The sequence below is a fragment of the Aedes aegypti genome, chromosome 1 (assembly GCF_002204515.2).
Source record: "Aedes aegypti strain LVP_AGWG chromosome 1, AaegL5.0 Primary Assembly, whole genome shotgun sequence".
Lineage (NCBI taxonomy): Eukaryota > Metazoa > Arthropoda > Insecta > Diptera > Culicidae > Aedes > Aedes aegypti.
Window position 1 is genome coordinate 3,742,875 of NC_035107.1, and position 133,373 is coordinate 3,876,247.

General features: G+C 38.6%; 1 protein-coding gene across 1 annotated transcript; it reads right to left on the reverse strand.

Moving 5' to 3' along the window:
• Nucleotides 1-14,744: 14,744 nt before the first annotated feature.
• Nucleotides 14,745-119,698, reverse strand: LOC5574521 (xenotropic and polytropic retrovirus receptor 1). Its single transcript, XM_001655122.2, has 8 exons — nt 119,056-119,698; nt 55,645-55,976; nt 28,292-29,184; nt 27,948-28,231; nt 27,684-27,878; nt 16,114-16,283; nt 15,753-16,042; nt 14,745-15,695 (listed from the first exon to the last, which is right to left on the reverse strand). Exons 2-8 carry the CDS (start codon nt 55,711-55,713, stop codon nt 15,572-15,574), a joined length of 2,025 nt encoding a protein of 674 aa, XP_001655172.1. The 5' UTR covers nt 55,714-55,976; nt 119,056-119,698; the 3' UTR covers nt 14,745-15,571.
• Nucleotides 119,699-133,373: the final 13,675 nt, after the last annotated feature.

Genomic DNA, 133,373 nt, shown 5'->3' on the forward strand with positions numbered 1-133,373 from the left:
ATCAGGCTAACCAGTGTCCGGTGATTCCAAAAGTTTGCCGCAACTGTGGAATTAAGGGGCATATTGCGCGAGTTTGTTCGGAAGTGCCAGGTCAGATGTGGCAGTCAGGACCTCGTAAGCGTCACAACGTTGTCAAAGAGGAGGCGATCAGTCCCAAGATCGCAGCTATCGAGGATGTAGGAGATAGGAAAGATGAGGTACGAGAAATTGAAGAAGTTTCTCCTTGATTGATTTTTTTTGCTGTTTTTTTTTCTTTGGGAAAATTTGAAGTAAATAAATGAACTGTTGATTTTTTTTTACTGATTACAGAGAAAACAGATTATTGCATCTGAAATGGAAATCGCTCAACAAACTTCAAAATCCGCCGAAAAAACCATACAATTTGATAATTTCCTTCCGAAGCAGTCGTCCCACGATATTCAGAGAATCGTTACCGAAAGCATCGCTTACATTGATACTCATGTGGCGAAAACACCCGTGAAATTTTTCATTGATTCAGGAGCGCAGGTCAACACCATCATAAAGAAGGATTTTGAGAGAATTCTAGCTAATACTGACGGCAGAGATAACATTCTGGCGTTGGAATATTCTACGGACAAGCGTCTTAAAGCGTACGCTTCTGATAATGAAATCAAGGTGATTGCTAACTTTTCGGCTGAACTAGTTATCTCTGAAGACAGACCAGTATCGATTGAAAAATTTTATGTCGTGGATGAAATACGATCACTTTTGGGATTTAATACGGCCCTTAGATACAGTGTTCTCGAAGTGGGGTTGGATGTTGCAGTTAATGCTCTTCGCGCGAACTCCTCTTGGAAGTGTGAGCTCGACAACGATTTGTGCTGTCACGTGCTTGATCAGCAAAAGGAGTTCCCGAAATTTAACATAACTCCGGTATCATTGAGATACGATAAGACCATGCCGCCCTCACGTAATGTTTACACACACATACCGGCGGTGTACAAAGATCTCACTAAGAAGAAGTTGAACGACCTGCTGTGTGCCGGAATAATTGAGAAGGTGACGACCGATATGGATCGATCGTTTTGTTCATCGCTACTAGTTGTTCCCAAAGGAAAACACGATATTCGTTTAGTGACCGACCTCCGGGGACCTAACCGGTGTATTTATCGAACACCATTTAAGATGCCGACTTTCGAGTCAATTCTACTGGAGCTTCATGGAGCACAGTGGTTTTCAACTATTGATCTGTCAAGTGCTTTTTTCCATGTGGAGCTTAATGAAGATTCGCGCCATCTCACCAATTTTTTTGCTGGTGATCAAATTTATCGATACCGACGTCTTCCATTCGGCCTGTGCAATGCACCGGACATCTTTCAGGAGGCTTTACAAACTATCGTATTGGCCGGGTGCAAAGGAACCGTTAATTATTTGGACGATATTATGGTCTCCGGAAGAACTAAGGCAGAACATGATGAAAACCTCGCAAAGGTTATGGCATGCTTGAAAAATCATAATGTCAAGATTAACGAAGAGAAATGCGTTTTCGGTAAACAGTCCGTGAATTTCATAGGACACACGGTTTCATCCAAAGGATGGATGATTTCTGATGACAAAATTGCAGCCATAAGAGGATTTCGAAATCCAGAAACGATATGCGAAGTGAAAAGTTTTTTGGGACTCATAAACTTTGTGGATCGTTTCATTCACAATCGAGCGGATAAAACTCAAAGGCTCCGAGAACTGGCAAAATCAGACCATTTTTATTGGAATAAGGATCTCGCGGATGAATTTGAATATCTAAAAAACGATGCACTGAACGTGATTACCAAATTGGGATATTTCAACAAAGACGACAAAACGGAAATATATGTGGACGCTTCTCCATATGGCTTGGGTGCAGTTCTTGTGCAATTCGATGAACATTCAGTGCCTAGAGTGATTGGATGTGCTTCCAAAGCATTATCAGAGACGGAGCAAAGATATCCTCAGACACAACGAGAGGCATTGGCTATGGTTTGGGGAATCGAGCGTTTCTCTATGTACTTGATGAGTTTAAACTTCACAGTAAGAACAGATGCAGAGTCTAATGAGTACATTTTCGGAGGATTGCATCGTATTGGCAAAAGAGCGGTATCGAGAGCAGAAGCTTGGGCTCTGAGACTCCAGCCATACCAATTTGACGTTGAACGTGTTCCGGGAAAAACAAACGTGGCCGATGCACTCTCCAGACTGGTTGAAAAATCTCAGACAGCGGAATCCTTCGATGATATGAACGAAAAACATTTACTGTTTCTGCTGGATTCAGGTATGCTGGAAATCTCATTGAACGATATTGAATCTCACGCACAAGATAACGAGGAAATAATTCGAGTTAAAAGCTCCATCGAAACTGGTTTTTGGGAAACTGATTTGCGACGTTTCGAATGTCAATCAAAAGAGCTACATGTCTTTGGATCATTGGTATATAGAAATGAACAGATTGTACTCCCAGACACTCTTCGACAAAAAGCAATTGATGCTGCTCATCAAGGGCATGTTGGAGTAGGTTCCACAAAAAGAATTTTGCGAGATTACTTTTGGTGGCCACGGCTGAGCAAAGACGTAGAGGCTCGTCTAAAACAATGCGAAACGTGTCTTAGATTGTCTAAGAAGAATCGACCCATACCTCTGAGTAGTAGGAGTCTTCCAAGCGGCCCGTGGGAAATACTGCAAATAGATTTTTTCACGGATAAAAGTTTTGGAACTGGAGAGTTTCTAGTGATAGTAGATACGTATTCACGCTACCTTCACGTTATTGAAATGAAATGTATGGATGCAGAGACTACCAACGCAGCACTCAACAAAGTTTTCTTGAATTGGGGATACCCCTTAATTATGCAAAGTGACAACGGCCCCCCATTCCAAAGCTCCAAATTTGTTAAGATATGGGAGGATAAAGGAATTAAAATTCGAAAGTCAATTCCCCTGAGTCCACAGACCAACGGCGCTGTTGAGAGGCAAAACGAAGGCATTAAAAAGGCGTTAGCGGCGGCCAAACTAGACAACGTGAACTGGAGACAGGCCCTTGATAACTACGTACACGTGCACAACAAAGTAAGACCTCTTTCAAGGTTGGGCGTAACCCCCTTCGAGCTTTTGGTAGGAAGAAAGTTCAGAGGCACGTTTCCGTGTATGTGGTCGGGTGCATCCGAAACACTCGATCGGCAGGATATTAGCGAAAAAGATGCTATGTCAAAGTTAATTAGCAAGCAATACGCAGACTCAAAACGTGGTGCCAAATCTTCAGATTTAATCGTGGGAGACAGAGTATTTTTAACTCAGTTGAAGCGATACAAATCCGACCCAAACTTTGGCAGCGAGAGGTTTACAATTGTAGCCAGAGATGGAGCAAAGATAGTGGTACGCAGCGATCGAGGAATACTTTTCGCCAGAAATGTAGCAGACGCGAAGAGAATCGAGGATATCATGGATGGTACAAATGTCGACGATGATTCACGTTTGGAAAACAATACGGCATTTGGTAAGTAAAAAAAAAAGAAGAAACGTTTTGAGCGGTTTTGGGTAGTTCTTTATCCTCAATTTTTTTTTTTAATTTTCTGCAGACTTGCTTCACAAAGAGCATCAGGAGATGGAAAACGTGAGTGATCGGCGTTCAGAGGGAACATCGGAAGTGCCCGAAGAAGGTAGCCTGCTCCAGGATTAATGTAAACCCGATGAAGTTTCATGCGGAAGACCCAAGCGTAATTATCGAAAACCGAGAAAATTTGATGATATGGTTCTGTATACGATTTTCGAATAAGTGTAGAGGTGGGAAGACATGTAGAAAGAGAGGAATAAATATAAATTATAGTTGACACTAATTACACACCTTCATTAAGAAAAACACGAAACTGAAAATATTTCAGAATGAAAGAAATTGCCGATACATTAAGTGATAATCTATTCCTAAGTTGATTGCATCGTCTTTCTCCACCAACGTTGTGAAAATTCTCACATGTTTGCTTGTCTGCCATTCGTTAAATTCATTGCCCAATAGCATGCTTGTTATGCAAAAGGTCTGCCATTTGTCGAACTCAGCAACCAATAGGAAGCGAAAACGGATTCCACGCGAATATAAATAAGGGCGAACTTTGAGCAGAGGCTCATTCTTGAAACGGATTTCTCGAGCGACACATCGCCTTCCGCTAGCAGCAGCCGCAGCACCGACTACCCGCAGCAGACACTATCCGAGCAGCAGCCGATGAGAGAAATGGAGAACGTGGAGATGGAAGACGACGACAGGGCGTAACTGTAATGATCGATTTCTCTTCATCGATTTTCTCTTTGACTTATTTCTCGGCCGGGTGACTGTTTTCGATTGCTATTTTTGGTTCAGTAGAAAGTACTCATCGTCCTTCGTCTTGCTACATCGTAAAATGTTACGAAATTTTTTTGATTTTCTCGTATTATTGCAAAGAGAAAATCGACGAAGAAAAATCGATCACTGCAGATACGCCTGTATGATACTCAACGCGAAAATTTAAGACTACTTCATTCTACTTTTATTGGTGAGTATTCAATTATTGATCGATTTATTACGTTTTGTAAATTAATGCGATATTAACCATGCACATGTTTTATAGAAAATTTGAGCGATGGTGAGCAGATTCTGCATGTGCCGCCATGTTCCATCAGAGATCAAAGAAGGCAAATACGGGCATAAAGTTCTCTGCAGGACTCCACTACGATCGCCGTTTTTGAAATCTAAAAATACATTATCAGAGAATTTATTCTTCAATAAATAATTACGATTGATGGAATTGGATAGTAGTTTTTTTAATAGGGTTGAATAAATATAAAGAATACTTAAATTTACTGTACGATAGCTGTCCTTTTCAACGCATCGCATGGTAAAATAAATGACTATGAATTGTTGTCAAGATTACCATGCAGCATGGTAATTTTGACTGATGGCTCAAATATCGTCGACATGGTAAAAAATACCACACTCTCCGTTTGAGATGAATGAGTAACGTAGTCTGCACAAATCAAGTGGTGCAGCGCATTTAACTTAAACCATCAACATGGTATTTTTTACCGCAATGCTGTTCTCAGTGCACTGTAAGCTCGTCATTACTATTTAATGTGGTAAAAACACCCATTATTTTCTGATCTATGTAGACGTCAAAATAAAGGGTAAATTATTTTTTCTAATAATGGGTGTTTACTACCTGTTCGAGTGCTGAGTTTCATTGACGGACCCCTCGGTCCAAGAATCCTTATCGAGGAAGGAATGCTACACCCGAGGACGAGAACACGAGTGATCGCTCATTCAACCGATAGACCAGTGTAGAATACGTCGGCATAAGGCTCAGACGGAGCCGAGATTCCAATTTTAGAACCGAAACCCCAATAGATGTATAATTGTTAGTTAGTGTAATAAATGTAGTTTTGTGTATTAGAAATAAAGTGTTTGTAATGTGTAATGGACCTTGTTAATAAATTGTGAAGCTTTGAATGATGTGTTGAGTGGATAAAACCCCGAGAACTCTACCAAGAATCGGTCAGCTGACCGCCCAGTATAATCGCCGGACGTCCACTTCAGCCACCCAAGGAACCGCTATCCAAAGGCCACCAAATACAGTCCACTCGGAAGGAAGGTAAGGACCAGCTCCCAAACATTGGTCCTTCGAGCCGGATTACCGAATCAGAAGAGGATTGAGGATGCCAATACCGTTTCCGTGACCCAAGCCAATTCCAAGAGACAATCGTAAGGACGTAAGGAATAAATCCAAAAAAGAGGAAGTGTATCTAGTAATGGTCTGGAAGTAGAATCCAAGCCAAATATTATCAGATAGTCAACCCGTCCATGTGTGCACGAGAGGTATCTTTTCTTTTATTTCAGAAATCCCAGCTATTTCAGGGCGGGCGGGGATGTTCGGGTATCAGCGATCGCTACCCTTTTATATATTCCGTTCATTTACTCTATAATGGGTGAAAATTCTCAAGCAATCAAATAATAGATTAAATTTCTCTCTCAGACTAGCAGCAGTTTTAATAATTTGTTTAGTTGATCCCGTACCAATAAAAAAATCAGAATTGGCAGTAACTCCAAGGTATGTGAATTCAAGTTCATTCCCTGTCGTGTTCTAACTGGTTAAACTATCAAATTTCACAGGATGTTTTTTACCAGGCTTCTGCTATTCCATATGGTTGTTTTGCTGCACAAAACCTCCAAGTACTGTTACCCAGGCCTGCAAATTTGCCTTTAGCATACGATTCTCTTACATTGGACTTATTATTATGTGTATTTTATTATTAAATAAAATGTTTTTATTGTCATAGGTTTGCACTAATGTTTTTTCTTCGAAAAAAAAAAACATAAGAATCGATATTTTGAAATGTGAAAAAGAGTAAATTTTACTCTGTTTCTTAAAAAAATGTTTTTGAATAATGGGTAAAATTCACTCGTTAACTGACGTACAGGCCGTTTACTCTTTAATGAGTACAGACCCTTTACTCTTTTAATGAGTTAAACTAGTTTCTCTCAAAGAGGGTACTTTTTTACCCTTTAAAGGGTACTTTGAGCTTACAGTGTGCACCTTGTCTCCTCGGAGTACGTTTGTTTGTACCGTTAACACTTTGCTGAACAACAACATGTAAACCTAAACCTTATCCTCATTTTTAGATATCTTTAACCTCAGCCAAACCGCGAGTTTTACGGTTCCTCAAAACTGACATAGATTACTAAGAAGCAATTATGAATATGTATAAATATCAATTGAATTCTGGACCGTTATACGTAGTGGCTCTTGAGCCTGTTGAATAAAATCTAAGTAAACAGAAATATCCTGAATGTTACAATCTCAATATAACTACCGTAAAGTGCCCTAATTCAGCGCAGTGCCTAATTCCGCGCATTTCATACAAAATTATTTATATATAGAAATACACATTAATATTTCAGCAACTTTTGATGCTATTCGAGGCTACTTTGATTAAGAATAAGTTTGAATCACAAATAAAAGCAAATAAGGCATTTTTTCGCGGCATAAAAAAATAATCAGTGAAGGCCCGTCGGAGTAGACGTTATTTTTCTAATTTTGTTAGCGTCCGCGCTAAGACTGTAGGACAACAACAAACGCGATTTCTTTATTAAAAATGTTTTATTTTTTATGCAATATTCCATGGAACTACTTGCTACAGATATGTTTCATGGTACTTCTATGAAATCATATCAAATGTTAGCATAATTATTGAGTTTTATTCAAAAAAGTATTGCGCGGAATTAGGCCACGTCTTTTTTCATAATGCCCTAATTCCGCGCACTGTTCTTCGCATAACAACAGACATGTAAAACATGCTATATCCGTCTTCACATATGTCTATTTCTCTGAAAAGTAACTTAGGCCCACTTAGGCAGCGTCCATAAATGACGTAGCATCTTTTGACCAATTTTTGACACCCCTTCCCCCTTCGTAGCTTATTTTCCCATACTTAATACATGGTTCGTAGCAAAATCGTAGACTCCCCCCTCCCCCCTAAAATGATACGTCATTTATGGACGGTCCCTTACAGGGAAATATACCACGTGGTTTATGCACAGTCCCAACAAAATAGTCTATACACACTTAGATTTTTTTCACGAGCTCGGCTGTGCGGATCTCGGTTGAAATTAGCCGAGATTCGGCATTCTGAATTAAGTGTGTACATCTGTGCGCACAAAATTTACTTAGCATAATGAACCACACATAACATTGGCAATGTATACTTGTTTATGATTCTTATTTATATTATACAATCCATATAGAATTATTGTAAAAACAACATATCGTTCACATGTTCAACAGGTCGTAATTTGTAGAAGACCCCACAAATTACGACACACTCTCGGCAAATGATTCACGGAAACTTTACGATCTCTACACAATTTACGAAGCCTCCATACAAAAAGTATGATAATGAGCCATTTTACGAGACGTTTCGGAACAGCTGATCGCCGCAACCGCGTCAATTGACAGGAGACCTGGGATTAAATCCAGCGTGATTTTCAACAACGCCTCATCTTACCAAACGTAGACATGGAGAAAACAACCCCCCCGCGAAGTGACAGATAACGCAATTTTCACGTACCTACTTTCAACGTAAACAATGGGGCCATCCACCGCTGCCGGCACAATTTTTCACTATGGCAGATCGGAATTTTGTTTCGTTGTTGACGGGTGCAAAACAACGAATGGAATGAAATGAAATAAGGGCGAGTCTGATATTTTCGTCTGCCAATGGAAATAAATTTAATAAAATCACCAAGTTTAAGCCTAGTATCCACATCCTAAGTAGAGCGGTCAAGTACAATTTGTTGCTAATTACCAAAGTAATTTTGACAGCTGATCCAGAATGAGTAGAGTGTCACTTTTACTTGCGGAATAATTGAGCGGCACATTTTTCCGTACGGAATAGTGACAGCTCCATTTGATTTGTACGGCAGGCGTTACCAATGTTACGAAATCAGCTCTACTTGTCAACTGGATACAGCTCAAGTAATTTGAACAGCTGAAGTATTTCTTGACCATTACTTGTCCTATCCTTTTGCACAATACTTACGAAGTGGATACCAACCATTAAGCACCAAATGAACTTAAGAGCGTATCAATTCGTTCGATGAAAAGATTAAATGACGTGTTAGTGCTTTGTTTTGCGGAAAAGTAATCTATAAGAAATTACTTACAATACAGCCCAACTGATTTGTGGATCGCTTTTATGCCCTCAAAAGAAAGCGCTGGCCGTAAAATAAAATAAAATATTGTGGGCCTCGTGGCCGTGCGGTTAGTGTCGTTAGGCATTTAAGCGCATCGTGTCATTGGGTGTGGGTTCGATTCCCGCTCCAGCCATTGAAATTTTTCGTCAGGAATGTTTCTCAACTGTGCCACTGGAGCATCCTTATCCATTGTCTAGTGTTAAGTTACATTCCGTGCAGCTAAATGGCTGGAGACGGTGTCCTTATCTTTTTATTGGAGATCGAATCAAGTCGAAAAGTGATATTTTTTTATTTACAGTTTTTTTTTCTATGCGGATTAGAACACTTTTTTTCATACTCACCACCAGAGGTCTAAGTTTCAATCAAATAAGCCTATGAACTAATATACGATGACGTCACGCTGCATCTTTCAGCGTGAAGAAAACCTTTACAGCGGGCGATGTAAACAGAAAAATAAATGATTTCGTTGCACATTCATCCACGCATTATTCATCCGATGAACATTCGTGTTGGCGTGGATGTTATTTTATGTAAACATATTTAGATCGGAAAAAATCAACAAGAAAAGTAGACCGTGGATAAGTCCATTGGCTGAACTATCCAGCTTTTTAAAAGCGGTAATGGCCGCCAAAAGTTAGCTTACTTTCTGGTAGGGATCCAACATATTGACGTTTGGCTTTGTTCCGGTCAATAAGCAAATTTAATGCGCCACCATCATAGAGGTCGCTAGGGAAGAAGGAGAGAAATGTCATTGAAAATGTTTGTTTACGTCCAAAATTCAATTTTTTTTACCCAAAAATTAGCTCATAATCAATTATTTATTAAACTATTTTCCATTGGCATAATCATTTCGACCCTTTATTCTTGCGATACGCGTGATTTCATAACAAATTTAACCACAAACAAAGAATCCGGAGGTTTATAACCTATGTAGCCAAACACCAATTTTCCAATTTTATCCCACTAATCGTACATGAGCACTGTAGGATCTGTACATTTTCGAAGGAAAAAAGTTTATCAGGTTTTTCAATGCTCTCTGATCGTCTACAACATAACTATTCCGAGAAAAAGTGTAATATGTTTGCTCTATGCTGCACACGGTGCGGTCTCAACTCAACCTTGTCCACCGGTGTGATAAATTCACTCGGTTAAAGAATTTTGACGTTTTAGCGGGTCACGTAGATGCTTCCCACGTGTTTCGGTCAAGTGTAAAAATTCTTGGACTGAGTAAATTTAGTTCACCGGTGGATAAGTCCATATCAAGCGACCCAAGTCAAACGCCCTTTTTGTAAAAGTGGGCTAATTTTTGGTGATATTAGCGTTCGTAAAAGCGGGATACTTCATCCAATAAGCTTATCTGATTGAAACTTAGACATCTGGTGGTGAGTATGAGAAAAAAAGTGTTCAAATCCACAAAAGAAAATGTACTGCGAGTTGATATAATCTTAGATTGATTTCAAGCTTATAACTACAGTCAATTTCCCATAAATTAATGATTATCGTAAATGTCTAAGGGATGATTCAAATATTATGTAACGAAGAAATTTGCCAATTTAAACCCCCTCCTTCCCTGAAGTAACAGGTTTTATATGGAAAATTTCAATTTATTTTATGGACCGAAACACTACAAGATATCCCTTACCTCTCCTTGTTGTGTTTGAACGTAATATTTGAACGATCCCTAACAAATTTGTTTTGCTTTGAATTGCCAAGTGGTCAAAAAATAATTTCGTAAACAAAGGAACGGTTACTATAAGCAACTTACAGCATGCGGACCACATCACACCACTATTCAAAACTCGCTCGTGGGCCATACAAAATCTTCCCGATGACCGTACAAATCCTTTTAGAGAATCGCTATTTGGTGATCACTCGTTTATAATGATGTTACAAATGCCAAACAAAAAATGTAAAACTTTTTTTATGTCTATCAAGCATAATTCTAGTTTACGCCCTATTTTGAGAACACTCCATGATTTCATTGAGTTTGACAGTACCACGGACCAAAGTTTTTCGGTACATTGACGTTGTACTACAGCTGTCATGATGCTCCCGGGTTGGGAGAAAATGACAAAAATGAGATCCAAAAATGTTCGTTACTGCAACATTACACCTAGTTATTGTATCAGCTATCTCTTTGTTACCCATATTGCACATAAAAAAGCACTTTTGTGATCAGAAATATTTTAATAATTTTTCTCCATTTAAGTTTTCGCCTGGATGAAAAGCTACGCTAGAGATGCGCACAGTCATCAACCATCATCATCGCGAAAACTGACGACGATGATTGAAAAATCCCAGGTCTCCTATCATTTGACCAGGCTTCGTAAAATGGCTTATACGGAGGAGAGGGATTGAAAATCAATACAGTGCCAGAACAACGGCCTAACTGACAAAAGTAAACAAATTGAGTTTTATTCACCTAACAGTTTATTTGATAAACTACAATCATATAATGCACAACTGTTTCTTAAAAATAACGTTTTTCACGAACTAATGAAGAAAAACATAAAGGCGCATCTGATATTCTCTTTCGATACGAACTCTGATGTCAATTTCGCCTACCTTTCCCCCCTGCGGTAACCGGGCGCATTTGCGATTGAGTGTGGCAGCAGGGCGCATTTAAAACTGAGTGTGCAGAAGGTCGATAGTGAAGAAGGTTCGTGTGAAAGAGCGTAGCAAAACGGCGAAGCTGATGATAGTCAAACCAGAAGGATGAGGTAGAAAGGCGCAATCGCTGCTGTCAAACTGAAGGAGACGAAAAACCGAGGGGCGCAACAATCTTCAATTTTGATGAATGGCGCATGATGCTTTTTTATTTATTTTAACATGTTGTTCATAATATGAAAATAAATCAAATGGTTTGTTACAAAAGTAATATTGTAATGGATCATACAAAAATGCATCATGCGATTAAATCGATCGGAAACATAATATAGAATTGAAATTATATCCGCTGAACTTCAAACCGATTTTACTGACAATGTGTTAGTGTTCACATTCGCCCTAATTCTGACTCTGTATTGAAATGGTCATATTTTGTGTGACGTAATTTATGGAAGACCCTTAGGTTCTTCTGAGTTTTCTTTTTGCTTAAAAAAATAAGTTTCAGTTACCCGTGACATTAGTGGATACCATTAATTGATTTGCTTAAAACCCTTTGATTCCAAGCAATAATGCGAACTGGTCCTTGTATTGTATGAACAGTGCAGTTTGCTACAAAGCAAAGCCATGCTGAAGGTGTTTGGGTTCGATTCCCGGTCGGTCCAGGATCTTTTCGTAATGGAAATTTCCTTGACTTCCCTGGGTATGAGGTATCATCGTGCCTGCCACACGATATATACGAATGCAAAAATGGCAACTTTGACAAAGAAAGCTTCAATTAATAACTGTGGAAGTGCTCATAAGAACACTAAGAAGGACGTTAATGCCAAGAAAAAGAAGATGGGAGTTTTTTCTCGACCGAATTGTCTAAAACTATACAATAAGAAGCATATTTAAGCCAAATATGAGCTCAGTAGATTTCGAAAGAGTATTTCATTTCTAAACTGTCCAGTACAGTGAATAAAATAATTAAATTGTTAGATTCTATGGGATAATTTCACAACATAAAATAGGGTGCTCATATCACCCCATCGACAGAAGAATCGACGAAAAATTCATTCGTGTTTTTTTTAAGACGACGGAAATCGTGCGTATCTCGTGTATTGATCTAAAAATTTCAATTATTACGACTTTTCTTAAGATGGCCAAATTGCCCCACTTTCCTCTAGACGAAATTCACACGTACCAATGCCACGGTTTTGGTTATCTTTATTTCATGTGATAGACAAAAAGTTAATAAAAAAACTGAACGTAGACTAAAAAGTAACGGTTCATACAAAACTCTACGTTTTCTCATACAAAAAGTTTTACGGAAGGGGAGGGGGTTGAAAATTTTTAATTTTAAGTGTTACGTAACTAATGGATGCAGCCCCTTATCAAAATTAATGTTAATTTGATTGTTTCATGAGTGCGCGGAATTAGGCATTCTTCTGCGCGGAATATGGAAAAGCGTTTAAAAAATGCGCGGAATTGGGTAATTTCAACGAGTGAACTATTTAAAAAAAATCACAATTGTAAATTATGAATACAGTCTAGTTTATATTTTTTCCAAAATCTTGAATAGATTTGCTAGCGATCCACCCATAAAGCTATTTAAACTATTTAAACTAATTTTTAATTAACAATTTGAATCGTTTTATTCCTTAACTGCGCTGAATTACGGCACTTTACGGTACTACCCTGAATTTCTGTACCAAATTCTGGCTAATGAATTGTTTGTGGTTATGGTGAATTCGGGGATATTGAGTTTGGTGTGATAAAAATCAGATTCAATACGGGTCGATGTCTTTTTGGGATGTTATAGAAGAATCAATTACGTGTTGTCAATCTCCGGACCATGTTTTATGCAAACAGTTTTAAAGTATCATTAAGGGGTCTATTTTATAAGTCGAGTCGATCAAAATGACTCGACTGGAGTCACTGTCGACCGAAAAATTTGCTCGACTCAGCTCTGTCACTCGAGTTTTTCGACAGTTGTCACTCTATGTGACTGGATTACTATGGGAGTCGACGGGTGACATCTGAAATATGCATGCTTGCTTTGATCGACAATGAATACTCAATTTACAAAATAGACCCCTAAACATGCTCTATAGTTCCAAAGACGTGGCCAGAGCATCTCTCGATCTTGAAAAAAAAATGTCCTCCTTTATCAAAGCCAATCACAGGAAATGTCCTCCTTTCCAAAATTTTCATCTGGTAAGCCTAATTCTAAGGCAACGTTATTTCAATGTCTTAAGGCTTGTTTGTTACTGACAAGAAAAGAAATCGCCTATCTCGATGCGTGGAAAATTTCTTCCCTGAAATGGTCCAGAAATTCACATTTTTCTGATCGCAGTACGCAGTTGAGAAGAAATGTCATTTCAAACGATTCAAGGAATTCCTTTGTTTTTGTTGAGCAAAACTTCAAACTTCGGAAAGGGCTTTCTCAAGAATATTATTAAGTTCACTTTAACAAAAAAGATCTAAATAATATTAAAGCTTTAGAAAAGGCAAGACCTGTGTTCGATGTCCGTGTGTATCTAGAGGAAATTTTCAAAACCCCACTCAGTGCCGTCGGTCACAATAGTGGGATCATAGTATCAAACATTGCCGAATGGATGCTAAATGCATGATTTGCGGACGTTCTTCTTACGCTATGGACGTCTGTCCAGTGAAGGATATTGCGGCGCTCATTTTAAGTCCACATCCAGCGGCGGTAACGCGCAGATAATATGCGTGCAATTGAAACGCAACGTCAACATTCAAGTAGGCTAGGATGTTTTAGTTCATCAAGAACGCGAATGTTTCAAATTGGCTAAATCTGAAATATCTTGTGATTTTTATTATCACTGCGACGGTATGTTCACATTTTCAGATAATCACATTCCGTGGATTTTTCTTGCAGAGCACAATACCACAAAGTTTGTATGCGCAAATTGTGGGGGCAACCATAAGTCTAACTTTTGGAATTGCCTTTCACGAATCATCGAGGCTCATACCAGGCAGATGAACAATAACGTTTTTCGTTTCCGGAATTCCTTAGGCAGAATCTCCATCACTGCTCATCTATCAATTAACGATCGCTTGATTAAAATCATACCCATGAGGTGAATTATAATCATGCTCATTCACAAGCTAATTTTCTTTCGTCTGGTAGCCGTTCGAATCTTTTGATTTCGAATGGATTTACCCAAAAAATAACTCGTATGCCAATATTGTAGCAGGCAGCTCATCCCCTTCAAATTGTCTTCCGTCATAAACACCGTCAACAAATTACGTAACGCTCTAGGCGGGAGGAGAGTGTAGACACAAGCGTTAGCTGCGAAATATGCCAAAAATGGCTGTTTTGAGTGAAATTTGTGATACAAATTTTGAGATCTCTTATCACCCAGCTGTTAAAGCTGGTTACGATATGATGGTCTATTTTCGGACTCGAATAAGTTGAAACACACGAACATAATAAAAATAGTTTCTATATCTATTGGAATGAAATCACAAATTTGTTCCACTTCAGGCGAATTCAGCACATTCAAACGAGTATCTGTAACGATCGGTGTTGTTTGGGAAGCTATTTTAAAATATCATTCATCAAATGAAATTCCACACTTAGCATACATTAACGATTTTGACTCGAACGTTTGCTGTTCGTGACTGCCTTCAGGCGTGATTTGGTCTTTAACGTAATACAAAATAGTCCCATTAAAAAAAAACTTAATCTGTTTCCTGTTTATTTGAAGACTGGATGTTACTCGTTTTTAAAAATTATCTGCATCAGGGTGGGTGTTAAGTAATACTGCCACAACTAAATCGGTATGACGATTGGCTTTCCAACATTCACTAAATATGGCTTTTCCTACCTAGCAAAAATCCACCTGTTTTCCGAATTTGCTTTCACTTCTAAGGCTAACCCTACGTTATTGCATCATCTTCATCTCAATCAGCGTTTTTGTTTTTCGTTATCAAGCAAGAATAAAATGGAAGTACATAAATTTCCTCATAAGGCATTATTACTTTTATTTCTTATTCTAAAAAAAACTATTCGTGAATATTCCTTAAAAAATATGGTCAACAACAAACGCACTCTCTCACACATTCGGTTTTATGCTTTCTAGGAAGCGATAATCTCAAAGTCTGCTCTACGCTTGAGGAATGTGGGAATCGGGCTCTAAGTCCACGCTCGAACGAACCGACTGGTGGATCCTACACAGATGGGGTAAAAATAATTTGGCTATAACTGTAAGTACAACTTTGTACATTTCTACTAAAATTGAGCAGCTTGGCCTCTCATAGCTTTTTGGTGCTGTTCACGTCCACGGCGAGGTCCTGCAGGGAACCCTTGAACGCTGGTAGCAGTGGCTTTTTGTCTTCTTTGGTCTTTTTGTGCTTGGCTCGATTGTGTTTGGTGTCCCTACGATTTAAATACATCGGTTATTAACGATTAAGCTTTCTATAAAGAACAACTCACCTATTAATGACACCATCTTCGTCGTCCATCATCTTGAGGATGATGATTTGATCGTTCGAGTCGATCGGCGCAATCGAAATGTCCCTCACGGCACGGAACTTACCGCAGTTGTTGAGATGTTCGTTCTCCAGGCGGAAAAAGTTCCACACGAAACGACGGAACACCTCCAAGGGGGCGAGCACTGACGTCATCAGGTCGCCGGAAACGATTTTGTTCTCCGTCAGAGCGTACGAAATGCCCCACACGAACCGCAGGAACAGATCCTCGATAATGGCAAAATAGTAGAAGAACTACGACAAGGAAATGGTATCGATTAGCATGATGAGCTCAAAATATTAAAAAAAAAAAAGGAAAGTCTTACGGGAGTCGAATAAACGATTTCCTCTCGGAGGAAGGTATTTTCTCCGGCATTCTTGTCGAACAAGCCCCAATCCATTTTGATGTCCCAGGTGTACGCGTAAACGGACGATACGATCTGACTCAGTAGCCACAGCCACAGATATGGATTATCGTACGCGTCTTCATATTTGGCTGAAAAGAGTAGTACCGATATTGAAATGGGTTCGTATGGTTACATCGCTGTTCAGCATCACTAGAGCTGTGTAATAAAATGTATAGAGAAGCGAATATTCGCAGCATATAGCAACAACAGACTACTGTGGGCTGGATATCTCTCAAGTCCAAAGAAAATAATAAAAATCCGACCGAATTCAAGGTAAATACTTTTTTGAATCTGTTTTTTTCGTTCCCTCGCAGTTAATATGTAAATACTGCGCTCATCTCTAATCCACAACTAATCTAAAGAAATCTAATTCTCAACTCATTTTCTCATCTTTGTTCATGTTCTTATCTCTTATTATCCATCGATTCTATTATCTCTATTAGTTTTCCAAATTTCATATCTATTCATTAATACACATTTTATATCTATTCTTTAACACACACTTTTATCTCTATTCTACCACTCATCCGCTTATTGATTCTTTCATCTTTTAAGTTTTCCTCATTTAATCATAAAGAAACTTTTCGTAGTAGCAGTTGATTTGTTCTGACAAATGAATTCACTGGTTTCCATGGTCACATAAATGACACGGCACCGCTAAAACGTCAAATAGTGAACTCGTGCATTGGTCCATGGACCAACATTTCGGCTACTGAAGCGGTCAAGAAGGCGTTCAAAGAGAAGGATGAAAAAGCAAAGGCCTTATTGGTGGCATTCATAGCGGATAGCCACCAGAAATATGTACGGGACAAGGCCAAGGTCATGTGGAAGTCTTAGGAGTCGACGTATGCGAAGAAGGAATTTGCGGCCCAAACATACATCCGGAGGTCGCTTGCCATGCTGCGGACGGAAGAAGGTCTGAAGGACCACTTCCGGGACTTCGACGAATTAGTGAGGCAGTTGAAAGATGCCGCCGCAAATCTGACGGAGTTGGAAAATGGTGAGCCAACTGTTTATCTCGTTGCCAGTCTCGTACGACGTCGTCACTACGACAATTGAAAATTTGGAAGATTAACAGCTCACCCTGGTAACAGTGAAAAGTCGTTTGTTGGCTGAAGAACAGAAGCGAAACGGTCGTGATCCATGCAGCGGACTATCAAATCGATCCGATGGGACGGTACAGGCAGCAAGGACCGAGAAGCAAAAGAAAGGCTTTCGTGAAGGTAAGCCGAAATTTGCTGGAAAGTGTTACGGTTGCGGAGCATTTGGCCACATGCGATCAACATATCAGAAATCTAAAGAGCAACGAGTACGAGCGCAAGTTGCAGAAATTCCCAAGGATCGTGAAGTCGCGTTGATTGGTTTCGTACCGTCTGTAAGTTTTAGTGCGAAGAGCAAGATACTCTCAAGAAACATTTGCCTATTTTATAATCATTTATTAAGCAATTTTTCACAACTACATACTGAATAGTTGCTTTATTATATTACTTTGCAGCTGCTACGCACACATTGTTCAAGCAAATCTGGCGAAATTATTAGGCTACCTATCATTTAGTGACTGTAATAATATATTGAAATGATGTTTATTCAGGTTTCACTTAGCCTAATAAGGATTGATGATTTAACAACACTAATTTAACAAACAACATTATTGCAGTATAATTCAGCATCATGTTTAACAACATTTTAATTATTTCCATGTGAAACCTTTGTTCAGGCGTTGTTCACACAAATTTGGAGAAGTTATAAAGCGTGTCGTTGTATATTGACTTTATTCTACGACTGCCAAATCGCTTTATAAGTATTTATCTCAGCTTTTATTCAACTGCCACCAAATTAATTGAAAACAAATAAATTACTAAAATTCGCCAACACCGTATAATACATCAAATGCAGTGTACACTTTTACCATGAATTAATACCCACTTTCAATAATTACCAGTATCCAGATTCAAACTCGAGACCTTCCCATCGTCAGCGGTATACCTTGCCATCTGCGCCATCCTTGAATTCATATATCAGTCTTCCAGTGCCCAATATAAACCTCTTGTAACTGAACATTAATCACGCTTGAGCTTTTGTTCAGCAATGTCTAATCAAAACGTGCTATGCTGATCAACAACTGAACTAGCGCATTACTTCTGCTGCTGTTCAGTACAGATGCGAGCTGAATTCTATCGGCTATTTATAGCGCACAGTGAGAACATTTATGTCAATGCTGGTCAAAAATAAAGTTTATTCGCAAAGTAAAAACAGTCTGAAATGATGAATCGAATTTCATAATAAGTTTTAACTTGTTGAAACTAATTTAATTGTTCATCTAACTAAAACTAAAATTCATTTATTTCATATATAATATTTTTATTAGATTAATATTTTAAGTATTTGTCGTACTTTTCCATATATTAAGCATTATAGAAATATAAAGTATATTTCAACCATTTGTAAGTTAAATGTGCTCTTTTTGTTTTTCAAAATATCCTATATCAGAAGACTGATTCAAAATATTTTCTAAACATAGTTGAATAATTGTATTGAGAAAGCATCAATTATTATTGTATCCAATATGCTTTTATATATATATATTAGTAAGTTAGTGATGAATTCGCCAAAGGCGAAAAGCCACTCAAATAGAGATAAATAATAATAATATTAGTAAGTTGAACATTGTAATACATTAGGAATACAACGCAATTTTTAAATAGTTTGTCCATTTTTCGAAAATTTGGCTATGGTGTGACCTCTTTTGTAAGGCTTATTTGTTGCTGAACAATGCGTTTATTATTCGTTATTATGGCCTTCTTTGGATTAACTGCTCGGATGATATATCTATGTTGTATTGAGATTTTATAAAATACCTATTCAGCTTCAAATAATGTTCATGTTAAGCATGGAAACAGCTGAAGTGCGAAGCAACCAAAACGTTAGTTCATCTCCTGTACATCTGTTCACACAATTATATTTGTTTGGTGGAATATTGGCTCTTTAATAGAGGGAAAAATGACTTGTTCAACTCATTAGTAAAACAATCTTGACAAGTCGGCAGAGATCCTATGAAGAAGTTTAATAAGTGTTGATACTACTATTATTCGTTCCAATGACAAATGTTGAACATTGTCTTAATTTTGGATATAAATAGCATCTTCTCAGCTCTTTGTAGGGCATTTTTTCAGCTGTCACCATTATTCAACAATAATTAAATATGTATGTTTATTTGTGACTCTTCACTGTAAGTTTGGTAACAACTTTCATGTAATTATTGTTAAATTATTATGTATACTTCGATTATCACTCAAAATGTTATGGTTAGTAACTTTTTCCGATATCAATAACGTCGCAGATGATGATCACTACATTTGGAAAATTTAAATTATGATGTTTTTAATCCAATTAGAACTTTACCCTCGTTGATCCATAGTCGCCTACATGTCTTAGATTTGATTTGAAAAACATTTGGAACATTTGAAAATAACATAAAAGACATGATATGTGGGCCCATTCACAAATTTCATAACGCTGGATGGGGTGGGTGGGTGTCTAAGCGATGTTGCGGCCCATACAAAAACTGAATAATATTCATACAAAAAGCGTTACAAGGGGGTGGGTGGGTGTCCTAAAAGGCCAATTTCAGCGTTATGAAATAAATGAATGAGCCCTGTTTTGCTTGAATAAAAGCATACTCATATACTGTTATTCTCATTGTTTTTAAGTTTTACTAATCATGCTGGTCAACATTTTAAGTATAAGACACTGAAACTTTTGTACGATTTGTTGTTAATCAAATGTTCAATATTTTACTAAAATGATGGCTAGAACCTATAGAAGCTTTTAATCAGTCAATTATTAAACTTCTTATGTGTTGTAGCACAAAAGCTACTATATTTGCATTTTCGGAGGTTTATTCAGCTCATGTTCAAAACACAAACTTCAAGTGGAATAACAGATTTTTCATAAGCGGAAATTAATTTTATTAAATTAATGATTCAACTAAAAATATGTTCAGCAATGGTTGCTGCTATGCAGCTTGTATTAAACACGTAAGTATCTTTAAAGCTACCAATTGTTCCTTGGGCTGTGGATTCTTGATTCTGGTGCCAGCCGGCACATGGGTAAAGAACCTGGAGTGTTCTGTGGAATGGAGATACTTGCTGAATCTGTCACGATTGAGAGTGCGATGGACAATGGCAGTATGGAGGGCGCACAGCAAGGAATCATTAAAGGTATCGTATCGACACTGATACGTCCGTAAAATAAAACAAAGGTGGTTTCTAGTTCAACGTTTATTCTTTTTGGTGCTTCGACATAAAATGAATTGAAAAATAATTTGTTCTGTCAAGGCCAACATTTTATGGGTTGCCTTGATGTAACATCTCCCCCTTTAGAATAGCCAATATCCTTGAAGTTTTGACGGAAGCCTAAGTAATCGTCTAGGTCTATTGGGGACTTCCAGCTCGTCTGTTGGAGTTGACTCAGGCTCTTCGTGTTGTTCTTGTTCAGGTTCTTCTGGTGCAGGTATTAGTAAAGCTCGAGTACTTCTTCGAGTGGAACTTGATCATGAACAGCATTTAGTTCTTGAACGTTGATTGGGAGTAATTCGGCAGGTTCCTGTGGCAGGCCAAATCCATCAAGGAAAATGGAAATTGGTGATTCTTGACAGCGTGGTACTTCTGCTTCCACTCGTTCTTTCAGTTGATTGATGTGAGAACGAATTGATCGCTTGCTTTGGTTCAGTAATACGTTGTAGTTGAGCTTTCCAATCCGTTCGATGATTACAGCGGGCATCCAGGACTGTGAATTGGCTTTGTGGACTTGGGCATACATCGTATCACCTCGGTCAAAGTTCCCATGGTCTCGTTCGGTAACATTATTCTGAAGTTCTGTTTCTTCAGGGTTCTAACCTATATGGTTATCTGGAGGTTTCAATAGAGCTGCCATCGTCCGCATTAACCGTCCTAGCATCTTCTGCGCCGGTGACTGTCCTCCGAGATCTTGTGTTGATGTGGAGAAAAGTATGCAGTGAATCTTTCTTCACGGTGTCCACAAAACGTTCCGCCAACCCGTTTGTTAGGGGGTGGTACGGAGCCGTACGTATGTGACGAATTTCAAAAATTTGCAAAAATTCTGGAACTCCAAACCGGTGAATTGTGTTATGTTGTCACTTACCACGGTCTCGGGAATTACAAACGTTGAGAACATCTGCTTGAGGAGCTTAAGGCCAGGGTGGGTGTTCGACTGTCAACTACAAAAAAAGCTCGCCTAACAATCATCTCTCGGGCGGGCCAACCCAAACAGCATCATCTCTCACGCGGATCGGTCCAAACAGCACAGGTCAGCTTGCATTTCAAAGTGATAAAACTCAGTCTTAATAGTTTATATTGACTTGAAAAAGTATCACTGTACGCGCTAACATGCATGAAGTATGCTGATACTTTTTCAGCTGTGTCAGTGCAAAACCATCTGATTTTCTTTGATTCGAAATCGTGTGATAAATTAGCAGCAATCATCAACGACGTACACAAATTTCAATGACGGCCTACTTCGCCTTAATCGTCGTTATTGCCGTTATTGATTTGGTCAGCACTAAAGAGTCTAAATTATAAAGAGACAAAATCTGATCATATTCAAAATAAATCAGCTAGCAACTATGCCAAATCTATTACGCAGCACTGCCAATGTTGAATCCCACGCTAAAAGTGAGTCACAGGTTTTATGTGTTGAATTTTCACAGGTTTGGGTAACGAATGAAAAATTGAATAAATGTGTGGAAAACCAATGTAATGAGTAGAGCATTCTTTATGCAAAGCATGAAAATTGCAACCGACACTCAAGTATTCAGAAAATATGCTACTTCAGAAGAAGCAACATTTTCGCGAGCGGTAACATTTTTGTGTGAGCCGTTTTCAGCTTGTGTGAAAAAGTGTTTGACAAGTCTCCTGCTCGATTGGAATGACATTGACAGTAAACTTGGAATTCCAATTGGAACATTTCGCTTCTTTGCTTATAGAGCTTAGTGACATGTGAACACACGTAGACTAGCATACGCTCGTCATACACAGTTTGTTTTTGTTTTCCTCAAAGAAACTTACACACGCTTTCCAGACTCATCAAAATGCATATGGAAATATTACCCAATTTGAAAAATTTACACCCGGATTCTGGGTGTTTTTCGAGACAGAGTGCATATTGTTTTCCTCTAAGGTTCACAACTACATCTACACTAGGGCACCCATACCATTGGGCGTGATAACCACTATAGTTTCTTTAGTCAGCACTACTTCAGGCCAAAGGATCAACGACCACCAGAAAGTAGTTGCCATCTACCGGTCCGGCATAGTCTATGTGGATGCGGGACCACGGTTTTTCAAGAGTAGGCCATGGCTTTGCCTTCGTTTTAACAGGAGCCTTGTCAGCAGTAGCACAATGAACGCAACGTCGGACAAAATCTTCAATTTCACCATCTATGGACCGATGCACGAGTTCATTAATTTGACGTTTGAGCGGTGCCGAATTCACTGGTTTCCATAGTCACATAAATAACACCGCACCGCTAAAACGTCAACGAGTGAACACGTGCATTGGTCCATTACTGGCCAGTACACGTAGTTGCGGAACGATCACTCTTTCCTTGAACAGTACGCATGTGCTGATTACGGTGGGGCCATAGTAACGCGTCCGCGTCCGCGAACGCGATCGATCAAAGTATTTGCTGTTGTTGATATTCTGCTTTGCGGGCTCGCACACGCGCATGCATTGCAAGACGCGTTTACTATGGCAGCATCCTTATGCTGAGAGATTCGCGTCGGTTGTAGTACGGTTGAACTTCTTGGGCTACTTGCTTAGAAACAGCTGGCCATCCGTTTACTGGCATCTTGGAGTGCTGAAAACGAAACAGGACCTGCTTCTACCGCCGTGTTCAGAATGCTTACCATATCTTCTTCTAGCGAAACTGAAGCGATGATGTAGTCTTCTTCTGGACGCATGCTTCAGTCGATAGTCTTAGAGTCGATGAGGCGGGAAAGCATGTCAACAAATCCAAATTCGTTGGTCGAAACATATTCAATGTCGAAATCATAATTCAGCATGATGAGGGCCCAACGCTGCAGCCCACTATGGGCGGTTTCCATACAGACTGGCGGCCAAAAATATTTTTTCCATCTCATGTCGTATTTATGAGTTTTATGATACAAATTTGATGTTTTATTTTCAAAAACAAGTTTTCGAGGCTAACTTTTGAATAGGGCCTATAGCGAAATATTAAACTTTGTTGCTTATAATGCATATAAGCCATTTATGCGATTAACGTTGTGCAAACCATTATAAACATTAAGACTTACATAGAAATGATGATATGAATGATTTAGCGAAATTCAGTTATTTTCTAAATTAGTTTTAAGCTGTTTTTAATAGAAAATGGTTAAAAATATTGGAAAAATTCAAAAAGCCTTTAATTAAAAAAGTGCAAATTTGTGCTGCTAAATTCTTCACGATCCTTTAGTTTACATCTCAAAGTACCCTTGGAACTGAATTTAAGCCTGGGACAACTTGGGACAAAAAAGTACTTGATGTGTTAACTATAAGATTATTCGATTTTTTAAACGCTTCATAAAAAAAACATCATAAAAGCCACTATTTAGAAACTTTTTTTTTAGTTTTTTAGTGTTTCTAGGAAGCCTTTTTTGTAAGCTTTCAAATGGTGTAAAAACATTTTACGTAAGTATTATAGAAAAAAAGTTATATTCATTTGAGTAAACCATAGTTTTTGTTAATAAAAACAAGTTTTTCTCCATAGGCTCAACTTTGGCACCTCATATCAGAGTGTGCAATGCAAATCATGCCCTAATATTTTGGGGATTTCTTAGCAGACATGTTTACAATGAAATGGCGAACAAGAATTGAAATTTGGGGCACATCACTTTTTTGATTATTGGCCACCTGATAAGCCATAGTGCAGCCGGTTGACCGTGTGCACTGGTATGCCTTTCTTCAATCCGAAAATCGACAAAAGTGGCTTGTGATCCGTCTGAAGCGTGAATTTTCTTCCCAGCAGAAACTTGTGGAACTTGGTTACACCGTACACAAGGGCTAAGGCTTCTTTTCCTAGTTGTCCATATGCTTGCTTTGCAGTTGTGAGAGAGCACGAAGCGTGTTGAATGTTCTCAGGCTACCGTTCGGGAACTTGTGAAAGATTACGGCTCCAATTCCTGTCTTCGATGCGTCTGCAGCAACAACAATTGGTAACTTTGGATTGTAGTGGGTCAAGAGAAGGTTGTATTTCAGCACATGCTTGAATTTTTCGAAGGATCGCTGACAATCGGCACTCCAATCCCACTTGACGTCCTTCCGCAGTAGTTGATCCAAAGACTGACGCAGGTCGTGAATGTTTGGAACAAGTTTACTATAGTAGTTCACGGCTCCAAGAAACGGTCGCAATTCAGGAATGTTCTGCGTTGGAGGAATTCTTGAATTGATCTTCACTTTCTCCGGGTCTGGACGGATACCACTGCGGTCCGTAATGTGACCTAGGTAGCGGACCTCAGTTTGAAAAAACTTGCATTTTTGCATCTTCAGATGATGTCCCCAGTCCTTTAGCCTTTGTAGCACTAGGTTCAACAATTCAGCGTGTGACTTCCAATCTTTACCAGCAATGATGATGTCATCGATGAATGGACGGACTCCAGGAAAGTCCGCAACGAGACTTTCAATCAGCCGTTGGTACGCTCCCGGCACTGACTTGACACCTGGAGCTAGGCGGTTGAAGCGAAACAAACCTCTATGCGTGTCGATTGTTAGAAGTTGCGTGGAGTCTTCAGTCACCTCGCACTGCAGATATGCATCGGAAAGGTCGATCACACTGTAGTATTGACTTCCTGCCAGCTGTGCTAAAATTTCTTCAGGAGTGGGCAGCGGATAGTTGTTGGCTTCCAGTGCGTTGTTAAGTCCGGTCGAGTAATCCGCGCAAATTCGAACTCTGCCATCCGGTTTCTTGACAGCAACGATCGATGCTGCCCAGTCCGAAAAATCAACAGGTGTAATGATTCCTAGGCTTTGAAGTCGATTAAGTTCAGCATCGATCATCGGAACGGAATGAAAAGGAACAAGTCGTTTTGGGCACAAAACTGGCTTGTTTCCGGGCTTTAGATGCAGCTGGACCTTCGTGCGGTTGCACAACCCAAGCGATTCGCTGAAAACGTCCTTATGGTCCATCTGCAGTTGTTGAATTTCTCGCTCAATTTCTTGCTTTGAAGGTACAACGACTTGATTGCCGATTGTATCAAACGGAATCGACCAGAGGATGAATAGGTCTATCTATTCGATGCCCGTCAGATTCTGATTTCGCACGGATGTTACGAAACATCGGCTTTGCTTGGTTGTCCTCGTTTCAATTTCGATACACCCTCAACTTAGCAAACATGCGCATTTCACTCATTGTCGATGACTATACACTAGAGTAGGCACACTCTCAACTAACTATTTCCTAATTCGTGTTCGACTAACTCTCAACTTATTCATGATCAGCTCTCAACTCATTCTCAATTAGCACTCAACTTATTAGCTTAGCTTAGTATATCAATGGTTGTCAATCACCGAAGTCAGTGAAGATGCACAAAGAATCAACTAAAAGCCTCTATTTACACACTTACATTATTTTACCGACCTCAGTAAAACGTTTCACCGAGAACTTAACAACTAAGAATTCGGTAATTTTCAATGCCGAATCTCGGTACTTATTTCACCGAGATTTTGGCAATCCAAATTATTAGCGGTAATATTCGGTAAACGTTTACGAGATCTAGGTAACAGTTTTACCGAGAATCGTCAAATTATTTTGGGAAAAGGAATGTGTAACCTTTGCTGTTTGGAGACCGTTTTTACCTCTGCATCACCACACAGTTTGTTGGGAGAGATGTTTGTTAATGGGGAGAATCGTTGGGTCACGTGATTCACTTTAATTCGACCATGACAAACAATTATTTGTGAGATAACTCATTCTCATTTAAACCTCAACTTATTTACGATAAATTATAAAAACACTTTTTTGATTAACTATTAATCCATTCTCCATGAAGTTTCAGCTTATTTTCGATAAACTCAAAACTTTTTCTTGATTAACTTTCAACGCATTCTCGACTAAATCTCACATCACTCTCGATTTACACTTAACTCACTTTCGAATAACACTCAACTTACTCTCAATTAACTCTCATCTCATTCCTGATTAACTCTCAACAAGTTCTCGATTAACTCTCATCTCATAATCGATTAACTTTCAACTCATACTAGAATGACTTTTAATTCGCAATTGATTCCTAACTCATCCTCGATATGCACTTCACTCAACCTCGATAAACTCTAAACTCATTTTCCATTAAATCTCGACTTACTTAACTCCATTCGTATTCTCATTAATCTTAACTTATTCTCGGATTTTTGACTTAAATATATTAGATTCCTTTTCACATCTTAGATGGCGAACTCGCCAAGGGCAAAAGTTCATGATGAATTTTCCTTAAGGGCTTTCTGGGTGAGTTATTGAAAGTATTCCTGGGAAATTTCTGAGCATGACCATGATCGACAGCCCGCAGTTATTACATCGTTATTGCAAGGACAACTATACTTGCACAAGGAACCAATGGCTGCTACTTGGGATTTGTTGCACCCTCAGGCTGCGTCCGAATGCAGGTCAGTTTAGAATGGGGAGGATATATTGACGTATTACTCGCTTTACGGAAGCCGTTGAGTCCTCTGAACTCTAACTTAGAAATAAGGCATTATTTTAATGCCTCAAAAGTACAAACAATCTTCCCATCTGTACAAATATGTCGACAGGTTTGATAACGAACCATACAAATATTTAGCATGAAATCTCGAAAGAAAAAATCGACATGTTGCAAGTATCATTTCAATATTATGTAAAACTTGAAATAAGGTTAAACAAACACATTCGCTATTTCAATAATGATGTGAACCATCATTGATAACTCATATGGAACAAAAGCATAAAACGAGCTCACCAGTTGATATTCTATCCTCGACTGTCTAACAGGAAGCTGCACAGCGAAAATGAAAAGGAATTTTCTCTCAAGCGATGGAAAAAAATTAACCCACTTTCTTGGGTATTACGAAAATCACTCTGAACTAATTCCTAGAAAATTTCAGAAAAAAAAAACAGAACTTGCTGAAAGAATTGCGAAAGTTTTTTTGAGGATCTGTGAAAAAATGTCCAGTGCAATTTCTGAGAATTTTTGGAAGAACATTTGGAGTAATATCTTCCTCCCTGGCAAAATTATTACGCTAATTCCGTTTCGCTTGACAGAACTCGTAAAACTCTTAAACTCTAAACAAATCTCAAAGGAATTTTTGGAAATCTGACGTAACTTATGTCGAATCGAATCACATGTTATCAACTCACTCTCGACTCTTCCACCCACTCTCGACAATCTTTGAACTTTTCGAATCACTTAATAGTGAATAACTTTCCATCTACTTACAGGAATGGTAACTCCTCAGCGTCGCAAAGATCACCACCAGAAAAGTCGTCGAGTACTTCCCCGCGTTGACCAAATGGGGAAACGCTTCCCTCGAGTCGCGGTAACGCCGCAGGCACTGCGCAAAACGGAACCACGCCGGCAAACAATTCACGATCGGCCGTATGATGTAGCTCTGCTCCATACATTGGCTGGTATCTGTGTGTGATGATCGGAAGAATAGATTAAATCATGAATCTTGTTTCAAAGAGAATCGCAGAAACTCACTGCCCGCATCCAGCCAATTGCCATTCGTCACGTAGAAGCAGCTCAGAAACTGAAAGTCCATGAGCGCCGTCACCAAACTGTTCAGCTGATCCGCCAGCCAGAAATCGGCAAAGCTCACGTGAAAGAACGGTGCAGCCACCATGCGGCCGATGGTTTTCAGCAGCCAGAACCGGGCCTCGTACCGGAACACCTTGAACGGGTTGATCAGGAACACGATCATCACGATCGTCAACGCCAACGGATTCACGTACGGTGGTATGCTCAGGCTAGCGCTGTACAAGAAGCTGAAATACGAGAAGAGATCGTTTATTTTAGTGTCGATCGCGATCATATACCACACAAACCTCAGTAAACTCAGCGTCCAAACGACGCCCAAAATGGCGGCCATCTCCATCAGATGCTGCTCGGACAGATGATTTCGAGGATCAAGTTCGAAGATCAGCACGTGGTTCACACCGGACGATCGCCAGCCGTAGATGTTGACCCCGAGAAGAAACACAAACTCGATCACCAACAGTGGCCCTCGATACAATCGAAACGCGATCTTCAAGTTTTCCCCAGTACTTTCGTGGAATATCGCAGACAAGATCACAGCTATGAATAGCACCACAAAGCTACCGCTGAACAGTCCGACCTTGAAGGTGGTCCACGGACTTTGCTGTTCGCCGAGCGGAGGAACCCTGAGGCGCTTCATGGCCTTCTGCCGATCGCCGCTTTCGAGCTGGGTCGTGACCGTCGTTTCCGTGTCGTTGATCAGCTTGTCGATGTCCTTGTTGGTGAAGAAATGGCTCGTTTCGACCTGTTCCTTCTGCCACCGAGCCCCGTTGTCGGATCGTAACAGTTTGTCATGCTTTTTGAGGATTTTCCGAAAGCCGGTATGGTTGAGGTTTTGGTAGTTCTGCAGCAGGATCAAGCTCAGGTAGAACTCGCTGAAGGCCAGTTTCAGTTCCTGCGCTTTCCGATACGGAAGGTTGATACGCTTCAGCGTGTGGCCCTTGGATTTGGCCTTCTGTTGGTTTTCGAGCATGGTTCGTAGTTGGGCGCTTAGGGCGGCATACTTTCGAGTGGCCTCGGCCAGCTTTTCCGAGTAGAAGGTGTTGATTTTTTTCAGCTCCTCGTCGCAGTAGTGGTAGAAGTTTTCGTCAAAGTTGGCAAAGTGCCGCTTGATGATGTCCTCTTCGACGCTGTCCAGGGCCGGGGCCTCTTCCACGGCCGTGTACAGCATCGCCTTCATTTCCTGTGGAAAACGAGTAGAGATATGATGTATATGAGATCCATGTACTCTTTCTGTTATAATAGGTATAACGGAACCCAAAACGTGACTAAGCTCTGTTTCTCAGCTGTTCAATTAATCTTGCTAACATTTTGGATTATTTCGGAAGACTGTAGAATTGTTGGCGGTCCCATCGACCGAATATTTAAGTCAGACAAGCAAGGAGTTTGTGATCAAACTTCTGCAGTTCTCAATTGCACATGACTGGTAGATTGAATACGAATTTCAAACGGTTCCTCTGAAAATTCTGCAATAAAACCTTCAGGAGTGATTCATCCATCATTTCTACCAGGGACAAAATAAAGAATTCTCCAAGCATCTCTAAAAGTAAAACCAACCGAAAATCTTCCAGGAATTTATTTAGGAATTCCCATGGGCGTAGCCAGAAAGGAGCAGGGGAACCGTTGCCGAAATAAACTAGTTTTCTACAAAAGTTAATATATTCACAGACATCAGACTGAAGTAATACTCGAATTAATTTCATCGTACAGCGAAATTGCGCTCAAATCTTATATTTGATAGTTGGCCAATAGCTTACTAGAGGCGCTCGTGTCACTTTTGTTCGAGTTTGACGTTTGCGCACTACTGCCACTACACTATTTTTAGCAATGGGCGTTACTTTTGCGTGACTATGTTTTAAATTGGATTTTTTTCAGCTGTTACGTCTGCTTTGAATTGTGATATATCCTTTAAATTTTTCAAAAATTGTTTTCAGCTCTCATGTGTATATAAATTGCGTCATAATAAACTTTTTGCGTAATTCCTCGAGTCCAGCTCTAAAGCAGACTTCTTCCGAAGATCTTTCCAGAAATGATTCAAAGAATTTGCCCTTGCTTCGCCCAATGGACGATGAAATCTAATTTTATCACGGAAATTTATTGCGTCCTGTTTTTTCTTGAAAATATTTTGGAGTACACCATAGACTTCTTTTCTGATAAAGATCTTATCAAAAAATATAGAAAAATCTGTCAAACATTTATTATAAAGCTCAAACAAAAGGTCAATACCAAGAATCTTCCAAGTTATCTTGAAACGAATTCATCTAACAATTTTTCGAAGAATACGTAAATGAAATTTATAAGAGAAAGCTTTACTTATTATCCAGGAATAATCTTCTACATGTGATCCTTCCGATTCTTTGTGGAGTTTTTTTTTCAGTATCTCGAATTTATCTAATACCTCCAGAAATACCTCAACATATTTTTTGTAATGCGTCTTTGAATCCTGACAGAAATTTCCTCAAAACATAAGGGATTGCTTCATGATTTTTTCACTAGTTCTAGCAAAAAACTTACTGATAAGTTTATAGGGATTACTCCAAGTTTTCGTCTAAGATGTTTTAAAAAGTGCAATGAGTTTTTCACCTTGTTAGAAATGAATGGCAGCTTGGTTTCAGCGAGAATTGCTCATCTTCAAGCTGATCAGGATCTTAAGAAACACATGGTTGAATACAATTAGTTCCTGGCCACCTTTCGGCTTGATTTTGCAGTGCCAGAACAACTTTGCTAAATCATCAGGGTCTTGACATATCCGTTGAATGGATGATAAGGACAATCTGGGACTCCTCATGCCCACGCTTTTCCCGTTACCTAGAAAAGGGGAGGGATCAGGAGGATCCAAGGATGATGAGACCAACTAATCGCATTCATTTCAAATTTTATTTCAAAATATTTAATCTACTGGTCCCCAAATTGTGGCCAATTGAAAACTCAAGGTGCGTTCTGGTATTTGAGGGGGTTAAAAACGTTACTTGCGTTGAATGTTAAAGGTGAAGATGAATCGAAGCCAAAGCTCAAATTTTCAAGAGCACAAATCTGGAGAACCAAACATCAGTTTAAGCTGAAAACTTAATCGATTGGTCACTAGATAGTGGTGACCAATCGATTTAGTTTTCAGCTTAAACTGATGTTTGGTTCTTCAGATTTGTGCTCTTGAAAATTTGAGGTTTGGCTTCGATTCATCTTCACCTTAATTATGTGTTTGACCACCAGATAGCTCTTGATCTGCTGAACATATTTACCGAAGACACCAACCTTCTAGCTGATAAGGATCTTGAGAAACAGACGATTTAAGGAAATTTGCTACTAGCGCCACCCAGCGAATGAATTCTCAATCTGACTTTTCATCGCGAGATATTCATTGGTCTGCTGTACAGATTTACTTAAGACATCAACCTTCTAGCTGATCAGCAACATGAGATACAAATAATTGAATAAAATTTGTTACTTGTGCTATCTAGTGTCTGAATTCTCAATTAAATGGTTCATTGCCAGACACCCCTTGATCTGCTGTCAACTTCTGTACGAAATACTAAAGGAATTTTTAGTATTTTTCTCGGAGACACCTCTGAAAGAACCTCTATACATTTTCATGAGAGATTTTCTGTCGGATTCCTTGGAGAAAGTTTTTCAAAGATGCTTGGAACAACTCAGGAGCTATTCCTGGTAGAAATGTTGGTGGACTCTATCTTTGGGAATTTTTGGAGAAACTGTGTGAATTCTTTATATTCCGTTTCAATAACTCCAATTTGAAGTTTTTCTAGGTGTTAAGGTGAAGATGAAATGAAGCCAAACTTCAAATTTTCAAGAGCACAAATCTGGAGAACCGAACACCCGTTTGAGCTGAAAACTTAATCGGTTGGTGACCAATCGATTAAGTTTTCATCATAAACGGATGTTTGGTTGTCCAGATTTGTGCTCTTGAAAGTTTGAAGTTTGGCTTCAATTCATCTTCACATTAAGTGGATCAGTTACTCAGCCAACAAATTAAACCAAGACGCGTTTCGGATTCCACTTTGTTCACTGTGAAAGAAAAAGGAGGTTCTAAGGAACCGTCATAGAGAATTTGTGTGGTCGCTTGCTTCACCCAGGTTGAAATCCGGGCTAGAGATATTCCTTCAGGTATTGTTTCATATATTTCTCCAGGTACTACTCCTGGGACTCTCTTGGAAATAGTTTAAAATATGCCATCAAAGATAGAACCTGGCGAGGACAAACAATCTAAATGAAATTTATCGAAAATTTTAGCAAACATTCTTGCAAAGAGTACTTCAAGGATCACTGCAGAAATTTTTCAAAGATTCCAACAAGTATTCATATAAGAGTTCCGTTAATTATTTATCTATCCGATATTCCTCTAGAGCAGTGCTTCCCAAACTTTTTCAACTTTCGCCCCCTTGATGCCAATATTTATCTGGAATCGCCCCCCTGATATGTGATTCAAATATTTTGATTAGATGTTGTACGCCAAAAATGTATAGAATCGTAAATACAATAACTATTATGTACATTAAAAAATATTTTCTTGAATATCGATAATCCACAATTATTAGGAATGATTTACTGGACTGTAATTTATAATAGCGATTTTAATAATATCTTGCGTGAATTACTGGCTGCTGAATCTGTTTTCGATACAAGTTCGGCCTGTTTCAACTATTTGATTGTAAAGTAAGCATAGGCGCACACTTATGACGCAAAAAATGAAATGTTTTCCAAACAAACGCACTTCTATTCAAATGAATAATACATAAATATTGTTTGTGATTGTGCCCCTCATAATACGCCACCAGTTGGCGCGTATATGTAATATGATTAGTTAATTGTGAGTCCATATTGATTCATCTACTATCTGCTACTGCTACATGCTACTGCATTTTTTTCAGAAATAGTGAATAATAATTTTTTTACGTTTCTGGGTAAGCTTTTTACCCAATCCAAAAACCACGAGAAAATGCATGAAAATCATTTTTCAACTCATTATCCAATGCAATATATCAAAAGGATATTTTTCTCTAACACCAAGAAACTCAGATTTTTTCGGATGTTCTGAAGGTTCAAATTTGACAACCCTCTGATATTTCTTCAAATCTGTTATTAAATAGCGAGTTTTCCGTCTTCGTAATCAAGCGGTTTATCGTTAGTTCCAGATTGTTATCTGCAACATTTTGCAAAATTTGTTTTGTCTGTGATTTGTACCGAAAGAAATAATAAGAATGAGTGCAACTGAAACGTCAAAATAGGTACTGTAGTTTTTTTTTGTTTAAAGCTGGATGCCAATTGAATAAACATTAGCTTCCTAACCTCAAATTTCCCATACAAAATGTACAGTTTTTCTACAATATATTGGGCATTTGCAAACATTTCTAAAACAATTTTGTACATAAAAAAATATGTTGTGTGTTTGAATTGTTATCTGTGACTCATTCCGACCTTGTGAAAATCTCAAATACCAATCATTCTTAAAACTCACATGATATTAAAAAAAACCTGCATTAATCTAACATTTTGTGTCTGACAATCAACAAGTGTTGTCTATCATAACTCTAAAATTACCATAATTAGAGATTTAATGATCTAAGGTAAAAAGTCCTGGAATTAGGTATGTTTGGAAATGATTGACCTTCAGCTGTATGTCCTCGAAAGGTTGTGAGTTTTTTTTTTTCAAATGCTCCCGTGTTAGCTTTTTCGCCCCTTTTCTGGATTTTTCGCCCCCCAAATTCTGTTTTAGAAATTTTCGCCCCTTGAGCCTGAAAATCGCCTCCAGGGGGGCGAATTCGCCCACTTTGGGAATCACTGCTTTAGACATACCTCCAACAATTGCTCCGGAGATTTTTATCAAGTAAAAGAATTTCTTGGGATTTTTTTGTCTAGATATCCCTAATATTTTTTTTCCATGAGCTCCTATAATGAGTTGTCCAGGTTCCAATCTAAGAATATCACTGAACATTTTCAGTGTTTCTTAAAGACTAGCTAAAATATTTTTCCAGATATGGTTTGCAGATCTTTTAACATTTCATCATTTTATACCGTACCAATAATGGATAGTTATAAGAATATTTACATCTATATGAATAAAAATGGAATGGTGTTCGTATGTCACAAGTTGGCTTGAGAACGGGCTATCGGGTCCTGACAATAATTTCATAGAAATGCTCTTGGCTCCGACGTGTTTGTGTATACAAAAAGTTCAGGATATTCACCGCAAACTCATTTTCACCGGAAAACCGAGAGTGAACGAAACTGTCATTTTGTTTGGGACGTTCCGTGGCGTTTTACAACAGCCTATTTAATGGCTAGACGAAGATTTCCGACCCCACTAGTTTTGATTGTCTTGGAATATTGGGATCCTTAGATGAATCCTGGGGCTTCCTAATGGATTCTTGGGAATGTGCAGTGGAGAATTCCAAACAGACTTCTTCCAAAGACTCAATTGCAATCTTGAACATTTTCAGCGTGTTCCATTCTAAATCTGGTCCATTAAATCCAGGTCAACGCCGTTGGGCATAATGCCGCTTGACATACAATCGTTTGGCATAACAGTTGTTTGGCATAATAGTCATTTGGAATAATGCTCGCTTGGCTACTACAGTGGTACAGTAATTTGTCAGATGTCATGACTTAACTATTGGAACTTTTTTGATGTAGTTCCTTAACCATAAGAACTGTAGTGTATATTGTACAATATTCAGAATTATGAATTGTTTCATGCTAAACGACATTATCCAAGCAATTATTATGCTAAACGATTGTATGCCAAACGGCATTGTGTCATATGGAAATATTCCAAACGATGTAGATCCTGAAATTCTTATATCGAGATCTTTTAAATTTCTAGCAAGATGCTGAGAACTCTTGAAATTCCAAGCGGAACACGGAGAAGTAACAGCGGAAGAATTTTGACGATTCTTGATGATGTCAGATGGGATGCCAGCAGAATCTAAGATTTCTTGCAGGAAGATTCCATGCGGGATTCTACCTATGTCATGATATTCCAAATGGGATCGTAAGAATTCCCTGCGGAAAAATTTTCCACCGTTTTTTGGTACAAAAACAACGTTATTGTCCAATCCAACGTCGATCGCGCGTAATGGCATGATGCCAGATCCGGCCAAAATAATGTCTCGCCTCCGAGAGACTGCAGGAAGGGCAACAGACGCTTCTGAAGGCGGTAAATTTTAGCAAGAATTTTTTGGCGAATTTGTCCATTTTTTTCTTCCTTATGTCTTCCGGAACATCAAACCGTGATTTGGCAACGTAGAACTCCAGCCCCTGTATCTGCTTTGCGTCTGCCTTGATGTAGGTTTCGTCATCCATAACCACAAATTTCGGTTTCGAAATTATGGACTCTCGATACAGCTTCCTTGCGCGGGATTTGGCCGCCGTGTTTTGTTGATCACGTCGGTTCGGTGCCTTCCGGACCTTGAATACACGAAGCCCAGCTCGTTTGCTGAACGAACCAGGCAGAACACTTTACCCTCAGAGCCACGTCACGAATCGAAAGGTTCGGATTAGGCTTGAAATAATCCAACACCTTCCGGGCCTTCACAGGGTCAGCTGTCTTCGATTTCCTTCCACTTCCAGCCCGCCGCTCGGTCGTCTGGGACTCCTTAAAAGAATTTACCACCCGAGAGACAGTAGTATTGGTGATTCCCAGTTGTCTTCTGATAATAAAGAGTTGCATTGAACTCATGTGTTCGTTTTGTGTACATACTTAATAGATTTGATCATGTCACTCACTTGCAGAAAAATCTATTGGGCTTCTCTGTTTCCAATTTACCTAAAGCTAGATGTAACATTATCATGCACCAATTAATTGCCACTAAAAAACCAGATTACCTCTATAGCAAACTGTGTCCTTTTCGAAGCAATAGGTTACATCAATGTGTTTTACCTAGATATTTAATTGCGCAATACGGAAGGTAATTTTTCGTTAAAGGAGTTGGTTACTGGAATGAGTTACCGCAAGATATGTCCAGCGTAGTTAGTAAGGCAGCATTCATAAAACGGTGTCGAGTTTTTCTAGTTTTGTTTTGCAAATTAATTAAAGTTGTATTTTTTTTTCGCGAAAAGATCTCTAGTACATCCAGAAAATCATAAGTACACTTTGTTAACTATAGTATAACAGTTAACTCTCCCTTACTCGATATTCCGTATCTCGATATCGAGTTAGAGAACCATAGTAAAAGTTGGTTTTCATGGCTAACTCGATGATCCCTTGGATCGCAGTTGGATTGGTTTTGTGTTCTGTAACTCGATACCTCCCTAACTCGATGGTCCCTTCAATATCGAGTAAGGGAGAGATGACTGTATCTTGTAACACAAAAGATGTAAGTCTCATGTTACGTATAATAAATAAACAAACAAAAAATGTCCCGAAGATACCTATGGGCTAAAATGCATCAAAGTGGTTTTGACCGTCAATTTTCAGTTTCGTCCCACTGCACAGTGGTCCAGGAATCAGTTTTACGCGGAAAGATGCATTTTGAGCTTTAGAATGAAACATTAGACAAAAACGGTCTTCTACAAAGTTGTTTGTATAAGTTAAGCCCTTTGTTTGGTGTTATTGAACATTAGGGTGGACCACATTTTCATAGAAATTGTGTAACTAACTTTCTTATTTGTAGAAATTATATTATACATGTTTCAGCAAAGTTATAGACCATTGAATTTCAAACAACTTTGCCAAAAAAAGTTTTTTTGTATCTCTTAAATTGACCGATTTAGAGCTTTTTTCCTGCAGTGACATAGGGTGGTCCGAACAAAACTGGTTTTCTGGCTCTAGAGTTTTCAATTCAAATTTCTCATCAAAGTAGTCTATGAGACACTTTTAGAGCTTTAAAAAATGCGTAATTTGGTGAGTGAAGAAACTCGCTATCTCCTTCCGTTCAGGAGTTATTGTTGTTTTTCTCTCAAAAACATGCCTACTTTGATTGTGAATATTTCTGATTGGGGCAAACATAAGAAATATCTTTTGACGGCATTCAAAAGACAAAATAAAATTGTATATTATGTCAAAAAATGACAGATGTGTTATTTTTGTAACTCGAATAAAAAGCCTTGAAAAACAAAGGATTTTAAGCAGAAAAACTTTAATAACTTTTGAACTAAAATATATATCAACAATCTTTTTGCATGAAAATTTGCGTTTTGTTAAGTTCTTAAAGTCGTTCATAGACCGCTTTGACGAGAAATCTGAAATAAGAAAGATAGGGCTCTAAAATTATTTTGAAGATTTTTATGGTATGTATTGCTTCATTATTTTGCATTTTGAGCATGAAAATGAAATTTTAGACAAAAATGATCTTCTACAAAATTGTTTCTAAAAATGTAAGCTTTCATATTGTGTCATTTGAAACTAGGGTGGTCCACAATATGACACATATCATATAATCAACTTTTTTATTTGCAAAAATACTGGTATATGCTCCCAGGCAAAGCGGTAGAACTTGAAATTTTGATCAACATTGCCAAAAAAAGTTTTTCTGTAGCTCAAAATTTGACCAATCTAGAGCATTTTTTCCTAATCATCGCAGGGTGGTCCAAAAAAAATCAGTTTTTCAACTCTAGTTGTTTTAATATTATTTTCTCGTCAAAGTCGTCTATGAACGACTTTTAGAACTTAACAAAACGCAAATTTTCATGCAAAAAGATTGTTGATATCTATTTTAGTTCAAAAGTTATTAAAGTTTTTGTGATAAAAAATATTTGACTTTCAAGAGGTTTTATTAGAGTTACAAAAATAACACATCTGTCATTTTTTGACATAATATACAATTTTATATTGTCTTTTGAATGCCGTCAAAAGATATTTTTTATGTTTGCCCCAATCAGAAATATTCACAATCAAAGTAGGCATGTTTTTGAGAGAAAACCAACAATAACTCCTAAACGGAAGGAGATAGCGAGTTTCTTCACTCACCAAATTACGCATTTTTCAAAGCTCTAAAAGTGTCTCATAGACTACTTTGATGAGAAATTTGAATTGAAAACTCTAGAGCCAGAAAACCAGTTTTGTTCGGACCACCCTATGTCACCGTAGGAAAAAAGCTGTAGATCAGTCAATTTAAGACATACAAAAAAACTTTTTTTGGCAAAGTTGCTTGAAATTGAATGGTCTATAACTTTGCTGAAACATGTATAATATAATTTCTACAAATAAGAAAGTTAGTTACACAATTTCTATGAAAATGTGGTCCACCCTAATGTTCAATAACACCAAATAAAGGGCTAAACTTATACAAACAACTTTGTAGAAGACCGTTTTTGTCTAATATTTCATTCTAAAGCTCAAAATGCATCTTTCCGCGTAAAACTGATTCCTGGACCATAGTGCACTGTGCGACATTCGGGGATAAGTAACACAGCCCTTATAGTGGGTTCCGAGTCAATCGAATCATGAGAATTTAAAGGACATTTCTGGAATCTTTTGGATTTCTTCAGAGATCTTGTGAATGCCTAGCGGGATCTTGAGAATTTCCAGCAAAACCGTAATCACTCTGAGTGAAGCGAGAATTCCTATGAAATTTAGAGATTCCTTGCGGACTTCTGGGATTGCTAGCGGGACCATAAATTTCCAGCGCAAGTGTGAGTGGGATCTCAGAATCTTTGAGAATCAATTAATTTACATTGAGGAACAGTTTGTTTGTAATTGGATAAACAATCGATTTTAGTACTATACTATTTAATTCCAATTGATATTTGTATCGTAGGATAAATACGGATACTTCGACTCCAACTGTAAGGCCGTATTCATTTTCGTGTACTAAACTCGACTCAGTCTAGTCTAATACAGGTCACTGAAGACGGGAAGAAGTATGTGGTCTTTCGATTCTGTTGAATGCTTCTGTAGGGTGAGCGACGGAATCAATCGTGTCCGGTTCGATGGGTTATCAATTGGTGAGCTCGTTTTATCCTTCTGTTCCAAATGAGTCATATATTTGTGAATGACGGGGTTGGTGGTCCAATGACTACCGCTTCTGCTTCATAAGCAGAAGGTCATGGGTTCAATCCCAGGCCCGTCCCTTTCCTCGTACTTTGTAGTTGCATCTTTCACTTGCTTCTATCTCCCACTCTTAATATATCACAGTTGATCTATCATAGTTCATATCATTTGCTAGAACCTGAGACGGACAAAAAAACCGTTTCCCTACGCTTCCATTATTCACGCCTTTCATTACGTCTGATATATAGGCAGTCTGCTAACCAAACAGCAAGCCTCTCTGCCATAAAAATTATCGCCCTCTCACCCTTCTCGCATGAACTGGCGTAGACGCAGTGGTATATACGGTCTACCGTGGGAGCCAGTTTAATGCATCATCAATTCCTCCCCCTTCCTCTCTTTGGTCAGCATTCTGACGTGGCAGGCACCATTATCGCCTAAAAATAGAAGATCACCTGCACTTATACACTGAGGGTGTCTGTTATTTCAAAGCAGTCATCTGATTGGTTCCTTGTGTAAGTGCAGCTGATCTGGCAATACTGGAGTAGCACCCCGGGTAGCCAATCAAGCTCAAGCTCTGGCACAGGACACTGAAAACGGGACTAGTGCCTGGTCTTTCGATTCTGTTGAATGCTCCTGCAGGGTGAGCGACAGAATCAGAATCAATCGTGTCCAGTTCGATGGATTATCGATTGGTGAGTTAGTTTCATTCTTCTAATCCAAATGAGTCATATATTACGTTTGCAAAGAAACGTGTACCGCAAGAATTAATATGGATGTATTTGAACAAAATAATTCAAGCTTTTGAGCTCGAGCCAAATGTTTAGGTTCTTACATCGCTCTGTTGTTGGTCTATTACAAAAATGCCATGATCTCTCATAGCGTGCAGGCAATCCATTCATAACAAACCCGTCTAAATCGTCTTCAAACTATAAATCAATCAACGACTAAACATCATGTCACGATACTTGATTGCCCATCAACTAGAGCAGACCCGGTTCTTTGCCGTCTCTATTTCAGAAGTCATTCCGATGATTTACGAGCCTATTACCCAAAACGATACCAGACAAGCCGATGATGTAGATAAACAACGTAAATCATTATCTTTGAAAGCATGTATTGCCATGTTGACAAGCCTAAAACAGGTGGTCTCACCGATCCACTCGAAATCCACTCAAAAATCGGACAGCCGCCTATCATTCGGTAACTCACACACATCTGGATGCAACTTTGTGCTACAAAATCGCGTGAGATTAGCACCTCACGAGTTGAGCCGAAAAAAAACAACAGCCAAAATGGAATGACCGGTCTACCTCCATCGTTTGTTTGCACGCCGCGATCACTCAGATTAATAAAATCATTTATTTATTTACATTTTCGTTCGCACCTCTCATCTCAACTAGGCTTACAAAGTCTCCATCGTCATTATTTCGCTTATCCATGTTGACGATGACGGTGCACTTGGAACGGAAATAGGGAAGATTGGGATCTCACGAGGAGATGGAGGTTTTGCAATAAAGAAACCAAAATTGAAATAATGAAATGGAACGATCTCACCATTTTTTCATGTTTAACAAACTGAGCAACAATAACGATATCGAATTACATCAATTTGATCACTTCTGAACGAACTCAAGTCATCCACAATCGACCACAACTCTCCCCAAAGGCGCTTGCCGCAAAGGGGGATTGCATTGCAATAAAAATAAATTAGTATTCCCCGTCCGGCATCGGTTTTAATTGGTCGTCATGTCGCACACTTTAATTCCGATTGACTGTTTATGACAGACAGGGCTGGTAGCGACTGGTTGTCAACGATAGGAAACCTCATTCTTGAGAAAGACAACCGAACATAATCGAAAAGACACCATCTTCTTCTTCTTGGCATTACGTTCTCAGACTTCTTAAGGTTCCGCTAAAAACTTAGATTATCGCTAGGAACGTATACTAGTTTGCATTGAATTTCACTCAGAATGCTCAGAATGGTTGGAATTTCTCAGGGTCATGCCAGAGCTCCTCAGGTTCCAATTATCAATCCTCAGGATGCAGTTAGGAAACATTTAAATTCAGAATGGATCCCTCAAAAAATCGTCAAGATTTCGCTGAGAATTTCGTTAAGAACTCTTAGGATCCTGGTGAGAACCATTAAGATCCCTTAAGGAATCTGGAAGATCCCCTATATACAGTTGCTGGGATGCCGCTTCTCAAGATTTCACAGAAAATTTCGGGATCCCGCTAAAAACCTCAGATTCCCAGAAATGCTTGAAGTTGCGATGGAAGTTCCTGAGATTTCATTAAGAATTGTCACCGTAATCTTACGATTTGCGATTAATTTTACAGAAATCTCAATAGTTAAACAGACTTATTATCTAAAATACCGTAATTCTGTAACAAATTCCGCTGAAAATTTTATCGAAATATTGAAGAAAAACTCATGTTATTACCAATTATTATTGAACTATTCAGTTGTTGAAATATCAATGGAATCTGTAGGTTGAGCAGGCGTGCAAGAATTGATTAAGATCCTGCTGGATATCACAGCATCCTGCTAGGAAACCTCTTAAAATAACTGAAAATCCCGACATTATAATGTTTAAGATTTTGCAGGAAAGTATCAAGAGTCCGCTAGAAATTCTACGGATACCACTGGAAATCTCCAGATCCATCCGAAATCTCACTCAAAATGCTTAAAGTTCTGTTGCAAAATCACAGGATGCCGCAGGGATTTAACAGGGCCTCTATCTAGGTCTCTATATAAATCCCAAACTTTACAAAGAGTTCTACTGCATATGCTTAAGATGATTATAGAACGAAACCACAACTCGAATTTTCAAGAGCACAAGTCTTGAGAACCAAAGAGCGCTCCACATTGAACATTTTTCCGATGGGTTAACACCACAATTTGATCGATTTTCAACGCGAACGATTGTCACTCTTCAGACTTGTGCACTTCAAAATTCTAAGTTTGGCTTCGTTTTATAATCACCTTAAGATTTAACTGTAATTTCTTTGGATCACGCTAGTGATCATAAGGATTAAGTTAGGGACCCAAGGATTCCATTTAAATGCTTCTAAGTCACACCAGAAATGTCCAAGATCTATAATAAAATTGTGGGCTTCGTGGCCGAGCGGTTAGTGTCGTCTGGCAGTGAGCGCATCGTGTCATGGGGTGTGGGTTCGATTCCCACTTCAGCCATCGTAACTTTTCGTCAGAAATGTTTCACGGCTGTGCCACTGGAGCATGCTTGTCCGTTGTCTAGTGTTAAGTTACAGTCTGTGCAGCTAAATGGCTGAAGACGGTGTCCGTGTCTATTTTAAAAATAATTTCCATGATCTCACAAAAATTCACAAGGATCCCGTAAAGAATTTCTGCAGATACGGCAGGGATCCCACTACAAATTCTCAAGAATTCGCTCGAAGATCTCGAGATCCCGCTAGGAATTCCCACATTTCTGCAAACACTCAAAACTTTAATGGGAAATCTTTGCCACGATTTTCAAGATTCCATTGGAAATGCTCAGAATCACATTATTAACGCTTAGGCACTAGCAATCTAGTAAGCACACGGCACTGAAGACGGCCTTAAGGCCCAAACGCAGTGATAGCGAAACGGCAACGAAAAGCGGAACGCCGGTTCGCCAGCATGAATCACACCATTTCGATTGAGCTGTCAACGAATGAAAATGAAACAACGGATGAGTCGACAAGTATGTTATGGCTCATGCTAGCGGGTCGATTCCGCTTTCCGTTGTCGTTCCGCAATCATTGTTGTTGTTCATTTCAGCAGTTTTCAGAGCTTTTGGCTGACGAAGGACTTTTAGACGCAACTAGGGTTGTCATGTCTATTACGGCTTAACCAGCCGACGGTGTTTTGAAAATACCTGAAGGTCGTAGACACAAAAGTCAATTTGGACAAATTGAGATGTAAGATTGTGAAAAATAATAGAATCGTTCTGGTGGGCTTCGATCCCCCGACTCCCAATACGCTAGACTTGGTTAACGCGCCCAGTCTAGCGTATTGGGAGTCGTGGGATCGAAGCCCACTAGAACGATTCTATTATTTTTCATAATCTTACAACTCAATTTGTCCAAATTGACTTTTGAGCGGTTCCACAGAAAATGACGACTTTTTCCCAAATTTCATTTTTATATTTTTTGATTTGGATGAAATTTTGCGCATGCTTTCTTTATGCCCAAAAATGGCTTTTTGCATCATCGTTTCGCCATTTTGACTCTAGCCTTACTTTTGAGAAGGGCCTAAGAAAAAAATTCTTAATAATTTTCAAAAAAATATAACTTAGAAACGGTTTGTCCGATCAGTTTGGTGTCTTCCGCAAAGTTTTAGGTTATTGTTGGGACTATCTGGAAAACAATGATACACTGTAAAAAAGAGGTTGTATTATTTTATATTTCGAAAATAAAGCTAAAATCAATTTTCTCAAAAATCGTATTTTTGATTTTTTCTATTTTTTTATATGTTAAAGTAGACAAAAAATGAAGTATTTTGCACAGTGAGTCAAGATGGAGAAATCATGGACAAAAAAGTTATGATTTTTTAAAAAAAGGTGAATTTTTGAAAACTTTTTAAATGTCTTTCAACTCGATTTTATGAAAGTACGCAAAATTTACAACAAAAAAGGTTTACGGGAAAATCAGGCTAACTTTTACCGTTTTAAAGATACCGCGATTTTAATACAAAATTATGATATAATTTTCAATTTTCGGTGGCTCATAAGCCTAGAAATTTGATCATTGTCTGAAAAAGCAGATAATTCTTGACTAAAATGTTTGAAAAAATATTGATTTGGTAATTTTTCATGGTATGAGGCGAAATAAAAAATGTGCCCTGTAAAAATGATTTATTTATTTTTTTAACGAAACACAATTTCAACTTTCAACATTGTGATATTTTGATATGTAATTATCAAGAAAATATGGAACAAAATGTTAAAAGTTAAAAAATAACAAAATAACGAATATAGAGCAATCAATACGTGAAATGCATTTATATCGATTTAAGATAATGAAATATTTCCATTCGAAAACAAAAGCTTTATGAGTAGAGGAGTAACGTGCCCAGTTGTCTCACACAAATATACCTGATGTTTTCTTAAAGTACAGCAAGTTGGTATATTTTTGTGGTCGGACAGAAACGTGCCTAATAATTGTTTCAAGTACCCATGTTGGTATAAAAAAGAGCTGATGCAGCAAGGGCACAAGCAAGTGATAAACAAGCAGGTGATAATCAAGTAAAAAGTAAAAGATAGCTTAGAACAATGAAGTATAAAATGAACACCATCAACAAAGGTTGTGTAAATGTGTTTTCAAAAAAGTGTTCAAAAAGTTACCGAAATCTCACGGAAAGTAATATTGCCAAATTAGTTGAACTAGGATTTGCAGATGAAAATCAGCTTAATAAACAATTTAAAATTTGCGATTCGTGTCGTTGCAATTGGCCAAAAGAACAGCATTATCAAGCAGTGATGACTTATCAAGTAGTGAAGAGGAAGATGTTTTCATGCAAGAGGAAACAATAGAAGCATCAGCATCAGCTTCTTCAATACAGTCAACGGATTCCAATATGAATATTCCTAGTCAGGAGTCATTGGAAGCAACGTCAGCAACTTCAATAGAATCAACGAACTCCAACTTGAATGTTTCTAGTAAGGAGACATTAGAAGCAACGTAGTAATTTCCGAAGATTTGCAGCATGATTCTATATCCGTTAACTTACTTATCTAAAAAATGATTAATTTTATACGCCAAGAAAAGCACTAAAATTTGAACAAAATTTATTTCATGTCCGATGGAGCTGCATCACAATATAAAAATAGAAAGAACTTTTCTAGTCTTTGCCAATTTAAGAAAAACTATGATATAGATGTTGAATGGCGCAACATCGCATGGCAAAGGGCCCTGCGATGCATTAGGGGGAACAATAAAACGCATGGCTACAAGGGCTAGTCATCCCATCAAAAATGCCAAAGAATTATTTGATTGGGCTCAAAAGCGAAAGGAGGAGCAACTAACATTTTTTTTTCTTATGCAACTACAACATAGTATGAACATATCAAGGAGCAGCTTAATGAACAATATTCGAAAGCAATAACTATTCAGGGAACACAAAAATACCATTCATTTATTCCAGTTTCCGTAGATAAAATAGAAGTTAGGCAATTTTCAAACTGTAATGATTGTAAAAAATATGTAAACATTATGAAAAAGTAGGAAATCTGTATCAAAATAGGACGTTCCATCATTGTATAAGAACATGAAATAAAATGCTTTCAGAAAAAAATATTCTTTATTTTATCAACTCGAAAAACATCCGAAAACAACCAACAGTTGTGAATTTTCAGTAAATTTAATTTTAAAATCCCTGTATCTCGGAAACGGTAGCAATTAGCAAAATTTTCGCAAATACCTTTTTTGTTGCAAATTTTGTGTACTTTCATAAAATCGGGTCGAAAAGCATTCAAAAAGACCATATTGAAAAATCAACCTTTTTTAAAAAAATCATAACTTTTTTGTCCATGATTTCTCCATCTTGACCCACTGTGCAAAAGACTCCATTTTTTGTCTACTTTAAAATATACAAAAAATTGAAAAAAAAAAACGATTTTTGAGAAAATGGATTTTTAAGCTTTATTTTCGAAATAAAAAAAATACAATTGTTTTTTACAGTGCATATTTTTCCCAGATAGTTCCAACAATAACCTAAAACTTTGCGGAAGACACCAAACCGATCAGACAAATAGTTTCTGAGTTTTAATTTTTTGAAAATTGTTAAGGCTTTTTTTCTTAGGCTTTTCTCAAAAGTAACGCTAGGGTAAAAATGGCGTACCGATGATGCAAATAGGCATTTTTGGGTATAAAGAAAGCATATGCCAAATTTCAGCCAAATAAAAAAATACAAAAGTAAACCGACATTCGAATTCAAATCGAACCGCTCTTTTGTGTCTACGACCTTCAGGACTTTTTAGAGTTAAATTGTTCCTTGAAATATTTCCAAATTATAAATTCCTCAAAACTTTATTCGTCAATATTTGTATAAAACTAGAGAAAATTACATACCAATAATTATGGGCATTGAAAACAAGGCTTTTTGTCTACCTTTATCAACGAGATTTTTAATCCTGGGCTAGTTCCTCTCGGGACCAACGGCTTTACTTCCCGTCCGAAGGAAGTCGTCACTGATTTTTTTTTTTGAGCTCGGATAATTTTATTTCTTTGACAGAGATTCGCACAGCCAAGCGGTCATAAACTGAATTTCAACTGATATGTCAGCATAAAACCAAGTTTGTATATAGCAGCACCTTTGAGTGCCGCTAAAACCAATCGTCGTCACCTTCCAGTCGTCGCGCGGTTCGCCACCGTCAGAACCACCACGCTGCTGTTGTAAGCGAAAAGCGAGCTTTTTTCACCAGTGTTGTACAAAATACAACAGCGCGACGACTGAAGTGTTAACCGAGATTTTCATCCTGATTTAAGTGTGTATCTATGGGATGGGAGTCGATCCCTGGTCCTCGGCGTAAGAGGCGTGTGTTCTAACCACTACACCCGGTCCTTTCCCGTTTGACGTCTTTTTTCAAGGGAGTTTTATGGAAAATTGCGGAGCTCGTTCCGAAAATCCTGAATCAGAATCTGAAAGGAATTCCTCCACGAATTTAGTTCAAGATACCTTATGAGGAAATTCAGGATGATGAGGAATTCCAAAAATAGTTCCTAATAGATTTCTAGGATCAATCCCTGAGAGAATTTTAGAGCAATTCCTTAGAAAACCTATGGATGAATTCATGATGCCGTTTATATGAAAATGACTGGAAGTATACCGGGGAAATCGGCGTATGAGGAGAATTCGAGATTTTCCTGGATAAATCTCTTAACGAATTTGTTCTAAAACTCTAGGTTTAAACTTTTGATGGTGTTTTTGGAAGAACTTCTGTAGGAATCTTTGGAAGATTGGAAGAGTAACTGTTTTAGAAATTAATGGAAGAGTTGGTAGAAAAATCTGAAGGAAATTCTGAAACAGCATTTGGAAATTACTGGAAATAGTTGTGTTGTATTTCCTTAAGAAACTTCTCTTCATATCAAAAGGAAAATCTGTGGAGAAGCTTTTGGTTGAATCCCTGCGAGAATTGGTTGGAAATTTATGGAAGAATGCCTGTAGGAGGTTGAGGTTTCCCTGGAAGACCACCTTAACATTTTTTTTTTCAAAAACTGCATACATACATATCGAAGTGTATCGAAACCTCTTATCAAAATTCGCCACAAGAAATCGGGTTCAATTTCATAGATTTGCCTTAGAAAGCATCCATTCAATACGTAACGCTAAATTTGAAAATTGGACCCCCTCCCCTCCCGTTACGTAATTTGTGGACGACTCACACCGCGCGCCTATCGAGGTCTTGATGCTGGATGATGTTAAGGTGCAAGAAAAAATGGCTCAAAAGTCAGAACTGAAAAAGCAGTTTTCTCCTTTTAAAACAATAAATTGATAAAAATAAGAACACACAGCCTTTTTATTTGGCAAATAAAAGAGCTGTGTGTTTTTATTTTCTTCGATTTGTCTATTTAAAAAGAGAAAACTGCTTTTTCAGTTTTGACTTTTGCATCATTTTTACTTGGGCCTTAAGCCCAGGGATTGAATTTTGAGAAAATTAAGACTATCTCTCACTTATTGCTCTCTGAAACAATCATGATCCGCAGAACATCATGAGAGACAGTTTATTATCTTCAGTTACAGCTAGTTCGGGAGGTGCATGATAAAACCCATCTGAACAAGCTCCCAACCTGCAGGATAGTATTGCTATCGGATGTTTCGAGATTATCAGATTATCACGCCTGTAAAACTAAACACCAACCCAATGGTGAATAAGCGAGAGAAATGAGTTTTGTCATCGCTCTCTTTCTTTGGGGCTCTCGTTCGCTGTTTTTTCTCGTTTAATCTTACTTTGAAATCAAATGAGAACGAATTCTGCAATGCCTGGCTAAAACGATTTATAAAGCGTTCATGTGGCGATAAGTGTTCTATATTTTGTAAGGCAAAATGTATGGATTTCGATAGCCGAGTTCGTTGCGTGTGGAATAAACTTTTGGGGATTTTTGTGAAGAAATCCTGTAGGAATCGTTGGAAGATCTCCTAGAGTAACTGTTTTAGAAATTGAAGAATTGGTAGAAAAATCTCTGAAGGCAATCCTGGAAAAGCAGCTCAATTTTTTTGAGTAATCTCGATAGAAATTACTAAACGTAGTTGTGTTGGGTGGATGATACAAATTATGAAGAAATTCCTCTAAATACCCAATGGTAATTCTCTGTACAAGTTTCTGGACGAATTCATTGGAAATCTCTAGGGGAATTTCTGGAAGGATGCTTCGAGGAGTCCCTACAAGGTTTTCAAAAGGAATCTATTTAGAAAATTAATAGAAGAATATACATATATTTGTAGAGAAGACTCCTGAAATTAATTCGAATACTCATTAATCCAATGGGAGTATGTTAAAAACTACCTTCAAAAATTTCTCCTGAGATTTTTCCGAGAATTTAAAAAAGAGAGTTGTGTTGATCTATCTCATTATAACACTGTTTACAATAAATATCGAAAATTTTCAAAGGAGTCTTTCAAGAATTGCACCATAAACATTTTTGTTTGATGTATCGCATGACAATATTTACTCATCTTCAAAAATTCAGCATTGTTTTTTCATAAGGGCTTTTCTGTATTCATCGATTTCTCTTCATCGTTGCTCTCGCATCGTCGCATTCTTTGTGGAGGATAACAGTTGAAAAACTTGCGTCAATCCGTTGACTCGTTCTCACACCATTTCGTGACATACATATACCACTCTATTTATATTTATATAGATTTATCTATTTTAGCGATGTTATTAGCGAAAAAGAGGATTGATGAGGAGAAATCGCTCATGTCAGTTAACTCCTATCGAAGTAACAGTGTAGAATTGACCACGTAACCACGGATACCGATTCCAAAATGACCAAATGGGACTCTGCAGTTCAGCCGAGGAATGCAATAATTTCCAAAATCATGAAGTTTGATGTGGCACATGAGCATGAGCATGATTGACCATCCGTAGTTGCTACTTCTGTTGCTGCTTCCGAATGCAGGTCAATTTGGGGATTGGAGGAAAATGTTAATGTGTTACTTGCTTTATAGAAGCCGAGGAGTCCTTTGCACTGCCACAAGAAAACACTGGGAGTTTGGATATGGGATAAAGTGGACACTTTGTTTATGCTATATCTTTTTTATTTATTGATAAAATCTTAAACGGTTTTCTGTATATCGTTTAACTAATGTTATGAAAGTATGCGATCTTACAAAATGCTTTTGGTTGAAGAACTAAATAGTGTTTTCCAAAATCTCCTTAGAAAAGCTATTCGTCAAAGTTAAACATTAATTTTCGCAAAAAAAATCCTTATGATAAATCTTCGAGCTGTTTAGTAGAATACCTATAAGTAGATGAAAAAACCGAATTTAGTACTATACCATTTAATTCCACTAGAGTTTGTATCCTTTGACAGATACGCGTATTTCGACCTTAACTGTAAGGCCGTTTTCAGTGTCGTGTACTAGACCTTATTTTTATGAACAAACTGCATGTTGGTATCCTTTACTATTCTACATAAGGTATAGCTTCAAAAAAATCAATCAATGGTGGAATTATTCATACATTTATGGCCATATTTGCTGATACACCATCCTTACACTCCCAGCAAAAAAGAAAAGTAAAAAGCGCGTTCAAAACTAGTTAAGATGACTAAACAAAATGGATTTGTATAAACGAGAGCTAAATCGTGAGTTATAACCGCAGTCTGAGGTAAAAAATATTACTATTTAGGGTTGTTTTACTAGAAAGTCTCATACTCGCATATTTATCGATCTACAGCAAATTGTAAACGTTTTTCTCCATATATTTCAATCGGTAAGCTAAGAATAACATATTATGAAAATAATATGTGAAAAATAAAATAGATTCTATTACAGCAGTGTTCCCAGTTTTGATGATTATAATTGTGCTTTGAGATGTCATCTAAAAATAAATAATTTGTTTTTTATTGTGCTTTAAATGTGACGTGGGGCCTATATAACGAACTTTGTGAAAGCGTAAGTTGTTTCTCATGTTAATTCTATATTAGCACTTCCGTCAGGACGTACTTTAAATTAAAAAAATCTTCTCATATTAGTTCTTTTTAAATTTAAAGTATTTTCCTTTAAAAAAATCGGCGAAGAATGATTTTATTATATCAGTAAAACTGTTGCTCCTAAAATAACTAAATAATATCCAGCAGGCTTCTGGATGATGGTGCTTTCAGAGAACAAGCCTTAATTGGAAACTAAAAATAAAGATTGTCGAATATTTCAGCCAATTTCAACAATTATTGATTTCGATAACCTCTAAAAATCAATCTTTCTAAACGTTGTTCCATATTCGTGTGAAATTTAATTATTTTGGATATTTTTAATTATCACAACATTGTACTAAATTAGTCGAACGATGTCCAGAAAACCAACTGCAATTTCATTGACAAATTGAAAAGATACAGTATGCACAAAGTGTGAACTTTATAAAATAAACAGTCCTTGAGGTATTCCATACCAGATAATTTCCAATACTTACAACCCGAATGAGGTATGACTAAGCTCTGCATAAGAGGTAAAATACTTCAAATAATACCTTCTGCATATTCTACAAACACCAAGCTGATAATTAGATCAGGTATTGTAATACCTAAATTATACATGATGAATTTTCATATAAAAGTGTATTTTCTAATAGTAGCTCAATACCTCTAGAAGTCCTTAATAGCTATCGAATACCAAAATGTAGCATTTTTAATTGTTTTAAACATTTTGACATAGGACTACGTCTTTGTTTTCTATATTGGGGTGCACTTTAAAAGTACGGAAAATGAGACATGTAACGAAATTAGGGGAGATTTTGAACGTTAATAACTCAGTTGTTTATGAACCAATTATTACGATTTTAGTATCATTCGATCAGAAATGTATCTACGCATCTTTAGTAATATATCCGATAAGTGAATTATGTTGTTTAACTATTGAAAATTTGATAAATGTTGACCCCTTTCTTATCCAACCAATCACGTTTGAGCATTTTTCGACGGTATCGCTTCCCACTATAAAAGCAAACGGGTTCCTGCTTCTTCCCTCAGTCTTGTTTTTGCGGTCGGACGTTGAACACGGTCTGGCGAGTCATTCTCGCTTTGCTTTTGCACCCGCGTCACAGTCCAATTTGTGTCGTCGGAAGAGGAAGACGCAAGATTGATTTGCGGCGGCGATGACGATGGCTTGGGCGCTTCTCCGAGCGGCGGACTACTGCCGGTCGGAGAAGCGTCCAAGCCATCGTCATCGCCGCCGCAAATTTATCCGCGCTCCCAGATTTCGACTCGTGATAAATTCAGCATCGGTGGTTAAGAAGCAAGCCCTTTAGGAGCCAAATACCAGAAGCCCCCAGAGTTGCTGATCCGAGGAGCTGCTGCTAATCGAGCGTCGGACTAATGAAATCGCTCAAGATTTCAAGAGTGAGCATCGTTTCCAGATTTCGACTTGTGCCCGGGGATCCAATACCCGTTGCTATTGTGCGCCATCCACGTCACGAACCATTCAGCTGGTTCGTCGTATAAGCAAATTCCCCGTTTGACCATGGCAATCAACTGATAACATCCCGTAGTGCTATTTATCTGTGTCCGTATCGAGGCTAAGAAAGCCTTCGGCCCTTGTCAGGGCCATCAAATTTGTGGAAAAGAGTTGAAGGAATAATATTTCCGACCTTATTACATCTTATATTCCTCAATTAATCTCGCAGCTTCGTACAAAATTTAATTTGTCATGAATAATTGATGGCACGACAATTTGAGACTATTCTTGGACGCTGCTGCTGTGCCGTCGGGGTGAGTGCTCAACATTTCACAACGATTGTAAACTAGAGTGGCATTTCCAACAGTGTCTTTGATTTGCCATATTTAGTGGGAGCATTTCGATTATGAAAATTATCACATGTAACAAAATTGCGACATATTTAGAATGGTTTTCAAGAGAAATTCTGATTGAACAATTTTCATCATTTTGGCACCCAATAATCAGAAATTCACCTTCATACTAAAGAAAACTATTGATTATCAATAGCTAACTAGAAAATATTTAGTAAATGTCAAGCATTCCAACTATTCATGTTTGATCAATTTCTCACGCATTATCATTTTTCGCAATTTTAAAGTAATTCTAAGTCCAACACAATATTGGCACATACCCATTTTCCAGATTGGTCGACTAGAAGAGAAGAGCACGAATGGGAGGAGCATCATCTGCTAATCTAAGGGTTTAAAGCATGCTTCCTTCGCCGGATTCGGTTTCATTCCATTTTCGCTTTCGAGCTGGTAAGAGCTCCTCCGAACCTGCTTAGCGAGGAGCACCTCGTAGCCAGAAGCATGCTGAGCTGTTGATCAGCATCTGATTTATGAGATTTCGGCTTGTGATAAACTCATCTGTGGTGCAGTCAAGAATCAAGCCCGATTGGCATCATTACTACTACCATCACTGCACCAGTATCCGCTCATGTTCTAGTAGCCCGCTCACGAGTTTTAAAAGTAAGGTAATTTGAGTAAATACGCAAAAGATTGTCCACAGTATAATTCAATTTATCGATTTGAATCGTCTAGTGGCTATAGTTTTCATATTTATTTTGTTTGAACTTATCTTTTTTCGGTGTGAGCGGGCTACTGGTACATGAGCGGATACTGGTGCACTGATGGTACTATTATTAGACAAATCGAGCGTCCGGCTTGTGGTATCGCTCAAGATTTCAAACTTAAGCTACGTTTTCAGATTTCGACTTCAGCCGTGTGATCTAATACCTGTTGCTGATGTGTGCCATCCACACCACGAAACATTCAACTGGTTCGTCTTATAAGCAGAGAACTTATACAAATTTCTACACTTGCGTTGGGGATTCTTCGTTTAGCCATGGCAATCAACTGGTAACATCCTGTAGTGCAATTCATCTATGACAGCATCCGAGCTAACAAAGCCTTTGGCTCTTTTCAGGGCCACCAAATGGGTGTAAGAGAGTAACAGAGTAATATTTTCGACTTTATTTATTACATTGCCAAGCAATGAATAATATTTCTCTCAAACCATAAGATCAACAAAGCGATGACTGAAACTTTCATTATAATCCTCGAATAACTTCCTATAGACACATTGCTGATAAATTTTCTTTAATTAGAATTACTTAGATTTTGCTTCAGCATGCTGAACAAGCCTCAATCACTACTGTTCTTTCCAATGCTACCATATATTTCATAGGAGGTTACTAATATAATTTCAAAATGATCATACAACCTGAAGTGAAATTTCACATTTTCATAGATAAATATGACGAATTCATCGGATAAAGATAATGTATATTTGGGACATGATTAAACGTGCACTTGGCTGCAAATCGTTATATGCATAAATATTTACGAAAGTTTCGAGCACTGAAAACAGTATGAAGTCAAAACGAGCAACAAGAACGACATCAAATTCAGTTAAATTAACCATCGTGGTCCTACGTCACCAGTTCGTACAACCTCTTAGGGATGTACCCTTATAGTTTTTTTCCAATATCATTATAATACCAAAATGAAGCATTGACAACTGAACAATACCTAATTATGATATGATACCAAAATATGGTATGCATAAGTTATTGCGAGATATTTTTTACTCCTCGGGAAAGGATAAACGGTTTGTGGTAAACGGTACATATTTTATTTGAAATGAATACGTGAGCATACACACAGAAGAGCAACATCGATAATGCGGTTGTAAAACTATCAAGGCACGATCCAGATTTCGTCGCTCGCCAGCGAAATGAGCATACAACAGATTCAACGGGTCAAACACTACTCCATGAAGTTCGAAGTGACACATAACAGTATTTACTCAAACTGATCCCGGGAACGGTTGCACGGAAACCAGGATATAGGTTCCAAAGTGGCCAAATAGGTCCCGGGCATTGAAGCTTACCCATAGAATGTAAGATCTTTAAAAATTACGATGTTTGATATGTCGCATGACAACGTTTACTGATTTTCAATAATAGACCTCGGAGCTAGTTGGTCGGAAACCCGGGTACCGGCCAAATAAGTCCCAGACGTTACACAAGCTTTCAAAATCATGAAAAAAAATGCCACGTGGCAATGTTGACTGATTTTCAATGATTGACCCCAGATACCGATTCCAAAGTACCCAAATTTTGTGTACTGTGCAGCTTAGCAATAGCTTGCAAACATTTGCAAAATCATGAAGTTTGATGTTTCGCATGATAGTATTTAATCACCTTCGAAGATTTACTCCGGAACCGTTTCCTCCTTGAAAACCCGGATATCGGTTTTGGCCGCATTAGGCTAAATAAGTCCCAGGCGTTGTAGCCCACCCATAGAATGTAATATCTTTCAAAACCACGTAGTTTTATGTGTCACATGACAATGTTTACTGATCTTCAACAATTGACATCGGAACCGGTTCCTCGAAAACCCGAATACCGGTTCCAAAGTGGCCAAATAGGTTCTGTCCTGTGCAACTCAGTCATAGAATGCATTCATATGGAGAATCATGAAGTTTGATGTGTCGCATGATTCACTCACATCCAAAATGGCCTTGGAACCGGTTCCCCGGTACATCCGGAAACTGAGATCCGCGCCAATGATGGTCGCCATGATGGTCTCCTAGACATCTGTCCCATCGTTATAGAGCTGATAATTGTAAAAACTCAGATGATCCCAAGCATTGCAAATCCCTTTTTTGAAATAGGCCATTTTGAAACAATCATCTGGAATAACTCCGGAACCAGGTGGTCAAGCCCTCAAACTAAAAGGATACGCGTTCCTTTTGTCAAAATTTGGTTTCAAACTATTCAAAAACAGCAAAGGTGAAAAACTGACAGCTTTCATTCCTATTCACCTACAACAAATTTGTGAAACGAATGATATAGTGGTCCGGATGGTATATGCTACGACAGGAACAACGTGACATATCACGATCAATTTGATGTTTACACTAGTAGGTAAATTGCCGACCTTGTTAATTTTGTATAGGTACCGTGGACTACATTAAGAATTTGACGGTCCCTCGAAACAGTTTTCCAAAGGAATTCTGTTCCATAATTTATGTCTCTATGAGTGGCTGCAGACACAGTTTTAGTTAACAAGTACAGTAGAAGACTTTCTAGAGACTTGCACTAAAATAGTGATCTAGTCTCTTAAAAGAGATTGGCTACCAGCCCTGCTTGAATAGTAGACCGGCGGCCGACGGGTGAAGCCACCCATACATCGCGCTTCCCCTCCCATTGCGTCACGTGTACTCCTTCTCCTTCGAAGCGTCGCGTCCCCGCGCGTCACGCAGCAGATATAAACCTTGAATACAAATCACGAAGCGACCTCTCGGACGGCGGCGCCTACTTTGCTGCTGCCGAGTGGTCGTCGTCGTCAAGTTCCGGCGAATCATCGCCGTCTCTTTGAAATGCTATCTATTCAAAGGGACATAAACTTGCAAATGCTGATAAGGACTATCGAAGTGGGCTATGAATTTACTTGGAATAATGGTAATAACCGCGCTCCAAGCACGTGTTCGTCGTGTTTCAAGAGTGATATCTGGAGAAGTTCGGTTTGAGCGGGACTTACCTCGTAATTGATGTACTGCTTCCGCCATTCTGGAGTAATGTGCGCGGAAAGATGTTCTGCGAATTTCATCCTGCCGGTTCAAACCTCAGAAGCTTGTTCCGTCAGTCCGTTTGATTGCTCTTCTTCGCTTCACCACATTGAAACCACAGGCCTGCTTGGTTTTCTATCTTTATACGTCAAGAACAATGACAAATCAATTCATACGCTTCGCAGTTGTCACTCTACGAATGACGAATTTATCACAGCTTAAAATAAGACACGTGTTACTATTTAAAATTCCGCCGCTTGTTAGTTATGTATAAAGAATATCAGTCTGCCGCCTGGTTTGTGATCTGTGGAAAAAGAAACAAAAAAATAGAATTCTTGAATTAGTCTAACATCTTGACGTGTGTGGAAAATAAGCGAGGTGATGTTTTTGGCCGGTGCCATGTGCCAAATCCGAAACTGCAAAGACCGGATCAAGTGGAGCAATTACACGCACTCGTTGCCGTCGTATGGCAGTTAGGCAGCGCATATTACTAATCTAGTTGCTAATTGATGGGGATGTAAAATCGCGTTCATTTCATGCCCCTACAGGCGCGTAGCATTTCGATTTCTAATTGAGTGAGACATAAACGCTAAGAAGGCTGGCTGGTGGGCAGTCAGGAACGGAGCCAACGACGCAACGGTTCTGGTCGGTAATGTGATCAGACCAGAAGCAGTGCTTTGACTGGCTGTTGAAAGAATCCGATCATGCTTGGTTGACGAATTTTGGGGTGAATGCCTTCGAGAAGGTTAATTATGAAAAACTTTGCGCACAAAAATATCTCCTTAGAAAGCTAAGTATCAGAGAAATATCAAGCAAATCGAGTTGTATATGTAAGTTTTCATTATACATAAAGTCTACACGAAATATAAGATGAGTAGGCGTAGAAAGATATACATATATACATATGAATGTTAAGAGAGGTACAGAAAAATCAATCTAAGGAGCCAGGATTGAATAATATTTTTTTTATTCAGTTTTTTCGTCATAAGTAAAAAAATGGGCTTCTTCTCTTTAAGAATTTTGAGAAGAAGTTCGCAATCTTTAAAGAGTTTCCAGCAATACGCGACAGTCTCTTTTTTTTGCGATTTGGAAGGAAACCTTGATTTTTTTTGGTCATTTCTGGAAAGAGATTTCCCACGCATCGAGATAAGCGATTACTTTTCTTCTCAACAGCAAACCAGCCTTAGTATTTAAAAAAAATGCTTGGATTTATGTTGAGTGTTGATAATTGTAACTTGAGTTACATATTTTAATTTCTAGATCATAAATTGTTTCAACTTAATACTTGCGGTCATTTTTTTTTATTATAGCGAAGCTGGCGCCACTCGTTTCATTGACTGCTGATTTATCACCCAAACCGACGACACAACAAGTGGTAACCCTTTTTTTTCATAAACCCAAATAGCACGTTAGTTTACTTATTACACTCATTCAGAGGCGCGTCCACGTTCGCATCCATGGGTAGGACAAACGTTAGCAAATATTTTATGCACAATGAAGCTAAGAATAATTTCAACTCTGGACTGTAAATTCAGAGTTTTTATGTTTGAGGAGCTCAAACGCAAAAGGGTGTATGTGACATTTTGGTCGATTTTGAGTTGAGTTGATGAAATTCTACTGTTACTGTACAAACAATTTGTTCAAGATCCCACAAGAATTCATTCCTGATTTTCCCAATGAGAACCACAGAAATGGAATTTTTCCAACGATTATTTCAGATCTCATCTGAAGAGTGTTGTTGAAAGGCTTCAGAAATCATTCCTCCAAAAATTATTTGATAAATTTTTCAAGGATGTCCCAACTTCTCCAATATTTTAGCTAGTGATTCATCCATAGATTTCTGTGGGACATCCTACAAGATTCCTGGTCAAAACATCTTCTAAACTTCAAAAATGTTCATTTCAATGAAAATAATATAAAATTTCAAAATCTTGTATGGTGCAGTATTGACAAACATCAATAAACTTCTAGTTCTAGACAAGGATTTGGACATGGTATAATCCTGAAAGTTAGTTAGGATACTTAAGATATATCCCTAAACAAGATTTCTTAACCAAAACTCGTACCAATTCGTTGATTTGGTTGAAATAATTGAATTTATGTTAGATATCAGGAAATTCCTTAGGAAATTGCATACATTTAGGCGTTTTCTGCGTTATTCTTGAAATTTAAACATTCATTATTTCTATAAATATTGTATTGTTAAGAATTTGGCAAGCATATTCGGATTCAGGGAGCTCAAATTCATTATGTAGAGTTGTTTTGAAAACTAACAATAATCGCATTGATAAGTGATCATTTTCACCCCGAAATGAGATCTCCCGATTTTTTATTTTAGACATATTTTTTAGCACTAATATTACATTTGTTAGAAAATTTCGATACTTTAGTCAATGAGGCTCACCTTCATACTTGTTTTCCTGCATTCAGTTATTTGGCATTGTCAACATTATAGAAATCAGACAAGAAAAACCGTGAAAAGTGATCAATTTCACCCGAAATTACGGTATCAGAGAAATATCAAGCAAGCTAGCAAATCGAGTTGTACAGTAATACCTCGATATAACGTAACCTCGTTATAACGTAACCTCTTTATAACGTAACTCGATATAACGTAATTTTTACCTCGATATAACGTAACTTTTTTTTGGCTCCCATTTATTTTTCCAATTTGAATTAAATCATGGTTTATGAACTACAAACTTCAAACTACAACAAATACTAAATCAAAGCAATACAAGGGTTTACTATAACTGAATACAGTCATAAATGGATATCAAGTGTGCTAGAGGCTCAATGTTAAAACCAACATTTTGTCATTGCTGTACATTTGTATACATCATTCTTCTTTATTTTTGTTGCATTTACGCTGCCACTGGAACCAAGCCTGATAATCACTTCATTTTTTATGAAAACTTTTATTATTATTGATTTAGACTAAGCGTTCAAAAGACAAGATCAAACTCAAATTTGTAAATTTAGTTATTGCTTTAGGAATTCTCACAGATGTTCTTCAACTGATTTCTTCAAGAATTCGTTATTTCTCCTGGAATTTTTCCATGGATTTTAGTTGAAGAATCATTCGGAGGATGCCTCCAGAGACTCCTCTAATAATTTCTTCGCGGACTCACCTTAAACTCTTCTAATATTCATGTGTAAAACTTAAGACATATCCTTAAAATAATTCCAACAGGCGTCTCTCAGGAATTCCACTAGTAAATATCAGGAAGGTATTCACAATTAAAAACCTTTGAGATTTTCTTCCAAAATGATACCGGATTTTTTTTCAAATCGATTTCAGAGATTCGTCAAAGAGATTTTAGAAACATTTGATCAGTATTGTTTTAACGAACCTGTCTCAATTATTCCTTGAGAAATTTCATCAAAAAGTTTTCGTTGGATTTCATCAAGAAACGGTTCATATATTTCTTCATGAATTTCTACAGAATATGTCCGAGAACTGTTTCCAAAGAATTCCAGATTCTAGAATTAATCTTGATGTTATTGTCTATAAATTTGCCTTTTTTATTTTTTATTACAAAAATATATTTTGGAATTCGTTCAAAAACTGAGCAAGTTCCATACTTAGAACTCTCCTAGAATACTGACGATAATCCCACCACGTATTCGTTCAAAAACTTTTCCATAGAAAATGCCTCAAGAATAGTTTTAGAATTTAAAGGAGTTTTCTTGTGATTTCTTCATGAATTCTAAATAAAAAATTTCCAAGAATTCTTGAGACATTCTTTCTTTAATTCTGTCAAGAAATTACAAAAGGATTTGTTTTAATAGTTTTGCCATGAGCCTAAACAAACAAAATGGAAAAAAAAATATTGAAGTTCCATAGCTGCCTGCTAGAATTGTTCATAGACTGTTCAACATTAATTTTTTTTAAAGATTTTTGAAAGATCTCATTTATTTAATTCTTTTAGAATTGCAGTGGTGAACCCGCCTTAGGCTGAAAGCTTCTATAATAAAGAAAATCAATTTCTTTAGAATTTCTCCAAATATTCCTCCAAAGATTTTTTCTGAATACATTTCTTTAAGGATTACTGCAATAGAGACGTAGAAATAAAAAAAATGAAAATAATGAGAAATATATAAAAACATAAACATGGAAAAATATCGCAAAAAATGTGTAAGAAAGACTGAAAATAACTACTAGGTCAATAATATAAATTAAAAACCCATTTTCTCATCAAACAATACATGTTGAACGAAATTTAGATAACAATATATTTTGCTTCGATATAACGTAATGAAAATATAAATCGAGTTACGTTATATCGAGGTATTACTGTATATGTATGCTTTCGTTATCCCTTTCGGGACGGACCATATTTGAGTGATTATTTCAAAATTTACCTTATAAACTCATCATCTCGTAGAACAAAACATTCTTTATTTTGGCTATTCTATCACTCCATGAACTTTTTAGGGTCAAATTCAGACCAGCACAATAGACCAATGCACGAGTTCACTAATTTGACGTTTGAGAGGTGCCGAGTTCATTCGTTGCCATGGTCACGTAAATAACACGGCACCGCTCAAAAGTCAAATAGTGAACTCGTGCATCGATCCATTGTGCTGGTCCGTCCCCAAGGCGGTCGATGTTCGAAAAAATTTTTTTTTTTATTTTTTTAGAAAATTGTTCAAGTCATGTCTTTTTAAAAAAAAATTTGGACCCGTATTTTTTTAATTCGTCATTAGGGTGCACTTTCGTGAGATAGGGTGACTCAAAAATTCAGAAATAATTATTTTTTTTAATGTACATTGAAATTTAAAAAAATAATATATTTTAATTTATATGATTTTTTTATAAATGGGACGAAACAATGTACGAGAGATAAAAATACTTCAGATTCTCTCTAAGATTCAAAGCATCACGTGACGATGACGTTTATCGAGATTATTCAAGAACTAGTCTACGTCATATAAAAATGGGTAAACATACATGTGTGAATAACTTGAAAACTAATTGTCTCAATCAAAACGCCTTGGTTTTGCTATGTTTGTTCATATCCTCCTTAATTATGTGGGATTTTTCTTCAAAAATAATTATGGAATAAAAATTAAAATTGATATAATAATAAACCTTCGAATTGTTTAATGGAATACTTATTAATAAATGAAAACCGAATTGGGAACTATATCATTTTATTCCACTACAGTTTCTATCCTTTGACAGTTACGCATAATTCAACCTCCACTATAAGGCCGTTGTCAGAGTCGTGCACTAGACTCGAAAATTAAATTTTTTTTAGACTCCATCCAACCTCTTTCATTCACTTTACCTAACATATACACGAACGATGTTTTTGTTAAGGTTGGTAACATGGAACTAATTTATTTTAAATAACTGGAATCATTCATTTTATTCCTAGAGCTAAAATGGAAACGTCAAAATATTCAGTCTACGTAAGCAGCTTCCCTAAAAATGCATGTAAATTTACGTCATATGTGCCCGACAGCTTGGACGTTAATTAACAAGAATGGCGCATTTTTAAGTGCTAATAATTACCATACCATACCATTTGACGCTAAAGAAGCCTGCTTCTCAACTTCTCATGAGCACTTCCACAGATATTAACTAACAGCTCTCTTTGTGCTAGTCCGTTGTCTAGTGTGGTGCTTTCTTCAAAGGGCAAATAGCCCACTGGGAGCATTTAAGGCTAAGTAGCCCGTCATTCGTTTTGGTATCAATGATGACTTTTCAGCTTGCATTTCAAAGTGATAAAACTCAGTCTTGATAGTTTATATTGGCTTGAAAAAGTATCACTGTACGCGCTAGCATGCATGAAATATGCTGATACTTTTTCAGCTGTGTCAGTGCAAAACCAACTGATTTTCTTTGATTCGAAATTGTGAGATGAATAAGCAACAATCATCAACGACGCGTACAAATTTCAATGACGGCCTACTTCGCCTTAACGTGTAGTGTCTTTTTGTCAATCGACCAATGTTGCATGTGTATATCATGTGACAGGTACGATTATACTCTACGCTCAGCGAAGTCGAGAAAAATCCCTTTACGAAAAGATGCTCGACCGGCTGGACTCTAACCTACGAACCTCAGCATGATCTTGCTTAGTATCTGCGCTTTTACTGTTATGGCAATCTGGCTCCCAATATCAAATTTACTTTATTTTATTTTTTAAATCGAGTCCATTTGCTTAAAATGGAATTTAAGTCATTGTAATACAGTAGAGACCCGATTTTGTCAGCCCCCCGATGAATTTTAGGCTGACAAAATGGGGAACCTGACAAAATCGGGACATATTTTTTGTTTCTGTTTTTCAAATTTTAACGTGTTAATATTTGCATATGAACTGCGTTTACGACCTACATAGCCTGTAAAGGGGGCGTAGTCAGGTTTTTTTTTGTTTATCATGGGGAGAAAAGCGGCCCTCACAATTTCATTCTTAAATTTCGCGCCAAAGGATCCTTTTGATCGGCAATTTTGCTCTGGCCTGTAACACAACCGGCATCAATCTGAGGGGCCTATTTTGTAAATCGAGCAGATTTATGTGCTTCGTCTGTATTCATTGTCGATCAAAGCAAGCATGAATATTTCAGATGTCACCAGTCGACTCCCATAGTAATCCAGTCACATAGAGTGACAACTGTCGAAAAACTCGAGTGACAGAGCTGAGTCGAGCGAATTTTTCAGTCGACAGTGACACCAGTCGAGTCATTTTGATCGATTTGACTTATAAAATTGACCCCTGAATCTAAGTTCTACCTAACCGTTGAATTATCTAAGAATTTTTCTTAGGACACCGGAATTCCTAAGAAAAATCAAACGAAAATTTCTATGGTTTTTTTTTTTCTAGAATTTCTTTTAAAATGGCATCAGTAATTGCCTCGAACCTCTTCTTGCAATTCCTTTAAGTATAATTCATAGAATATTTCAACTGGAGATTTCTATGTAAATTTTTAAAATTTTTTTAATTCATCCAGAACTGTATTTAAGATTTTTATAGTCGTGAATAAATATCTGAAATTATTTATATATCTATGGGATGATTAAATGCTTGAAAAAGATCTTCGTGAAATTCCTGGTCAATTATTATTGAAAAATTTCGTTAGATGATTCTAGTAAGAATCCTTCATAATTTTAGCAATTTTGCAAAAAAAAAGAAGTGAAATTAGAGGAATTTCTGAAGGAATCTCTAAGACAGTTTGAAGAGGAGTTTTTGAACCTATTGATGAGTCCTAGGCCAAACTACATTAAGAATACTGTGAGCAAATTTCATCAATGTAGTTTTGAAGGGATACTTTCAATAGCTTATAGAGTTATTCAAGGCGGAAAACCAATAAAACATTAGGAGCAAATTTTAAAGGAAATCTTCGAGATATTACTTTGAAAAAACCCTGAAAGAATGTAACAAAATGTGACCAATGAGTTAAATTTCCAGTACAATCGGTTGCCTGGTTCTCTAGATTTGAAAATTCGAGGTTTGGCTTCGATGCATCTTAACCTTTTGAGAAATTCTTAGAGGAATTCATGAATGAACCTACATACCAAATTTCTTTTTCGTGAACTCGGCTGTGTTTTCGGCTTTTCATTTTTAACAAATAATTTCCAGGTTGCCAAGTAACGAATCACGATTTACTAATACACGAGAATGTATGTAATTCGTTTGTCGACTACTCAGCTGTGCATATCTCCATTGCGGACTGTTGATAAAACCTTCGAAGATGTTTTCAAAAATTCTGAAGTTTGGAAGACTTTTTAAGTTTTATAATCTACCATGACGTAACTACTGTATAAATACGAGTGCTGGAGACAATCTTTGAAGAATTCAAACACAAGATGAATTCTCATAGTAAAATTGTTCTTTTGTACGGAGGGAAGGAGGATTGTCATTGCCCCCTGTAGCAATCGGTGTGACCGTTAGATTACTAAGGAAAATGTAAAGCTCGACCATACTCGTAAGTTTTGTTTTCCCTTTCGTTTCGGTTGCATGTACATTTTTAGCTGTCAATCCTACCGTGGAAAGTTTCCTGGAAAGCATTATGTACGATTATGGCCTTTGTGATGCTCCCATCACACGACTAGCATGCAACGCCGAATGGAACAATCGTAATACGTATCTGACGAAAAAAATACTGCAGCGGGAATTGAACCCAAACTTCTTTGATCGATACTGCTAGTTACTTTGCAACACTATACGCACGGCAATAAAGTACAGATTTTTATTTTTAATATATCAGCTTATCTAAGTCTCAAAATTCCAGATTTAGACAATATATTTTTAAACGTAAAAGGAATGAAACGATATTTTTTATATGAGCGGATAATCTAGACTCCATAATTTCATACATTGTTTAATAGTTAAGTAGAGTATTTCAAACGCATTTCATACATCATAAACAACATAATTGCGAGTAATACCAGTAGGGGCCATCCTTAGCCGAGTAGTTAGAGTCCACGACTAAAAAACAAATCCATGCTGAAGGTGTCTGGGTTCGATTCCCGGTCAGTCCAGGATCTTTTCGAAATGGAAATTTCTTTGACTTCCCTGGGCATAGAGTTTCATCGTACTTGCCACATAATATACGAATGTGAAAATGGCAACTTTGGCAATGAAAGCTCTCAGGTAATAACTATGGAAGTGCTCATTGAAAACTAAGCTGAGAAGCAGGCTCTGTCTCAGTGAGGATGTAATGCCAAGAAAAAGAAGAAGAAGACTAGCATTGGCTGCATACATCAATAGTATGCCATTTAAAGGACTCTGTGGTTCGGAAGCAAATAGTAAGTAAAGGCTTTCAGCTTCAGTTGTCAAATTTCATAAATATTATGGCAGATATTGAACCGGCATACATTTTAGAACACCAAAATGGATTATCGCGTCAACATGGTATTGACCGATTATCAAAGCAAGGGGAAATTCAAAAATTACGTCCATTGTTTTTAAGTCAATTTAAATCCTACCCATGTCCACTATCACGCTTTTTCCCACATGCACTGTCACACTGTCCCTAAATGATTGACGTAATTTTTGAACGTTCCCCTAAACTTTTACTTTGTCTTAAACTTTGCTATAGGAGATTTAAAACATTAAATGAGATTCCAAATCTATTTCAAATATGGACGTATAAAAAATTAAAGTTTTTGAATCAACGTTATGAGTTTCTGTTACATAGTTTTCGAACGGTACATCATCCTTATAATTCGTATGAAATCACACATTCATGTTTTAATGCAATATTATGCACTATTGTGGACATTAGAAAAAACGAATAGTTGAAAAGTTGCAACAAATAAAACTTTTTCAATTCTTACGGTGTTTGTTTACTTTTTGTTTACCCTGAGCTGGTGTTTTCTAAACACGATGTAAACAAAAGCTGTTGTGCTTGATTGCAAGTATAAATGATAATTCTCGCGGAACATTACTAAAGGACCTATATAACATTGAGAGGCTCTCTTTGTTTACTTTCTCTTTCATTAATAACTGAGTCACATTAACCTCTTCTGTTGCGTTTTTTGTATGAAACGCTAGTCAAGGAAATTGACTTTCGATCTATAGTGAAAAATTTCCCAAAATCTTAAGTATTCCACTGTTATAATGAAAAGAGAACGAGAGAGGAGAGAATCTCTCATTTGTACATAGGTCCTTTAGTAATGTTCCGCGAGAATTCAATAATCGAAATCGAAAAAGTTTAGTAAAACAATGATTTATTGGCTGAAATAATCATTCAATGTCAAAAGTGCCGAACAGCACAATTGTGCTGGTTCGTCCGAAAAGGGTTATACATAAAGTCTACACAAAATAAAAAACAAGTAGGCGTAGAAGTATAAGACAAGTAGGCGTGAAGAGAGGTACAGAGAAATCAATCAAAGGAGCCAGGATTGAATGATATTTTTTATTCAGTTTTGTCGTGCTTTTTGTGCTTCTTCTCTTTAAGAAGTTTGAGAAGAAGTTCGCGATCTTTGAAGAGTTTTCGGCAAAACGCGACAGTCTCCTTTCTTTGCGAAAACCCCCAAATTCAGAACAACTGATCACGATAGGCGGCACTCTTTGCTTCCTCACTTGAATCAAAGAACCTGGACTAGAGACTGCTTCGATTTGATGTTCGGAAAAATTGTCTAGAGCATCGAACTGATTGCTCATTTCGATGCATTTATCATCATTATCTATTTCACCCTTGGAAGAAAGCGCGCATTCCGGAGAAACTTTCTTTCTTCCATTCTTACCACGTTAAGTGACAGTTTTAATTCCTTTTTTTTTGGGAGGAAGTTGTTTGTGGCAACCATGTTTAATGAATAAACGAAAGAGAAAGACGTTTTTTTCCCAAGACGGTGTCCAAGAAGCTAGCTTTCACTAACGGGTACAACGAAAAAACGAAGGCACGGGTCCTAACAAGGATCGTAAAGTAGAATAGTAGAAAAATAGTTTTGAAAAGTAATAATTTTGTAGCACTGAGAAGCACTGTTCTATTGCTTTAGGTAGTTTTACAAACTTCCAAGAGCAGTTGCTTCACAACTTCGAACGGCGATTTTTCTGGAAAGAAATTTCCCACACATCGAGATAGGCGAATACTTTTCTTCTCAACAGTAAACCAGCCTTAATACTATAATAACACTTGAATTTTTGTTGAGTATTGATGATTGTAATTTCAACTACTTTCCCAATTTCAAGATTATAAATTGTTTCAAATTAATACTTACGGTCTTACCAGACATTCTTTTTATTCATGCGGAGCTAACGCCACTCGTTTAATTGACTGCTGATTCATCACCCAAAACCGAAGACACAGGTGTTGACACATTTTTTCATAAACCCAAATAGCACGTTAGTTTACTTATTACACTCATTAATATACCTACGGATAGTCACAATCCACCCATAATCTCTCTGGTTCTTAACTGATTCATCAACAGCCAAAATTATTGTCGTACAGAAGCTGCGAAGAACCGAGCGTAGGTCGTTGAGTCACCGATGAAATACGAAAAAACAACTGATAAAAAATGTCCGTCTCATTTACTGTGTCACGAAAAAGTTGCAGACGGTTCACCCTCATAAAGCGAACCGAAGCGTAAATTCTTATTATTTGAACTACCAAACGGCAACTGGGTAGCGCAACGACAAGAGGATGTTGACCCCAAACGACTTCATGCTGAGATTTTTGTCGAGTTTCGAACCCAAAAAAAGAGTAATAATTCCGAATCCGTACTTAACCTTCCTGGCTCTGCAGATCTCCGGAATGCACTGCCAGCCGGGTGTTCAACTCTTTGGAAAATTTATGGTAATAACTTGACGTTCATTCGCCACGCTGAGCAACAAAAGATCGCTCGCTCCCGGGATGAATTATTATAACGCAAATTAAAAGGAATGGAATTTTTTTTCAATGCGCGCACACGTGCACGGATTTAAATATCGTTTGTCGGATCGAACGGTTGTCATTGTTGGATCGGTCGTTACACGTCAATTTTCTGGTTTGTAATTTGTCTGTAATCATTGACGTTAAACATTCAATAAATTAAAAAACATGTTTTGCAAAAAAAAAAAAATAACGAAAAGGCTGTGTAAACAAATATATGAAGTAGATGAAAAAACCCAATTTAGTACTATACCATTTAATTCCACTAGAATTTGTATCCTTTGACAGATACGCGTATTTCGACCTCAACTGTAAGGCCGTCTTCAGTGTCGTGTAGTAGACTCGACTTAGATGATATGAAGCAAAACGCTTTTTTATCAACTTCCTTAAATTTTGGTGCTTCTCATAGCATGTTCATCAAACACTATTCTAGCACTTATACCTCTCTCGATCTCTACCTGCAACCGTTTGGTAGAATTGATTTACTTTAGCTTTTGATGGTGCCACGACCTTCAAGATATGGCCTGCGACACAATGTTACGCCAACAAACTCGGTCGATGGCTGCCTGCTTCCAGTTTTTCGATCAAGCACTTTCAAGATCCTGCTCCACTTGGTCAAACCACATTAACTCGTTGCACCCTCCTTTGTCTTCTAACGGCTGGATTCCAGGCGAACATCATTTTTGCGGGATAGTTATCCGGCAGTCTTCCAACTTGTCCCGCCTATCGTACCTTTCCAGCATTGACGACTTTCTGGTCACTTGATTCACCTTAGACTTACGCAAGCTCGTGATGCATTCTTCTCCTCCATACGCCGTCACATACTCCGCCAAAGATTTTCCTAAGCACACGTCATTCATAAATTCCTAGCGCTTGCAGGTCCTCTTTGAGCATTGTCCATGTCTCAAGGCCGTAGAGGACTACACGGTCTTGTCAGCATCTTGTACATACATGGTAAACTTAGAAAGGAGGTGGACTTTACCATGCCGCAAGGTCTTGTGGAGTCCGTAGTAATCACGACTTCCGGCAATACTATGCCTTCGAATTTTTCAGCTAAAGTTGTTATCCGAAGTTACCGTAAATTCATCCACCACCACGAACGTATCTCTGTTGATCGTCACACTTCCGCTGTTGCGAGCTTTAAGCCGCTTGGTTTCTCCAGCCAACAGGTACTAGCGCTTTACCTCAACCTTTTCTGCTTCTGGTTTCAGTCTAGTATACTGCTCAGCAACCACCTGGAACGTTCTTCCGACAATGTCCACATCGTCAGCGAAACAAATGAACTGGCTGAATGTATTGAAATCTTGCCCTGCATGTTAACGCCCGCTCGTTTCATAACGCCTTCTAGAGCAATTATTCCGAAAGTGGGCGAATTCGCCTCCCTAGAACGATTTTCAGGATCAAGGAGGCGGAAATGTTCGATCGTAAATTTGGGGGACGAAAACTCTAAAAAGTGGTCGAAAGTGATAGCAAGGAGTTAAATGGAAACCACTACTTATAACATACTCAATCCTTTTAGAATACCTACTCTGCATTACTTGTACTTTTGCATCTAAATAGAGTCCTAAAATGTTTAATGAAATCTTGTTTTTATTTAATAACATGAAAAATCACGTTACTGCAACTACTTTAGCAATTTTTCCCGCTCAAATATCGGCTATATCATATTTAAACTTCAATTTAAAAATTGGATCCATAAATGAACCTTGACACTTAAGATCATGTTTGACGTTCGCTTAGTCGTCGAAAACACCACAGGGGTTTTAGTTTTAGCATTGGGGTTGTTCCTATCTGACGTTTCGGAAGGAACACGGAAAACAAAATACACCCAAAAATTTGAGTTTAAGCCAAGGGGTGTGACAAAATCTAAAAAAAAAAATGTTTTGGACTCAAACAAACGAAAAACATAAAAAAATTGAGTAAACATGTGCTTTTGGCCTAAACTTAAGCGTCTGGCACTAAAATTGGGACAGGGCTTTAGGACCCTATTATGATGAAAAAAATTATGATTTCCTAAAAAATGTCTCTTATGCATTCACTGCCCATAACTGCATATTTGTAACATTCGACAAAAGTAGGCATTGAGTAAAATGGATAACAAGTTTTCATTTTATTGCAGTATGGGGGGAAACCAAAATTTCAAAAAATCACTAGGAATTTAAAAGTGCTTATTTGAGGCTGAAATTTTGTACATCTCATATCGCATATTGGATGAATAGCCAGAAAAAAATTCTGATGGAAATTTCTTTGCTACTGCATCTTGAGGCTCATGTATAATCTCAATGTGACTGTTATGCGGTTACAATTGCCAATGTGACAAAACAACTTGGTATTTTTTTCAAATTTTCTAGAACAATCTCACAGATTTCAGTAAGTTGATCGAAAGTATTTGTCATTTGATGACTCTACATGGTATTAACTCCATTTTGTCAAAAATGTCGAATGTGACTGTTTTGCAGTTATGGGCAGTTCAGTTATTATATAACAAAAATATTAAAACCCTGGCTCTAAAAGTTACTTGGGTCGAAATTATTTATAGATTCAAAAAATATTAGAAGAATTTTCGAAATAAAGCACATTTTCCAGCTCCATTGATGTATTTATCGCTTTGGCATACTATTAAAATAATAATTATTATTATTTCATTTTTCAGAACTGGACTTCAAAAAATAGCTGATTGTCGATCGAATACTTGGCAAAGGAAGCTCTCAGTTAAAAACTGTGGAAGTGTTCATAAGAACACTATGCTGAGAAGCAGGCTCTGTCCCAATGTGGACGTAATTCCCAGAAGAAGAATAAGAACTGCATTTTGGATTGTCTTATAATTTAACAAAAGTTCTGGAACTATTTCACAGTATAAGAATAGAATTTAGCGAGAAAAATAGGTATGATTTTTTTACGAAAATTACGATAGTCACAGTTTGGTGGTAACAAAATCAGTAGTCCATCATGTATGTAGGATATCATTACAATTTTCATCTGTACTGAAATTTGAAATACAGTTATAATATCGGGCTGCTGTTTAACAGAGGCTGATTTATGTCAAAATGACTACATCCCATTACCCTGAACGCCATTACTCCGAATGGATCACTACCCCAAAATCCATTACACCGAACGCCCTTACCCGAATGAGCCTGTTTCGTCTCCTGCCGAGAACGAGTAATGAAAAGAGATGGAGGAGAGCATCAACGAGCCATCGTTGAGCTACAATCGGCGAAATATACGAACGGCACGCTGTAGCGTGCACAGTCAGTAGAAGTTTAACCGTCAAATCGTTCGCGTCACTACTGCGGCGTTACTGCGTTTGTTACTTAAAAGAGAAAATAAAGCTAGTTTAGTACAGCCGGCAGCGTTTCGATCTTTGTCCGTGTTTCCCGCCCGTAACCCGGAATCCAGCCTTCTCCAAATACAGCCCCGGTCCAAGGTGTCCCTCACCCCTGCGTGAACAGAGCCATTACCCCGAATAGTATGAGACATAGTTCACTATCTACAGTATCTAAAAGTTTGATCATTCATAAACGCCTCGGTAATGTGAACTGGTAAAAAAGAATTCGTCGATAAAATTGTCATCGTATATTTTTCCTTCTGCTCTGTCGAAACATCCTGTTGGCGATTATCGTCTTGTTCTTTATGGGACAGGACCTGTTTCTCAGCTCAGTGAGAACTTTGACAGTTATTGACTGAGAACTTTTCTTGTCAATTGACCATTTTTGTATTAGTGTCACTATGCCTATGGAAAACAAGAAAATTGCCAATGCAATAAGATCTTCGACCGAAGGGATTTAAACCCATCACCCTCAATATGGCCTTGCTGAACAGCTGCGCGCTCACCGCTATTTGAGTCCCTTGTGCAAAAGTATCACACGTCATAGCCAAAAGCATTTTATAAATTGCCCTTCTTTCTTAAATATGCTGGTTTTTCGAATTATTATGAAGCAGGTAGCAGCGGGTGGGTAGCAACTTCCAAAAGGGACTTATCGTAAGTTTGTGCATACTATAGTTTTCATAATAAATTCATCCTTCTTTTTGAAATAGGCTGACTTGCAATGTGGCTGTACTATAACTGAAGTACAAAGCAAAACAAAATTTAGTGCGTAAGATTGATTTGCTGTAAAGCCAGCTCCTTTTCAATCTTCTAAACACTATTGTTTTTCAAGTTCTACGATATTTAAAACTACCAAACGAATCAAATAACCTTATAAACGATAATACAACCCACCATCTTTCTTTGATATTTGTAAAATTTATTGTCAAGATTATTATAAAACGAAGCCAAACCTCTAGTTTTTAAAGCATTAGTCTAGAGAACCAAACAGCACTTTGAGCTAAAAATATGATCGATTGATCATCACCAGCATGCGACCAATCGATCAAGTTTTCAGCGTGAACGGTTGTCAAGCTCTCTAGATCTGTGGACTTGAAAAATCGAAGTTTGGCATCGTTTTATAATCACCTTAAGCCAGAGTCGTTTAAAGTTCATAAGCTCCCGTACAATTATCTCCTCACCTAATCAGAATTAATCTCAAAAAGTTTGGCGTTCGGGGTAATGACCCATTCGGGGTAATGACATTCGGGGTAGTGTCATAAAGTTATCAAAAATCAAATGGCTATACAAGAGATGTTGTTTGATTTCTTTTATCAATCTTTATGATTTATGTTGAAAAAACATGCTCTGGAAGTTTTTTCATGTAGAAAATTATATTGATTTGGATATCTAGTTTTGCTTAATGAGAATGAACCATGGGTTGGTGTCAAGTACGACCATTTTCGGCGTTATGAAATTTGTGAGTGAATCCCAAATACTTAACATATCGAACAAAGCACTAATTACCGAAATATATAAAAAGTATCGAGAGAGTGGGGAGAGGGGTAGGTGAATTCCAAGATATATTGATCTCTGATAAGTTTGGGAAACACTGTTCTAGAGCAATGTTAAATGTTTGATCCGTTTTTCTCGAAACTCGATAACTTACTACAAATCTGCTAGGATAGACGGCGGGATATGATTTGAGAAAGCATTTTATAGGTTGCATTAAGGTCTGAGGTCACGCTCGACCGTTAAAAATTTAAATTCACCACGTTTTACCGTTAAAAACGCACGTGTTGGCTCTCTGAGAGAGAATATTTTCCCGGAAGATTGATGATGACAGTGTTGCCATAAAATATTGCAAATGATATTCTCCGGTCATAATCATTATTAGGAATGAAGTTCAGTTTACAGGAAATATAATTCAGTCGTAAATATTTAGCTTGAAACTTTGAGAACTGTAATATCCGTCGATAAACTGGAAAATAAATACATATTTACTAAATGAACTAGAGACATCGACCGCTAATGGTTGTATTGTTGACGGTGTATTTGTCCAGGTCATCTTTTCGGTACTACTTTCAACTTGTTTAATTTCATATCAGTCAATAATTGTAGTACATCATATTTTATGAAAGATTTGTGGGATGTTTAATGTAAAAAGCCCTGCAAGCAATACATCAATCAGTTGTATAATCCATAAACAAAATTATATTCAGTATGCTGCATAAATTATGAAATAATCAGAAATAAAACGGTTATGCTTTATAGTTCTAGCTAGAGTTTCATCATCTGTGTTGTATTCAATTATATTTGAACCAAATTATCAATACAATTATGATGATGTCAATCATGCACAATTTTTGCAAAAGTATGTGACATGGATATAATATCATACTATTAATATTTTCGCATCAAATAAGACACTCACGCATAAGCACACTTCTGAAATACTTCTCGATTACTTTTTCAAATCGACGTAAGTAACTTCCATACAGTTTTGAGAAAATTAATTCAGAAGAATCACAACCTGTCTTCTAAAACTGTTTTAAAATGAATCACCTTTTTCACATTTTTTCGCCGTGTACATTGCTTAAATTTTGCATACAATAAGCTCGCATTCAAAAACTAGGGAGTTCCTGTTATTTCCCACAAAAAATTTATTACAAAATGATAAGCCGATTTATTCAGTTACTTTCGACGTTTTTGTACCAGTGTAAAATCGGCTCAAGTAGTGTTTTGTTTTGATTCGTGGTTAAGTCACTTTGTCTCTCCATACAGCGGAGCGGCGAAAGTAGTGGTTAGGTAGCGAAAGTTGAAAATCTTACTTTCGTCGTTTTGTAATTCCGGAAAGTAAACGTTCTAAAAGTGAAAAATCGAGTTGGTTTAGAGCAAAATGTGTAGAATTTCGTCTGCGAAGCACGTAGAATCGATAAAGTAAGTTTGTATACTTTTTTGACTTGAGTCTGTTTGAATAAGTTTTCGAGACTTGATAAACTTGCATGGTCACCTTCATTGTGCTATTCGATACACTTGTCCCGAAACCAAGAAATACAGTTTTCAAATACCGCAGTGATCGAACATAAAAAATAAAGCTTATAAAGTTATAAGAAGTGTGAACATTGATGCGGATTTTATATTCAATAAATGTTAGGCATACTTCTTCACATATTTCATAATTAGACACCGCCATACAGTGAAATAACACCTTCTGGCACCCACAAAACAGTCAACAATCTCACTCTCGATTCTCTTTGCATGCCAGCACAGCTCGCAGCAGCGGGAGAAGGTAAAAAAAATCCCACAAGCAGGTGCTGTCGATACACAGCGTAAGTGAAAACGCGGTCGTACAAATGTGTCCTGCGTTGCAGAAAGCGATCGAGTCGCAGTTTTCTGCTACTCCTTTATTGAGGCTTTCTATCGCAATACCAGCTGCATGTAGCGAGAGAAAGAGTACAAGGCAGATAAACAAACGATCATCCTGTCTATGCGGGCTGCGTTTAGTAGTTGCTAATAACGCAGAGAAAATAATTTCGATCAATCATTTCGAGTTGGATAGCTCGAATGTTCAGAAATTGATTTTGTCGATCAGCTATCTGCTCGATGGCAATAATGCGACATTATGTAGGATTGAGAGAAAAGGAAACGTGAGTTCTTCGAAGTATATTTTTATGATTTTGGACTTGAGACGTTTAGAGGAAATTTCATCAAACTGCAAATGGTCGGCGTTAAGTCAGAGTGGACCAAGTGACATTTTTCATATTTTGAGAAAAATGGGTTTGAAGTTTAACACTCTGTAATTTTTGAACCCGTTCAAATTTTGGTTGAATTTTTCTACACATCTTTGTGTTACTTTCAAACAATATAATGTGAAGTGATAATCATGAAAAATCATAACCCAAACCTATGCTAGAACGATTTTCTGATGGACTACGTGTACTTGGTCCACTCTGACTGAACTAAAGACGACCGTTCAGTGAGTTGGTTCACTCTGACTGAACAATTTCTAGGAAAATAACAAGCATTCAATGCTTGCATGGTCAAACAGGGTGCATATCTCTTAGATAAGCAGATTATGAAGATCCTTCGACACCAGTATCGTAAATTCTTCAATAATCCATATCTTCAATACCGAAATCAGTGGCATTACGATAGCTTGAAAATTAAGGTTTTGCAGGGTCAGGGTATGAAGGCCAAAAATATTCAAATATGTGTTCGATCAGAGTGGACCAAGTGAAAATCTTGAGTACCGACCGAAATATACTGATCCAATAAGCGGGTTCTAGCACATTCCATACATACACCATAGAACTACCCTAAACTTCTATCGGACTCTGGAATTGACTCAAAAAAATGCAATAATAAATCAGTTTATTGCTCTTCAACACTTGGTCCACTCTGTCTGCACAGAAATTGTTGCAATTTCTGACCACCCATCCAAATATGGTAAATGGTCAGAAATCAAAATCAAATGCATCGAATTAAGTAATATTTATAAATTCCTATTGATAGATAAGTAGAAGAATCATTCGATGTCCAAAAATATGACAAATCTCTTGAAATGTTTTTCGTTTCCTCGCATTCTTCAGCGCGCTGATCATTTTCGTTGATATGGTAATAAGCACTTGGTCCACTCTGACTGCACACTTTTATCGATTTTTATTGATCATTCAAAGTAAATTTGTTGCATATCTCTCGCTATATACAGCATTTATCAAATCTGATCAAAGTGAAACGAAGGTAAGGTAATTTCGCATCTAATGATAGAATAATCCAATTTTCACAAATTTTGTACTTGGTCCTCTCTGACTTAACGCCGACCAAATGTCTTTAAAATTTAAGGTTTATATACAAATAAATTTTGGGGAAATATCTGCAACATACTAGGGTGATCAAAGTATTTTGGACAGACCGTTACGCGTATATAATTTGGCCATTTGCGCCAAAATCAAATGGAGGTGGCCAAATTATATACGCGTAACGCTCTGTCCAAAATACATAAAACACCCTAGATGGTATGATAATTTTGCAAATTGCTGAATTATTTTTGAAAGATAGGACTTCTGACAGAATACTTCGACCAGAAGAAGGGTTTTCAAATTATGACAATTTTTTTAAATTAATTTTTACATTAATTTTGTGCGTTCAACAATAAGGTGAAAATTATTTTTTTAAATTGTCATAATTTCCAATGAATTTGTTTTGTGTAAATTTCTAAGGTTATTTTAAAATTGTACGTGAATGCTTAGAACATATGGGGTAATATTGGCACAGTTGGCGATATTTGGGAATAATGCATAAATTGAGATTATTCATGAGTGATTTAAACATTCTAAGAACTTCTGAGAGAATAAATGAAAGTGTCAGAATAATGACCTATTCCTAGCTATAAAATTTTAAAAGTATGGAAAATGCTGGAATTTTCAAAATTTTCTAAAAATTACAGATTCTAAAATAATGAAAAATTCAGAAGTTACAACAGAAAAAAGTAAGGACTTCTATAACATAATTTGCATCACATAGGAACGTTTGAGAAGTGTGATTGATGGAAAAATTATTATTGAACAATTCGTGAATCTTGGAAAACCTATTCGGAAAATAGGAATATTTTGGAATTATGGAAATCTCTTACACTATGATTAAAATATTGTAAAGCAGCAAATATGCAGAAAATAAGAATGTCTAAGCCGTGTAGAAATTTATCAGGTTGGACCTGAATATTCTGAAATTATTTGAATAAAAGTAGTATTGGGATAGCCGTAGCGGTTAAGGCGCAGCTATTCAGCAAGACCAAGCTGAGGGTCGTGGGTTCGAATCCCACCGGTCGAGGATCTTTTCGGGTTGGAAATTTTCTTGACATCCCAGGGCATAGCGTATCTTCGTACCTGCCACACGATATACGCATGCAAAAATGGTCATTAGCACAGTAAGCTCTCAGTTAATAACTGTGGAAGTGCTCATAGGAACACTAAGCTGAGAAGCAGGCTTTGTCCCAGTGGGGACGTAATGCCAGAAAGAGAGAAGAGAGAGATAATGTAATTGTATTAGATCTAAAGAAGAATATTGTGCCGGAACTAAATTTTTGAGGATCACATTCCGTTTTTTTTCTGAATAACTTGTGATTACAAAGGTATTTTGAGAAGATGTTTGTGATAAATCTGAAAGTGAAAATGAATCGAAGCCAAATTTATACTTTTTAAAAGCACAACTCTACATAAACACATTCAACTGAAAATTCGAACGATAAGTCAGCATTCGCTGGTGGAGAACAATCGATCAAGTTTTTAGTTTAGTTTATGGTTCTTTAGATTAGTGTACTTGAACATTGAAGTTTAGCTTTGATTCATCTTTACCTGAATGAAAAATTATTAAATTATTTCTAAATTGTTTGTAAATACTGTGAAGTTTTGGTAAAATATATATGTCGATTGGGAATGTTTGAAGATTACAACAAATGTTGAGGGTATTTATGAAATATATGGATAACCATAAGAACGTAATGAAAATATTGAAATTAATTCGTCTAAAATTGAAAAAATAGCGTTGAATCTGAATATATGTAGATAGCGTGAAATTCTGAACATTCTGTCTGATTAATTGTGAATTTCTTCATACAAGGGGGTTTGGGAGACTATTTGTGTCAAATCTGAATACAATTCAAATTCAGCTAAATTTATATCTGATAACTGAAAATTCTGAGATAATTTCTTTTTTTATATTATTGATGTTTTGGAAGAATAATGTTGCGAACCAACAAACTATGAACGATTCGTCACTGTGAGTGTCGGCATATACTCTTATTCGCAAACAATATGTTTACCATAATTTCATTAAAAACAAACTCATTTCTATTTTATTTTATTTTTGTAATAGGAATAACTTTCAATTGTTCGACACTATAAGCGTAGATCTGCTAAACGATCGCATTTTTCAACAAACTATCAATGGTTTGTGAGTGTCGGCATAAAAGTTATTTGTGATAGTCAAATCAATTGAGTTGTTTTTACTTGTTTTTTTTTATATATAAAGTTAAAATTTGATATTTATTAGTAGATTTTTGGATGAGCTTCGACTGAGGTTATGTTATTGAGCCAATGTTGGCTGAGCAGTCTTCAGGGAATTAAAAACGCTAATTTTTGATTTTTCAAAAATTAGCGTTTTTAATTCCCTGAAGACTGCTCAGCCAAGATTGGTTCAATAATTTATTAGTAGTTTATATCTCTCAAATAATTGTTTATTATGGTACAATCGCTTATCAAAGTGACCTAACGATCCTCCCAATTTAAACATTCCTTCCAGTAACCTTTGTGGAGATGCAGAGGTGAACACGGTTTCCAAATAGCAAAGATTAAACACTAATATTTCTTCCCCCAATACATATCATCTGAATGCAAGGACGTGGCTGGCCCCGTTATTGATTCTGTATAAATAGAGGCACTGAATTATACTCACTGAAGAAAATTATGGCCAATCCCAATCAACCTTCTAGTTGCGGTGCATAAACGCGGTTTTGGGTTAAGTATAACAAAAAAAAACCTTTTCAAGCTTTCCAACGGTACTGTTAGATGATTTTTCCGTCCAATGGAAAAAATGTCATGATTCGCCGAAGATTAGCTTGGTTTTGTGGTTTCCATACAATATGTATGGCATGCAAAATTGCTGGAAAAAACTTCAAAGTCAATTTTCTCAAAACTTCGTTATTGTCATTTACACCCCTTTATTTCTAACCCCCTCAGTTGATTCTTTATGCGTCTTCACTGACTTCGGTTAATCACGGAACCATAGATATCTGTAGTCATCCTGAAGATAACGGAGTTTGTTTCTAATTGATTTATCAATACATTGATAAATCGATATTTTGTGTTTTAGCCAGCGAACTTTTGCCCCACACTAAATTCGAACTCTTGCCCTACCGGTGGGGCAAAAGTTCGAATAAGACAATCAATTTTGAAACTGTTATAACTAAAAATGAGTAAATATTTTGACACAAGTTTGTTCAGCAAAATTATAGCCAATATGTTGAAGGTTCACTGTATGCTATTTGTTTTGTTTTAATTTCTATTGTTTTCCTGGAAACTTTGATTATACCACTAAGGTCGAACTTTTGCCCCATCTTACTCTATTGAAATTTTATAGCCGAAAGGCACTAATTTTCGATCTACAAGAAATATGTGCCAATTTTCGGATTTCATACAAGGTAAGTCAAAAATTGTTACACTACCGTAATCATCAAAAACAGTAAAAATAAAAAGCATTTTGAAATTTTATTTGTTCGTAACCGAGAGACTAGAGATCAGTGCTGGGAATGGTAATAGTAGTAGACTTGACTTTTCGCGAAAATCACGAGGCTCTCCCAGTACAGTAGTTCAAAAACGTGAATCTCATCAAGTAGCCTTTGTTGGGTGCACAAATTTTCTAAATCATGAGTGTCATTGAAGGCTCTAAATGCGGGAAATGCAGCGGGAAATAGAACATTTTTCTACAGTAATTTCGGGTTGCCCTTAGCAACGGGTGTTTTGCAATTTTCAAGGCATTTTGCCTTCAGCAGCGATAAGCGTGAGTTTCACTGGCTTCGCTGACTGTGATTGGCTTTGTTTGGCTACTGTAGAGTGAGTTTCAGATTTTTTCCCAACCCTGCTAGAGATGCTAGACAAAGATTATATTTTTTATTCAATATGATTTAAAATTATTTCATACTTTCAAATAATGATTGGTTTTCATCATTTTCGTGTGTTCTATATAAATAAATCATATCCAGATCTTCTTCTTCTTGGCATTACGTCCCCACTGGATCAAAGCCTGCCTCTCAGCTTATGAGCATATGAGCATATGAGCACTTCCACAGTTATTAACTGAGAGCTTTCTTTGCCAAAGTGCCATTTTTCGCATTCATATATCGTGTGACAGGTACCCAGGGAAGTTAAGGAAATTTCCATTACGAAAAGATCCTGGACCGACCGAGAATCGAACCCAGACACCTTCAGCATGACTTTGCTTTGTATCCGCGGACTCTAACTACTCGGCCAAAGAAGGCCCCATCATATCCAGATGTATTCATAACTATTTTCAAATTAAAGGCGATACATCGGTTTATCTTATTACAAACACTTGTAACATTCTGAGAATATTTCAGAATAATTTGTGAATACATTAAGGTTTTGGAAGAGTAATATGTCGAATCTGAATGTTTAGAGACAACGAGAGATACTCATAATTATTTCTGAATCTGTATATAATTTGTAAACCCATAAGTTTTTTTTAACTTTTGTTTAAAATTCAAGTGTTTGATGAATAAATTTTCACTATCATTTCTAAATAATTTGTGAATACAAAAAAAATCAGTAAATATTCACATCTCAACAGGAAATGTTAAAGTTAACGGAACACTCTGAGATTATTTCTGAATGATTTTTGAACACATTGGAGTTTTGAAAGAATGTTGAGTTGAATCTGTGTGATTGAAGATAACGTGAAAGCAAATTAATTTTCAGTTTGCGAATTTAAACAAGTTTTTGTAAACTATTTTTGTCAAATCTGATAACGAAAATAAAATCTTAGATTTCTTCTAAAAAATGTTTAAATACTTCGAAGTTTTGAGAGAACACTGTGAAAAATCAGTATGTTTTAAGATAACGAAAAATTCTGAAATTATTTCTTAGGGCAACTTCACCGGTGGTCCATTTTTTGGTCTAAATTTATACCAAAAATGGACCTGTCAAAAATTAATGGACCAGTAAGAATGGACCAAACTTCACGCGCATGCATCGGTTGTTGTATTTTTTTTATCCAGCAGAAGTTATTAAACCAGAAGATTTCCTAAGGAACTCTGAATGAGTACACGGATGAACTGCAAAGGAATTCCTGGATTAATCTCGACAGAATTCGCGGCGGAACTTGAAAAAACAAATCGGCAAACAAAAAAAAAAAAGAAAACAAAGAAAGAATTCCCGGCAGAGCTCCGAAGCTTCTCTCCAGGAATTTTAAAGGGAATTCCCACCCAACAGCAATTTCTTTGGGGCTCATCTAGAAATTCTTTTGGAGAATTTACTCTAGACGCATCTCCAAAGATTTCATCAATAAATACCTCCAAGGATTCAATTAACGAATTAATTTGTGAATTTTCTCCAGAAATTCTTTAGGGGGTTTCTCAGAGAATTTAAATCAGGAATTTCTCCGAGAAGATTTTGGAGATTGCACCAGGAATTTCTCCGAGTATATCCTCCAGAAACTCCTCTGGCGACTTGCTCCAAAAAATCCTCCGATTTTTTTTTTTTTCAATTCCTCCGGGGATTTCTCCAAGAACTCTTCCGGGGATTTTCTTCAGAAATCCCTCAAGAGTTCTCCAATAGTAATTCCTCCGAAGATTTGCTCCAGAAATTCCTCCGGGGATTTGGGGGGATTTCTAATAGTAATTCATCCGGGGATTTCGTACAGAAATTCTTCCGGGCTTTCCTCCAGAAGCACCTCCGGAGATTGGTCCAGAAATTCCTCCGGGGATTTTCTATACATATTCCTCAGGGGATTTCATTCAGAAATTCTTCCGTGAATTTCATTCAGAAATTCTTCCAGCGATTTCGTTCAGGATTTTCTCTGGGGATTCATTCATTGGATTTCACCAATCCGGGGATATCTTCCCAGAGTTCCTCTTAAGGTTTTCACAAGGATTTCCTCTGGGGCCGAGGGTTTTCTTCAACGATTTCCTTTGGAGATATTCTCCAAGAATTCATCCGGGAATTCTTTTGGAGATCTACCAGAAATTCTTTCGAATTCCCTTCTTAATTTCTTCAGAAATTTCTCTAGAATTCGTCAAGCAATAACCCCGGAGTTCCAAGCAACTATTCCGTAATTTCTCCAGGATTTTCTTTTCGAGATTAACTAGTATTTTGCCCAGAATTCCTCCAGCAATTCTTCTAGAGTTCCTTCAGCAATTTCTCCGAAGCTCCTCCTGAAGCTTTGGAGGAACTTCAAAGGGTATGCTGGATAAAATCCAAAAGAATTGCTAAAAGAACTCCGGATCTCTAAAGCAACCCAGAAAGAATTACCGGAGACGCTTCAAAAGAGAGAATATCCAAATAATTCCTGAAGGAACTCAAGAGGCGTTGCTGAAAAAACTCCGAATGTGTTTCTGGAGGAACTCCGGGGTAATTGCCTGACAAACGCCGAAGAATTCCTGGAGAAACTAAGAAGAACATTCGAAGCAAAGGGAACAAATCCTCGGAAGAATTTTTAGAGGTAATCTACGGAGCAATTTTTGCAGGAATTTCTGGAGAAATTTCCAGGTGCAATTTCCAGAGAAACTCCTGGATGAATTCTCCAAAAAATCCTCGGGAGAATTCATGGACGAAATCCCCCGAGGAATTTGTTTAATGAAATACCCGAAAGAATTTCTGGACAGAATCTCCAAAGGATTTCCTGGAGGAAACCCCCGCAGGAATTCTTAGGATAAATTCTCAAAGGAAGCAAATCCCCGGAAGAATTTTTGAAGGTAATCTACGGAGCAATTTATGGAGAAATTCCTGGAGGAAAGCCACGGAATAATTTCTAGAGAAAATCCCCGGAGGAGTTCTTGGGAGATATCTCCGGAAGAATCATTGAAATCCCCGAATTCCTTCCTTAGAGAAAAAAAAGAAGTTCTTGATATCCCCGGGGGAAACCTTGAAGTTCCCGGAGGAATTCCTAGAGGAAATTCTCGGACCACTTCCTGGAGGAAATTGCCGGAGGAGTTCCACGAGCAATTTCCAGATAAATTTCCGGTTGAATTCCTGGACGAAATCCCCGCAGAAATTTTTAAATGAAATCCCTTGAGTAAACACACGAAAGAATATCTGGACAAAATCCCATGAAGAATTCCTTGATGACATCCCCGCAGGAATTCTCGGGAGAAATTCTCAAACAGAACAAATTCTCGGAAGATATTTTGAGGTAATCCACGGAGAAATTTTTGGAGGAATTCCTCGAGGAAAACCCCGGAATAATTTTTGGAGAAAATCCCGGAGGGGTTCATTGAAATCTCTGAATGAATTCTTGGAAAAAAAGTTCTTGATATCCCCGGGGGAATCCTTGAAGTTCCCGAAGAAATTCCAGATGCAATTTCCAGACAAATCCCTACATGAATTCTCTAAAAAGTCCTCGGGATAATTCATGGACGAAATCCCCCGAGGAATTTTTTTAATGAATTCCACGAAAGAATTTCTGGACATAATCTCTAGAGGATTTCCTTGAGGAAATCCCCGCAGGAATTGTTGGAAGAAATTCTCAAAAGAAGCAAATCTCCGGAAGAATTTTTGGAGTTAATCTACGGAGCATATAATGAAGGAATTCTTGGAGGAAAGACACGGAATAATTTCTAGAAAAAATCCCCGGAGGAGTTCTTGAGGGATATCTCCGGAAAATACATTGAAATCCCTGAAGGAATTCTTAGAAAAACAAAGAAGTTCTTGATATCCCCGGGGGAATCCTTGAAGTTCCCGGATGAATTCCTGGAGGAAATTCTCGGACCACTTCCTGGAGGAATTCCACGAGCAATTTCCAGACAAATTCCTGGATGAATTCTCTGAAAAAACTCTCGGGAGAATTTCTGGACGAAATCCCCAGAGGATTTTTGAAATGAAATCCCTTGAGAAAACCCGCAAATGAATATCTGGACAAAATCCCAAGAGGAATTCCTTGACGACATCCCCGCAGGAATTCTTATGGGAAATTCTAAAAGGGAACAAATCTCCGAAAGATATTTTGGAGGTTATCCGCGGAGAAATTTTTGGACGAATTCCTGGAGGAATGTCCCGGAATAATTTCTGGAGAAAATCCCCCGGAGGAACTCTTTGGGGATATCAACGGAAGAATCATTGATATTCCCAAAGTAATTCTGTGAAAAAAGAAGTTCATGATATCCCCGGAGGAATACTTGAAGTTCCCGGAGGAATTCCTGGAGGAAATTCTCCAGAAACTCCTCTGGCAAATTGCTCCCAAAAATCCTCCAGATCTCTATTTTTTTCAAAAAAATCCTCCGGGGATTTTATTCGAAAATCCATTAGGAGTTCTTCAAAAATAGCAATTCCTCCTGAGATTTGCTCGAGAAATTTCTTTGGGGATTTCCTCAAGGATTTCCTCCGAGAATATAATCTAGAAATTCCTTCGGAGATTTTTTCATAGTATACCTTCGAAGATTTCCCTCAAGGATTTTTCCGGGGATTTACTTCTGAAATTTATCCGAGAATTTCAAACAGCAATTCTTCCGGGAATTTCAAGGATTTTCGGGATATTCCCGAAGACTCCTTTGGGAATTTGCTCAAGGAATTCCCCAGGAGCTCTCGTTGGATCTCTTTGGGGATTGCACCAGAAATTTCCTCCAGAAAGCCCTCTGGGAATTTCAAGGATTCCTCCAGGAATATCCCCCAACATACATTCCGAGGATTTTCTCCAGGAACTTCTTTCAGGAATTCATCCATGGATTTACTGCAGGCATTTCATCCTCTGAGGATTTCTTATAAAAATTCATGAAGAAGTTCCTTCGAGGATTTTCTCCAGAAATTCCGTCGGAGACTTTTTCAGAGAATTTATCCGAATATTTTTACCAGGAATATCTCTAGGGAATTGTACCAGAAATTTTTCCGGAGATTTCATCCAGAAATGCCTCACTGGGGATTCCGTCCAGAAATGCCTCACTGGGGATTCCGTCCAGAAATTCATTAAGAAATTCCTCTGAGGATTTTTTTTTTCAGAAATTCTTTCGCGGATTTTTTCAAAGAATTTCTCCAGAGACATCCTTCAGGGATTTCTCTAGGGATTTGAACCAGGAAATCTTTCGGGGATTTTTACAGGAATTTCTCCTAGAATTTACGCAGGAACTCCTCTGAGGATTTCAAGGATTCCTCCAGCGTTGTCCTTAGAAACTCCTCCAGGAATTTTCTCCAGAAATTTCTAAAAGGATTTTCAATAGCAGGAATTGTTTCGGGGATTTTCTCAAGAAGCACCACCGAGGATTTTCTCCCGCAACTCCTCCTGGGATTTCCTCCAGGAATTCTTCTATGGATTTCGTTCATAAACTCCGCTGGCGATCTGCTCCACGTATTCCTCCGGGGATTTTCTCCAGAAATTTCTCCGGAGATTTTTTCCGAGTACATCCTCAAAAAACTCCTCTAGCGGTTTTTTTTTCAAAGAATTCCTCCGAAAGTTTTCCCCTAGAACTCTTCCAGGGATTTTTTTTTCAGAAATCCCGCAGGAGTTCTCCAATAGCAATTCCTCCGAAGATTTGCTCCAGAAATTCCTCCAGGGATTTCCTCAAGGGATTCCTCCGATGATGTTATCAAGAAATTACTCCGCAGGTTTTTTTCATACAATTCCTCTGGGGATTTCCCCCAAGAATTCTTCCGGGGATTAACTCCTGAAATTTCTCCGAGAATTAATAGCAAATTTTTCGGGAATTTCAAGGATTTCTCGGGATAGTCCCCAAGGGGGGGAATTTTCTCCAGGAATTCCCCAGGGGTTTTCTAATAGTAATCCATCCGAGGATTCAAACAGAAATTCTTCCGGACTTTCCTCTAGAAATTGTTCCAGGAATTTCCTCCAGAAGCACCTCCAGAGATTGGTCCCGGAATTCATCCGTGGATTTCCTCTAGAAACCGCTCTGGCGCTTTGCTCCACGAATTTATCCGGGGATTTTCTTCCAAATTCCTCAGGGGATTTCATTCAGACATTCTTCCGGGGATTTCTTCCAGGATTTTCTCTGGGGATTACGCCTAGATTCATTGGGGATTACCCCTATTCATTGGATTTATCCTGGAATTAATCCGGATATTTCTCCCCAGAGTTCCTCTTCAGGTTCTCACAAGGATTTCCTCAGGGGCCGAGGGTTTTCTTCAACGATTTCCTCCAGATAGTCCTCCGAAGTCTCCAAGAATTCATTCAGGAATTCTTTTGGAGCTCTACCAGGAATTCCTTTAAATTTCCCTTTTAATTTCTCCATAAGTTTCTCTAGATTTCGTTAAGCATGAATTATTCCGTAATTCCTCCAGGATTACCTGTTGGAGATAAATTAGGATTTTGTCCAGAATTCCTCTGTAGGTCCTTCAGCAATTTTTCCGAAGTTCCTCCTGAAGATTTGAAGGAACTTCGGAGGATATGCTGGATAGAATCCAAAAGAATTGCAAAAAGAACTCCAGATCTCCGGAGAAACTCTAAAGAAATTCTTGTAGGAACTCTAGAAAAAATCCTAGAGAATATCCAAAGGAAATCAGGGAGAAACTACAAAGCAATTCCTGGAGGAACTCAGAAGACGTTGCTGGAGAAACTCCGGATGTGTTTCTGGATGAACTCCGGGATAATTGCTTGACAAACATCAAAGAAATTCCTATAGAAACTAAGAAGAAGCAAAGGTATCAAATCCTCGAAAGAATTTTTATAGGTAATCTATGGAGAAATTTTTAAAGGAATTTCTGGAGAAAATTCCCGCAGAAATTCAAGGTGCAATTTTCAGAAAAGCTCTTGGGTGAATTCTCTCCCTAGAAAAAATCCCCGAAAGAATTTATGTACCAAATCCCAAGAGGAATTCCTGGACAAAAACCCCGCAGGAATTATTAGGGTAAATTCTCAAAGGGATCGATTCCCCGGTATATTTTTTGGAGGTAATCTATGGAGCAATTTTTGGAGGAATTCCTGGAGGAAAGTACCGGAATAATTTCTCGAGAAAATCCCCCGGAGGAGTTCTTGGAAGAAACATTGAAATCCCCGAAAAAATTCTTAGAAAAAAAAAGAAGTTCTTGATATCCCCGGAGAAATCCTTGAAAATCTTGGAGGATATTCTCGGACCAAATCCTGGATGAAATTGCCGGAGGAATTTCACGAGCAATTTCCAGATAAATTCCTTGATGAATTCTCTAAAAAAAATCCCAGCAGAATTCCAGGATGAAATCCTCGCAGGAATTCTTGAGGAAAATTCTCAAAGGGATCAAATCCCCGGGGAATTTTTTGGAGGTAATTTACGAAGCAATTTTTGGAGGAATTCCTGGAGGAAATCCCAGCAACAATTTCCGCAGAAAATCCCCGGAGAAGTTTTTGAGGGAAAATCTCCGAAAGAATCAATTAAATCCCCGAAGGAATTCGTTTAAAGTAGTTCTTGATTTCTCCGGAATCTTTGAAGTTCCCGGAGGAATTTCTGGATGACATTCTCCGACCAATTCCTTGAGGAAATCTCCTAAGGAATTCCTGGAGGATATTCCCGGAGAAATTCCACGTGCAATTTTCAGAGAAATTCCTAGATAAATTTTCCGAAAAAATCCTCGGGAGAATTCCCCTGAGGAGTTTGTTTAATGAAATTCCCGAAATTATTTCTGGACAAAATCTCCAGACGATTTCCTGGAGGAAATCCCCGCAGGAGTTCTTGGGAGAAATTCTCAAAGGAAGCAAATCCCCGGAAGTTCTTGGGGGATATTTCCGGAAGAATAATTGAAATCCCTAAGGGAATTCTTGGAAAATAAAAGAAGTTCTTGATATCCCCGGTGAAATCCTTGAAGTTCCCGGAGGAATTCCTGGAGGAAATTCTCGGACCAATTCCTTGAGGAAATTTTCTAAGGAATTCCTGGAGGAAATTCCCTGAGAAATTACACGTGCAATTTCCAGATAAATTCTTGGATGAATTCTCTGAAAAAATCCCCAAGAGAATTCCTGGACGAAATCCTCGGAGGAATTTTTTTTATGAAATTCCAAGAGGAAATCCCCGAAAGAATATCTGGACTAAATCCCCAGAGGAATTCCTGGATGAAATCCTCGCAGGAATTGTCGAGGGAAATTCTCAAAAGGAACAAATCCCGGAAGAGTTTTTGGAGGTATTCTACGGAGCATTTTTTTGAAGGAATTCCTGGAGGATAGCCCAGGAACAATTTCTGCACAAAATCCATGGAGAAGTTTTTGGGGGATATCTCCGGAAGAATCATTGAAATCCCCGAAGGAATTCTTGGAAAAAAGAAGTTCTTGATATCCCCAGAGGCTTCCTAGAAGAATCATTCCCGAAGGAATCCTGAGGAAATCCCCTAAGAAATTCCTGGAGGAAATTCCCGGAGAAATTCCACGTGCAATTTCCAAATAAATTCCTGGATGAATTCTCTTAAAAAATCCTCGGAGAAGTTTTTTTATGAAATCCCAAAAGGAAATCCCCGAAAGAATATCTGGACAAAATCCCCAGAGGAATTCCTGGATAAAATCCTCTCATAAATTCTCGAAGGAAACTCTCAAAGGGAACAAATCCCCGGAAGAGTTTTTGGAGGTATTCTACGGAGCATTTTTTGAAGAAATTCCTGGAGGATAGCCCAGGAACAATTTCTGCAGAAAATCCTCGTAAAAGTTTTTGGGGGATATGTCCGGAAGAATCATCGAAATCCCCGGAGGAATTCGTGTAAAACAGAAGTTCTTGATATCCCCGGAGGAATCCTTGAAGTTCCCGGATGAATTCCTGGAGGAAATTCTCGGACCAGTTCCTTGAGGAAATCTCCTAACGAATACCTGGAGGAAATTCCCGGAGAAATTCCACGTGAATTTCCAGATAAATTCCTGGATGAAGTCTCTGAAAAAATCCTCGGAGTTTCTTTTATGAAATCCCAGGAGAAAATCCCCGAATGAATATCTGGACAAAATCCCCAGAAGAATTCCTGGATGAAATCCTCGCAAGAATTCTGGAGGGAAACTCTCAAAGGGAATAAATCCCCGGAAGAGTTTTTGGAGGTATTCCACGGAGTATTTTTTGAAGGAATTCCTGGAGGATAGCCCAGGAACAATTTCTGCAGAAAATCCCCAGAGAAGTTTTTGGGGGATATCTCCGGAAGAATAATTGAAATCCCTGAAGGAACTCTTGCAAAAAACTAGTTCTTGATATCCCCGGAAGCATCCTTGAAGTTCCCGGAGGAATTCCTGGAGGAAATTCTCGGCCCAATTTCTTGAGGAAATTTCCTAAGGAATTCCTGGAGGGAATTCCCGGAGAAATTCCACGTGCAATTTCCAGAATTCTCTGAAAAACCCCTTGGAGGAGTTTTTTTTATGAAATCCCAAGAGGAAATCCCCGAAAGAATATCTGGACTAAATTCCCAGAGAAATTCCTGGATGAAATCCTCGCAAGATTTTTTGGAGGTATTCTACGGAGCAATTTTTGGAGGAATTACTCGAGGATAGCCCAGGAACAATTTCTGCAGAAAATCCCCGTAGAAGTTTTTGAGGGAAAATCTCCGGAAGAATCATTGAAATCTCCGAAGGAATTCGTTTAAAGTAGTTCTTGATTTCTCTGTAATCTTTGAAGTTCCCGGAGGAATTTCTGGAGGACATTCTCCGACCAATTCCTTGAGGAAATCTCCTAAGGAATTCCTGGAGGAAATTCCCGGAGAAATTCCACGTGCAATTTTCAGAGATATTCCTAGATAAATTATCCGAAAAAATACTCGGGAGAATTCCCCTGAGGAATTTGTTTAATGAAATACCCGATTTTTTTTCTGGACAAAATCTCCAGAGGATTTCCTGGAGGAAATCCCCGCAGTAGTTCTTGGGAGAAATTCTCAAAAGAAGCAAATCCCCGGAAGAATTTTTGAAGGAATTCCTGGAAGATAGGCCCAGAATAATTTCTAGAGATAATCCCCGGATGAGTTCTTGGGGGGAATTTCCGGAAGAATAATTGGAATCTCTGAGGGAATTCTTGGAAAATAAAAGAAGTTCTTGATATCCCCGGAGGAATCCTTGAAGTTCCCGGAGGAATTCCTGGAGGAAATTCTCGGAACAATTCCTTGAGGAAATTTTCTAAGGAATTCCTGGAGGAAATTCTCGGAGAAATTACAAGTGCAATTTCCAGATAAATTTCTGGATTAATTCTCTGAAAAAATCCCCAAGAGAATTCCTGGACGAAATCCTCGGAGGTATTTTTTTTATGAAATTCCAAGAGGAAATCCCCGAGAGAATATCTGGACTAAATCCCCAGGTGAATTCCTGGATGAAATCCTCGCAGGAATTGTCGAGGGAAATTCTCAAAAGGAACAAATCCCCGGAAGAGTTTTTGGAGGTATTCTACGGAGCATTTTTTGCAGGAATTCTTGGAGAAGTTTTTGGGGGATATCTCCGGAAGAATAATTGAAATCCCCGAAGGAATTCTTGGAAAAAAGTAGATCTCGATATCCCCGGAGGCTTCCTTGAAGAATCATTTCCGAAGGAATCTCTGGAGAAATTCTCGGACCAATTCCTTGAGGAAATCCACTGAGGAATTCCTGAAGGAAATTCCCGGAGAAATTCCACGTGCAATTTCCAGATAAATTCCTGGATGAATTCTCTGAAAAAATCCTCGGTGAAGTTTTTTTTATGAAATCCCGAGAGGAAATCCCCGAAAGGATATCTGGACAAAATCCCCAGAGGAATTCCTGGATGAAATCCTCGCAGGAATTGTCGAGGGAAATTCTCAAAACGAACAAATCCCCGGAAGATTTTTTGGAGGTAATTTACGGAGCAATTTTTGAAAGAATTCCTGGAGGAAAGCCCAGGAACCATTTTTGCAGAAAATCGCCGGAGAAGTTATAGGGGGATATGTCCGGAAGAATCATCGAAAGGAGGAGTTTTTTTTTATGAAATCCCCGAAAGAATATCTGGACAAAATCCCCAGAGGAATTCCTGGATGAAATCCTCGCAGGAATTGTCGAGGGAAATTCTCAAAACGAACAAATCCCCGGAAGACTTTTTGGAGGTATTCTACGGAACATTTTTAGAAGAAATTCCTGGAGGATAGCCCAGGAACAATTTTTGCACAAAATCCGTGGTGAAGTTTTGGGGGATATCTCCGGAAGAATAATTGAAATCCCCGGAGGAATTCGTGTAAAAAAGAAGTTCTTGATATCCCCGGAGGAATCCTTGAAGTTCCCGGAGGAATTCCTGGAGGAAATTCTCGGACCAGTTCCTTGAGGAAATCCCCTAAGGAATACCTGGAGGAAATTCCCGGAGGAATTCCATGTGCAATTCCCAGAATTTTCTGAAAAAAACCCTCGGAGGAGTTTTTTATGAAATCCCTAGAGGAAATCCCCGAAAGAATATCTGGACAAAATCTCCAGAGGAATTCCTGGATGAAATCCTCGCAGGAATTCTCGAGGGAAATTCTCAAAAGGAACAAATCCCCGGAATATTTTTGAAGGTATTCTACTGAGCAATTTTTGAAGGAATTCCTAATGGATAGCCCAGGAACAATTTCTGCAGAAAATCCCCGGAGAAGTTCTTGGGGGATATCTCCGGAAGAATCATCGAAATCCCCGAAGGAATTCGTGTAAAAAAATAGTTCTTGATATCCCCGGAGGAATCCTTGAAGTTCCCGCAGGAATTCCTGGAGGAAATCCCCGGAGAAATTCCACGTGCATTTTCCAGATAAATTCCTGGATGAAGTCTGAAAAAATCCCCAGGAGAATTCATTTTTCTAATGAAATTCCCAGAGGACATCCTCGGAAGAATATCTGGACAATATCCCCAAAAGAATTCCTGGATTGTCGAGGGAAATTCTCAAAGGGAACAAATCCCCGGAAGATTTTTTGGAGGTAATTTACGGAGCAATTTTTGAAGGAATTCCTGGAGGAAAGCCCAGGAATTATTTCTGCAGAAAATATATGTCCGGATATGGGATATGTCCGAAAGAATCATCGAAATTCCCGAAGGAATTCGTATAAAAAAGTAGTTTTTGATATCCCCGGAGGCATCTTTGAAGTTCCCGGAGGAATTCTTGGAGGAAATTCTCGGATCAATTCCTTGAGGAAATCTCCTAAGAAGTTCCTGGAGGAAATTCCCGGAGAAATTCCACGTGCAATTTCCAGATAAATTCCTGGATGAATCCGATGAAAAAATCCTCGGAGGAGTTTTTTTTTATGAAATCCCAAGAGGAAATCTTCGAAAGAATATCTGGACAAAATCCCCAGAGAAATTCCTGGATGAAATCCTCACAGGAATTGTCGAGGGAAATTCTCAAAGGGAACAAATCCCCGAAAGATTTTTTGGAGGTAATTTATGGAAGAATTTTTGGAGGAATTTCTGGAGGAAAGCCAAGGAACCATTTCTGCAGAAAATCTCCGGAGAAGTTTATGAGGGAAAATCTCCGGAAGAATCGTTGAAATCCCCGAAGGAATTCGTGTGAAAAAGTAGTTCTTGATATCCCCGGAGGAATCCTTGAAATTCCCGGAGGAATTCCTGGAGGAAATTCTCGGACCAATTCCTTGAGGAAATTTCCTAAGGAATTCCTGGAGAAAATTCCCGGAGAAATTCCACGTGCGCTTTCCAGATAAATTCCTGGATGAAGTCTCTGAAAAATCCCCAGGAGAATTCCTGGACAAAAAACTCGGAGGATTTTTTTTCAATGGAATTCCCAGAGGAAATCCCCGAAAGAAGATCTGGACAATATCCCCAGAGGAATTCCTGGACGACATCCTAGCAGAAATACTTGAAGGGACCAAATCCAATTTAAGGAGGAATTCCCGGAGGAAAGCCCCGGAACAATTTTTGCAGAACATCCCCGGAGAAGTTTTTGGGGAATATCTCCGGAAGAATAATTGAAATCCCCGAAGAAATTCTTGGAAAAAGTAGTTTTTGATATCCCCGGAGACATCCTCGCAGGAATTTTTGGGGGAAATTCCCGAAGGGGGCCCTTCCCTTTTGGAGGAATTCCTGGAAAAAATCTCGAAATCTCGAGAATAATCTACTCTTATTATTTCAGAGTTTTCGATTAGTTACAAAACAAATCAGATAATCACAAATAATATCTCAAGAATATAACGTATTGAAAAACAATTTTGAAGTTATCTCAAACTTTCCCGAAATTTTCAAATATTACCAATTGACACCAAAGAATTTGATACTACTTCCAATTATTCCATTGGGCACATAACTAATTGCAAAAACTATGTTTTCACATGAAATTTAGAAATATGCAATGAATTCACCGAAATTTTCAAACTTTCTTCAATGGAACAAAACTATCCCAGGAACACCAAGCACAAAAAAGTAATTTAAAGATGTTGCGAAAATGTTACGTTATTTACAATCACTTCGATACAATACAAATATTTTTCCAAGACTCTCACGTAAACAGAAAATATTTCAGAAATAATTCTAAGAATTTCTGAAAATGTTTTAAACATTTCCTTATAACAAATAAATTCTCAAAAAAAATTTTGCATTCACAAATAATTTAGAAATAATTTCAGAATTCTTTCAAAGGTCCCTCGCATAAAAATATAACATTGCGGAACACGTTTTTGTCTCAAGCACTAAAATACCGATATTTACTAACTCAAATATTATCTTATATTTTCAAACATTTAAAGATAAAAAAATTAATCTTCCAACACTCCTACGCGTTAAAAATATATATTAAAAAAAACCAAAGTTTGCAACATTTTTCAAATATATCCATTTGATCTGCTAAGTATCAGAAAATCGTATACCGTAAAACGGGGTAACTTTGATAGTTTTTTCGAAGAAAACTTGAATATTTATGCATGCTGTTTCAAAGAATTATAATTTATATTTTTAAAACAAGTACTGGCATCCTACCCGACTAGAGGCTTGTAACAAAAATATAATATTTTTTTATCAAAATATGATATGCATATCATATTATGATATAATTTTTTTAGGCTCCGTTATCCATAGAACATAATAAGACAGAAATATAACATAATGTGTTTTATTTCCCTTTAAGATATTTTTTTGATCATTTTTAACAACTTTATAACAAAATAAAAAGATAGTTATGCATTTCAATAATATACAATACAATCGTACATCAAACAGTATTATAATTTTGATACTTTGTATCAAACATTATAACTTGATTTGATATGTTTTTGATAGAATTAAAACACATTTTGTTATGTTTATGTTACGATTCATACACTTTTTGTTATAATTTAAATTATTTTAACAACATCCTGCATCAAGTTTGTAACAACCTTTGTTCGGAAAATCTTATAACATAATAACATATGCTGATATAATTTTGTTATGTACCCTTAGTCGGGTACCTATCGATTGCTGTTGATAGATTGCCAAAAGATTTATTTTGAATGGATGTATAATTTTTTATATAATCGAAAGTCGGTTTTCTGTTTTGGGGTAACTTTGATAATGGAGTATGCATCGAACAAAATTGAATGAATTACAGTCGACTCTCCACATCTCGATGTTCTACATCTCAATATCTCTCCCTATGTCGATGATTGCTTCGGTCCCTTCATTCTGCATACGATTTCGCTCTCCATATCTCGATATCCTCCCTATCTCGATATCTCCATATCTCGATGTGATCCTATTGATTGTTTGTTCCCAATTTTCTCTTCATATGTCGATATGAACATAATCAAAGGTTACTAGACCAGATTTAAATGATTCAAAACTATTTGGAAACTCGAAATGAAGTTTGTTTGTTTATTATTTTCCTAGTAACGGATTGATTTTCAATCTAGTGTTCATTAAATTAATGTTCTTTGTCTCGATCTCTCCCTATCTCGATGGTCCCTTCGATATCGAGATGTGGAGAGGCGACTGTACGAACATTTGTAGGGCATTGCATACCTATAGGCGTTTAACGTTATTTTGAAATTTCTGACTTAGATTACAAAAATGGTCCCAGTTTGTGAAAATGCTTTTCGCTAAGAGATTTGAGACGGTATTCAAGTTATATGCTGCCAAATATAAGTGGCCAACTATTCAAAAGTACATCAAATAGTGATCGTAGAACAGATTGTTTGTAAGCGTTTTGAAAATGCTAAAATTGTGTCAATTTTTAATATTCGTGTAAAAAGCCTCAAATGGTCTCGATTCAAATGAAAACAGCTTTTATATGGAGTGACATACTAATATTCTTCAGTTTTGCATTCGTTTTGCTTAACCGATTAACAGAAATTATGATATTTCGTTTAGTATGTGGTGGGTTACGCACTGTCAAAGTTACCCGCATTATCAAAGATACCCCGTTTTACGGTACATAATCAATATCAGAATTTAAAGATATTGTTTTCCTGAGTATTTAAAAATTATCTTATAATTTAAACAATTTTTTAATCCCTACCAACAATCTCTAAACTTATCGCATTTTTACCATGACCCCACAGTTATGGATCAAATAGTGTGGTGTCCAACCTATAAAATTCAATAAAACGACATGGAAAACGTAAAATTGTAATTTAAAAGCATGAATTGAATCATTTCAAATTGGAACTTCGGTTAGTAAATTGTTTTGAGTGTAATATTTACATAGGATTGCATAAAAATTAAAAACTGTATCGGTTTCTGAAAACCATATTATGGATCAATTTTCATATTATGGATCAAATTGTGACATATTACGGATCAGTGCGCAAAATCAAGAGATTTTCAACTCAATGCATCTGTATTGCATGATTTGGCGAAAGTTAACAATGTGTCACATATCACTGCAAAAAATAGCTGTGTAAGAGCTGGAAACAAGGGTGAAATTCCCTTTTTTGTGTGATACTGCATTGTAGTTACTGAGACATGAACTGTTTTTGCTCCACATCAAGTTTTCCACTCATGTTTGTCTGCTAAATAATGAAATGTACAAACCTTGATGTTTTATGAGTTTTATTTTTAGTGCTTTTGTCTGAAAATGTCGAATCCAATGCTTAAAATGGCAGAAATCTACATTCTTTGGAAGTGATCCATAACCGTGGTAAACAATCATTTCCTGGTCCATATTATGGATCACTAGTTAGAAGCGCCAATATTCGATATTTAGAATCAACAATCAAGAAAAATGTTTTCCATAGATGAATTCATACTAAATCGAAGCGAACGAGCATGTTTTATGCTATAACATTTGAATTTTACCACCTGTGGGAGCTTATGAATGCTGACGGCATTTCTTACAGAAAACGACCATATAATGGTAGCTGTGTGGTACCAACTAAACATTTGTCAAATACACCGTTATTTAGCGGTTGAATATTATGCTTAACATTACAAATGGTAGAAGACAAATAGTATAACATGGGAAAAATATGTTTCACGTCAACGTTTATGTTTTGAGCGAGTTATCCGATGTTGAACACCAAAGTGATCCGTCACTGTGGGTGATCCGTAACTGTGTGGGCATGGTAAATAATTTTATTTCACACAAATATTCTTTCAAAAAATTATTGGAAACTTATTTCAAACCTGCCCAATGCACACATAAATTCTCCAAACCAGTTGCGTATTAATAAATAAATGAGCACAAATATTCTCCTGAATATATAATATATTTGCAAATAAGCCGGTTTTTCAATAAATTGACTATTAATATTTTAAAAAATCAAAAAACGGTGGTTAGTCCCCAAAAATTGTCAGTAAAAAGTTATGCTCTTTAGGTTAGTATTCAAATTTGGTTGATGCCTGAACTATGAAATCTTCACAAAATATTCTAAGAAAGATTTCGAAGAGCTCCTCGCTTGGAAATTACGATATTCTGAGTAGGCTTCGAAAAATTCTATTCCAATCGCTGAAAATTTCAAAATCCTCTCTCGCGCGAGAAGCGTGACCTCAGACCTTAAGAGTAATGATTGGTCGATAGTTCTCATTGTAACTTGTCACCCTTTTTGTATATTGGTTCTACTTCTTATTCCACTCCTCCAGCAGCTTTCCTCTGTACTCCAGATCTTGGCTATCAATCGGTGCAGACAAGTAGCCAACTTGTCAGGGCCCATTTTAATACGTTCCGTTTCAATATCATTCTTTCCAGCCGATTTGTTGCTCTTGAGTTGTTTGATAGCATCCCTAACTTCACTTATCAAGATAGTTGGAACGTCTACCACATCCTCCGTACCAATGAAACCGTTAGTCCTGCTGCCTTGGAGTTTTGTCTCTTTCCCATTGAGCTGTTCATCGTATTCCTGCTTTCATCGTTCAATCACCTCACGTTCGCCCGTCAAGATACCTCTTTCCTTATTCCGATACAGCTGCTTCATCTCTTAGCACTCCAACTCTTGTAATTGCTTTTTATCTAGGAACAGACTGGCTTTGCTTCTGTTTGTATCGTTCCACATTATGACTGCTGCATTCATCTCGTGAAAAACCGTCGACATTCCTCGTCGAACCAACCGTTACATCGCTTTCCTTCCACGAACGGCACCTTCTGCTGGGTTGTTAATGGCTGCTGAATAACACTGGTTGGGTGGGGCTGTAAAAGCTGTGCCCAGCTCGTGTATGTTGCCGTAATTCTGGTAGCTGGTAATCATCTTTATACGTATGTGCAACCGATCACTTCCAGCAAATCCCCTGCAGCGCTACAATGCCCAACTTGCGGACCCACAATAAAACGGAAATAATGCGGGAGTTCCCAAGAAATTGAGAGATTTACAGTTCTATGATTCCAGTTTCCAAACCGTTAATCTGTTTTCTATCCCTGGGTCGATCTCCATGCCGATTGTTCCGTTCAGAATTACGTTGTATGCTTCCTGTACCGATAAATTTTACGACTGGCTTGTAGAGTCCTATGCTGGCCCGAGGACGAAGATCAGCCACCCTTACTCCATGTCAGACGTTTTTGAGAGTAAAATTGATGATCAAGCCTCTTTCCGCTGTCTTCCTCTTCAGGCAAACGAAAGCCTCCTCTAATGCCTTCGATTCCAATGAGGTCGCTTTCGTCCGCAAAGCCGAATACCATAGCTGGCATAACACTTGAAAAGGGCCTGATTGCAAAATGTAAAAAAATTCGATCGTTTACTATTCTTATCAATATCTACGTATATTATCTTTGTAAATTATCTTGAAAATGCAAAAGGCATTTTAAGGGTGATTTCGGGTAAATTATAAAAGAACCTATCTGCTCATGGAATACCTGGAAGGGCCTAACTGAAAATTGACATCAAAACCAGAATGGCCCTCTTGTACTCATTCTTTTTTATCTCTCATTTTTTCAACATTTTACGATTATTTTGCATTTTTCTTACATAATCGTTAAATGTTACTCAGGGATTTAAAAGGCCTAACTCAATCTATGCTGAACCAAAGCGCCGAACTGATTAGGAGAATCAAAAAGGGTCAATCTAATAATATTGGAATTGGTATTGATTGAACCCATGACCTTCTGCTTATGAAACAGAAGCAGTAGCCACTGGCTACCAACCCCGTCAATGTCTGTTCATATTTTAGTATTGAAAAAAACTAAAACATTATTATCTATGCATTAAAAAAACAAATGTATTTTATAATGCGGTATTCAAAAGACTAATAGGAAAAACTTAAACAACAATTGCTTTTGGTCCATTGTCAGCTTTTCAGGCAAATCCTGACCTTATATACTTATCCCAACCTTCACCTCCGTAACACTTAAGTATGAGGGTGTCGCTGAGTTGGTGGCCCCTCTTTATGGAAGGGCTACGTTAATATTTCCTTCCCCTCTCCCAAGTTACGGTAAAGATGGGAGTGGCCGGATATAACGATATTCATGCTTTAGGTATTGTTGTGCCTAAAAGCTGAATTGGATTATTACCAAAGGGATCATCCAAATATGACGTCCTCAAAGCGTAATATTTGTTGACACTTCACGATGCATGGGCAGCAACAATTCAAGTAACAACCGGATGGACCCAGAAAGAGCTTTCTCCGTGTCGGAAAGTATGGCAGTTAAACATTGAACTTTGAATATGCTTTGCATTTTTGAATCCCTCTTTATGAATGAAAAGCAGGGTGATCACATGAACATTGTTAAGAAATTATTCATTTTAAACGATATTCTGTACTACATACAATATTACATATTACACGGGGAAAAATGCGGCACTCCAAACAAGGAAGAAGAGTCATGATTTCAGGAGGAACGTGTATTTTTATGTTATGAAAATACACCACGACTAAAGGTAATAAAATCATGAATCATTTTACCGTAACGCAGGCGTTACTTTTTAAATTTTTAGCGTAGAAAAGTCTCAACTTAAATCATGAAATCATGAAGCATGTATGCAGGAACCATGAATGAAAATCATGAAAACATAAGCACTATTCATGGATTTTGTTACCTGTCATTTATTATTTTTATTTTTGATATGAAAAATGGAAATTTTGATCATGAAATCATGAAGCAGGAGCTTAAATCATGAATACAGTTTATAAAACATAAGCACTATTCATGAATTTAGATACTTGCCATTTATGAACAATTTGAAATCCTTTTCACACACATTTCACTCGAAAAAGACCTGAAAAGACCATCGAACGCAAAGATCGCTTTGACTTAGATGAAAAGGGCTTGTTTACAAATTTCATAACGCTGAAAATGACTATTTTTGATACCCACCCACCCCCTCATAATGCTTTTTGTATAAACATTGTACAATATTTGTATGAGCTGTAACATCTCAAGAACACCCACCCACCCCCTTCAGCGTTATGAAATTTGTGAATGGGCCCAACAAGTGACAGTTAGATTTGTGTAACGTCTTGAAAAATATTAATGCTTTCATGCAGAGGCGCATCCACGTTGAATACCATGGGTAGGACAAACGTTAGCATTTTTTTTTGTGCACAGTGAATCTAAGAAAAAATATAACCCTGAGCTGAAAATTGAAAGTTACTATATGTAAGGGGCTCAAACACAAAGCGGTGTAAGTGCCATTTTGGTCATTTTGAGTTAAGTTGAGGAAATTCTAATTTTTTTTTGTTTTTTTTTCTTCGTTAGAACAATATTTTCAGGTGATTTTTCTGCTCAAATAAAAAATAACATAAATCTTGGAATACTGGTTTGTTTTTTGATTCCCATATAATTTAGCATAAAAGTAACAATTGCTGAACAAAGTTCCGGGTAGATTAACACAAAACTAGTTTTTTTGTCACTGACACCCCTTTTCTACTAACCCATCATTTTCATGCCAGCCTCTACCACAAGGCTAAGAAAACTTTTCGTCGGGCTGGTAGCGACTGAGTGCCTTAAAAATAGGAAATGAAAGACCACTTGTTTGACTCTTCATAGCATCAGAACATACATTTCTCTGAGATCTAAGATTTTTTTGAGAATTGCTTGTGACATTACGACAAGTATTACTGTATGTTTTTTTATGAATTTTTTAAAAAGTTCATTTAGTTATTATTTCCCAAGTAATTTCTCCACGATTTTTTCGGGAATATCTCCAAGCATTTTGTTTAGGATACCTCAAGAATTTAATCTGAATTTTGGAACAGCAATTGAATTGGGCTTGAGCTCGAGCTTGATTGGTTGCCCGTGGATGCTACTCCAGTATCGCCAGATCAGCTGCACTTACACAAGGAACCAAACGAATCAAGTAGTCAACAGACACACTCAGTGTATAAGTGCTGGTGATCTTCTATTTTTAGGCAACAATGGCGCCTGTCACGTCCGAATGCAGAATTGATTTTGCACTAAACTGGCTCCCGCGTAGACCGTATATACCACTGCGTCTACGCCAGTTCATGCGGGAGTGTATGGATTGGGGGAAAGGCATAACAGAGAGGTTTGCTTTTGTGGTGAGCAGACTGCCTATGTATCAGGCGTAAGGGAAGGCATACTATTATGATAGAAGAATGGATGCGTTAGAGAAATGGTTTCTTATCCGTTTCTGGTTCTAGCGTTTGCTATGAACGAACAGTTTGAGTATGATAGTTTTAAGAATGGAAGATAGAAGCAAGTGAGAGATACAACTACAAAGTATGAGGAAAGGGACGGGCCAGGAATTGAACCCATGATCTTCTTCTTATGAAGCGGAAGCGGTAGCCATTAGACCACCAACCCCGTCTTTTGATTCGAAATCGTGAGATGAATTAGCAACAATCATCAACGACGCGTACAAATTTCAATGACGACCTACTTCGCCTTAATAGAATTTCCTATTAAATGGTCAACTGTGAATTATTAAGGAAAAATTTGAATGTATGTGGTCCATCACGCCCGACAAAACTTAAAGCCAACAAACTGTTTACTTTACTGTTTACTCATTATTAGTTTAAAATAATGAGAAATTGCTGATGCAATTTGTAAGGAATTATTTTGAACAGCACGAAATTTTTAAAACTAAGGCAGTTCAGCCCAATCTTCCCTTTCGGTTACAAACTCAGGGAGCAAGACCAACGAAAATTACTCACCTTACAGCAGCACAGCTATACACACTGCCAGTTCACATTGCGACGATAATCGTCGGGCGAGAAGGACAGAACGACCGCACAGACAGCTTCAAAGGTAAACACAGTTTCTTATCAGCAGCAAGCACGGATGGATAGGTACGACATTAATTTCCATTCTCGATGCAACTGGGTGCTAATGCAATCGAATCGCGTAACTAACCGTGAGCAGCGTGAAGGATAGCAAACTCTTGCAATTATTCTCTGAACGCTACTACCTATTGTATCGTTTGTGGGTAGAGTCAAGCGAGAGAGTAAGATCAACGAGATTCCTCAACTGATAATGCTCTTGTTTGCCCGAGCAGAGGAAACCTGTTTGCCGTCCGTTTGTTTACTCTCGAAGGGTTTATTGTGGACCAATTCGCTGGCATCCCACAAGAAAACTTATAAATCTACGATAATGACGATGGCATGTTCCACCTGCTCAGTGAGGATCGTCAGCAGATCTTGATAGCGATCTAGCAGCGTCAATAGCTAGGGATTTGAGGAACAATATTTCCGAAATGTGATGGGTCGTAATCTTTGAGGACCAGATAAAGCGGCAACGAGCAATCGTTTATTGCCAATATTGTCGAACAAATGTCTGATAAGTGAGTTGGCTCCTCAAGGTAACGGCAGAGAGAAGTGGCCATTATCAGCTGGTGGCAGAGCAATCGCAATTGAATTACTATGGAGATGAAGGAGTCCATGGACGTAGCCAGCAGAGTTAGGAGAGTAGGTTGCAAAATCTATTGCATTTCTTTATCAGTGTCATTTTAAACAATACATTAATTTTTCATACATAGGAGTTCTGTGTTAGGTAACACTGTGGTTCTAATTTGGTTAAATTAAATCAAGCTATTATTATCATTTCCTTAACTCATATTACATTTAATTTCCCGTATCAGTTCAGAATTAAAACAAGGGATTTAAATTAACCTGTTTATAGGAGAAAAAAATCACGTATCAATTAAACTTAACCTAACTTAACCTAGACTAGAAGATTGCAACGATTTTTGCCTAAAATTGATAATAATTTTGTTCGATATTTGCTCCAATGTTTCAACATTGGATACCCATTAGTACTATTAGAACTATACCGTGCCAAACGAGAGTACGATGCACACTGATAAGATCGAACATTATTTCAACTGATTACCCCCTGTTGGAGTACGGGGTTCGCCAAAGATCCGAAATATCCGGTAGCTCTCGAACACGGAGCTCTTTTCGACAATCAGAACACCACGTGGTGCCCGGAACGATAGAAAGGGGATAGGGGTTTTCACTTTCCTGCTACAAAGCGACGACAACGTGCGTTCTATCGAAGAGCTATATTTCAACTGATTGTTCGATCTGATCTGCGCAGAGATCTTCTATCCTATAGCGTGGTCAATACGAACACTGGAAACAATGTGTTCGGTCGGATGTTTCACTCGTTAGCCGAAGGATAGTGATAGAGAAGCTAAATCATCTTACATCTAGCTTACGTACATGTGGGTTACAGGGTGGGAACTAATAATTGCGCATAATTTGATACATTTTACAATTCGATAATGCCTTAACATATGCCGGCCCCCGTTGAAAGGGTCGACTTTCAACCGATGAACCATGATGAACGATACTGCAGTTTGTCCTGTTTTGAAGTCCGCTGTAGTCTGCCACTTCGCCGCAGGGTTCCAACACTGGCCACACTGCCAGTACGATGCAGGCGGCTTGCCTTTCAGGGATTGATGATCATCAGGGTTGGGCGTACTCGGGGTTGAAGTAGCCATCACGGAGCCAGGACATGCCGGAGGACAAAAAATTCTTTAGGCTTTTTGAAAATTCAATAAAAAACTAACTTACACGGTCGGAGGCCCTAAGGCCTCCACGTTGCGCAATGCCGTAGCAATGCGATGGAAGGGTTCAGTCCTCTGAGCTTGGATTGGTTGTGTCGACGTCATCTTCTACGGGCCTGCGTAACGGTAGAACGCATATCTTCGAAATCGATCGGGTAAACTCCCCGTCGGCGGTCCGCACGATGACTACACGGATGTTGTTGTCCGAGCCACGGCAGACGCGAATGACACGGCCGTACCTCCATTTTAAGGGTGGAAGGTTATCTTCCTTGATCAACACCAGGGTGCCGACCTCTATATTGTTGCGCTGCTGAGTCCATTTTGTTCGTGGATGGAGCCCTGATAAGTAGTCGGTAGTCCAACGCTTCCAAATGCGTCGGAGTAATTCGGTATTTGCCTGCCAGCGGTCGAGACGGTTTCTTGGAACCTCTGACAGATTGGGTTCCGGAAATGATGTGAGCGGACGATGGACAAGGAAATGTCCCGGAGTCAACACTTCCAGATCATTGGGATCGGCAGAGAGCGGAGTCAAAGGCCTAGAATTAAGGCAAGCTTCGATTCGAGCCAGTAGTGTCACAAACTCGTCCTGAGAAAGCACCGAATTTCCTATGGTAGCCCGCAGATGCTTCTTAAATGATTTCACCGCCGCCTCCCACAAGCCCCCGAAGTTAGGGCTGCGGGGTGGGATGAACCTGAATTCGGTACCGTCGTCTGCGCAGCTGGCAATTATCTCTGCTTGATGTTGCTGGTCGTAGAATTGTTTTCGCAGTTGTGCTAGTTCTCTTGCTGCTCCTTTGAAATTTGTGGCGTTGTCGCACTCGATAAGCCTAGGCTTACCTCTGCGAGCGACAAATCGATGCAATGCCGCGAGAAAAGCGGCGGTACTAAGGTCGTAAACGAGTTCTACGTGGGCTGCCTTAGTGACAAGGCAAACAAAAACAGCCACGTAGCACTTCACTGGAGGGGCCCTAGGCAGCTTGCGAAAGTGGAACGGTCCACACAAATCTACGCCAGTGTTCAAAAACGGCAGAGTCAGCGTGACTCTCTCCGGGGGTAAGTCCCCCATTAGTTGCTCGAGATTTGTGGGTTTACAGCGGAAGCAGTTTACACAGGAGTGCACCACCTTCCTAGCCAGATTACGAATTCGCAAGGGCCAGAATTTCTCCCGAACACAGGCTACCAGAAGCTGTGCGCCAGCGTGAAGATTTTTCAGGTGGTAGTGAACCAGAACGAGTTCTGTTAGTTTGTGGCGTGCTGGAAGGATCATAGGATGTTTTCTATCCTCGGAGATAACTGCGTTCCGTAAACGACCACCAACACGGAGGATTCCGTCAACCATGATTGGTGCGAGATTTTTCAAAGCTGAGTGCGAACCAACTTGTCCCTTCGAAGTGATTTCGAAGATATCCTTTCCAAAGGCTTCTTGTTGAGCGATTTTTACTAATGTTATAGTAGCGTTGTTCAGCTCCAATGTGCTGAGAGGTCCAATCTTCCGATCGGTTCGATTTCGAGGAGATGCATTGTGTACGAATCGTTGTAGAAAAGCTACTACCCGAACCAGACTGGAGAACGATGAGCGAGAATCGAAGATTTCGTTGGGCTGTACCGCTTGCACTGGCAATGAAACAGCACGTTCTTCAAAAGCGGCAGTAGGAAGATCCTCTGGGATCGGACGATTGATGGGCGGCCAGAAGCGAGACGGTTGACTAAGCCATTCACATCCATTCCACCAAACTGACGTTTCCTTCAGCTGTGCGGGGCTCATACCACGCGAAATTATATCCGCAGGGTTTTCTGAGCCAGGTACATGAGCCCAAGTTCCATGGACTGTGAGGCGTTGAATCTCAGACACGCGATTCGCCACGAACGTTTTCCAGCGAGCAGGTGGCGATCGGATCTGACAAAGAGCTATCATTGAATCAGTCCAGAAGAAAGGTTTCGTTTTCAACTCGATGCTTTCGGAAACCTTGTGGTAAAGATGAGCCAGAAGAAGAGCTGACGATAGTTCGAACCTCGGTAAAGTCAGCGTAGTCTGCTTTTTAGACTTCCCAGTCGGTGCTACTTTTGATTTGGCAGCCATTAGTCTAACTGAGATGGTTCCGTCACTCGATACAGTTCGCAGGTAGAGGCATGCGCCGTATGCCTTCTCTGAAGCGTCGCAGAATCCGTGCAACTCTGTCAGGACAGGATTATGGGCGTATGCTACCCATCGCGGAATGGAAATTGATGTGATGTCTTCTAAGCTGTTCCGGAACTCAGACCAGTACTGCTGTTGCTCCTGAGTCAGCGGCTCATCCCAAGAAAAGGTGGTCTGCCAGAGAGATTGTATGAATATCTTGGCCAGTACTACGATCGGACCCAGCAATCCGAGCGGCAGAAAGAGTTTGGCAGTATCTGATGCCACGATGCGACGAGTGATAACGGCTTCCTTGGACCACTCTGGAACTGCGTAGCTGTACGTGTCGGTGGATGGATTCCACTGAATGCCGAGCGTTTTAATCGGAGATGAGAGCGAGTCCAAAGCAAAGGACGACCGTTTGTCACGTAATTCGATAGGAATTTTCGAGAGAAACGTGGAAGAGTTAGATGCCCACTTTCGAATACTGAAACCAGCCGATTGTAGTAGCTCCAACAATTCACTACAAAGTTCAGCTCCTTCTTCATCGTCGTCGACGCCGGTCAACATATCATCCACATAAAAATCTTTGCCCAAAATTAACGATGCCAGTGGATAATCGTTAGCACCGTAAGTCACTGTTACTAGTTCGAAAGTGCGTAGCGGTTCAGAAGATGAACTACGCCAAAGGATGCGCTGTAGTTGATAATCCGACGGATGAATGCGTATTTGGCGATACATCTTTTCGATGTCTGCAATAATGGCGATCTTATGCATGCGAAAGCGAAGATGAATAGCGAAGAGATCGTCCTGAACTACAGGACCCACCATCAGCGCCTGATTCAAAGAAATTCCACTGTCGGTTCGACAGGAAGCGTCGAAAACGACCCGAAGTTTAGTGGTTGTGCTGTCCACTTTCTCTACTCCGTGGTGAGGTAGGTAATACGCTGGACCAACAGGCGATGAATTCAAATCCACCTCTTCCATGTGACCCAGCTGGTGATATTCATCGATAAAAGCTGTGTACTCTTCTTTTAGCTTGGGATTCCCATCGAGACGACGTTCCAGAGCAAGAAATCTTTTAGTAGCAATCTCTTCTGAGCTACCTAGTTGGGCCAAAACGGACTGATGCTTGGGAAGAGTAACAACAAACCTTCCCGACTCATCTCGATAGGTGTGAGCAGTGAAGTGATCTTCACAGGCTACTTCCTCAATGGACTGAGTGCTGTTTGACCAGCACGATTCGATCTCCCAGAAACGAGAGATTAACTTATCGAGAGGTTGTCTACTGCATACATGAGCTACCTTCGGGACCCGTTCAGGTGGGCTGGAACCGATTTTTCCCGATGCAACCCAACCGAATACAGTGTTTTGTAGGATCGGTCTTTCAGGACCCAGCTTGGTGAATCCTTCTAGCAGTAAATCGTAGTAAAGCTCCATGCCAAGTAACAGATCGATGGGACCTGGCTCATGGAACTTAGGGTCTGCCAAAATGATATTCGAAGGAATCGTCCAGGGCGAAGAATCAATTGACCTGTTGGGAAGGTCCCTAGTGATCTTCCTTAAAATGTGACAGGGTTGTTCAACAGCAAAGTCTGTGCAGTGAGACTCCATCCGAACGAGAACAGCGTGAGAAGAAACGATTGCAGAGTTGCCTACGCCACCGATTTCCTGATGGCACTGATAGCGGCGCAACTTCAATCGTTGGACGAGATTTTCGGTGATGAGGTTCAACTGCGACGCTGGATCTAACAGTGCTCTGGCCCACTGAACGTGACCATTTGATGAAAATACTTTGATGATCGCCGTCTGAAGCAAGACGGTAGCTGGAGCGCTTCTTGGAGCGGCGACGACTGTGGTGGACACGAGGCTAGAGGCGGAGGACGAAGGCTTTTGGGTTTCTGACGAGGACGACGACGACGGATTCGATTGCGAAGAAGACTGGTTTGAGATGGTTTGACTCTCCGGAGGAACCGGATTTGAGCGAGGAGCGATGGGTTTGCTGGGAGCGGAAGGACGATCATTCGATGTTTGATGGAGCATAGTGTGGTGCTTCTGGTTGCAGACTCTGCAAGTACTAGACGGACAACTGCGAAGCATGTGCGACGGAGAGAAGCAATTTATGCAGAGGTTCTTCTTCTTGACAAGGTCGAAGCGTTGTGGGACTGACAAACCTTGGAACGTATCACATTTGAATGGCGAATGTGGAGATTTTGAGCAAAATGGACACGAGCTGGTCGCTGGACTGGTAACGGTGTGCACGGTGTTGATCTTCGATTTCAGCGGCCGATGTTGATCCATTTTGCTGAACTCTGATGACTGCGATTTGGACGGTGGCAACGACTGCAAAACTGACAAGTGACCATGGAGAAACGTGATGAGGTCCTTGTATTCCGGGACCTCCGTCGATCGGTAATGTGATTCCCATTGCTTCAAGGTAGAGGGGTCGAGGCGACTACAGACCATGTGTGCTAAAATAACACTCCAATTCTCCGTTGGGAATCCCATCTTGTCGATCAAGCTTAAATTCCGTTCAAACTCACTGACCAACCGCAACAAAGAATCGTAGCTTTCCTTTTTCATCGGTTCGATCGCAAAAAGGGCATCGAGATAGGTTTTCAGAATTAGCTTCTTATTTTCGAACCTTTTCACCAGAAGCTGCCAAGCGACCGGGTAGTTAGCCGCAGGGAGCTCGATTGATTCGACAACCTTCCTCGCATCTTTAGTTAGGGAAGCTACGAGGTACGAGAACTTGTCAAAGGGCGTAAGTTGCTGATTGGAATCAATGAGCGATTTGAATGAATCGCGAAAAGTGATCCATTCCGAAATGGTGCCATCAAAACTAGGGAGTTTAACTTCAGGAAGTTTGACGCGCGAATGTTCGGTAGCCTGAGGAATTGGGTTTGGGGGATTACCGAGCTGGAGTTTTCGAATCTCGTTTGTGAGAAAACTGGAGATCAAAACGTAATCTAATTCGAACCTTTGATGGATGAGACGATGCTTTTCGTCGACTGCATCTTGTTCATCATCATCTCGAGCTCCACCCCTGATTGACCCATCATCTTCGACGTCTTCCAACACCTCAATAGCAAGGCGATTAGTTTGAAAATCCTTGAAAAGTCCCTCAATTCGCTGCTTCCATCCCTCTAGTTGTCCGCTGTGCTGTTCACTGTCATACCCATCCATAAATTGCTTTGCATTGGTTAACGTGTTCGTGTAGAACCGCTCCAAGCGATAATACTCACGCAATCCCGGCGCCATTTTCCACAGCGACCAGCAGCCCAAAATCTCAAAAGGTGATGAAAATCACTCGAAATGCCAATTCTTCTCACCAGAGCACACTAGCTACCAACTAGATTGGGATGAAAACATCGACTTGCAGACATAAAGCAACAAATCTATCACGTGGTTTGCCCAATAAAACACGTACACAAATCGTTTTATTTGCTCCAAAGCTTCACACGCATGCAATGATTTACTCACGTGCTCAGCCGATCAATAGCTACCATCGATGACGTCAAGCCTTGGTGGTTGTCTCGCGATGAATAGATTGCACATCTATTGTCCGATCAGCACAATGCCGACCCAAGCCTAGCCTCTCTCTCGCGCCACACAGGAAGATGAAACTCGAAGAAATTCCAGAACTATTCCGATTGCACTATCACCGAATCACGGCCACACAACACAATAGCAGCGACACTCTCTTCAGCACTTTTGTCCGATGCTCGGAACACAATTTGCTAACTTAGCACACACGCGGCGAAATGTTCGAGAACCAACGACACGAAAAATCACTTTGGGAACAATCGAAATGCACAAAAACTGCGCGTGACTGTCCGAATTAAGTCACGGCGCAATCCGGCTCGAAGGACCAGAAATATGTTGGAGTACGGGGTTCGCCAAAGATCCGAAATATCCGGTAGCTCTCGAACACGGAGCTCTTTTCGACAATCAGAACACCACGTGGTGCCCGGAACGATAGAAAGGGGATAGGGGTTTTCACTTTCCTGCTACAAAGCGACGACAACGTGCGTTCTATCGAAGAGCTATATTTCAACTGATTGTTCGATCTGATCTGCGCAGAGATCTTCTATCCTATAGCGTGGTCAATACGAACACTGGAAACAATGTGTTCGGTCGGATGTTTCACTCGTTAGCCGAAGGATAGTGATAGAGAAGCTAAATCATCTTACATCTAGCTTACGTACATGTGGGTTACAGGGTGGGAACTAATAATTGCGCATAATTTGATACATTTTACAATTCGATAATGCCTTAACACCCCCTTTTTCAGCAGTCCGCGCACGTCTACGTCGTCCATAGACCAATTCAAACAGCAACAAGCAAAGATTTGAATGCAACTGTTGCGGAGGTTGTGTCCGAAGAAACGCGCTCCGCAATCGCCAAGCTAAATAAAGACCGAATTATTCTGCCCTTAAGTCACCGTTCGGCCTCGCAGGAGAATTGTCTCTCTATCTCCCGAGGGAGTGTATTTATAGCCACTTTAAACTTGAAATATCTTACTTCCGCTCTCAGGCCACACTTCGATGCAGCGAAGTTGCTCCACTTTTAACCCTTTGTCTGTGTTCTGGGTTCAATATGACCCCAGAGCACTTTGAAGGGCTGTAATTTAATTGTTTTTGTTAGTGAACCGATTCCTGAAATCATTTCACATGTTGATGGATAATCGCGAGTTTTTTTTTGTCTTCTTCGCATGATTGTTTAAAAGTATAATAAAATTGGGGCTTTAATGTGATTTTTTTTTTACTTAATTCGTTTATTTGGAAGGCTTAGGTGCCGTAGGGCATAGGTTCCCAAACTTTTCGTGTACGCGACCCACCTAGTCATCAAGAGAATTTCTCGCGACCCACCAGTGAAAAATTGTGGAAAAAAAATGAGTTTCGTACTTAAATTTTCGAGATCTTCAATTACATTGTCAGGAAAGTGATAGACATGCAATCTATAAAATTCATGTTTGCATAGTCAAAGTAAGCACCACTGTTGTTTTTGATTGATTTTCGTTATTGTAAAGATAAACAACGAATTCTTTTAGATTTTCTCGTCACAGGCATCTAGATAAAGGTTATGACCAACTTTCTACTTTGAAATCATTTGCTGAAAATTGTAATAAAAATGATGAAATTGTAAATGGTTAAATTAATTAACTCATTACACGTGGTAAAAATGAATAAATTATCGGTGGAACTATGAAAAAAATCCACGTGATCGGCAGGGATTCAAAGCCAGGACTCTTATACGCTAGATGAGTGCTTTACCAACTGTAAATGGTGCATATTTGAAACTTTTTCGTAGTTAGAGTAAGGTGGGGCAAAAGTTCGACCTTAGTGGTATAATCAAAGTTTCCAGGAAACCAATATCAGTTAAAACAAAACAAATACCATACAGTGAACCTTCAACATATTGGCTATAATTTTGCTGAACAAACTTGTCTCAAAATATTTACTCATTTTTAGTTATAACAGTTTCAAAATTGATTGTCTTATTCGAACTTTTGCCCCTCCGGTGGGGCAAGAGTTCGAATCTAGTGTGGGGCAAAAGTTCGCTGGCTAAAACACAAAATATCGATCCTTTTATGACAGGCATACCTTACACCAGCCGTAAACTTAAGTTTAACGAAAAATACACACTACATTTTCATCAAATAATTGCCCAAAACCGAGTTAATTGTATTGTACTCAAAAATAGCAGTTTTTCGCAAAACTAAGTGGAAATGTAAAATTTTGGTGACAATTCTCACACGATCAGACAAATTTAACTAAATTTGAAGATAATATATGGATTTTAGGCAATTTGCAAATTTTTCCGTGATTTTATACATGAGTCGAACTTTTGCCCCGCTGATTCGAACTTTTGCCCCACTATGGGCCAAAAATTGTTTTCAAGCATTTATGCAAAAACTAATACACCTCAAAGCAACCTTATGATAGGCCTAGAAACGCCCTTACATAAAATATTGAAAAATATTGTATCTTCAATTGGTTCCATGCAACGAAAGTTTGACCAAAAATTACAATATTCACGTCGAAAAACAACAAATAGCCATAACTTTTCCAAATCTCAATCGATTTTTATGATATTTGGAGTGAAAGTCTATTACTTGAATAGCATTCGAACCACCATGACATTAATAAGATTTGTTTTAAATTGAGCTAAAAATCTTAAAAAGAAACTCTTACCCCACTCGAACTTTTGCCCCACTTTACTCTATACAAATTTGAACAAAATGACTTCATCCAGTAAATATTGTTTGATGGTAAAACTAATAAATTTTTCAATTATTTTTGAAAGATATATAATATTCAGAAATTAAATAAAAATGCGATGTTTAGTTTCCTCAACTAAAACATTTCACACCTATCGTTCTTTATAATTCTTGTAAGAATATTACACACGCTATGGTTGTTGCTTTAAAATCAATATATTGTTATTTTTTTTTTTTTCAAACTAAGATACTGCAAATTATCGAGAAAAATAATCACAATCTGTTATCATGAAGTTTACTGAATCAATCTCTGAATATTTTGCTCTTCTTCTTCTTTCTGGCGTTACGTCCCAACTGGGACAAAGCCTGCTTCTCAGATTAGTGTTCTTATGAGCACTTCCACAGTTATTAACTGAGAGCTTTCTTTGTCGATTGACCATTTTTGCATGTGTATATCGTGTGGCAGGTACGATGATACTCTATGCCCTGGGAATCGAGAAAATTTCCTTTACGAAAAGATCCTCGACCAGTGGGATTCGAACCCACGACCCTCAGCATGGTCATGCTGAATAGCTGCGCGTTTACCGCTACGGCTATCTGGGCCCCTAATATTTTGCTCTACGGAATGCAGAAAGTTTGGTCTCGTAATCCATTATGATTCCAATCCCAAGCAAATTGAAAATTCAAGAGATTCTTCAAGAGCCGTGAATATTCCTGACTGGTGCAATATCAAACATTTGAAGCATTGATTGAAAAAAATAAATAATGTGTCCTGGATGTCAAGCTCAAAACGAAATTTTCTCGCGACCCACCAGAAACTGTCCCACGACCCCCCAGGGGGTCGCGACCCACAGTTTGGGAAACTATGCCGTAGGGCATAACAGAGCCAAAATATTTTCTTTTTTTACATTGTTTACATTTTATTTATTTTAATAACTTTGTTAGTATGGGGAAGTTTTAAGGTTAGTGAATACAATTTATACAACAGGAATTGAAAGGATTTTTCGGGATTTCTTAAGCTATTTAGATTTCTATGTTGATGGGACAGGATATCCAGATCTGTAACGAAATTAAACAGAAACGGTTTGTGGGAGACACGACGAGAAGAGGAGAAATTGAAGGGGAAAACGAAAGACAGGGAACGAACGATAATCAAATTCGGATATTGATACGCTTCAAAAACAGGTAAATAAAATTCATATATTCCAAATCAGGGCCTTCCTTAGCCGAGTGGTTAGAGCTACAAAGCAAAGCCATGCTGAAGGTGTCTGGGTTCGAATACCGGTCGGTCCAGGATCTTTTCATAAAGGAAATTTCCTTGACTTCCCTGGGCATAGAGTATCATCGTACCTGCCACGAATGCGAAAATGGCAACTTTGGCAAAGAAAGCTCTCAGTGAATAACTGTGTAAGTGCTCATAAGAACATTAAGCTGAGAAGCCGGCTCTGTCCCAGTGGGGACGTTAATGCCAAGAAGAAGAGAAGAGATATTCCAAATCAAGGCCCGCCAAAACTTCCCTAACATGTTTCTGCTGTCTTCCTCGGATCCGGAGAGTTTCAGTCAGATCAGATCTGATGCTACGATGCTCACCGCATCCCCATACGACATGTTCGATATCCTGGTAAGCCACGCCGCAAACACAGAGATTGCTTTCTGAGAGCCCAATACGGTGGGTATGCGCGCTTAACGAATAGTGATTGGACATAAGCCGACACATGACACGAATGAAATCACGGCTCATGCCCAACCCCTTAAACCATGTTTTTTTCGACACCTGTGGAAATATGGAATGCAGCCATCTACCCATTTCTCCGTCTCTCCATTTCTGTTGCCAGCTGATCAAGGTCTCCCGACGGGCCAATGCAAAAAATTCATCGAAGGCGATTTGACGCTCGTAAACATCGCCTTCTTTAGCGCCTACCTTAGCCAGAGAGTCCGCTTTCTTATTGCCCGGAATGGAGCAATGGGAAGGGACTTAAGCTAGGGTAATAGTGTAAGAGCGATTTGACAAAGCACTCAATGCTTGGCGTATTCTATTCAGGAAGTACGCTGAGTGCTTCATCGGCTTCATTGATCGAACAGCCTCCAGAGAGCTTAGTTAGACTGTCGGAAAAAATGGAGAAGTGCTAGGGTGGGAGAGAACTGATGTACTCTAAGGTGTAATGTATAACTGCTAGCTCAGAAACATATACAGAACATGGCTTTTGAAGCATGAAGGAGGCGCTATGAAAAACATTGTAAACACCGAAACCAGTGATATCATCCATTTTTGACCCATCAGTGAAGAACTGTCGGTTCTCGCTGACATGCCCGAATTTACTTGCAAACATGGGAGGGATAAACTTTGAACGAAAGTGATCTGGTATACCATGGATATCTTGCTTCATGGACAAATCAAATACTACAGTAGAACAGTCGAAGTCTAGGAAGTTGTCACGATTGGTGTTAACCGAAGATGGGCTGACCTCCAGCGTCATGTACCAGTAGTACACACTCATGAAACGAGTTTGAGGGTTATGTTCAAGCAGCTTTTCGTAGTTTTCAATAACCAATGGATTTAGAATCTCACAACGGATAAGGAACCTGAGTGTTAACTCCGCGAAACGATCTGTCAGGGGCTGTACTCCTGCAAGTACCTTTAAACTCATTGCGTGAGTCGAGTTCATGCATCCGCTGTATCTTCAGCATATGTGTTTTCGCCGCGGATTGAAAACAAAAGCTACCATACTCTAAGACCGACAAGATAATTGTTTGGTACAGCTTGATCAGATCTTCCGGATGGGCTCCCCACCATGTTCCGGTTATAGTTCGCATGAAGTTGATTCGTTTTTGACATTTCTGTGTCAGATACACAAAGTGTTTCCCCCAGGTGCATTTGGCGTCGAACCAGACCCCAAGATATTTAGAAGACATGCTATGAGTGATTGTCTTACCCATGAGTGTAAGCGGAAACTTGGCAGTTTTGTGTTTCTTTGAAAAGACAACCATCTCAGTTTCCTCCGCAGAGAATTCGATACCCAGCTTTAAGGCCCAAGTAGACAAATTGTCCAGAGTATCTTGTAAGGGTCCTTGTAGTTCAGGTGCTGTTGATCCTGTGACAGAAAAAACACAGTCATCTGCAAGCTGCCTCAACGAGCAATTTTCCATGAGACAGTCATCAATGTCTCTCACATAAAAATTATAAAGAAGGGAACTCAGACATGATCCCTGGGGAAGACCCATGTAGCTAATTCGTGAAACTGACAAGTTGCCATGAGCAAAACTCATATGCTTCTCGGAAAACAAATTGTACAAAAAAATGTTCAAAATTGATGAAAGGCCACTTGCGTGGAGTTTGTTGGAAAGGACATCAACACAAACTGAGTAAAAAGCACCCTTAATATCTAAAAATACTGAACCCATCTGCTCCTTTGGGCAAAGGCAAGTTGAATTTCTGAAGAAAGCAGCGCAAGACAGTCGTTCGTTCCTTTGGCTCTGCGAAAACCGAACTGCGTATCTGACAGCATGCCATTCGATTCAACCCAATTATCCAGTCGAAAGAGAATCATCTTCTCTAACAACTTGCGAATACACGACAACATCGCAATTGGACGGTTCGAATTATAGTTCGACGCGGGTTTCCCGGATTTTTGGATGGCTATTACTCTCACCTGCCTCCAGTCATCCGGAACAATGTTACACTCCAGAAAGTGATTAAACAAGTTCAATAGGCGCCTCTTTGCGACGTCAGGGAGGCCCTTAAGCAAATTGAACTTGATTCGATCCATTCCTGGAGCGGAATTGTTACATGAAAGGAGAGCAAGTGAGAATTCAACCATCGAAAACGGTCAATCCATGGCGTCCCTATCCACCGTAATATCTCGACGCACGCGATCAACAGGAACGGAATCCGGACAAACTTTCTTAGCGAAATCGATAATCCAGGAGAGCTCTCTCAATCCTCATTAACTGACGATGTATTACGCATTCTTCTTCCGACGGTCCAAAGCGTTCTCAACGAGGTCTCACGCGATAATCCTTCCACAAAATGACGCCAATAACCGCTCTTCTTCGCTTTAACCAAGCTTTTAAACTTGCGTTCAAGGGAAGAATAGCGCTCATAGTTGTCAATTGAACCACGTTTCCGAAAGTCTTTAAACGCGGCGGATTTCTCGCGATAGAGTTCCTTACACTCGTCATCCCACCACGGATTGGGAGGCTTCTTACGAACCGACGGACCTGGCACAGGACGGCGTTGTGCTTGAAGCGCGCTGTTGAGAATCAACTCGGATAAAAATCGATACTCTTCCAACGGAGGAAGTACTTCTACCGCTTGTTCTCCATCAATGATCGTTTCCGCGTATTTTCCCCAGTCAATGTGTTTCGTGAGGTCGTAGGCGAGATCGATGGATGGAGACTGTTGTGTTTCATTGGAAATTGAAACTACGATCGGCAAGTGATCGCTACCATGGGGATCCTGGATTACCCTCCATGAACAATCCAGCGATAATGAGCTTGAACATATTGAGAGGTCTAAACGGCTATCCCTAGGACTTCCTTCTTGAGCTGGAGGTGCCACTCGTGTAACTTCCCCAGTGTTGAGAATTGTCATATTGAAGTCGTCGCAGAGGTCATATATCAACGTTGATCGATGGTCGTCATACGGTTCCCCCCAGCCGGTTCCGTGGGAGTTGAAATCCCCAATGAACAACCGTGGCTCTGGCATAACTGAGCAGATATGAGAGAGATCTCTGCAAGATATCGTCGATCTCGGAGGAAGATATATGGAGGCGACACTGAGGCTTTTGCCACGGATAGTCACCTGACATGCAACGACTTCAATGCCTGACATCGGCGGCAGATCGACTCTGTAGAACGAGTGATGCTTTTTGATCGCCAAAAGCACTCCTCCATATGAGTCGGATCGATCCAGGCGAATAATATTAAAATCATGGAAAGGAAGGGCCACATCAGGTGTTAGCCATGTTTCTGATAACGCAAAAACATCGCACTGTAAATTACTAACTAAAAATTTAAAACTATCTAATTTAGGCATTATACTACGACAGTTCCAGTGTAGAACAGAAATCATATCTTCGACCTCTGTGGATAATTTATCCATCAAAAGATATGATCGTTGCAAGGAGGGGCATTCTAGAAGCCAGCTGCTTCAAAAGAGGAGTCACACATGGAAGCAATCCTTTGACAATGTTCTTCACTGGGTCAGAAACATTGAAGAAATTAAGGATGATATCTACAATGCCAGAAAGCGTAAACATTGAAACGCCCTGAGGTTGTCCTAGGGGCTCCGAATGCGAACTTTCTTTTGGCTGAGCAGTTTGAAATTTTGGGATATTTGGGATTTGAGATTTTCCCGGTAGCTTTCCTCTTGGAGTTTGAATCCAGGAGGTGAAAGCTTTGAGACTTTCGCGACAGACTTAGTATTTTCCATGGTTGGTGGGTCATCACTGCTAGGCAGATTCCGAGGCTTTTTTGTGAGTCTCTGGAGTCTCACACGCTTCCTCGTTGAACCCTTGAAAACGAAGGAAATTCCTTCACCAACCTCAGAGTCGGAGCCCTGATCATCAAGAGACAGAGAAGAGTAGATATTTTGTGATTCAGCAGACGGAGCAGCCTTTTACAACATCTCGGTAAAACTACGCCGAGAGCGCTGCTCTAAAGATCGTCGCTGATGTTGCTGCCGGCGTACGTACGTCGGGCAGTTTTCGAGGGCATGTGGTGGACTTTCGTTGCAATAAACGCATTTTGGCGGTATACTACATCCACCATCCACATGTCTCTCTCCGCAAGAAGCACAGCGAGGTTTATTGCAGCAATACTGGGCAGTATGGCCCAGCTGCTTGCAATTGGTGCAATTCATTACCTTCGGTACGTACAGCCGTACAGGTAAACAAAGTTTGCCGATTACAAGAAAATTCGGCAAAGCAGATCCGGAAAAGGTCACACAGAAGGAGTCTGAATGTGAATAGATCTTCTTTTCTCCCACCAGGGATACGGAATGCAATTGCTTGCACTCTAGTATGGGGACAGATGAGAGAGAAGGGTTTTTGAAGCGACCACAACCCTGCACCAATTTTTCGCAGGTCATACTGCCTTCGGTTAACACTCCCGCAATCTCAACCCGATGGCTTGGCAGATAAGTTTGATACTCACGAGTATAGAGCTCACAGGCCACAATCTCATTGGCCTGTTTACGGTCACTGACGGTGACGTGCAGCTTACCAGAACCCACTGTGTCAATGGCGACAACGGAAGAGAATCGCTAGTCAGATCCTTGCTGATCTGAATAGTGTTCAACCGTTTGCCTTTGGATCGAAAGAAAACAACCAAAGGCCCACCAGAGTCGGGCGGGTAGGCCTTGAGGCGGGGGGACGTCAGAGATGATAGATTAGAGAAGCCTGGCGTTAGTCATCTGAGGTTATTCGAGTCGCAAGCCTGTGTGGATTTCAAAGGAGAAGCGTTCCAAGCTGGACCCAAAATCGATAAAAATTACGTTCGTCGGTAACTCGCAGCATAAGGGCTATCGTGACGAACAGGCTCGTCGTGTCTCGTGATGTCAGGTGAAAAAGGAAGTACTGATGAAGGCGTCGTATTTTATCCATTCAAGTCAGTGTCCAAGAAGTTTGAAGAAGTCGGTGAACCTATCGTTGAGGTTGAGGAGGAGCATCCACGGGTCGAAAGCGAATCATCCGAGGATAGCGATTTCGAAAGTTTCGATGAATAAACGTTGTGTGAAGAAGACGATTACGACACTGCTATCGAAATCGAGGCCGAAGATGAGGTTCATTCATGAAGTGCGACGATCCAACCGTTCCAACATTGGTGTTCCACCAGTGCGGTATAGTGAAGCTACCAGGTTGCCTTCTTCTCAGCAAGATGAGCCACGTACGTATGAAGAAGCAATGCGAAGCCAAGAGCGCCACGAATGGAAGAAAGCCATGGACGATGAGTTTGCATCCCTTCAGGAGAATTCGACATGGGAAGTATGAAGTAACCCTGAAGCGCAGCCTCTACGGGCTGAAACAAGAGGAACGCACTGGAACCAGTGGATATCGGACAAACTGAAGCAGCATTGCAGAATGTCATTCGTTTAACTGTATGTCGACAATATGCTAGTGGCAACTCAGGACAACAATGAATACGAGCAGGTCTACAGCTACCTGTCCAAAAATTCCAAGCTAACGAGTCTAGGAGATGTTCCCAACTATCTGACCATTGCCAGCCGTCGTCAGATGTTCGTTAAAGACGTAGATCCGCCCGTGTATGAAACCAGCGAATCGACCAAATGCTACGAGGAAAGGAAATCAAGCCTTCGACTGCAGATCCATGCCTATACGTTTGGCAAAAAGGGCCAATCGATTTCGTTCATTCTTCTCTACTTCGCTACGATGCTAATCGTCACATACGGTGAAGAGGAATTTACTGCAATTTTCCGTGAACTGCGGAAAATCTTCGAAGTTGCCAACCTGGGGGACGTGAAGCATTTTCTCGTAATTGAATTCGTGCGGAATTCCAGCGGGTTCAATTTGAACCAACAAAATACATCTTGAAGCTGGCAGAGAGACACGATCTGAAGAATGACGAATCGGCCAAAATTCCCTTAGATCCAGCCTAAATACAACAGAAAGAGGAGGAAGATCGTCTGTTGAGTAACGCTCAGTATCTCAGCCTGACAGGAGGTCTGCTGTACGTGTGGAGGTTCATTCGCGTCCGGACATAGCTGTCAGCACATCGACTCTGGCACAGTAGTCAAGCTGTCCCACTCAACTGGATTCGTAGGAAGCCAAAAGGGTGCTCAGATATCTGAAGGCAACATGTGACTATGAATTGAACCTTGGATCGCCAAGCTCGGGATTAGAGCTGTTTGCAGATGCTGACTGGGCCGGCAATCATCGTGACCGGAAGTTAAATACCGGTTTTCTGATTCGTTTTGGAGGTGGTGTTTTCAGCTGGGCGTCCAGAAAGCAAAGCTGCGTAGCATTATCTTCCATGGAAGCGGAGTTCGTGGCATTGGCAGAGGCTTGTCTGAATGGATCATTAAAATAATCAAAACGGCAGCTATTGAAAGCAAAGATAGCGCCACCGTAGCCATAACTGGTACACCTACTCTAAATTCTTTGTGCACCATTTTTTGACCGAATTCCCGACCGAAGTATAAATCTGGCTCGTTTTGTCTTGAGTTCTTCAAAAATGAATGGAGCTCTAGAACTAATGTGAACTTAAAAAAGTTCAAATGATTGGGTTCAAAATAACCCCAAGGCACAGACAGACGGGTAAATGCCCCTTAAGCCTGGCTCTTACCCATTTGTGTCCCTTCTGGCTAACTCTGGGGAGATACAATTGCATTTTTGCATATCATTATCATACACTGCTTGTCCTGTCTCTGATACGAAGGTGCAATTGTGTTGCTGTGCAAATACCCGTCCCCCCTTCCCACAATTATCCACCCATAAATCCGTCACGACTTACCATGGACTGGCAGCAAGATCCGGGAATCCACACCTCTTCGAATCAGATTCTAATTCCGGAACTGGATGCAAAATTGACCAGCAGTTTCGCAGCACCCAAAACAAAGCACTCCTTTCCAGTGGAGGAATTCGAAGCTCAATTTTCTTAATTATTTAACATGAAAAGGCAACACAACTACGCGCGCTGTTGTTGGCCACTGGCCTCTCCTGCCACTTCACCCACGATTCCACACTCACACTACCGATTCCGATTCCGTTCCGTTCTTGTTGTTGTCTCCGTCGCCTTGTTTGGCAGGAGCTCCGCTCCCATCAGCTGTTGCGGGGGACACGAGACAAAACAAAAACGCACTTCTTCACCTTCGAACTCCGTCGTGATCCAATTTATTTTCTTCTGTCGAGCAATACGATTCCCGTTCCTCGAAACTTGCACTCACTTCCTACTAGGATCGAAGGAATTTAGGACCGTTTCGAAACTTTACGGAAAAGGTCACTTCCAAGAAGCCTAGACACCAGCAGCAGCAACAGGACAGAAGAACGACGGAACGGAAGAACCGACCAGATTTTTTTTTGCGCACCACCGACGACGAGAACGAACCAAACACAACGCGACGGAGGAGTAAACTGCGAACTGTGGTGGCGAGCGAACAATGAACCAGAGCTGCCAGATGATTTGATAGAAAATCTGTATCAACGAGGTTAAAAAACCTGTGTCCCATACAAAAAAATCTGTGTCCATACAAAAAATGTTGATAGAAAATCTGTGTTCCATACAAATTGAATCTGTGTCAGAATAAAAATATCTGTGTAATACAGAAAAATCTGTACATGTGGCAGCCCTGCAATGAACTGACAATTCTGGCACGGTGTAAACAAACCGTTAAACGGAATTGTGACAGCTGAAATGTCAGATGGCCACCGTTAATACACGCTCGTTCAGATCTACTCAAAAGTGAGTAGATTTCGACTCACTTTGGAACAAAGTGGAACTGCTCAAAAGTGAGTAAAGCCATTGTTATTGACTTCGCAGCACTAAACCGTAATCGCACCTGCTCATGTGATGCGAAGTTTTCTAGATGCGAAGCTAATGTCAAAGTCGAAACAATGGGACGGCGGCTGTGACGACTTCGGGCGGCTTCCACAGATGTAAATAAGCGGCTAAATTGACCTCTTACACACTAAGTCATTATTGACGAACTTCAATGAAATGTTATGCAGCTTGTGAAATTAATATTTCTGACGTCGACATTTCACTGAAAACTGTTTTATTTTGATCAATTATGATGTGCATTACTCTAATTTGGCAAGGAGTATTGATAATCTTTGTGAAGTCTCATTTATGTTGCTGCATGTGGTGTTAGAAATCAAGAGAGTTTTTAGACTTTGTTCTGAGCAATTTTCTCTCACTGTGTAAATAAGTTCGCAGCTCCAAACAGAGCTGCGATCGCATTCTGGATTTAACCAAAAAATACAATACTCACTTTAGAGTAACACTGTCAAATGTCAAAGTTAGAGTAACACTTACTCACTTCGTTTAATCTGAAATTTGCGAAAGTGAGTAGATGTCACTCACTTCAGAAATAATATTTCGGGAAATAAATTTACTATTTGTATTTATAAATAGGATCAGAAAAAATATTCGAAAGGAATAACATTTATTTCATTATCTCATACATAAATAAAAGTACATGATAAGTAATAAAATTGTGATATTATGTCTAAACTTTCGCTTCTCTGGAACGGATCTCCGAAGGATATAAATCTCTGGGGGATCTATTTACAATGATGTCACGCGGCAACTTCCAGCGGGAAGATAACCTAAGTGTTCGCAGTAAACTACGGGCCATGTTTACCAAAAATGAACGATTTCGCTGCGCATTCTTCCTCTCAATGATCATCCGGTGAAATTTTCTCACTGGAGTTTGATCCGGATGTTTGCTCGAGCCAGTAGCATTTCCGGAAAGACTGAAAACAATTGATGATTAGTTCAATAAAAAAGTAGGACGGTGAAACTTACTGTAGGGTAAGTGTTCCCTTAGTTGTGGGTGTTCCTATAGTTGCGCGGTAGTGCCGTTTTCACTGAATTTATCACTTTAGCTACAGCACCAACACTGCCAATCGACGTATTGGCTTGTTGATATATGGAATAGCTGAAAAGAGCGTTCAAATTGCTTTAGAACTGATGAAATATCACTAAATTTGCTAAAACTTTTCTTACTTGTACCAATAGTTGCGGTAAAGTGTTCCTATAGTGGAGGATCCCATAAGAAAACAACGGATACCGCAACTATAGGAACACAAATTTAAAATATACCGCAACTAAAGGAACCGTGTATCAATAGTGGAGGTATTATTTTTTACTGACATGCCGTGGATTACTGCGATGAAATCATTTTTCTCATTAAGTCAATGGTCGTTACTTCCCCTTACAACAATAATATGTACATTAATTGCGCTTCTTGAATTAAGGCGGTTATATGAAGTTCAATCGTGCTTAGTACCTCCACTATTGGTACATCTACCCTATATAAACTTTTTTCTTGCGGTTGTTCGATCAAAACCAGGACTTGGTTACCTTCAAAAACTCCGATCTCGCTTCACTTGATATCGGGATTAATTATAACAGTAACCATTAATCATCTATTGCACAACTTGCATGATTCGTTATAGATAATTCTACAGATGTTAAGCACTGTTTTATTAGTATAATACATATTCTTACAACGATATTTACTTCTAAACTTGGAAGCCGAAATTTTCACAAGTATTTGACAGTTACAAAGTGAGTCAAATATGTTAGTGTTTACTCAAAAGTGAGTAAGGTCGTTTTCTTTCATGAGTGAGTAACAAGTTACTCACTTTGATAAAATAAAGCTACTCACTTTTGACAGCTATTATGAAAGTTCAAAAGTGAGTCAAAGTTACTCTCTTTTGAGTAGATTTGAACGAGCGTGTTGGTGGAAAGTGGGTGATTTTGTGGAACTAGTGTGGTCTTGATTGTGGAAAAATTGTTCACTCAGAAACACAAGTAGCCACAGAATTACTAAATTTCAGTATAATTTATGACTATTTTCTATCTGCCTCTTTTTCATTCTGCAGGGAATTTTATTGCTGTTTGTCAATTCACCTGGGTTGAAGCATCGCTAAGCTTCAACCCAGGCAAAATAACATTTAATGTAGAAATTCACAGTAGAATGAAAGAGAGGCAGATAGAAAATAGTCATTAATGCATAAACTTCAGTAATTCTGTGACTATTTTTATTTAATTCTGAGTGTTCACCAACACTTTAACATGAAAGTGCCCATTAATAGATACCCATTTTCAGCTTAACTCATTTGACGAATAAGAATTCGTCATCGAACGTCAACATCCCACCGCAAAATCGCTAGTGTTTGGAGGGGATTTTATCCTCCAAATTGCCATATAACCTCCAAATCATCGCCTCCAAGTTAGTTCTAATACCCTCCGTTACATGAAATATGGTGGCGCGTCGATCGTCGCAAGTTTATCGTTAAACAGTCAATAAGGCTAAATGTTTTAGTTCAATAGTTTATTAACATTTGCAAAATATATTTACATAACTAAAAATTGTCGTTTGCCAGACTACTTTAATTGTGATTGTGGTAGTTTTGTAAATCTTATTGACTGTTTAACGATAAACTTGCGACGATCGACGCGTCACCATATTTTATATAACGGAGGGTATTAGAACTAACATGGAGGTGATGATTTGGAGGTTATTTGTTAAGTTGGAGGTTAAAATTACCTCCAAACACTAGCGATTTTGCGGTGGGATGTTGAAGTTTGATCACGAATAGTAGGCCGTGTCGTTGGTGGGGTTCATTATTATGAACTCGTGCACTGGTCCATCGGTCCATGCACGAGTTCACTAATTTGATGTTTGAGCGGTGCCGAATTCACTCGTTGCCATGGTCACGTAAATAACACGGCACCGCTCCAACGTCAATGAGTGAACACGTGCATTGGTCCATTGAAGTTGTCAACAGAGAAACTTCACATTGGCGACGAGAGAACCCAGATTTGCCTGCCATGGCCATCAAACTCGGATTACATAGGAAGAAAACAATATTGATGAAAACAGCTGCTTTCTCAAGAATTTCAATTGAAGTTTGTAACTGCTATTCTATCGAAAATATTGTTGGTTTAGTTGAGGAATAGATTCTCGTGCACATTTTCAACGTGGAAAAATAAATACTCACACGTCAGTTTACATGGCACTTTCATAGAAGCACGCACCTTGCATCCAATGTACAATCCAACAAAATGCGTTACATGTGCGTTACTTGTTGGTTTTGTTAGCTACGACGCCATCCAATATATGGTAAACATGGTGGGAGAATATTTTGGTGGGACAAAATTATTTAGGTGTGAGTCTATTGGAGGGCAAAATCCTCAATAGAAAAATGAAGAAACGTCTTTCCTGATTTAGTATTAGAATACAAATGAATCTTTATTACACAAATGTCAGAATGTATAACAAGTCATGACTAACTACGATCCTACATCCCTCCCTTTTTCTATAACATTTGTCAAATACACCGTTATTTAGCGGTTGAATGTTGTGCTTAATATAACAAATGGTAGAAGATAAATAGTATAACATGGGAAAAATATGTTTTACGTCAACGTTTATGTTTTGAGGGAGTTATCCAACCCCCCCGCGAAGTGACAGATAACGCAATTTTCACGTACCTACTTTCAACGTAAACAATGGGGCCATCCACCGCTGCCGGCACAATTTTTCACTATGGCAGATCGGAATTTCGTTTCGTTGTTGACGGGTGCAAAACAACGAATGGAATGAAATGAAATAAGGGCGAGTCTAATATTTTCGTCTGCCAATGGCAATAAATTTAATAAAATCATCAAGTTTAAGCACCAAATGAACTTAAGAGCGTACCAATTCGTTCGGTGAAAAGATTAAATGACGTGTTAGTGCTTTGTTTTACGGAAAAGTAATCTATAAGAAATTACTTACAATACAGCCTAACTGATTTGTGGATCGCTTTTATGCATAGCATAGCATAGCATAGCATAGACTGACTGTACATGTCAATGGTTGCTACTCCGTGATTGATCGGAACTGGTAATAATTGCACTGCGATCCAAATGAATAAGGGATGGGAGTTTCCGCTTACTCTCGGAGTGCAATTTTAGCAGCTCTAATATTGTTGATCAATAACGGCGCCGGCCAAGTCCTTACAGTCAGTTGGGATGGGGAAGGAATGTTAGGGTGTAATGATTGTTGCTTCTAGAGACCGAGAATACCTCTGCATCTCCACAATCACCACGGGAAGGGTGTTTATTAGTGGAGAAGGAAAAGATCTGGGAGTCACCTTTGGTCGGTGATGCGATCCATGGATAAGGAGAAAAAATATGGTTTATACTTAAAGCAAGTTTTTAGTTTTGTCTCAAACAGTTTTTGGTAGAAGATTTGAAATAAACGTCAACATCTGTAATGTCGAACCATTCAAAAGAAGTTTTTATTAATGGCGAAAAAGAAAATATATGCGTATGTTTTGAATTATATGAAACAGGAATAATGCCGACACTTGTAGTGAAGAACCATACATAGTTTGTTTAAAAATTACATAAAAGTATTACTGAACATTTATGCCTCAAGAAGAAAAGTTTTTGGTAGAAGTTTCAAAATAAACGTCGACATTCATAATGCCGAACAATTCAAAAAATATTTTAAGTAATGTCAAAAAGTTTCTATGTTTATTAGAAAACGAAACGTCTTGCTTGGGCTTTCCAAAACACTGCCCAGCAAAACCCGCGTAACGAAAACCAAACTCCCGGCGTCCCGAAAACGAATCGTCTTGTTTGGGCTTTCCAAAACACTGCCCAGCAAAACCCGCGTAACGAAAACCAAACTCCCGGCGTCCCGAAAACGAATCGTCTTGTTTGGGCTTTCCAAAACACTGCCCAGCAAAACCCACAAACCGAAAACCAAACTCCTTGATTTGTGGATCGCTTTTATGCCCTCAAAAGAAAGCGCTGGCCGTAACATAAAATAAAATAAAATAAAATATTGTGGGCCTCGTGGCCGTGTGGTTAGTGTCGTTAGGCATTTAAACGCACCGTGTCATTAGGTGTGGGTTCGATTTCCGCTTCAGCCATTGAAACTTTTCGTCAGGAATGTTTCTCAACTGTGCCACTGGAGCATCTTTATCCATTGTGTAGTGTTAAGTTCCATTCCGTACAGCTAAATGGCTGAAGACGGTGTCCTTATCTTTTTATTTGAGATCGAATCAAGTCGAAAAGTGATATTTTTTTTATTTGCAGTTTTTTTCTATGCGGATTAGAACACTTTTTCTCATACTCACCACCAGAGGTCTAATTTTCAATCAAATAAGTCTATGAACTAATATACGATGACGTCACGCTGCAACTTTCAGCGTGAAGAAAACCTTTACTGCGGGCGATGTATACTTAAAAATAAACGATTTCGTTGCACATTCATCCACGCATTGTTCATCCGGTGAACATTCGTGTTGGCGTGGATGTCATTTTAGGTGAACATGTTTAGATCGGAAAAAATCAACATGAAAAGAAGACCGTGGATAAATCCATTGGATGAACTATTCAGCTTTTTAAAAGCGGTAATAGCCACCAAAAGTTAGCTTACTTTCTGGTAGGGATCCAACATATTGACGTTTGGCTTTAGTCCGGTCAATTGACTTGTCCACCGGTGTGATAAATTCACTCGGTTAACCCGTATAGGCCTGAGTGAAATCACACATATCTAGTTTATAAAAGTGGTCAAAGAATCTCGGGAATATTCCTGTGGCTGGAGTTATTGCGGTGAATCTCTGGTTCAGGTCAGGTGACAAGGGTTTTGTGCTTCTGTGCCCCTGGAGGAAGGCAAATTTCAAGTCACAGATAATTTCTAGAATCGGCTATAATATGGCCACTATATCAAGAAGTTTTAAGAAAAACGCATCAGCGTAAACCTTCTGATAATCGATTTAGGGGCCTATTTTATAAATCGAGCAGATTCATGTGACTCGTCTGTATTCATTGTCGATCAAAGCAAGCATGCATATTTCAGATGTCACCCGTCGACTCCCATAGTAATCCAGTCACATAGAGTGACAACTGTCGAAAAACTCGAGTGACAGAGCTGAGTCGAGCGAATTTTTCGGTCGACAGTGATTCCTGTCGAGTCATTTTGATCGACTCGTCTTATAAAATAGACCCCTTAATTTAATAATTATGTCAACTGCATTTGATTGATCCTACAAATGACCATTTTCGGGTCCTCGGGATGCCTAAAATTTATGATAAAGTGCACAACTTGTATCTTAACAACTGTGTCAAGCTTATGGGAATGCATTTTAGTGAACTTTTATGTTCGATCTATTCTTTTAGAGATTTGAAACGGTTTAATACCTAACAAATCTGGAGCCGGTTCTTCAGGACATTAAGCCCGAGTGGCCGCATCTGGTTCACTCTAAATGGTGCAAAACTATTAATTTATTATGCTGAATATCAGATCTTTATGATTTATGCAAAATAAAATAAATGTAATTGTAAATAAATAATGATTATTTAGAATGTCCCAAAAAATCGCCTTTTTCTACCCGACTTGACCCAGTGACCCACCGCAATAACTCCGGCTACAGGAGTATTCTCGAGTTTCTCCGGCCATTTCTAGAATTTAGATATGTGGGCCAGTATACTTACAAAAAAATATTTAAATCCGTTAAGTATTCGCTGAGTGTTAAGGGTTTTAGTATTTTTGCTTTCACTCAGGCCTATACGGGTTGAAGAATTTTGACACTTTAACGGGTCACGTACATGCTTTCCACGTGTTTCGGTCAAGTATCAAAATTCTTGGACTGAGTAAATTTAGTGCACCGGTGGATAAGTCCATATCAAGCGACCCAAGTCAAACGTCAGATCACTAGATCCCTTTTTTTAAAAGTGGGCTAATTTTTGGTGATATTAGCGTTCGCAAAAGCGGGATACTTCATCCAATAAGCTTATCTGATTGAAATTTAGACATCTGGCGGTGAGTATGAGAAAAAAAGTGTTCATATCCGCAAAAGAAAATGTACTGCGAGTTGATATGATCTCAGATTGGTTTCAAGCTTATAACTACAGTCAATTTCCCATAAATTGATGATTATCGTAAATATCTAAGGGATGATTCAAATATTACGTAACGAAGAAATTTGCCAATTTAAACCCCCTTCCTCCCTGAAGTAACAGGTTTTATATGGAAAATTTCAATTTATTGTATAGACCGAAACACTACAAAATATCCCTTACCTCCCCTTGTTGTGTAACGTAATATTTGAACGATTCCTAACAAATTTGTCTTGCTTTGAATTGATAAGTGGTCAAAAAATAATTTCGTAAACAAAGGAACGGTTACTATAAGCACCTTCAGCATGCGGACCACATCACACCACTTTTCAAAACTCGCTCGTAGGCCATACAAAATCTTCCCGATAACCATACAAATCCTTTTAGAGAATCGCTATTTGATGATCACTCGTTTATAATGATGTTACAAATGCAAAACAAAAAATGTAAAACTATTTTTATGTCCATCAAGCATAATTCTAGGTTACGCCCTATTTTGAGCACATTCCATGATTTCATTGAGTTTGACAGTACCACGGACCAAAATTTTTCGGTACATTTACGTTGTACTGCAGCTGTCATGATGCTCCCGGGTTGGAGTTATCCGATGTTGAACGCCAAAGAGATCCGTCACTGTGGGTGATCCGTAACTGTGTGGGCATGGTACAATGCAAAATCTTGAAAATGGTTAGGGAGACGTTTTAGTCTTTTTGATTTGACTGCTCTCGATTCAGATTGAAATTGATCTTTTCCTCTTTCTTCGGTATCATATAATGTTGCAGACATCTTAACGTTTCCAAATCGATACTGGCCTAAATTTTTATCTGAAATTCAAATATAATGTCATTTTTTTTTAATAGGAATATATTTAGAAATATAGGTGTACTAATACCTCTTCAATATATATTTTGTCTTTCTTTCCAAAGTACTGTTCTCCGTCGTCGCCAAATGAAGAAACGTCCTTCCTGATTTAGTATTAGAATACGAATGAATCTTTATTACACAAATGTCAGAATGTATAACAAGTCATGACTAACTGCGATCCTACATTTGGCGATACCTGATGCCTCGAATATGCAAGTTTAAGGCTGGTTTGCTACTGACAAGAAAAGGAATCGCCTATCTCGATGCGTGGAAATTTTCTTCCAAGAAATGGTCAAGAAAATCACATTTTTCTGATCGCAGTACGCAGTTATGAAGAAAAGTCACTTCAAAGGGGGCTCCCTGTAGGAAATTTCTTGACCCATTCAGTCAAGGAATTTCTTTACTTTTCTTGAGCGAAACAGCATACTTAGCTTTAGTTTGAAAAAAAAAAATAGCCACGAGTGTAAGTAATCTCTATAATAAAAACTTCACCTTAGAAGGGAAGTTACCTAAGCGGCGGATTCGATCCGTCGGGTCAGGCTGTTGCAAAGTAAGTTCACCTCAAAAGGGAACTTAAGGAAATGAAATGGCTCACCTTAGAAGGGAGCAACCGGGGTGGATACGATCCGTTAAGTCCGGCCATTATTGAAATTTTCGCTTTAGAAGGGAGCTGCCGCAGCGACAGTTTCGAACTGTCGGGTCCGGCGGAAAGTGAATAAAATGCTCGCCTTAGAAGGGAGTCGCAGTTGTAGTAACGGATACGATCCGTTGAGTCCAGTGAAAACTGAAATGCTCGCCTTAGAAGGGAGCAACCCAAACAAAAAGCTTGAACTTAATTACACAAAAAAATCACCAGGGTATGCTAAACAGTTGTTGGTCTACTAGTTTTAGCAAAACAAAACAAAAACTGCTACAAAAGGCAGTAGCTAAAACAATGGATTCGATCCGTTGCGTCCGATAAAACTATAAACAAATTCGTGCAATTACAAAAAGGTCGCAGCAACGCTTATGATAAACAACTACTTTACTAAAGGAGTCCTACAAACTTTTTAAATGTGCACAATTCAATTAAAATTAAGATTTCATTAATATGTTTGCCTGTTAAGCTATTGATTTGATGTTGCCAAAATTTCTGCATTTTCTGTTGAAGAAAAAGAGATGTGGTAGTTTTGTAAATCTTATAGTAGGCCGTATCGTTGGTGGGGTTCATTATTATTGAAGTTGTCAACAGAGAAACTTCACAGTAATGAATATATAGGAAAAATGTTTTTTATTAGAATTTTTACAATTTGTTCATCATATACGCTACAGCAAGTCAGAATTAGCTAATTTAATTCACAAAGTTTTAACAACGCCTGCCAGCATGTTGAGATTAAGAATTGAAAAGCTTTATAAAATTAAAAGAGGAAAGTATAAACAAATGACTACACACGACGTAGTACATTTATGGTGAAGATGAATCGGAACCAAAACTGAAATTTTCAAGACCACAATCCTGTAGATAGAAACATACAATAGATTTGAATGAGCGGAAGGCGAAGTAAAGTGCTTTTGAATCGAGGTAGGCTGTTTAGAAAATTTCAAATTTCGAGACTCAGTTTGCTGGTTTGGTTTGAAGGATTAAAATGTCTTTTAATATATCCTACCGACTGCGCCAATGTAGTGACCGGCCATTTCTTTCCACAAAACTCACAACACACGGGTTGCATTAAAACACGTTTTAATCCTTCCTGTTGGTTTGGTTAACAAACTGAGTCTCGAAATTTGAAATTTTCTTAACAGCCTACTTCGATTCAAAAGCCCTTTACTTCGCCTTCCGCTCATTCAATTCTATTCTATGTTTCTACCTTTTTCTATTATATTTCCCTTTGCCCTTCTCATAATCCCTACAGTTACTAGCTGGTGGAGACCAATCGATTAAGTTTTTAGCTTAAGCGAGTGTTCGGTTCTCCAGATTTGTGTTCTTGATAATTTGAAGTTTGGCGTCGATTGTTCGCCTTAAATATTTATTTTATGGCATAGATTTTATTCCTGAATTTCCTTTTTGCCCCTCCCCCCCATTCGTCACGTTTTTTGTATGAATCTTCCGATTTTGTCAGGCTTGTCACGCTTGGCTTGACCCCCTCCTTCCCTCGGAGCGTGACGTAATTTGTACATGACCCCATTATAACGATCATTTTAAATTCGCTATGTTACTGTTGAGACAACGAAACAGAAGCGCTGGGAACACTGCCCTCAGCACACAGAATCACCATCGCTTTCCAGCTGGGCTCATCGGTGACAGCTACATGCTGCCACACGATAGACGTCAGAAGCATAAACCGGATACCGCAAATCATAGTTGTCACTAGTGATCCTATATAGAGAGATAAGCGGAAGTAAAATGGAATGATTTGGCAACAGCCCAGTAGTGCTGATTTTGCTCGGTGTCGAGAATAATATTGTAACACGGACATGACTTCCTCATTGCTAAAAAGTGTATTTTGTTCCGTTATAGATCTTTGAGTTACATATCCTAACTAATAAACAGCCGAAAAAATCAACAACTAAAAATCGCATTCACAAAAATTTTAAAAAGAAAAATATTTCATTTCTTTGTTTCAAGCAAAATTACTTTTACCAAAATAATTTCAAGCGGATTACATTACTCCTCAAGAAAAGTTCAAAACAAACATAACGCATGTTCGTTTGGCTCACATTTTGATAGCTCTCGCTGCTCGATTGGCTCACACTTTGACAGAAATGTCAGCTTCCGCGAATCTCTCTTATAAAGGATTACTAGTTGTCACGCTCTATTGTTCTGTGCCTTTTACCATTCATTCGAGTGTATACTTTTAACACGTTAAGTCGAGTTCTAATTAAAGTTTGTTAGTTCGTTTACGAGTGCGTTTTTATATGATTGATATGGCCAACCATATCACGGCCACCTCCCACTAACGCGTCGTAACAGTTACAAATCTCACAACCGGAGGCGCGCGCATCGTTTCTCTTGCAATTTCTTTATAATACTACGGTAAATCTTTCACAGAATCTTCCAAGACTTTCGTGGGATATCGGGTTTCTTCCTTAAAATTTCTCTGCAATTCTGCCAAAAATGTTTCTATGATTGCTTTCCAGAGAGATGGAATTGTTTTAAAAGATCTGGGATTCTTCTGAATATTTTTTGAAGATTTTTCCAGAAATCTTTCGTTTCTTTCAAAAATCGAAATCATTATACCCTGCGACTTTTTTGGATATCCATCTAAAATTCTTTCAAGATTATTATTTCACTGTCAGATTATTCCGTTCAAATTCTTAGGATTCTTTCAGTAATCCCTATGGAATACTTCCGGAAATCCTGTTGAAATTCTTCCAGATATCTCTCGAGGATGTATTTACCAATTTCACATTTTTCCTCACATTCCTCTAAAAACTCCTCAGATATTTTTTTTGGAAATCCTCCTGACCCTTTTCTACAAACCTTTCTTTAATTCTAAAGTAAATCCTGCTTCAGTTTTTCCAGAAATCTTTCTGGGAAAATTTCGAATATCCGTTTGGAATTCTGATATTCTGATACAATCTATCTGTTATTCTTCGGAAAATTTTCTTGATTTTTTTTTATGAATTATCAGTTACTTTTCGTGAAACTTTTCTAAAATTCTTGGAGGAATCTGTAGAAAATCGAATGGAAATCCTTTCAGAAACTTTCGGACAGCCCTTTGGGACTCTACCATTGGGATTCTTACGGAAATCTTTCTAAATCTCTTATTAAAGTTACTCTGGAATAGTTCCTGAAATTCTCCCATAAATCTGTGTGGACTTCTTCCGAACATCACTCTGGAATTATTCCGGAAAATTTTCAGGAACTCCTGGTGTTTGGATATCACTATGATATACATTAAAAAAAACCATTTGTAATTCTTTCATGAATACACATTCTCGCGTTTACACCAACATGGTATTATCGAAGAAAGTTTTGTTTCATTATTTGTAAATATGTTCTAAGTGTACCCCAGGTAACATTGGTAGCTGGATAACAGCTTATTCAGCTGAAAACAAGCTGTATAAATAAATTTCTGGCTGAACAAGCTGTTATTCAGCATCCAATGTTACTTGGGACGTACATGAGAAGCTGGTTCGATTTCAGTAGGCATGAAATTTTAACAAAAAGTTATTAAAGTCTCTCAGAATCTGTTTGGTGCTATAAAAATTGTTGATTTATCAAAAACTTATGATTTTGCTTCGTGGCGTAACTTTTTCCAATGTGACATACCGGCGTAACTACAATTTATTTCATTTTCCAGTATAATTTACGTGTATTTCATTTGGCACCGGATGCTCTAATGGCGTGATAGTATTCGTATAAATTTTCAGATATATTCAATTTAAAACAAAAAATTACGTGAATTTTTTGTTTGTTGAAATCTTCAATATCGATTTTCTCGGTTTCTTCGAAACTGCAGTTACGCCCTTATGATACTGAACGCGAGACATGGTTTTTACGGAAATCATCCCAAAATTAATTCAGAAATCTCTCTGTGATCCTTTCGCAAATTATCCCAAGGTTCTCCCGGAAATCTTTCTACAATCCCAAAGAAATTCCCAAAGGATATCAGAAGAATTCCAGAAAGAAATTCGGAAAAATCCTAGAATTATTGTCTGACCAATCCCAATGGTATTTACAGAATAATACCAGAACGATTCACAGTAGAATCGCAGGAAAACTTCCGTTAGCATCCTTGAATGTCTGGATGATATTGTATTTCCGGATGAATCTCAGAAGCTTTATGGAAAGGCAGGAATAATTCCCGAAAAATAAATGCGGATGAATCTTTGAAAGATGTTATAGATCCTTCCAGCAAGATTCCCGGTAGAAATCCAAGAGTATTCCAGAAGAATTTCCGAACAAATCCTTGGGAGATATCCTATAGAATAATCACACGAAAATTTCTTGAAAAGTCCAGGAGAAATGCCTAGAAGCATCCTAAAAATAATTCCGGAAGAACTTATGAAAAAATCTTCGAAAAAAAAAACTAGTAGGAAGGATTGAGGGGATTCCCAGAAAGATTTTCGAAAGAATACCATAAAGTTTACCGAAAGATTCATTCAAAGATATCCGGAAGAATTCCAACAGGATTTTTGGAAGAGTCCCTGAAGGATGAAGATAAGTCCCTGAAAAATAAATATATTGACGAAAAAACAGAGGCATTTTAGAAAATTCCAGTAGGATTTTCGAAAGTATCCTCGAAAGTATTCCAATAGGATTTTCGAAAACGAAGAATCCTTGAAAAATATTTATATTTCCGAAAAAAATAATATGGTTCGTTGTAAAAAAATGCCCAAATTTACACTTTTTATATACG

Bases quoted from the DNA above. Each gene is read 5' to 3' on its own strand.
- LOC5574521 (XM_001655122.2), bottom strand. From the start codon at position 55,713: ATGAAATTCGCAGAACATCTTTCCGCGCACATTACTCCAGAATGGCGG. The intron at 29,185-55,644 runs GTAAGTCCCGCT...CGTTTTCCACAG, and splicing joins AGCAGTACATCAATTACGAG to GAAATGAAGGCGATGCTGTA. The intron at 15,696-15,752 runs GTGAGTTGTTCT...TTTAAATCGTAG, and splicing joins GAAGATGGTGTCATTAATAG to GGACACCAAACACAATCGAG.